The following is a 144,179-nucleotide window of genomic DNA, read 5'->3' on the forward strand; positions in this document are numbered from 1 at the left end:
TAGAATGCCAGATACAGGGTAAGCTCATTACACGTTAGATCCAGTTACTGCCACTAATATTATTGTCATCATCACCTGTATTATCATTATTACTACTATTACCATTATCAATATTATGTAAAAGGAAAATAGGGAGTTGCAAAACAGTTTGTATATTATGAGAAAATATTAGCAAAAGGAAGACTTATGTTAACTATATGTTTATATATATATATGTAAATATAAAGAACAAGGGAGAGAGAGGGAGGTATATAGATGGAAATTAATCAAAGTCACCATAGAATTGGTTACCGGGAACAAGTGGTGACATGAAATCATACGTCCTCTTTTTAGGCTATACATTCCTAAAAATGTTTGAATTTTTGGTGCCACTTCTATATCACTTTTGTAGTGAAAGGGAAAAAATGACAAAACAATATAGACTTTTTTTAAAAGGGCAGAAAGGAAAGACCTGAATATAGTCAGGGACATCATGAATTCTGAGCCTGAAAAGGAAAAGGGCAGACCTATGGTTTGCTCAGGCTGTGCCTAAATCCCGGATGGGAAAAAAATGTATTGGAAAATAATTGGAAGGACATGGGGTTTACCTATTCTTCCTGACTGTTAAGGTTTTACCCTTGTATGGAGCCAGAACGTGAGAGACCTGCTTGTGCTGACACAGCTCCCGTCTCCTGAAGAGTCACATCCCTTTAGTTCTGCCCCAGTAGGACACCTTTTGCTGACATTAAGACATATTTTAAGCCACACGCGGAGCAATACTATCGCTGTATTTATCACAAGATTGCTGATGAGCCTGACCCATTAGAGAAATGTCTTGAAACCTCAACATCAGTAAATCTTTGCTTCTCAGGAAGTGACTTACTTTTTCTATATGAATGAGATCAATAAAATAAGTGGGTGTGTTTCCTTCCCTTTATGTCCTGGCTTCTAGGAAGCTCAGAAAAAAATAACTGTAGCTCAACATAATTATGTAGGATTCTATGACCCACAAATATACATTTGATATCAAATCCTGGACCTCTGTTAACCTGTCCACCATCAGTGTTCCTCTGAATTAGATCTCAAAATGGAACCACTATTAACCTGCCTACCATCAATGGCCTCCTAGCCTAGGATTCAGTTTTTCCTATTTACTCATCTACCATCAATGTCTCATGTCTCTGCTCTGAAACAGGGGCCTCTTTTAACTATTTCACCATCAGTGCTCCCCTTTCTTTGATCTAGAGCCCAGGCTTCTAATAAGTCATTCACCACTAATGCCCTTCTGGTATTACCTTGAATATGGGTCTTTGTTAAATATTACAACTACCTTGTCTATCAAGTCTGAACTAGAACCCAAGCCTTTGTTTACTATTGTACCAACACAGCCCCTCTGGTCTGACCTTGAACACGGTCCTATTAAAACTATTCCACTACCAATGACCCTTAATCTAGACCTCAATCTTGGGCTCACATGTATCATTTGGTTGTTATGTCTCATGAATATCTTAATAATCTTTAACATTTCTTTTAATGATCTCCCAGCATTCTACACTTTGGAGGTACCATTTCTTTTCCTGATCCCTCATGGTTGGAATTTGTGTTATTCTCAATTTCTTAGTGTTAAAAACAAAATTGAATATTCCTGAAGTTAAATCTCTGAACATTCATGATCATTGCCTTAAGGGGAGGTTCTAAAAATAGAAATAGAATTGCTAGATCACAGTAGGGCAACAAATAATCCTAAAATTTTATGTTCATATGAAGAGACATTGTTACACCTTCCAATATAAAGATGCTTGCCGCCCCAGTCTCTGAACACTCTGTTCTTCCCATTGCGTCAATTCTAAATAAGAGTAGAAAATGATACAGTCCCTAGAGAGATGTTTGTTTATTCCTGTACAGTAAAGACAATGCAGCAGGCCTTGGCTTTCCAAACCCTGTACTTTCCAAACATATTCAGGATTGTCCCTTAATCGGCTCCTGGGGGACAACCTCTGAGTCCTTGGCATATCTTGCCTAATAAGAGCATCTTTGTATACCTGAGACCTTGGGCCACCTCACATAGTTTATGCTAATGCTCTAATTTATGGTGAATGTACATTTTTGTATGTCTGAGGATTTGGGCCATGCTGTATGAGTTTGACGTCTGGAGGGTTGGAGACTGAGTAACTAGGTAACATGGTGTTCCATGCCTATGTGACTGATTCCCAATAAAAATCCCGGATACCAAGTCTCCGGTGAGCTTCTCTGGTTGGCAATACTTAAAACTTGTTGTCATATATTGTTGCTGGGAAAATTAAGTACTGTCTGTGCAATTCCACTGAGAGAAGATAACTGGAAGCTTGCACCTGATTTCTCCTGGGCTCTTCTCTGCACACCTTTTTCCTTTGCTGATTTTAATCTGTGTGGTGTTTTCTGTTTGTTTGTTTGCTGTAATAAACCATAATCATAAGTATAACCACTTTCTGAGTTCTGTGAGTCTTTTTGAATCATCAAATCTGAGAGTGTTCCTGGAGACCCCATAGTTGATATCAGAAGTGAAATTGACTAGAATGACCCTAATCAACTGAAAAATGGCAAAGATATTGTTTGAGAAAAGGAAGGATGAGGGGATGGGAGTTTATGAACTTTTGATACCTAGATGGTTATCAAGTATAGCATCTATTATTAGAGGTAAAATTTACCAATGGAATTTAGAAATGACGTGTAATTTTTGAGAAGTTGGCTCACTGAATATATTAGGGTTCTCCAGAGAAACAAAATCAATTATATAATATAATATGAATATATATATCCTTTTAATTTTTTTAATTTATTTATTTTAATTAGTTTCAGGTATACAGTACATTGATTAGATATCTATATAGCTCATAAAATAATCCCCCCAATTGCTCCTTCCCTCCCCTGGCCCTCCACCTAGCCATCATATTAATGCTAACTGCATTCCCTCTGCCGTGCTCTCCATACCCATGACCATCTATCATCAACTACTAATTTGTACTTCTTTAACCCTTCATCTCATTCGTCCAGTCTCTCAACACCCCTACCCTCTGTCAATCACCAAATTGTCCACTATAATTGTCTCTTTCTGATTAATTTATTCTTTCTGTTCCTTACATCCCGCATATAAATGAAATCATATGATATTTACCTTTCAACATCTGACTTATTTCACTCAGCATAATAACCTCTTGTTCCATCCATGTCGTTGCAAATGGTAGGATTTCTTTTTTTTTAATGCCTACAGCACCTGGTATTCCTAGGTGGTCTCCCATCTAAGTACTAACCAGGCCCGACCCTGCTTAGTTTCTGAGATCAGACCAGATCGAGCCCATTTAGGGTGGCATGGCCGTAGACAGATTTCTTTTTTTTTAAAGACTGAGTAATATCCCATGTATATATGAACCATAATTTCTTTATCCAATCGTCTGTTGATGGGCATTTGAGTTGCTTACATACCTTGACTATTGTAAATTGTGCTGTCATTAATATTTGGGTGCACAGATCTTTATAAATTATTGTTTTGGTTTTCTTTGGATAAATACCCAGAAGTGCAATTTTGGATAAATACCCAGAAGTGCTGAGTCAAAGGTATATCCATTTTTAACTTTTTGAGACTGTTTTCCATAGTGGCTGTACCAATTTACAATCCCACCAACAGTGTACGTGGGTTCTCTTTTCTCCGCATCATCACCAACACTTGTTCTTTGATTTATTGATGATAGCCATTCTGACAGATGTCAGGTGATATCTCATTGTGGTTTTAATTTGAATTTCTCTGATGATTGGTGATCTTGAGCATCTTTTCATAAGTCTACTGGTCATCTGTATTTCCTCTTTGAAAAGTATCTGTTCAGGTCTTCTGCCCATTTTTAAATTGGATTGTTTGTTTTTTGTTGTTGAGTCGTATGAGCTCTTTAAATATTTTGGACGTTCACCTCTTATCAGATGTATCATTAGCTAATATCTTCTCCTGATCAGTTGGCTGTCTTTTTGTTTTGTTGATAGTTTCCTTTGCTGTACAAAAATATTTTAGTTTGATGTAGTCCCATTTGTTTATTTTTTCTTTTGTTGCCCTTGCCTGGGGAGATATACCCAAAAAGAAATTACTGTTAGTAATATCAGAGAATTTACTGCCTATGTTTTCTTCTAGGAGTATTATGGTTTCAGGTCTTACATTTAAGTCTTTAATCCATTTTAAGTCTATTCTTGTATACGGTGTGAAAAGGTGGTCCAGTTTCTTTTTTTATTCTTTTCTTTTTTGCATGCATCTGTTCAGTTTTCTCAATACCATTTATTGAAGAGACTCTCTTTACCCCATTGTATATTCTTACCTCCTTTGTTATATATTAAGTGAACATATAGGTGTGGACTTATTTCTGGGCTCTCTATTCTGTCCCATTGATCAATGTATCTGTTTTTATGCCAGTACCATGCTGTTTTGATTACTGTAGTCTTGTAGTATCAAGTAGCGCGATACCTCCAACTTTGTTCTTCTTCCTCAAGATGGCCATGGCTATTCAGGATCTTTTATGGTTCCATATAAATTTTAGGATTATTTGTTTTAGCACTCTGAAAAATGCCATTGGTATTTTGATAGGAATTGCATTGAATCCATAGATTGCTTGGGGTAGTATGGCCATTTTAATGATGTTGATTCTTCCTACCCATGAACACAATATATGCTTCCATTTACTTGTATCTTCTTTAATTTCTTTTTTCAATGACTTATCATTTTCTGAGAACAGGTCTTTTACCTCCTTGGTTAATTTGAATCCTAAGTATTTTATAGTTTTAGATGCAATTGTAAATGGGATCATTTTCTTAATTTCTCTTTCTGAAAGTTCATTATTGGTGAATAAAAATTTCACTGACTTCAGAATATTTATATTGTAACTCGCTACTTTACTGAATTCATTGATCAGTTCTAACAGTTATTTTGGTGGAATCTTTAGGGTTCTCTATATATAGTATGTCATCGGCAAATAACGAAAGTTTTACTTCTTCCTTTCCAATTCAGGTACCTTTTATTTCTCTTTCTTGTCTTATTGCTGTGGCTAAGACTTCCAATACAATGTTAAAGAGGAGTGGTGAAAGTGGGCATCCTTGTCTTGTTCCTAATCTTAAGGAAAGTGCTTTTAGCCTTTCCTCATTGAGTATCATGTTAGCTGTAGGTTTGTCATATATGGCCTTTGTTATGTTGAGGTATCTTCCCTCTATCTCCACTTTGCTGAGAGTTCTTATAAATGGATGCTGGATTTTCTGAATGATTCATATATTTATATGATCATATGGTTTTTATCTTTTGATTTGTTAATATTATACTAACCCTGCATACTAGGAATTAATCCAACTTGATCATGGTGCATGATATTTTCAATGTATTGCTGAATTTGGTTTACTAATATTTTGTTAAGGATTTTTGCATCAATGTTCATAAAAGATATTGTTTTCTTTTTTTGGTAATGTCTTTGTCTGGTTTTTGAATCAAGGTAATGGTGGCCTCATAAAAGGAGTTAAGGAGCCTTCCCTCTTCTTGCATTGTTTTGGATAGTTTGAGAAGAATAGGTGATAATTTTTTGAATGTTTGTAAAATTCACCTATGAAGCTACCTGGTCCAGGACTTTTATTTTGGGAGAGGTTTTTGATTACTGATTATATTTCATTGGGAGTAATCAGACGGTTCGGATTTTCTGTCTCTTCATGACTCAGTCTTGGGAGATTGTACGTTTCTAGGAATGTGTACATTTCTTCCAGATTGTCCAATTTGTTGGCATATAATTGCTCATAGTATTTTCTTATGATCCTTTGTATTTCTGTGGTGTCAGTTATTATTTCTCCTCTTTCATTTCTGATTTTATTTATTTGAGTCCTCTTTCTTTTTTCCTTGATGAGTCTGGCTAAAGGTCTCTCAATTTTGTTTATCCTTTCTAAGAACCAGCTCTTGGTTTCATTAATCTTTTGTATTGTTTTTCTAGACTCTATTTCATTTATTTCTGCTCTGATCTTTATTATTCTCTTCCTTCTAATCACTTCGGGATTTGGTTGGTGTTCTTTTTCTAGATTTTTTTAAGTATAAGTTTAGATTGTTTATTGGTGCTTTTTCTTATTTTTTCAGGTAGGCCTATATTGCTATGAATTTCCCTCTTAGGACTGCTTTCACTGTGTCTCATATATTTTGAGTCATTGTGTTTTCATTTTCATTTATTTCTAGGTTTCTTTTGATTCCTTCCTTGATCTCATTGTTAACTCATTCATTGTTTAGTAGCATGTTATTTATCCTCCATGTTTGTGTATTTTCCAGGTTTTTTTCTTGTAGTTGATTTCTAGTTTCATATCATTGTGATCAGAGAAGACGATTGGTATGATATCAATATTCTTAAGTTTATCGAGACTTGTTTTGTGTTTTAAGATGTGGCCTATCCTGGAAATGTTCCATATGTGCTTGAGAAGAATGTATATTTTGCTGCTTTGGCATAAAATGCTCTGAAAATATTTATTAAATCTATCAGGTCTAGTGTGTCTTTTAGGCCCATTGTTTCCTTTTTTATTCTTTGCCTGGAAGATCTGTCCATTGGAGTCAATGTAGTTTTAAAGTCTCCTACTAAGAGTATATTACTGTTGATCTCTCCCTTTATGTCAGTCAATAATTACTTTATGTATGTAGGTGCTCCTATGTTGGGTGTGTATGTGTTTACTAGGGTTATGTCCTCTTGATTTATCAATCCCTTTATCATTATATAATGCCTTTTTTGTCTCTTATTATAGACTTTATTTTAAAGTCTATTTTAGCTGATATAAGTATTGCTACCCCAGCTTTTTTTTTTCATTTCCGTTTGTGTGAAATATCTTTTTCCATTCCTTTGCTTTCAGTCTGCAAGTGTCTTTTGATCTGAAGTGGGTCTCTTTTAGACAGCATATGCATGGGTCTTGTTTTCTTATCCATTCAGTGACCCTATGTCTTTTGATTGGAGCATTTACTCAATTTACATTTAAAGTGATTACTGATAGGTATATTGTTACTGTCACTTTATTTTTAGCATATGTTATTTCTATTTTCTTTTTTACCCCTTCTCCTTTTATAGAAGTCCCTATGACATTTCTTGTAATACTGGCTTGTTGGTGATGAATTCCTTAAGCTTTTATTTGTCTGGGAAGTTCTTTATCTCACCTTCCATTTTAATCGAAACTTTGAATATTTCTTGCCATTCCCCTTTGGCCTGCAAAGTTTCCATTGAAAAGTCAGCACACATTCTTATGGGGCTACCCTTGTAAGTAATCAGCTTCCTTTCTCTTGATGCTTATAAGATTCTCTCTTTGTCTTTGACCTTTGGCATTTTAATTATTCTGTGTCTTGATGTAGGTCTGTTTGAATTCCTCTTGTTTGGAACTCTGTGCTTCCTGAATTTGTATGTCTAATTCCTTTGCCAGGTTAGGGAAGTTTCCTGTCATTATTTCTTCAAATAGAGTCTCAATCCCTTGCTCTCTCTCTTCCTCTTCAGGTATTCCTATGATTCAGATGTTGTCTCAGAGGTCTCTTAAACTATCCTCATTTTTTTTATTCTTTTTTCTTTTTGTTGTTCTGATTGGATGTATTCAGCTACCTTGTCTTCTAGTTCGCTGATTTGATCTTCTGTTTCATCCAATCTACTGTTGAAACATTCTAGTGTATTCTTCATTTCAGTTATTGTATTCCTCATTTCTTTTTTTATGGTTTCTGTGTCCTTTTTAATGCTTACTATCTCTCTGTTGAGGTTCTCATTGTGCTCATCCATTCTCCGCATAAGTTCATTGAGCATCCTTATAACCCTTATTCTGAACTCTGTCTCTGGTAGGTTGCTTGCCTCCATTTCATTTAGCTCATTTTCTGGAGTTTTCTCTTGTTTCATTTGTGACATGTTTCTTTGTTTTCTCATTTTATTAGCCTCTCTGTTCATTTCTATGTGTCATAAATATTTGTTTCATCTCTCAGCCTTGGCCAGATGGCCTAACGTGGAAGGTGTCCTGTGTGGCCCCAGTCGTGCACTCTCCCTGATCCCTTGTGCCAGGAGCTCTGGACATGACCTTCGTGCGAGTGATCTTCTGTTGTTGCCAAGCCTTTATTCTTGTTAGTAGATCAGCGGGTGGGATTAATGTTCAGGCTGACTAATTGTAGGAGTTGGCTGCACCCTCAGGATAAGAGTTTTTGTGTGGGAGCTGACCCAATGAGTGGGATTTTCCCTAGCAGGCTTGTGTATTTGTTGCAACCACCCTTTGTGTGTATCACTACTGAAACTAGTCAGGAGTTCCTCCATTGTGGTCTGGTGCCAGCCTCCAGATATGTTGGTTTTGTGGCCCCTTTGGAGGGGCTCCGCCGTAGGTCAAGGTCATCCACTGCTTTCAATTGCTCAGGGCTACCCAAAGGGAACTACAAAGTGATCCATAGATGGTTTTTGCCTATGCTGAATTGCCTATGTCCCAGGTAAGTGTCCTCAGGTCAGAAAGCCTGTGCGTGGGTCCTTCGAAGGGGTGTCTGGGGTTTCAGTCTCCTTCCGTCTCACCCAGATGGCTAGAAATTCCTCTGGGATTTATAGTCAGAATTATTGGAATCTCATCTTCCCTGTGCTGTGACCCTGGGCTGGGGAGCCCCCAAATGAGACCACGACCCCCCTCCTTCAGGAGAGCCCCTTCAGCCTCACTCTACCTCCCGATGATCCTCCACCACCTGCGGGTGTGAGTTCAGCCCGATTCACAATTTTGTCTCTCCTACTGGCCTTAGTGTGGCTCCTTTATATTATCAGACATACATGTTACAATTAGCTGGACTTCCAGGTGATTCTCCACATTGATTTCTTTATAGATTGGTTGTAATTTCAGTGCAGACTTGGGAGGAGATGAATCTTGCTTTTACCTAGCCCACCATCTTCCTCCAGGATCTGTACATGTAACTTTTGAGGAGTTGGACCACTGGATGTATTAGGGTTCTCCAGAGAAACAGAATCAATTATATATATATATATATTATATATAGTGATAATATAATATATTACAAATACATACATATATACAATCCAGTTCCCTGGGGTACTTTAACAAATATTAATTTAACAAAGTCATAGCAAGAAGTTAGTTCATTTTGTGTATCAATATCATCAGCTTCCCTTTATGGATCTTACAGATGCTAAGAAAATTAAAATGACTCACAAAAGAATGGGAAAATGCAAAAGTGAGAGTCAAGGGACTTGTTCGGGCAATATGGAAATCTTTAAATGCTTATCAAAAATGAGATTAATAAAGCAGACATTGATGGGACCAAAACCAAGGTGTTAATGAAGCTCTGTTGGAAGTTGAATAGACCATTGAGTCCCTCTTATAGTCCTCCAACACTGAAGTGCTCTAAACAAATCCATTCTCCTTAATTTGGAATTTAAAAACTAGAGGGCAAAGATAACAATGGGAAAACTGACCTTGATTTGCCAGGGGTGATGGTTTGCCAAGTTAATCAGGATGAGGATTGATGAAGGAACCACAAGGACCCAAAGCCATATGCACATGTGTAGGTAAAATGGCGAGGGAGAGAAAAAACTTTCTGGGATTCCTTGACATGGGAGCTTAATGCACAGTTATTCTAAAACCCACTGGTTAAGTCCTAACAGGGGCTATAGTTAGATTGGGAGGATGTAGAGATGCAATAGTTGATGAAATTAAAATGAAAATTTGGATGAAGATTTAAGTGCATGAATGACTTTATACAAAGTGGTTGCATCTCCCTTACCTGAATGTATTATTGGGATGATGTCTGACTGGGAAACACTTCTCCTACCAATTATTGTAAAACAGAAGGCATGTAAATTCACTGTTCAGCCAGGATTAATTGAACATGCTAAATGGGAATTTATAGAATTGCCAGAGCCCACATAGGTTGTTAATTTAAAACGTATAAAACAAAAAAGAGATACAGTGGAGTTTATGGCAAAAGTCCATGAGTGCCACCCAGTGGCGACCACTAACATTTTGGACTAGAAAATTTCCAGACACAGCAAATACAATAGATACCAGTTGAGACAATTTCTAACTTACTACTAAGCATTCATTGAAACTGTCCCTATAGATGAAGGCATAAAATAATCTTCAAATATGAAAGACTTATAACATCTTGAGTAATATCAGAGAAACACTCCAAGAAGGAAGGCCATGCCCAGAAGAGTTCCATAATAAAATGGAAATGGTTTATATAGCATCACACTAATGGAGGAATATAAAAAATTATATTCACATGCAGGTAGACTCTCACTTAAAGCTGAATTTAGAACCACCTGAGGAGCTACCAGATCCTGTTACCACATGGGTGGTGTCCTATGATCAGCTCTCTATTGACAAAAAGCAGTTTTATTTACTGATGGCAGTTCCAAGGTGCACAGATAGCCACCACACTACAACTGACTGATATAAAAACTCTTATTGAAGAAAGTGAGAACAAATCATTTAAGTTGGCTGAATTACATGCTGTTTTCCTTGCAGCTATGGGAGAATTGAAAAAGGATAAGAGCTTCCATGTTTAGTTTTTACTTACTAATGGGTAGTGGCCAATGGCCTGGCCATATGGTCAGGCAGATGGGCAATAGAAAACTGGACTATCAAAGGGATCCGCATATGAGGCACAGCCCTATGGAAATCACTAGGGGAATTTAAATAAAGTAGAACATGTCAATGCCATCAGAAGAACCTCTTTCCAGGATCCAAAGGAAATGGCAAGTGGATATCTTGGTATGCTTGCTTGAGGCAGCCACCTGGGTCCATGAAATGAGTGAACGTGGGAGAGATGCAGCAGTGCAGAGATGAGCAGATCAATGACATATTCCTCTAGTACCCAATGACACACAAAAAGTCAATAAGAACTGTACTGTCTGACAACAAGATGGACAGAGACTTCAGATAACAATGGGGCAGATTCCCCTGGGAATGGCCCTACACATGGCTAGCAAGTTGACTATGTCAGACTACATCTAGTAGTTCCAGAAGGCTATAAATGGGTCTTTCTTAGTTTTTCACTTGAGATATAATTAACATACTACATTATATAAGTTTAATGGTGTTGAATTGATACATTTAATATATTTTCATATGGTTACCACTGGAGCATTAGCTAGCACCTCTATTATACACCTAATTAGAATTTCTTTTATAAATGAGTTTTGACAGGAATAGACACTCTGTACTCAGAATACTATAAAAAGGACTGGAATAGAAGGTACTACAAAAATTGGGACCACTGAGTTACACTTTTTAAGATGAAAGATCATACTTTGCAGGTCATAGTGTCCAACAATGGGCAAAGAGATATCACATCAAATGGATATATCATGTTGCATATCATACTCAGAGTACTGGTTTGATAGAAAATTGGCACGGGCGATTGTCTAAAACAAAGGAGATAAGGGCACAGAGAACTGGCTTACATCCGTTCATGAATGTTTGCTCACATTTAACATAATAGGAGCCAAGGGAGAGTACCTACTAGTTAGATTCATCCATTTTTATAAGAGGTATTAAGCAGAGGATAGAGGAAGATGCTGGTACTACTATATAACCCTTTCTTCACATCACCTCAACTTTCATCATTCCTACCAGATACAGTGGTACTGGGACCAGGGCTACAACTGTAGGTGCCAGAAGCAGGAATGAACCCTAAATGAGAAACTGTAACTATACCTTTAAACCTTGATGCCAGAATTCCTAAGGACCTAATATGATGAATTATGCTTTCACTTGCTATACAAATGAATCAAAAATGGCCTCTGTTGTGTATTTATCCCCTAGGTTGTTTCTTCTTTGTGGGCTGAGACCCAGTATCTCTAAAGCCCACTGGTACCAAACTTATATTTTTATGCATCCAATTATTTTATAAAAAGCCAAAACAAGCAGATTTTTCACCATTTAGAGTCTATCTGCTTTGCATACTTCTCAAAACCTCACCTTCCATCTACTGGCAATAGATAAGGTAAACAACAGATTGTGAAAGACCTAAGGGATTGCTGCCCCTCAGAGCTCATTGACCCAGAGATTCCCACTTGGCTGATGAATGACATCACCTAGACACGTAAGTTCCCTCTGTGATCACTCTCGTCCCCCAGCAGTTGCCTTGCCTTCCTCCCCTTTTGAGTGAGACCTAAGACTATAGCCCTTCTGACAGGAGACAGAGATGGAGACAAAGATGGAGAAGAGGACCGATGCCTCTAGAGGCCCAGGTGGTACAATGACACAACGGTACTGGTAAGGAGAACCTACCCTCCATCTGTCAGTGACTCTCAAGTAATAAAAACAGGAGATACAAGAGGGGAGGGTCAAAAAAGATGGGTTAGTTCTCATTTGGAGAAAGAGACACATTCTCTATCTTGCCCTGAGGCCCAGTCTCTCTTAAGGACCTCTCCCAGGAACCAAACGAAAAGTGGGCTTGCAGGGCTGCATACAAGGTATCTGGAGGGGAGTGATCTCCACCTAACAGGAGCTGGAATTAAACAATTGGCTGCCACAGTAAGGGATGGAAAAAATGGAGTCCCTACTAAAGGATCCTGCATAATTAGCGAGGAAGGTGGAAAGGACACTCTAAAGGCGGCTTTGGACCTTGTTCCTCATATACCTGTATTTATGGCTTAGAGGGCCACCCACCCTACATGAAACCTCATGACTCCCTGGTCAGGCTGTCAGTGGAAAGCGCTAGCTCAGGTCAAAGATTTCCACCAAAGTGAGGATGTTGGAATGGACTTATCTCACAAAGAATGGCATGCGGCATGATGACTTGACAAGGTGACTTGAGTCCTGGGACTCCTGACAAATCTAAGTCCTCTTTACTGGTGATAATGAAGTGTGCTAAACCAATTCAAGAAGCCATAGCTGCCCTGGACTTAATAGAAATGCATGAAAGACAAACTCAGAACCAGGTGTTTAGGCCACTTGCCCTAAAAATTACTATCAGCACTGAGGCTGCCCCACTCCTAAACCAAACAAAATGCAGCCTGGCCTCTGTCTGCTTCAGTGTGAACCCCAAGAAAATAAGAGAGGTTATGTAATAATAGTCAGGATTCTCCAGAGAAACAGAACCGATAGGACGTATATACGTACAGAAGGAGATTTATTACAAGGAATCGGCTCACGTGGTTATGGACGCGGGCAAGTCCCAAGATCTACGGTCCTCAAGCTGGAGCCCCAGGAGAGCCCTTGGTGTAGTTCCAGTCCAAAGACTTGCTGGCTCCAGCCCCAGGAAGAGCCAGTGTTTCAGGGTGAGTCCACAAGCAGGAATAAAACAAAGTTCCAGCTCAGGGCAGTCAGGCAGGAAGAAATTCCCTCTTCCTCACGGAGAGATCAGCCTTTCGTTCTATTTAGGCCTTCGACTCATTGGACGAGGCTCACCCACATTGGGGAGGCCAACTTGCTTTACTCGGTCTACAGATTCAAATATTAATCTCATCCAGAAACGCCCTCACAGACACACCCATCATAACATTTGACCTAATTTCCTGGCACCCTGTGGACCAATCAAGTTGGCACATAAACTTAAATATCGCAGGTTAAATTAAACCCTAAGGGACACAAGGGCCCCAAATTAGATGTTCCTGATAAATCAATGGAGCAATTACGGTACTTACTAGGATTAGACTATAAACCTGTGACAGGCTTCCCCTTCAGAGGCAGCCTCACTTTCAGTATCTGCCTCTGATCTGTCAGCACCCGGGACAGCTCCCACACCCTCAGTCAGCAGGCAACCTCATGGATAAGCCTAAGGCTTTTACAGTATTGGTGGGCACCGACCAGTGGAAACCAGCCAACCTCCCCTTACTGATGTGGGTGGAGAATATGCCACAGTACCAGATTTGGCAAGGCAATGAAGGGTGATGGCCTGTTATGGCTGACATACTTAAAGAAGGGGTACCTACTGTCTCATCTTTCTATTCCCTGGTGTGGCCTGTGCTTATGGCCACTACTACTGAGTGGAGGCTAACTACAGACTGTGGAGAATCGAACAAGAGTGTTGCCTTTATTAGAACCCATCTACCAGATATCACCCTTAATGAAGAACATTCAAACTAACATGGGTAAATGGTTCGGAGTTACGGACTTGGCTAACATGCTCTGTTCACTGAAAATATCACAGGAGAGTCAATCACAATCCACCTTCACCATTGAAAGTCAACAGTACACCTTTTCCCAGATGCCTGAGGGGGACGTCACTAGTCCTGCCATTGCACATGGGCTTTGGAGACAGAACCTAGATGCGTGCCCCCCATCTCCCACCAGAAACTCGGCTTTGGCATTAGATCAATGACATCCTCCTCAGTGGACAGGGCCAAGACTCTGTCTCACAGGTGTCACAACCCTAAGTGAATACCTCACTCAGAGGGGATGGGCAACTGCCCCACCCTATCAGGTACTAGCCCCCTGTCAATTGTGTTAAACTAGGGGGCTACCTTTGGAACTGAGAAGGGTGGACTACTCCCAGTCTGGTAAAAGAAAAACTCCTACTGCTTCAACTTCCCACATCAGTAAGGAAGGCCAACATTTAGTAGAAAAGTTTGGATTCTGGTGCCAACACATTCCTCATCTCTACTATTTGCTAGACCCTATGTATGGGTCACTTGTAAATCTTCCATTTCATATGTGACCTGAACAGCAACAGGCACTAGATAAACTAGACTATTACTTTAGCTCTTCTGCTAGTGCCCCAAGGGCAGGACGTACAATTAGAAGTTTCCGTCACCCCAAATTTCACTTCCTGGGGTCTCTGGACCAAATGGACAGGCAAATCTACCCATGGGCTTTCGCTGTAAGTGGCACCCAGTCTCAGCCCAGATGTATTTGCCACTGGAGAGGCAACTCCCGGCAGCATACAGGGCACTTTTGGAAAATGAAGCCCTTTCTAGGGCAGAGAGAGTTACCCTGAAGACCGACATTCCTAATATGCCCTGCATAATGGAAAAGGCTCCCTATGAAATTGGATCAGCATCAGAGGCCTCCTTATTAAAACAGAAATGGTATCTACAGGGTTGAGCTAAAGCCAGCCCTACTGGAGCGTCACAAGCTCCCTGCCACTGAGGCTAATTTGCCCAAACCCTAGTAATGCCTCTGCCCCTTGCTCAATGGGAACTAGATGAAGGATGGTCAGCACCTTCAAAACAAGAAATGCAATGGTCTTCCTTTACCGATGAAGCAAGCATGGGGTACAAGGGACCAAACAATGGACAGTCACAGCCTGTCACTCCTATTCAAACACTCTAAAACCTATATGGGGGACATACCAAAATGGCCAGTGGATCGAGCTGAGTGCAATACTCCTAGCAAGAGAGTATGCTCTTGACAAACATTTTCCTAAGGTTTATAGTTCACCGACTCCTGCTCAGTAGCTAATGGGGTAACTACTTTGTCAGGACTTTTTGGTAAAATCAGGGCTGGAAAATACAGGCCGAGGAATCTGGGACACAAAGATGTGTGGAAATCACCACATTGGCGCACACTCTGCCCATCTGGGTGCACCGTACCTCGGGTCATACCAGACAAGACACGGCGGAGGCACAGTACAATGCCAATCCTGGTAAATTAACTAAACCCCCAAAGCGGGCAGAGTTCTGGAAGGAGGAGGAGGAGTCCCCAGACCTTTTGTAGGAGCCACGCTACCCTGCTATCAGTGGTCAGGGCATTTGGGCATCACGCGGTTATGAAATGGATTGTTAATAGAGGAGGCTACCCAGCGAAGAGACAATTTAGTTAGCCACAAACCTAGGCACTGGTTTCACTGCACAGAGAAAGACTCATGGAGGAGGAGGGCCACATCAGAAATGGCAAATCACTTTCATCAGGCCTCTCTTGCAGAGGCAGGAACCATTAAACATGCCTTAACAATGGCGGGTACCAACACAGGCCTTCTATGGGCTTACCTATGCAAGGAAGCAACCTCTGCTCATGTTACTAAGGGGTTAACACAATAGCCTTACAGCATTTGGGAGCTAGCAAGTTATAGTCAGATCAAAGCTTTCACTCAAAAGCCTGACTTCATCTTCATCTTGCTACTTCTCTGCTACCTGTTACCTCCACTCCAGCCATGCTGCCCTGAAATCATCAGACAAGCTCGCACCTCAGGGCCTTTGCACTTGCTGCTCACTGTCCCACTCCCCCCCCACCCCCCGCCCCGCCACACCACTTGAAATGCTTTTCTGCAGGTGTCTGCGTGGCTCATTCCCTCACCTCCCTCAGGTGTTTGCTCAAATGTCTCTTTCTAGTGAGACATTCTCCCACCATTTACAATGACACCCCCCACACATATGCTCTCCTCTCTATATATTTCTCCATAGCAATAACCACCTTATAATATACTAGAGATTTGTGTTGTTTATTGTATGTCTCTTTCTACTCCCTTCCACCCCCAGTAGAACATAAAGTCCATGAAAGCAGCAGGTTTTGTCTACTTTGCTTATAGCTGTATCCCATCCACCTAGAATAGTCTCTGGCATATAACGGGTACTCAAGAAATAATTTTGGACTACACCAGTTTTCCTCTCACAAACCAAGGCCATCTCTCCTCTGCATATTTGGTACTTATGGCATGTCCTTGGTTTCTTTTTTAAGCATATATTGCACTAGAAACATTATTTAGGGTATAAAAATTTCAAATAAAATAAATAACTTCTCCATACATTAGATCAAAGCAACCATGTTCTTCTAGAGCAAACAGAATAGAACTTGAGATACCAATTTGTAAAAACTAGGTGATTTTTTTGTAGTCAATCTATAAATGAAGTTGCCTCCTTTAATAAGTCACACCCCAGAGCCTTCAGGGTTTAACTCAAGAAGAATTCCCTGGCGTGGAGGGGCAGCTCAACAAGTGGTCCTGACACAGTCTCCTAAAGTGTACCTTCCCTCCTTGGGAGGTCTCTTGATTTAATAATCTCTGCCACAACCATAATGTTAAAAAAAAGAAATATTTTTGGAATAAATGGGGATGGGGAAATCCAGTTAACATTGAAATTGCCCCCACTTCCGTACCATCAAATCTCCTGGAGGTCAGCATGTTTCACAGGTATGCACATCTCACAAGCAAAAAGAACTGAAAGGGTGGCTAAACACAGGCCCACTGAGAACTGCAGCAGATGTCTTTGGCTGACAGAGCAGAGTACACTGTGCTGGGGGACACTAAGTTCTGCTCCAAAAAGCATATTTATTATACATGTGTTTATGTGAGCATAGAGAAAGATGTGGAAGATAGATACCAACTGCCCAGTAGATAGCTCCCCAGAGTCAGAAGCAGGGAGAGATATGGCAAGATTGCCATATGTCAAGAGTATAACAAGTTATACAATCAGATCAAGGCTCTCACTTCACTGCAAATGAAATACAACAATAGGCCTTACAAAATAGTATAGCCTGGGTTTTTCAGTTACCCTTATTCTTACAGCAGCAGGATCAGAGAAAAATATAATAGTGTTTTTTTTAATAAAAATGCTCCTGACAGAACTTGTAAGACAATGGCCCCTGAGTTTGAAAATACTACTCATATTATTGATTACATTAAATTCAAAGCCCTATGGCATAACTGCACTATATAAAAATTCACAACAAATCAAGAGCCCACCAATAGAGATGCTGTGACTTCTGGTGGTGTACACAACCCCAATAGATACAACCCAATCGCCAGTTTTCATAGACATGGGAGCTCTGACGTTGCCACTCACAGCAAAAGAATATTCATCAGGTACATTTGCCTTTCTCTTCTCTCTCATAGAAAATCTAGCCTAGCCAGTTTCCCCTCCATCTTGATGGGGACCTGCCATGGACCACCGAGTCTGGGAACATCCTCGGCCTGCTTCTGCTGCTCATCTAGTGTAAGCTGAGAAAATCACTCACCACTGTCTGGAGAGAGAGGTGTCCTCATATGCTGCCCATGTTCATCACTAAAAGGTCCATGGAACAATCCTGAATCTTTCCCCAACACCCATGAAGTAAAACTAATCACCCCCAGACCAGGTAACAGCACTTGGCCAGTTCCCAAGGGACAATCGGATGCCCTACTACTGCCCATAGATGACCTCCAGCTTCTCCCTACTCTGTTACTGTGCTCTTTCCTTACCTGAGAAGTTTCTACCCTCGCCAGCCAACTACATACCTGCCAATGTATCACCCTGCCTTGGCAATCTACGTGCTACTGCTGACAAGATCTGTCTGGAAACAACATGCCATATGCACACCACAGGGAGACACACAATGTGGATCAGGATGAGGACCACAGAAATTATGCTGTTGGATATTTGGGTCGGTCAGTCCTACTAACGTGACCAGACACCAACACTGAGGTTAGCACTCCTTGTCCTCCTATCTCTACTACTACCAGCAATGCCCATTCTGGCTAAACCAGACTCTAACAGGTAGTTTGTGACTCACAGGTGCCTTGTAACCCTATGGGCCAACTTTTGCTTCAAATATGTGGCCAATCAGGATCTGAACCCATAAGCATTTGAGTTGTCAGGTGCTGAATATGAGGGAGATAACACGCATATTTATTTGGCTGTAACATTATAAGCTCCTGTTAATACTACCTAGAGTGACACTAAGCTGCATGACTTGCCTTCTTTACAGGAACACAGAATACAGGCAACAGAGGGAGCCTGGTGGGCCTGTAAGGGAATCCCTTGTAAACTGCTTCCCCTACTACAAGCTTCCATTCACCTGACACTGGACATTGCGTTTTACTCCAAATTCCAGTAGAATTTTTCTCAGCAGCAGAACCCCCCAAGGACTTGCCCTCACCAACCACACTAGCCACAACTCTCTGACACCACGAACTTTCCAAATATTCTGGTGCTAACCACTTTAGGATCACTTTTTGGAGTTGAGGGGCAGTAGAACAGTATATGAACAGGACACCACACATTAATAAAAAGAAATACAGATAGCCACATCCTGGAAATTATCCATACAAATTAAGTAAATTGCCCAAGGACTGGAACACTTGGCCGAGTCTCATCATACTTTAGCAACCACAGTGTCAGATAACAGCGTAACCCTAGGTTATCTATTAGCTGCTTAAAATGATGTCTGGGCCCTTATTAACACATATTGCTGCATGTTGGTTGTCAATGAAAAACAAAAAATAAGGACTTAGGAGAAACTTTTTTTCCAAAAGCATTATTGCAAGGGAGAAAAACAGGACTATTGCAGTGGGGGAGGGAGATGGTTGCAATAAAGTAAATTCTGTGACCATAAGATCTGCATAAGTCTCAAAATCTAACAAAAAGGCTTTTGTAGGGTAAAGAGGAGGCATGCAGAGATAAGCAGAATCTTTTGAGGGTAAGTTGGACAAGCAAAGGGAAATGACCAATGAGGTCTGCTGTTGTTAGTCAATTCCCAGGAGAACCTGAGAAGAGGGGCACTTTCCACTTTTTTTGTGTTTGCGGAGGCTTTGGGGCAAGCAGAGTTCAGGACCTGTAGGAAGAGAGAAGCCTGACTGAAGTTTGACCAAGACAAAGCAGAGGGTAAGCAATGGGTAATTGTGAATGCTTAGTCTCCCCATTAAGACAGAAAAAGGCCCTTTAAACACTATTAGGGATGGAATAAAAGTCATTAGGAAGTTGAGTTTGGTTCAAATAGTTTGCAAGGGGGTACTTGCCTTTACATTCTTGTTGTTGCTGAAGGACTGTATCATTTGTTAAATGTGCTGTCAGGCTGATAGTTGTTGGAGGGCCTTAGGGATTAGGCATTCAACAAGAGATATACCTAGGAATAAAATAAAATACTAGTTATTTAAAGTTGAATAAGGGAGTAAAACCAAGATTTTAAGTTTAGAGAGAGCCAGTTGGGAAGATTCCTAGACATTGGGCCTAGAGTGTATTCAGATAATGGAATGAGGAGTACAGTGGCAACATGAAGAATTTCCTGGGATGTCTGTTTTTGTTGATTTCATAGACCTTATAGAGGTTTGGGGGAACAAGTACACAGCAGTGGCTTCTGACGATTGCACAAGTGCCCCCCTTGAGAAGACAATAATGAAGGACCACTCACAGGAGTTCCTGTAGTTCTCTGGCAATATTGGTGGCTTTGGTAAAATTGCCCACGGTCATAGTTATTTCCTGTTGCAGAGCATGGAAGATGCAGGAATTCTGTGGAACTTCTGAGTGTCCCACACTGTGGCCCAGCAGCCATAGGCATGCAGGTTGCCCATACATGGTTTGTTGCAGCAAATTATTTAGGTTTACTCCCAGTCGCTTAACCTCTTGCTCTAAGGCTTCTTGAGAACCTGCTGAGAAAGGAAGGCCATAAGCTCCTTATATGGCTTGGATTTTTCCTAAGCTTGTAGTTGTGACATATTTTTGGAGAATTTGTGGCTCATTTAGAGTCTGGAAAACTGAAATAAGAGATAATAGAGTAGTTAAGGTGAGAAAAAAAAGGCATAGATTGTTAAGCATAGATTGTTCTTTTTGAAAAGTATTGAGGTTGAAGGAGATTCCTTTTGAAGTCTGCGGAGAAAAGCTAATGGCCCCTTGAGTGATAGCACAAAGGATACCCTTAAATCTAAGATGACATAGGAATTTAGGGGAAACTGGAGGCTTCCAAAGAAAAGGGAGCACATAATCAGCAAACAAAAGTAGGGTTCTGAGAATGTGCTATGAGTTGAGTGAAGAAATGCTGTAGATTCTGGGATCTTTTCAGGAATGGAAGAATTGTTAGAGGATAGAATAGCTTGGGTAAAGGAAAAGAGGAGATAATAGAAATGAAGGCTCATTATGAAAAGCTGTGGTTACAATGGGGGAGGGTATGTAGTATGCAAGGAAAAAGAGAAGAAAAGACATCTGATAGAATGAGTTACCCATGAGATTAACAGATAGTTAAACTGAGATTGGAGAGCTAAGGGAGCCTTTCATGTCATCTCCAGGGCAGAGAGCCAAGGGAAAGCCCATGCACAATTTCTGGAGTGAAGAGCCAAGTGAATCTCCACATGCAATCTCCATGGATTGGGGAGCTAAGTAAATCCCCACATCAAACCCATAGATTTTGGGAGCTGAGGAAATTCCATGTATGACCCCCATTTTAGGGGAGCCAAAGAAAGAATAACTCCTTACTACCATACTACAACAGACAAATTTCCAGATCACTGGACTAAGAAGGTATAACTCACTACTGTGGATCCCTGTTTTTCCATACAGTAAAGGACACAAAGGGCCCAGCATAAATACATGAGTGGAGACAACAGGATCTGAGAGTAAACACAACTGTTTTAACTAGCAATCAAAATAGCCCACTAGTTCTGTACCCATGTAACCCTACCCCCATATGAATGGTAATGGACGGAGTGGGGAAGCATCGCCAGACTGGTATTGCTGCTGGCAATCTGAACTGGCCTTAATATCTTCCAAAAGCAGAAAAGTTTGCATTAAAATAAATGACAAATGGAGAGGATACATAGTTGCTAAGGGAAGGGAATTAATAAATGATTTATCTAATGAAGGAAATTCAATATTACACTGGTGCCTTGAGAGAGGCTCAAAGCAAAAGAATGATATTGTTTCTTAGCACAATTATACAAGGTGCTCAAAAAGGTGAAGTCGTATGTTTGCCAAGACCACTCCTGCTTTTGGAACCTAACAATGTTGAATAGAAGCCTGCAACCTGAGTGGCATCACTCTGGGATACATTTTGGTCATACCATATGATGATGAACTGGACCACTTGTTGATGACTGACTAGAAATCTACATACCAGTATCTTTTTACTCGTGTTTTTCAGGATACATCTACTACAAAGTATATCATTTGGGAAGGTATTTCTGGGAACTACTCCCTACTGGGTCATCAGACTGTGTGATGTACAGCTCCCAGCAGATTGATTTCTGTATCACTATATACTTTGATGATAGAATGCTTAGAAATGTCTCTGGTTATAATGGACTATAATGCCTCACATGCTACCATGTGTTATGCACAAGTACATGTTGCCTTTGTTTCTCGTGGATGGAAAGCTATTAAACAGAATAGGAAAAAAATGGGTTTCAGATGATATTAAAGCAGTAGGCAGCACATGGTAGGTCCAAATTCCCTGGAGGACAGACCCACCCTGTAATGGAGAAAGCTGTGAGAGGCATAATGGCATACTCAGACTAGATTACATCTAAATGTGCCTACCACTCATCTAATCCTAGTAGAGGGTCACAACATTTGGGGGTACAAACTAATTGCATTCAGGCCATTAGTACACAATGGCAACAATGTGCATGGTATATTAAACAACATTGGCCCACAAGACAGAAAAAGGCTTTAGGGGAGATAGGTGTTAGTCTAGGTATCATAAGACAAGTTGAATTCACTTTTAATGAGGAGCAACATTCAGAGGAAAAAGGCTGATTAACTAAAATAAGCAGACTAGGGGGATTCTCTGCCAGGAGGACAGCAAAGGATTGTAGTAAACCTTTTAGTGAAGTAGGTCAAGCAGACTAAAAAAAATAATGCTAGATGATGCTAGGATCCAGCATGCAGGAAGTGTATCTTAAGGCAACAAGACCTCTTGATTGTTTTAATATGGATGGAGGCCAAAATGACCATGGGGCAATCTGTTGCCTGCCATCCAACTGTTGAGGTTTAAGGGACACATTTACAGACCTCCGAACCTATGGAAGTCTCTGGGGGCCCTTGTAACATATATCAGTGTACTATGACTACCATTGCCCCCAAAATAGATCATAATGAGATATATCCTTTAGTATAGATATCGGAGATAGGAACCTGTTCCTGAATACCACCTGTGTCCTCTGCATAGGAGGGAGGTAGGCCCTGCTCTATAACAGCATACAAAATGGTATATATAACAGTTACAGAGAAAGCCAGTTCAGTCCCATTAATTGAAGTAGGATGGCTAGTTTTGTCCCCAACTGATGTGGAGCCCAGAAATGAACAAATTATGGCAAATTGTAATGATGCCTGTCCAAATTATCTTATATATGGGCAAGAGTTGATTCTGTTGAGAAGACTTAGCAAATACCTCTTGTAATTCTTACTAACTTGAAATGAATTGCACCCTGACCATACTGTGATATGGTATAACACTGGCACTATTGGTAATATTCAACTACCTTATGTAAATAACTCATGTGATAGTAGCGATATTGATGATCAAAAGTATTGAGAGATTGAGTTAAAGCCTCTTCATTATGTAAGACTGATGGAGAATGATTAGCTGTGGAAAACTGGATTTAGCTATCGGTTAATTTCTATGCTCAATAGTTCTGTACAAATTTACCATAACGTACAACTAATAGTAGATCAAGAAGATAGATAAGTAATCAAATTAGTACAAAAATGTAATGGCTTTATAGGATGGATCAGTTGTTTCTCTTTAAATCTACCCCTACCCCACACTGGCTCTCCCAAATGTTAGAAATATTCATACTGATATTATTGCTGTACTTGATACATGCTCTGTGAAATTCTACGCTAAATGTAGATACTCAGACAAATATGATCATTTTTACGTAATAGAACCTAGGCCAAAGGCCTAGCTATGGTTAACTCAGCAGGCTTGGGCTGTCTAAACCCTGTATATTCCAAATTTCTTCAGTACTGACACTAACCAGTTTCTAGGAGGTAAGCTCTGAGCCCTTGGAATATTTTGCCTGATAAGAGTGTCTTTATATATCTGAGATTTGGGGTCATGCCAGATAGTTTATGCTAACAATGTAATTGTGAAAGCTTGTTTTTGCATGCTTGGGGCTATGGACTATACTGTATCGCTTCGAGGTGGAGACTGAGTCGCTAAGGTCAGCCATACAGACACTCCATACTTATATGACTGACCTTCAATAAAAACCCTAGACTTCAAGGCTAAGATGAGCTTCCCTGGTTGCTTGTACTTTTTATGTGTTGTCATACATCATTGCTGGAAGAATTAAGTGCTATCTATGTGACTATACTCAGAAAGGATAACAGGAAACTGGCTCAGAGTTTCTCCTAGATTCTTCCCTATGCACCTTTTCATTTTGCTGATTTCAATCTGTCTCTTTTGCTGTCATAAACTATAACCATGAGTATAACAGCTTTTCTGAATTCTGTGAATCCTTATAATGAATCACCATCCTGAGAGTTGTCTTGGGAATGCCCAGCACAGTATTTCTCACTTGTTTTTCTATACAATAAAATGTCAAAGGAAAATAATTGAAAAACATGATCAGATAAATTTGAGAGAATAAAGAGATAAGTAAATAGCTCATGTGTGCTTACTTCTATATAAACTGCTCATTTCTCTGCAAGGCTTCCTGGCAACCACATTGAAAGAGAACAGTATCAGTTACATGATTTTCATTCCCCATACAGAGGAATCAAAACAACTCTTAAGGAAGTAAAGATTTCCAGGAACTTACACCTATGATTTTTTATTGTTGGCTTTCTCTAAAGGTCAGTGATTTTCAGCTCAGGATTCCCCACAATGAGGCCATATTTAGTAAAAATTGTCTAGTGGTGTCTTGTAGGATTGAGTGTGGGCTTTCCTGGTTTTCCATGGCTTCTTTGCTGTTGTCTCTATTTGTGAGTTCATGCACCAATTCAAAGCAAGTTCCTTCTATGCTCTTCCATTTGAAAGGTATTTTTTCCTCCCCACAAATATACTCTATACATGGGACAAAAATGTAAGCAATATAAATAGGTAAACATTAGGAAAGGGAAGGTCTCTGTAAAAGGAAAAAGAAAACCCTTCATAATATAGTCCTGACCCACAATCCAATATAACTATGATTATCTGCTCTAAAAAAATCTGTCCAGATTTTAATACACATATAAGTGTGTACCCAACTATGGGTAGCTTTGTGTAAAATGAATGTGTTGCTCATTATGTTCTATATTTTCCTTGAAAAAAAATCTCCATTATATGTTCTGTACTGCTATTAGCTTTGTTTATGATAGATTTTGTCATAATTTGAAAAAATGTTTATAGAGCAAAACTTACCAATCTTGTCTTTTATGCTATCTAGGTTTTATGTAATGTTTTAAAAGGACTTCTCCACTAATAATTTATAGACAAGATTTCCAGTCAATATGGCAGAATAGTTAAATGCTTTCTTTACGTCCTTTCATGACCACGTCAAAATTAAAACTAAATTGGAGCAGGGCATAGTGGGAAGCCGAAAGTTCAGCCAGAGATTCTTCCCAGGTTAGAGTACCTGAGAAGCCCTTGCCAGCCGATGGCATCTAGACTGTGATTATTTATAAAATTTTGGCCTTCGGTTGACAATTGGGAGTCCATCTTAAAGGTCTAGTGCAAAAGACTTCAACTGGATCATTTGGAGAGCTTGATACATGTTCTCTGAAGTTGGAAGTCACAGTGCATTAGTGTCTGCCTCAGTCTTCCCCAGGAAATCCAGAGTGAAAGAGGAGGAAATTGAAGTTCAGAGAAGCCAAGTATATTGCCCACCTATAAGATGCCAATTAAAAATTAAGAAGTCATGGAAGATCCTTGGAAACATGGCAGAGTGAGAGACGTTCCCAGATCTCTCCCCTTGAAACAACAATAAGCTGAACATCTAAAACTCATCAAAAAACACCCAAACTGCACACCAGCACATCTGAGCATGGGATCTGCACATAAGAGCTACCACAGGTCACAACCCCGGGAGTCTGGCGGTGGACTGGGAGAAATAAAGAATCTGCCTCTTGTAGCTGCGGGAGCTTCCTGCAGGAGGAGGGGGAGGGGAGAAGGAGCAGCAAGTTTCTGTGGTGAGTTCCCTGGACAGCCCTGCCTGGAAAAGTTGTGAGCTCCCCACGGCAGGCTGGCTGCAGGGTCCAATCATCAGAGCAGAAAGCAGAGAAATGGACGGCAGAGAGAAAACAGTTGATTTTTGCGGATAGCAGTTGCAAAACCAAGGCTGAGCTGCAGCCCCCAACACCCAACCCAGAGAGCCCCTCCCCCCATACCCTCCGAGAAGGAATACCTTGGAACCCAGGGGAATCTGAGTAAACACTACCAAAACTGTTGCTAACACTGACAGAGAATGAAACTGAGGGTAGCAAGTGTGATTAAATATCTATCAGAAAATAAAAAGGCATTTTTAAAGCTTTATATAAAGCAGGGATCCAAGAGGCTTAGGCACCACCTACTGGAAACCAAAAGAAAAGTGCCTTCTTTGCAACAGGCTAAAAAGAGATCATTATATAATAAATCTCTTTATGGAAAAAAAAAACAGAATACATTTCCATTAATGCCCAGGCAGAGAAATAGCCCATTAAACACCATGAAAAACCAAGGTGGCAAGGCATCTCAGAAAGAAAAAGAAAAATCTCCATAAAATAAGCTTACAGACATAGAAATATGCGACTTAAATGACAAGGAATTCAGGATGGTAATTCTGAAAAAACACAATGAGTTCCAAAAAAAAAGTCATAGCAACAATTTCAGGAACTGAAAAAGCAATGAGATTAGCAGAGCAAGGAGATCAAAACCCTCAAAAAGAAAAGAATAGACCTTCTGAAGATAAAACACACTGCAAGAGTTGAAAAATAAAATAGCAAGCTTGGGAAATAGAGTCGACCAAATTGAGGAAGGGATCACTGATATCAAAGACAGAAATCTAGAAATAAATCAGAAGGAAGAAGAAAGAAACCAAAGGATGAAAAATAATGAAAGAGAAATTCGAGAACTAGCTGATACCGTTAGGAGAAGAAACACAAGAATAATGGGCATTATCAAAGGGGAAGAAAAGGAGCAGGGACTAGAAAGCATTTTTCAGGCAAATAGTTGACGAGAATTTCCCAAATCTAAGGAATGAGCTGGAGCTTGGAATTCATAAACTCGCCAGAATATGAAATTATCTCAACCCAAAAAGGTTTTCACCAAGACACATTGTATTAAAATGACCAAAAATCAACGACAAAGACAGAATTTTCGGTGCAGCCAGGGAGAAGAAAACAGCAACGTATAAAGGAAAACCCATTAGATTATCCTTAGACTTCTCAGCGCAAACCTTACAAGCCAGAAATAAATGGAATCCAATATTTAAACTATTAAGTGAAAGGAACTACCAGCCTAGAATAATGTATTCAGCTAAGCTCTCTTTTAGAAATGAAGAAGAAATTAAGACAGTTCCACACATACAAAAATTGAGGGAATTCTCCACTATGAGGTCTGCATTACAGGAAATCCTAAAAGGGGTCAGCTCACCAAAAATGAAATAATTTAAAAAAAACATAATTAGTAGTAAAGTGACTATTAGGCAAACAGAAGCAGAGGAGTGCAACCCTTACTAAGAACAGGGCATTATAAGCTTAAATGATAAGAAGAGAATTGTTATAACGAGTTAGTAATGAATTTTCAGCATACATAGGGACAAATAGAGACAACAATGACTGAAAAAGGGAATATTCAAAGATCCAAATTTGCAAAGGGGAATGGAGATAAGGCATGTGCAAAAGAAAACGGATGACTGTATATATATAACTATCCTTTACATATTCGTAATGGTAACGACATGACAAAGATTCAGAACAATTGTATATAACATAAAATAAGAAGGACCAGAGGGAAAACCCACAAACACCCACAAACACCAACCAAAATAAAGAAAACAGAAACACAAGGACAAAGAAGCAATGGAAACACTGAGCTACCAGAAAGCAAAAGATAAGATGGCTATAAGAAGACCTCATATTTCAATTATCACTCTAAATGTAAATGGACTGGACTTACCAATAAAAAGACACAGAGTTGCAGAATGGATCAAAAAACAAAACCCAACTATATGCTGCCTCCAGGAGACACATCTCAGTTACAAAGACAAATACAGACTCAAAGTGAAAGGGTAGAAAATGATTTTTCAAGCAAATGGCATTCAGAGAAAAGCGGGAGTAGTGGTACTAATATCAGATGAAATAGACTTCAAAATAAAAATGGTAAAGAAAGGCACTTCAAAATGATGATGGGAATCATGCACCAAGAATATATAACATTTATTAGTATCTATGCTCCAAATCAGGGAGCCCCAAAATATGTAAAGAAATTACTAACAGAACTAAAGGGAGAAACAGACCTAAACACTATCATAGTAGGGGACCTAAATACCCCGCTGTTGATATGGACGGATCATCCAACAGAAAATCAATGAGGAAATTACATCCTTAAATGACACATTAGACCAGCTGAACATAATTGATATTTACAGAGCCTTCCATCCCAAAACAGCTGCGTATACGTTCTTCTCTAGTGCACATAGAATATTTCAAGGATTGACCACTTACTGGGACACAGAGATAGCCTCAAAAATATAAGAGGGTTGAAAACGTACTCTCTGATCATAATGCTCTGAAACTAGAGATCAACTGCAAAACGAAAGCAGGAAGAAAAACAAATACATGGAGCTTAAACAACAAGCTACTGAAGAATAACTGGGTCAGGGAAGAAATTAAAAGAGAGATCAAGAGATACACAGAAATGAATGATAATGATGGTACACATATCAAAATTTTTGGGACATGGCAAAAGAAGTCATAAGAGGAAAGTTCATATCATTACAGGATTACCTCCAAAACCAAGAACAAGCTCAAATACACAGCCTAACGCTTCATCTTAAAAAACTAGAAAAGGAAAAACAAATGAAGCCTAAAGTCAGCAGAAGGAAAGAAATCGTCAAAATTAGAGCAGAAATAAATGAAATTGAAAACAAACCAAAAAGAAAAAGAAAAAATAAATGCACCAACAGCTGGTTCCTTGAGGTTAAGAAAATTGACAAACCCCTGGCTAGACTCACTGAGAGAGAGAGAGAGAGAGAGAGAGAGAGAGAGAGAGAGAGAGAGAGGACACAAATAAACAAAATCCAGGATGAAACCGGGGAAATTACAACTGACATCACAGAAATACAAAGAATCATACAAGAATTCTATGAAAAAGTATATAATACAAACTTTAATAACCTAGAAGAAAAATACAACCTTCTTAGTCTGAATCAAGACGAACTGGAAGTCCAGGACCAGATGGCTTTACCAGTGAATTCTACCAAACATTCAAAGAAGATTTAATACTCCTCAAACTCTTCCAAAAATTCGAAGAGGAGACAATACATCCAAACTCATTTTATGAGGCCAATATTACTCTGATACCAAAACTCGATAAAGATAACACACACACAAAAGAAAACTACAGAGCAGTATCTCTCATGAACACAGATGCAAAAATTCTAAATAAGATACTAGCAAACCAAATACAGCAACATATTAAAAAGATTATACACCACAATCAAGTGGGCTTCATCCCAGAGGCACAGGGATTGTTCAACATACACAAATCAATTAACGTGATACACCACATAAACAAATTAAAAAAATAAGAATCATATGATCAGTAGATTCGGAAAAAGCCTTCAACAAGATACAGCATCCATTTATGATCAAAACTATGAACAAAATTGGTTTAGAAGGAAGGTACCTTAACATAATAAAGGCCTTCTATGACAAACCCTCAGCCAAAATTATACTTAATGGAAAAAAACTAAAAACCTTTCCCCTAAGATCAGGAACAAGGCAAGGCTGTCCACTATCGCCACTGTTATTCAATATAGCATTGGAGGTCCTAGAGAATGCAATAAGACAAGAGAAAGATATAAAAGGCATCCAAATAGGAAATGAAAAAATCAAATAGTCACTATTTGCGGATGACATGATCCTCCGTATAGAAAACCCTAAAGACTCCACAAGAACACTACTGGAAACAATAAGCAAATATGGTAACGTTTCTGGATACAAATCAATGTTCAAAAATCTATAGCATTCCTATAGTCTAGTAATGAAGTGTCAGAAAAAGGAGTGGAAAAAATAATTCCTTTTGCAATTCCAACAAAAACAATAAAATATCTAGGAATAAATTTAATGAAACATGTGAAGGACCTATATAATGAAAACTATAAGACTCTATTAAAAGAAATTGAGGAAGTTACAAAGAAATGGAAAGATATTCCATGTTCTTGGATTGAAAGAATCAACATAGTTAAAATGACCATATTACTTAAAGCATTATACATATTTAATGCAATCCCCATCAAAATCTCATTGCCTTTTTTTAAAGAAATAGAACGAAAAATCATCAGAACCCAAATTGCCAAAGCCGTCCTGAGAAAAAAGAATGAGGCTGGAGGCATCACTCTGTTCTACTTCAAATTATACTACAAAGCAACAGTAATCAAAGCAGCATGGTATTGGCAGAAAAACAGACACACAGACCAGTGGAACAGAATCAAGAGTCCAGAAGTAAACCCATATTTATATGGGTAAATAATTTTTGACAAAAAAGCCAAAAACATGCAGTAGAGAAAGGAAAACCTCTTCAATAAATGGTGCTGGAAAAACTGCAAAGCCACCTGTAAAAGAATGAAACTACACTCTTGCCTATTGCCATACACCAAAATTAACACTAAATGAGTTATGGACCTGAATATAAGACCTTAAACAATAAAACACATAGAAGAAAACATAGGAACTAAACTCAAGGACCTTGGACTTAAGGAGGATTTTACGAATTTGACCTCAAAAGCAAGGGAAGTAAAAGCTAAAATAAATGAATGGGACTACATCAAACTAAAAAGCTTCTGCTCAGAAAAAGAAACCATCAACAAGGTAAAGAGACAACCATCCAATTTTGAAAATATATTTGCAAGCAGCACCTCTGATAAAGGCCTACTATCCAAAATATACATAGAACTCATACTACACAATAACAGTAAAAGAGCAAATGATCCAATCAAAAAATGGGTAGAGGACCTGAACTGAGATTTCTCCTAGAGGACATACAAATGGCCAACAAATAATTGAAAAGATGCCCAACATCACTACCTATTAGGGACATGCAAATCAAAATGACGATGACATACCATCTCATGCCTGTTAGAATAGCTATAGTCAACAGAACAAGTAATAACAAATGTTGGAGAGAATGCAGAGAAAAAGGAACCCTCATACACTGCTGGTGGGACTGCAATTGGTACCACCACTATGGAAAACAGCATGGAGTTTCCTCAAAAAACTAAGAATTGATCTATGACATGATCCAGCAATCCCTCTACGGGGTATTTACCCCAAAGACTTGAAAACCCACATCCGAAAAGATATTTGCACACCAACATTCATAGCAGCATTATTCACAGTGGCCAGGACATGGAAGCAACTGAAGTATCCTACAATAGATGATTGGCTAAAGAAGCAGTGGTACATATATACAATGGAATATTACTCAGCCATAAGAAGAGATGAAATACTGCCATGTGCAATAACATGGATGGACCTCGAGATAATCATGCTAACCGAAATAAGCCAGATAGAAAAAGTTGAAAATCACATGATATCGCTTACATATGGGGTATAAACCTAAAAGCAGCAAATGAACAGGACAAACAGAGACTCTTGGGCATGGACTATAGACCAGTTGTTACCAGAGAGTAGGGAGTTGGGAAGGAACGGGGAGGTAGATGGTTAAAGGGGGTCAAATATAGGGGTGTGGGGGAGTGGTGAAGTGGGTAAAGTGGATCAAATATATGGTAGTTGAAGGAAACTGAACTTTGGGTGGTAAACACACAATAGAATATACAGATGTCAAATGATAATGTACACCTGAAAATTATATAATTGCGTTAACCAATGTTACCTCAATAAACTTAATAAAAATTTTTTTTTAATTTTAATAAAATGAAAAACAATTACAACTAAACTACATAAAAACTGTCATTGAAAATTGCCTGAAGTCTAGCTGAATAGAAGTCCTACAACTAAGGACATATGGAAGGGGTCACCTTAAATCTGGTAGGAGAGGCGGAGATGTAGCAAGGGCTGCTCCCACATCTGCATGTTGCAGTTAAATATCAGGAGGAATATCTAGGTTTTGGAGTTCTCCAGGAGGACTGAATGGTCCAACCCCACACTGGGCTCCCCAGGCCTGGGTTCCAGTGCCAGAAAGAAAAGGACCCACAAAATCTGAATGTGTAAATCAGTGGAGATAGAGGCTGAGTGAGGCAGAAGGCTATGGAGGTCCCATGCATGGACTTACTCACTGATAGACTCATTCACTGGGCCCCAGCACTGGGGCAGCAGCTCAGAGGGTGCCAGGGGCATAAGGGGAGGAACTGAATTGTCTGGCTTTGGGGCGAGGGCTAGTGTGGCAGCTGTCTCCCAGATAGAAGGCTAGTAAAGGCCACTGTTCTTTTGTGGGGCCCTTCCCCCTCCCAGTGTGCAGACATAGGCAGCCACCATATCTCAGTCTCCATCAACCCAGCTAACACTGGGTGCCCTGCCCTGGGGATTCCATGAGACCCCGCTCTACCCAACTTGTGGGCCCACCAATGCTGCTTCCAGTAGTAGCTTTTCCATACAAATGGCCTGTCTTGCCTCATGCTATGGACTCTCCTAAAATCTCTCAAAGGTTCATAAAACCTAAGCAAGCATCATCTGCCATCTGTGAGCCCTGTACTTCTTGCCGAGCAGCTCCAAGCCCTTCAGAAGCAGCAGCCAACCAGTTCATGGCTTGGCCTCTTAAGGCACTTCCAAGCCAAGCACAGGCAGCAGCCATCTGTAGACAGCTTAGTGGTTCATGCCAGGTGGCCCCAGGCAGAACACAGGCTGCAGCTGAACTTGGCCTGCACATCCAGTGGCCAGTTTCAGACTGAACTGAAGCAACACACAGGACCATATTCGAGGATGACACACCTAATGGGAAGACTGAGCAGGCACCAAAGCACTGCAAAAGTAAATCTTGATTTATAGAATCAGACCCTACACAACAGCTCCTCCACTGTAGTCACCAGCCAGTCCTCACAACCAATCACAGAAAGTCAGTCCCTCTCATTGACATGCAAATAGCAACCAAGGCTCAATTACAGTGGGAGGGCATACACAACCCATACAAAGGACACAACTGGAGTAACCGGCTCAGGTGACCAGGGAGAATGCACCACTGGGTTCCACAACACACATACTACATAAGGCCACTCTGCTAAGACCAAGAGACAGAGCAGCCCTACCTAATACATAGAAACAAACACGGGAAAGCAGTGAAATGGGGAGGCAAAAAACAGGTCCCAAATGAAAAAAACAAAACAAAGCTCCAGAAAAAGAACTCAACAAAATAGAAACAAGCAAACTACCAGGTGAGTTTAAAACACTGGTTATAAGGATGCTCAATGAACTTAGAAGAGTAGATGAACTCAGTGAGAACTTTAACAAAGAAATAAAAAACATAAAGGGGGGAGATAGAAAACATGAAAAAGAACCAGTCAGAAACAAAGAATACAATAAATTAAATGAAGAATGCATTAGGGAGAATTAACAGTAGATTAGATGAAGCAGAGGATCGAATCTGCAATTTAAAACACCCAACCAGAAGAGCAACAAGAGAAAAGAGTCCAAAAACATAAGGATATTCTAGAGGGCCTTTGAGAGAACATCGAGTGTATCAACATTCACATCATTGGGATACCAGAAGGAAAAGAGAGCAAAGAATTGAAAACTTATTTCAAGAAGTAACAACATACAACCCCAGGAAGCTCGGAGAGTCCAAATAAGATAAACCCAAAGAGGCCCACACCAAGACACATCATAATTAAATTGCCAAACATTAAAGATAAAGAGACAATCTTAAAAGAGAAAAGCAGTTAGTTACCTACAAGAGAGCTTCCATAAGACTGTCAGCTCATTTCTCAACAGAAACTTTGCAAGCCAGAAGGGATTGGCATGAGATATTCAAAGAGACAAAACAAGATTACTCTACCCAGTAAAGCTATCATTTAAGATCAAAGGAAAGATGAAGAGCTTCCCAGACAAGGAAAAGCCAAAGGAGATCATCATCACAAGCCACTATTGCAGGAAATGTTAGAGTGACAAGGAGGAGGAGGAGGGAGTGGGAGAGGGAGGGGGAGGGGGAGGGGAAGTGGAGGGGGGGAAGAGGAGGAGAAAATAGATTAAAAATATGAATAATAAAATGGCAATAACTGCATATCTATCAACAATTACTTAAAGGTAAATGGATTAGGTGCTCCAATCAAAAGATAGAGTAGTTGAATGAATGAATGAATGAATGAATGAATGAATAAGAAAACAAGATCCTTACATATACTGCCTATGAGAGACTCACTGCAGATAAAAGGACACACACAGACTGAAAGTAAAGAGATGAAAAAAGAAATTTATTGAAAATGGAAACAACAAAAAAACTGAAGTAGCAATACTTATACCAAATAAAATAGACTTTAAAACAAAAGCTATAACAAGTGACAAAGAACCCAGTAATCCCACTTCTCGGTATTTATCTGAAGAAACCCAAAACACTACTTCAAAAGGATATATGCATCCATATGTTCATTGCAGCATTATTTACAACAGTCAAGATATGGAGGTAACCTCAACCACCAATGGAGGAGGATAAAGAAGAGATGGTACATATATACAATGGAATACTACTCAGCCATTGAAAAGAATGAAATCTTGCCTCCTGCAACAACATGGACAGACCTATAGGGTATTGTGCTGAGTAAGTCAGACAGAGGAAGACAAATGCCATATAAATTTACTAACATGTGGAGTCTTAAGAACAAATAAACAAAATAAACAAATTCATAAATATGGAGAACATTTTGAAGGTTGTCAAATGAGAGGGATTTTGGGGTGGGTGGGTGAAAAAGGGGAAGGGATTGAGAAGTACAAATTGGCGGTTACAAAGTAGTCATGGGTATATAAAGTATAGCATGGAGAATATGCTCAATAATATTGTAATAACTATATGTATGGTATCAGATGGGTACTAGGTTTATTGAGGTGATCGCTCTGTAAATTATATTAAAGTGTCATAAATGTCTAATCATTGTTTTATACCTGAAACTAATATAATATTATATGTCAACTGTAATTGAAAAATAAAAATTATCATATTATTATAGACAAAAATTCTCTTGATTCCCCTATATTTCTCTTATTGTTTCTCTCTGTGTTTTATGGTTTCAACATTTTAGGTTTAAATTTTTGTCACTTGCAGAATTATTTTTATGTAAGATGTGAGGTAAGGGTCTGAATAGATCTTTTTCTCATGGCTACTTAGTTTTAAATAATCTGTTTCTTCCATGTAAGCGAAATGCCACTTATATTATTGAATTCTCATTTGTATTTGGGTCTCCTTCTGGACTCCATTCTCCAGTTACTATTCTGCTGATGGCAGGATTTAAAGTTTTTTCTCTTAAAAAGTTCCAGACATCCGTGTCTCTTGCTATTCTATGCAATTGCTAAACTACCAATAAATACTGAAGGGAGAAAAGACAAGAGGAAAGAAGAAAAAGGCATGTCATTTTTTTAAACACGTAGGGAAAAAGATTGGAAGGAATTGTGCTAACATTTTAAATCCTTTTATACAGTAGGATTATGGGTAATGTTTTCTGTGTGTTTAATTTTCAATAATTTTTAAATTTCTTAAGTTGGCATATTTTAGTTTTATAATAGATTTATGAGTTACAAAATTAACTATATATGTTCCCTTTTCTTTAGGATGCTAAAGAGATTAAAGGCAGATTTATAGAAACTATGGCAATTACATAGGTTATTGTTTGGTTGAGCTGTTAGGAGAAATCATGCCAGGAATCTGAAGGAAATAAAAAATGTATGAATAAATGCTAAGTATCTACAAAAAAAAGTACAAGCAAAATCTGTGTACATAGTAAACATTGTACACATTTTAGTGTGATAAAAATGGTGAGAATGATCACTTAAGCCTGAACAGGTATGTACTGTACAGGAATCAGTGACATTCAAGAACATGATTGTGGGCTTCTCCCAGGAGGATTCTTGTTTAGAGGGCTCTGAAGTGAAGCTGTAAACTTAAAACCACCTGATCTATGTGAGCAAGGGTGGTTACCCTCTTTAATTTAATTAACCTAATCTTTTCCTCTGTCCTTCAGAGCTGTCGATGCCAAGATCTTTATGTTTTTCCCATAACAAGGTGTTTTTTCTTTTATTTTATAATTTCCGGGTTTTTTAATGTTTACCTTTTTGTGACATCTGGAATTTTTCTTTGTGTATGGTATGAGTTAGTGATCCATTCTTAATGGGAAGCTCATGGACACTTTCATTATGAGGCCCCTGAAACTGCTTCTTCTCTTCATGAATTGTTAAACTGTCAAGGCGAAGATCTTTATGATTTACCCTTAACAGAATTTCTTGGATATTAATGGAAATATTTTAGTTTACTGAATTTCATTCGAGTATACGTTAACTCTTTGTGATCCAATCTGATGGTATTCTGTTTTTTTAATAGGTAACTTAAGTCCTTTTATATTTATAGAACTAACAGATCTAATTAGTCTTATATGTGTTCAATATACTTTATTAATTATGTTATTCAATTCTCCTCTGGCCTTTTTCGTTTATCCAATTGATCTGTTATAGATCAAAAGAAAGTATCTTAATTTTTAGCATGTTTTAAATATTTCTTTTATTTCTTGTAGTTTTTGTTTTGCTTTATTATAAACGTTGATGGTAGGCTATTTGAGGCATATGTACTTACTGCTACTTAGATCTCCATTTTGAATTCTACACTTTATAATTAAGAGTTGCCTATATTTTCTCACGTTTTTGCTTGCTGCCCTAAATTCAACATTTTGGGATGTTAAGATCCTCTTTTCACATCCTTTTGCCTGCAATTGACACATATGTATGCTTTTTATATTTGTATTTCTATTTCTAATCTTTCGAAACTGTCTCTTACATAATTTGCTTTATCTTGTGGTTCAAAATGAGCATGAGCATACTTTTTCTTTCAATAGACAAGTTTACCCTTATTTTGTTTGTACATATGACAGATCTATTTGGCCTCCCAGTTTATTTCCTATTGTGCACCCTGTTTTCATTGCTTTTATGTCTTTTCATCTTTTGTCACATCCTGGTTTCCTTTATATTATTTTGAGCATGTTTCTTACATAACAAAGGGACGCTTCTAAAAGGTTTTCAGGGAGTTAGCACAATTGTAAAAGACAATATGAAAAATATGGATAAATACGAACTATAGATCAGTTTTATTCATAAATATTAATATAAAACTACGAATTAAAATACCAGCAAAATATTGTCTGCTACACGTTGGTTAATAGTATGAACAGAGTGATGACAGAAACATGAAAGAGTGAGAGATATCCCCAGATCTCTCCCCTTGAAACAACAATAAGCTGAATATCTAAAACTCAACAAAAAAACACCAAAACTGCACACCAGCACATCTGAGCATGGGGTTTGCGCATAAGAGCTACCACAGAACCCCGGGAGGTGGGCAGTAGATTGTGAAAAACAAAGAAGCTGCCTCTCGCAGCTGCAGCTCTCTGCAGGAGGAGGGGGAGAGGAGAAGGTGCAGCCAGTTCCCTGAATAGCCCTTCCTGGGAGAGCCATGAGCTCCACGTGTCCAGAGGGAGTGCCCAAGCATCAAGGCAGAAAGCAGAGGAGTGTGTACAGCAGAGAAACAACAGTTGATTATTACCAGCCATGATGGCAAAATGCAAGGCTGAGCTGAAACCTCCACACCCCAACCCAGAGGGCCCTGCCCCCCATATCCTCCAAGACCCAACACAGCAGAGCCCCAAGGAAATCTGAGAAAATGCTGCTGAAACTGTCGCTAACACTGACAGGGACAGAGACTGAGGGTAGCAAGTGTGATTGAATATCCGTTAAAAAAAGAATTATTAAAAATTTACATAAAGCAAGGATCCAAGAGGTTTTGATGCGACCTACTAGAAACCAAAAGAAAAATGCCTTCTTTGCAATGAGCTAAAGAGAGACCTATATATAATAAATCCTTCTTTCTGAGGAAAAAGAAAAGCAGAATACACTTCCATTAAAGCCCAGGCAGAATAGTCCATTAAACACCAAGGTGACAAGGCATCTCAGAAAGAAAGATAAAAATCTCCAGAAAATAAGCTTACAGACATAGAACTAAGCAACTTAAATGACACAGAATTCAGGCTGGTACTTCTCAAAAACTCAATGAGATTCAAAAAAAAATCATATCAACAATTTCAGGAACTGAAAAAACAACTAGATGAGAAGAATGAGTTCTTTAGCAAGGAGATTGTACCCCTCAAAAAGAACCAAATAGACAAGTTTACCCATGCCATCCTGAACGTGCCTGATCTCGCCTGATCTCAGAAGCTAAGCAGAGTCAGGCCTGGTTAGTACTTGGATGGGAGACCAACTAGGAAGTCCAGGTGCTCTAGGTGTTAAAAAAAAAAGAACTTCTGGAGATGAAGAACACATTGCAAGAGATGAAAAATTAAATAGCAAGCTTGTGAAATAGAGTTGACCAAATGGAGGAAAGGATCAGTGATATCGAAGAAATAAATCAGAAAGAAAAAGAGAGAAACCTAAGGATGAAAAATAATGAAAGAGAAATACAAAAATGAGCTAATATCATCAGGAGAGGAAACGTAAGAATCATGGGCATTTGCGAAAAGGAGGAAAAGGAGCAGGGACTAGAAAGCATTTTCAGACAAATAGTTGACAAGAATTTCTCAAATCTAGGGAATGAGCTGGAGCTTGGAATTTAAGAATTCTAACAAAGGTCTCAATGGGCTAAATCAAAGGGCTGACAAGACTACATTCATTTCTGGAGACTCTCACAGAGATTCCATTTCCTTGCTTTTTCAAGATCCTAGAAGCCATCTGAATTCCTTGGCTCGTGGCCTTCTTCCTCCATCTTCAACACCAGCAAAGTTACATTTTTCTTACCCTTCTTACATTGTCACATCTCTCCCTGACCAGAAAGAGGATTTATTAAAATAAAGGTCCCTCTTTAGCCTGCTGCAAAGAAGGCGCTCTTCTTCTGGTTTCCAATAGGTGGCGTCTAAGCCTCTGGATCCCTAGCAGTTTTAGTAGCTTTTGCTCAGATTCCTCTGGGGCTCTGCGGTGATCCACCTAGGAGTGTATCAGGGGAGGGGCCCTCTGGGTTGGGGTCTGGGGGCTGTGGCTCAACTGGGGCAGTAAAAATCAGCTTTTGTTTCTCTACAGTCCCGCCCCGCTTCTCTGCTTTCTGCCCTGATGACTGGGCCCTCAGGTCGGCTGCTTACAAGCCCAGGCACTTCCAGGCAGGGTTGTTCAGGAAAGTTGCTGTGCCTTCACCCTTCCCTCTCCTCCTACAGGGAGCTCTGGGGGCTGCCAGAGGCAGCTTCTTTATTGCTTCCAGTCCACGGCCCTACACCCAGGGTTCTGACCTGTGGTAGCTCTTATGCACAGATCCCAGATGTGCTGGTGTGCATTTTTGATGTTTTTTGTTGAGTTTTAGATGTTCAGCTTATTGTTGTTTCAAGGGGAGAAATCTGGAGACGTCTCTCACTCCACCATGTTTCTGCCGAATCTCCATGTGTTATCAATTTTGGAAACTCTCAGCTATTATATTTTAAGTACTGCCACTGCTCCATTTTCTCTCTTATCTACTAGGATTCTGATTAAAACATATGCTAGAACTGCTTGCTGTCTATAACCATACCTCTTAACCTCTTTAGAATGTCCATGGCCTTGGCTTTGGTCTTGCATTCTCAGTTATCTCTTCAAGTCAGTCTTCTAGTTTTATCTTCAGCCAAGTCTCATCTGCTGTCAAGTCCACCTATTAAGTATTTATTTCCAATTATTATGTTTTACATTTCTAGAGGTTCCGTTAGTCTTTTAAAAATCTGTTTAGTCATTTTGGATTCTCTTACTCTTTACTTATATGTTCCATTACTCTGTAGTGGGTTGACTTGTTTCCCTTAAAATTCATATGTTGAAGTCCTAATCCACAGTACCTCAGAATGTGCTGTTATTTGGAGATAGGGACTTTACAGAGGTAATCGAGTTAAGATAAGGTCATTAGATTGGGCCATAATCCAATATGACTAGCGTCCTTATAAAAAGAAAAAAATTTGGACACAAAAATATGCAGAGAGTGAATAAAATGTGAAGGACATAAGGAGAAGATGGCCATCTGCAAGTCAAAGAGGCCTGGAACTGATCCTTCTCAAACACCTTTATTTTGAACTTCCAGCCTCAAGAACTGTGAGAAAATATTTTTTTCTTTTTGTTTAAGCCACTCAGTATATGATATTTTCTTATGGCAGCCCTAGCAAATTAATACACCTTCTTTCATTACTTTAAATATATACTTATTTCATAGTCTATGTCTGATCATTTTGATATCTGAAGTTTTATAGGCTTGATTCTGCTTTTTGTTTTTTATGGATCTTGCTAATAGTGTTTTGTTTTCTTATGTGTTTTGTGATTTTTTTCCACTGTTGGCACTTATATCTTGGAATTTTATCTGTGGGTTGAAAGGTACCTTACACCAGAGTGAAGTTATGTTTACTTATTTCAATCACCTGGGGTCACTACAATTTGGGACCATTTTAGGTAAATCCTTGAGGTATTTTTAGAATACACTGGAGATGTGATTTCAGGCTGCATTTTGGCAGGTATGTCTCTGCCTCAGGGCCTTTACACTTTCTGTCCCCTCTGCCTGGCATACTCTCCTTCAGACATGCCCTCACTTCCTTCAACTCTCGGCTCAAATGGCATCCTATCATTGAGGCCTTCCCTGCCCACACCATATCCCATAGGCCACTTCTTGTTTCCCTGTCTTCTTTACTTTTATCCAAAGCACTTAAGCATTTATGAATATAGGATATATTGATATATTTATTACATTAAACTTTTTATTTTTTATTATATTAAAATATTTATATAGTATATAATATTACATATAATAGTTTAATATAATTTATAACCTTTCATTATCCATCTCTCCATGATGGCAAGGATGATTTTGTCTGCTTCGTTTACTGCAGAATCCTCAGAATTGTGTCTGCCATGCAGCTCATGTTCAATAAAAATGTGTCGAACATAAAGAAACAATACTCATCTACATATTTAGGAATTTCCCCACTCTTGATGTGATTTACTGAAAGGCATTGACTCCATACATGACCAGACCCCAGAAGCCTGGCCACAGCAACCTAGCAAATACAGACCTACACTTTGTCTATCTTTCACTTTAAATGTATCTGCCAAAACAAGGTTACTCATGCTGCAGTTTTCAAGAAATTGTCCTGCCCAAGGTGGGCAAAAACTGCTGACATAAATCTGGAGGCAAAGGTATCACTCTCGGTGGAATAATAAGCTAAAAATAAAAATACCTCTGCCCAAGGGACTGTAAGGGAAATTATGTAGCTTAAATTTTTGAAATAAGTGGAAAGGTAAAAAAAAAGTCCTCTGAACATTTATAGCCACAGGCATGTCATCACACTTCTTCACAGCCTGAAATCTCATTTCCCGGGTATTATCAGTTATCAAGGTTATGGATATCAGGATTATGTTAGCTTCCTGAAAATGCCTTGGAAGCATTCCTTCCTTTGCTATATTCTGGAATACAAGTAATACATCCAAAATAGTACAAAGAAAATGAGAACCACATAATAAAAGATTAAAAGATACAAAAGCAATGAAAACAGGATGTACAAAAGGAAATACACTGGGAGACCTAAGACTAAATAGATCTGTCATACCTACAAACAAATTTGAACTAAACAGTACAAATTACCTACCAAAACCCAGAATACTCTCAGATTGGACCACACATAGCTAAAGCAGTTCTCAGATTAATATGTAACCCCAAATACATCTATAAACAAACCAGAAAGGGTGAGATTAACTAACTTACACATTCAACTAAAAAAGTTAGAAAAAAAAGAAAAAATGGAAAAGCAGATGGAAGGGCTTTAATAAAATGAAAGTGCAAATGAATTTATCATAAAATAGAAAAATCATATAAATGCAATAACTGGTCCTTGGGGAGAAATAAAATTTAAAAAAAAAACATTAACATTAGTTTACCTAACTGAGGAAAAAGAAATCACAAATTCACTCCATGAGAAATGATACTGGAGAAATAAAAATTAAATGAATAATGAGAGAATACTTTGCATTGCTCAAATTTCACAAATGTATTCGAAACCTGGAGGAAAGGGATTGTTTTTTTATGAAAATCATAGGGACTACATATATCCATATCTATACATTGATAGATATATCAATATAAATACATATACAATCTAAATAAAGAAAATATGATGGAAGAAAAAGAGAAAAAAGACAGATATCCTTCAAATAATGCATCATGCCCAGATAAAATCACAGGAGAATCCTACAAAACCTTAAAGAACCAAATAACACCAAAGCAGTGCTAATTGTTCCAGACATGTTTATTCTGTGATAGGGGCTGGATACTTTGAGGATGATCAAATCCATTCCATATTTACAGTGTTGAAAACACTCTAAGGGCTTTACCAGATCATTCTGGGGAGGGGAAATCAGACACTCTTAGGAACGTATGAGTCTATTCTACAGTTAAGGAAGTGCCACATTTTTTCATGTCCAACATATCCATAGGATTTCTGTTCAATGTGAGTTTTCCCATGCACAATAAAGTCTGACTTTTTGGAAAAGACCTTCCCATAATCAATATGTATATAAGATTTCTCTCCTATGTGGATTCTGATGTCCAGTGAGGTGTATGTGCTGGCAGAAGACCTTCCCACATTCACTGCATTTGGACGGTTTCTCCCTTGTGTGTGTTCTCTGATATGTGATCATCTGTGATTTCTGGAAAAAGGTCATTCCATACTCAGCATATTCAAAGAGTTTCTCTCTGGTATGGGTTTTCTGATGTACAACTAGTGGAGACTTCTCACAGAAAGCTTTTCCACATTCACTATATTCATATGGTTTCTTTCCAGTATGAGCTTTCTGATGTATAATGAGGTGTGACTTCAGGGAAAAGGCCCTTTCATAATCAGTACACTCATAATGTTTCTCCTTTGTATGAATTCTTGGATGAATAATGAGGGGTGACTTCTGAGAAAAGTTTTTGCCACATTTGCTACATTCATAGGGTTTCTCCCCTGTATGAATTCTCTGATGTATAATAAGAGGTGATTTCTGAGAGAAAGCTTTTCCACATTCTTTACATATATAAGGTTTCTCTCCAGTATGAAACCTTTGATGTCCAGTGAGGTGTGACTTCTGGGAAAAGCCCTTCCCACAGTGAGTACATACATAAGGTTTCTCTCCTGTATGAATTCTTTGATGTCCTATGAGGTGGGACTGCTGGCAAAACGTTTTTCCACATTCACTGCACTTATAGGGTTTTCTCTCCAGTATGCGTTCTCTGATGGATGATGAGCTGTGTTTTCTGAGGGATGGTCTTCCCACATTCAGTACACTTATAGGGGTTCTCCCCAGTATGAGTTGTCTGGTGTATAAAAAGATGAGACTTCTTACAGAAAGCTTTCCCACATTCATTGCCCTGAAAGGGCCTCTCTCTGGTATGAACCCGCTGATGTATAATGAGATGTGACTTCTGGGAGAAGGCTTTTTGGCATTAAAAACATTCATAGGGTTTCCCTCCAGTGTGGACTCTCTGATGAATAATAAAAGGTGACTTCTGGAAGAAGGCCTTCCCACACTCAGTATATTCATAGGGTTTCTCTCCAGTATGAATCTGCTGATGCACAATGAGATGTAATTTCTCACTGAAGGTTTTCCCACAATCTCCACATAAATATGGTTTCTCTCCAGTATGAATTCTTTGATGTATAATAAGCTGTGACTTCTTAATAAAGCTCTTCCCACACACACTACAAACATTGGGTTTCTCTCCAGCTGTAACTTTCTTATTCTGAATATGGGCTTGCTTATGATTGAGAACATTTTTACATTGATTGTGTCTACAGAATTTCATTCCAATGTGAATTTTCTCAGGCATAGAACAGGAAGCACTGTAGCTAGGTGCTCTCCCACATCCAAATCTCTCAACAAGATTCTTTTTTGCATAGCTCTTATTACAAGTGAGTGAATCTAAATTAGATTTCAAGCTCTTTTCACATGAATCAAAATTATGGAGTTTTTTTGCTTGAAGGATCAAGGTCTATGCACTCACTGAATATTTTTCCAAATGTATTGCATTTGGAGCCTCTATTCTTGGTCATTATTTCATGGCTGATGATTGTGACCTGCCTCAAAATTATTTCTTGGTTTCCTTGATATCTATCTTCCTGGCAATCAATATGCCAGACTTTTAAGACAGAGTGAAATGAATTATCCTTTCAGGCTCTTTTCGGTATCTTCCTTTGAAATGAAAGTTCTCCAGAAATGATCTGCTGAGAAGAGTCAAGGCTTTTCTCCCTGTCTAAAGAAGAAGAAAAAATAATACCAAACAGATACCAAAAGGAAAACAGCAATGGAAAGAAGTGCTAACAAGGTAGCTGATGTAAGATGGATATTATAAAGGAGGCCCGATGAATTTTAAAGATGAAAGGGGCCCATTGATGTCAAGGAAGAAGAAAATGTCCTCTCAGCCATCTACCCAGTTCTTACTCACCTGAGGAGATCCGCCTTGACAGCTCACTGTCTATGATCCACAGGTCTGTTTTATGTTCCAATTTGAAGATTATACCTGGCTTTATGCTTGAACACCCTGCTGAGGGAAAATTATAATGTCCTTGGAAGTTTGGAAATTAATGAGGAGAAGCAGTTTCAGGGGCCTCCAGCAAAAGTGGATCCTTAACTCACAAAAATAAATTCTAGATATAGCAAAAATATAAACATAAAAAAACTGAAATCATAGAACACACTGTTAATGGAAAATCATAAAGGTCATCATCTTGACAGCTCTCAAGGACAAGGAGAATTCAATTCATTTTTACACAGAGAATTTTTCCTTACCCACAGAGACCAGGTGACTATAGATTTCTAGCATCACATCCCTGTGCAGAGTCTTCTGAGCAGGGTCCAGCTGCCGCCACTCTTCCTGAGTGAAGTCCACAACCACATCCTCAAATGTCACTGATTCCTATAACAGCATATTCCTGTATGATCTGCTCATTCTGATCATTTTACCACAGAAATATCTGTAAGATGCCTACTTTGCATTTTATGTAGAATACTTCATGAGAAAAAAATGATATAAAATCCTGACATTAACAAGATTAGTATAATAGAATAGTCTAAAATTAGATGCAAACAAAAATGGGTAATTTAATATATAATAAAGGTGACATTTTAAATAAGTGAAGAAAAGACAAATTACTCAAAACTGGGTAACTATCAGAAAAAAAATATGAAGTTGGATTCCCTATTCACACTATATATAAAAAATTAATTTGAAATATAATAAATTAATAAACAAAGAAAAGAGAAGCCGCAAAATAAAGACAGGAGATTTTTTTTAAATAATTATAATTTTAGAGTGTAGAAGACTCTTCTAAATAAACATGCTACAAAACCCAGATATCACAAAGGAAAATACTGAAAAACTTGACTGTTTTCTGTATTGCATGGCAAAATATTATAAACAAACTCAAAACACAAGCAAATAGCCTAAAAGAAGATGTATACACAATACATACAATGGACAAAGAGGATTTCTTTAATATGTATAGGGAGTTCCTACAAAGCAAGAATAAAAAGACTAACAACTTAAGTTTTAAAAAAATAATCAAAGGACATGACCATCGATTCACAAAAAAAAGAAAATGAACATGGATTGTACACATGTAAAATGGTGCTTAACCTAATTCACATGAAGAGAAATGAAAATTAAAATAAGGCACCATGTTTTTCTCTCATATTATCAAAGATTAGAGTTTGATGAGTCACTGAGTTGGTGAAAAGGTCAAGAAACAAGCACTCAAATTGTGGGTATACAGTGATATCATATATTTTAATGGCAATTAATTTATAATACCCATCAAAATTTTAAGTGTATATATCCTCTGACTAGCAATTCCATTTCTAGAAATTATTCTACATAAATACTCATCTATGTAAGCAAAACATCACATGTGAAGATACTGTACTCCAGTACTGTTTATAATAGCAAATGAATGAAAATAACCTCATGGAGGATTAGATAGATCAATTATGCTTCAGTTCCCATAAGAAAATACTATATGCAACCATAAAAAGCAACAAGGAAGCTCTACATAGATTGATATGCAACAATCTCTAAGATATATAGTTAGGTGAAAAAAGTATTCCTCCATTCAACAAGCAGTTACTGAGCACCTGCTAAATACGAGGCACTATGCTAGGGACTGGGGATACAACAGGGAAGAAACCTGGCAAATATACCTTCCCTCAAGGATCTTATATTCTAACGAGGGGAGACAGACAACAAGATTGAGAGACAAATCATCATCTAGTAAAAAAAAAAGAGGTTGTAATGTATACTTCGAAATTCATATCACTTATACACAAAAATCCCCTAAAAAGAAATAAGCAAAAGACAAAGAAGGAAAATGGATTTACAAAGAAATACAAAATGGCAAATAAATATGTGAAAAGATGCTGATGATCATTCAATCATTAGAGAAAAGCAAGTGAAAATCAAATATAATGCTCAGCAATAAAAATAACAAGAATGAAAACACTGATGCTATCTGCTAGTGAAGAAAATTGGGAAATGTACCTCTTCGTAAATAATTTGTAGCCACATGGGGAGCTTATTACACAATATCAAAATACAATTTGAGAAATACTCTTTAAATTTTAAACATGCTAACTCTCTGACTTAGCACATGTCTAAGAATTTGGCCTACACAAATATTTGACAAATATACCAAGATGTATTTATGAGGTTGTTCCCTTATTTGTGACTTCATTGCTTTAGAGTCTTAGCTAGATTATGTACTATCTGTGCCTCAGTTTCTTCATCTGAAAAATGGGGATAATAGTGTACCTAGCACAAAGCATTCTTGGGTAAATCACGTGAGTTAATTCTACTATAACTACTTATAAGGATACTGGCACACAGTAAGAATTCAAAAACAATAGCAGTGATTATTATTATTACTATTATATATTTTTTAAAAAACTAGAAACAATATTTAAAAAGCCCATTCATTTGACAACGCAGATCAGTAGAGAGCAAAGTATGGCCCATTAGCTAAATCTGGCCTACTAGCTAAGAATGGTTTTGATACTTTTAAAGGTTAAAAAGAAGTCAAAAGAAGAATATTTTCTGATGTGAAAATTATATGAAATTCAACTTTCAATGTCCATAAATAAAATGCTGTTGTACTGCAACCATGTTCATTGGTTTACATATTGTCCATGGCTGCTTCAACTTATAATAGCAGATTTGAAGAGTTGCAATAGAGACCATATGGCCTACAAAGCTTAAAATATTTTTATCTGGCCCTTTACAGAAAAAAATTGCTGAATTCTAACTTGGACAAACTGAACAAATTACTTGAAAATCATAAATTACCAAACCAGACATTAAAAGAAATAGAAAATCTGAATGGTACTATATCTTTTAAATAAATCAGATTCATAATTTAAAACCCACACATACACACACACACACACTCACACACACACAAACTGTAAAAAAAAAAAAAACCTGCCGACAAAGAACACTCCATGCCCTGAAGACTCCACTAGGGAATTCTTCCAAATACTTAGGAAGAAAATAATACCAATCTTACCCAAACTTCTCCAGATAATACTTCCCAAATTGTTATACGAGGCCAACATAAATGAGATGCCAAAACATGACAAGAATGATACAAGAAAGAAAAATTTTAGGCCACTATGTCTTATGAACATAGTGGTAAAAAATACTAAACAAAATATTAATAAGGGATTGGCCAGATGATGATGATGATGATGAGAAGGAGAAGGAGGAGGGAGAGGAAGTGGAGGAGGAGGAGGAGGATAGGAATGGGTGGAGATAAATGATAGATAAAACAAGATTGGCCACCAGTTGATATTTGCGGCTAACTTTTAAGTACAAAGGGGTTCACTAAAATCTATTTTTGTGCCTGTGAAAAATGAAATTTCCATAATAAAATATATAAAAAGTATATTTATTGGATATATAGGTATAGGTTGTATAGGTAAAAAGGAAAGTCATAGAACAGAAAATATGGTGTGTTTATTTTTTTGTGTATGGTAATGAAAATAATAAGATCACGCACACATATTTATACATTCACACCTACATACATAGATGGGGTTACATGCATAAATAAAAATCTGGAAAGATCACCTCCAAACTACAGAATACTAGTTGTGCCAGGGAAGAAGGCAGTTAGATTACAGAGATATTTCACTTTTTACTTTGCTATATTGTTTATATTCTTGCCCCATGTATAGATTACTCTTGCAAGGAAAAATTAAAAAGCTAAAAATGGAAGAACAGAGAAGATGGCCTTGAGTTGGAACATGACCCCATAAACTCTGAGATGACAGCAAAAGAGTCATGGAAAACCAGGAAACCATCCATGCTCCAAACTTTGCCAGAAAATTTGTACTAAAAACAGCCTCTTTGGAACAACTCTTGATGATATCACTGAGCTGAAAAGCACTGGCCTTTAGGAAAACTCAACAATAAATTATCTTAGACTGAAGGCCCAGAAATCTTGACTTTCTGAGGAGCTAGACTGATGATCTGATTTCTCTTGATGGAGAATGCAAATAATCTAACTGATCATGATTTTTTCCCTTTTCACTGTGGATGCCAGGAAGCTCACATATAAAATTTTTAGCCAAATTTATATTAAGGCCAGATGGTCTGTGTATCTTCACAGCAACTTCACATGCTTCTTGATCTTCTATTCTCTCTAAATTTCTCTTACTTCTTATTTTCAACTAATTGCCCTTTCCCATTTTGTTATGGGAAAACCAAGTGGAAAACAAATAACTTACCTGAGTTTCAATCATTTTCTGTTTCTCTTTGCAAAGCAATTGGGAGTGTGGTGGAGTACAGGAGAGTCTTCAGAGACAAAGTTGAGCTAACCGCTCTTCAATGGCTGGATGTGACATGTGTTGCTTGTTAATTGTTAAAGTTATCATTGGTAACTTGTGTTTCTCTTCTGACCAGTAATTCCAATTCTAGAACTTTGTCCTAAGGTAATAATCACAGATACGTGTAGAGATTTAACTGCAGGAACCTTCATCATAGCTTTGTCTTTAATGCCATAATACCGAAAATAGCCTAAATTCCCAGTTGCTGAGAACTGATAAAATAAGTATGGAACCTCTAAAGGAATGGGAAGGCAGGCGACCATTAAAAGTAACACTATAGATAATTAAGAAGCTCAAGAAGACACAGCAACCAAGTGTAAGACATGGACTTTGTCTGGATCTAAACAAAAAAATTCTTTGAGATAATCATTAAAGTTTGAGCCCTGACCAGACATTTGATGATATTAAGGAATTTAACCATTGCTGATCTGAAGACATTATTATTTCACCTTGAATAACAGTATTAATCTTTAAGTCCTTATCATTTACAGATACATAATTAAGTATTTATGGGTAAAATGACATGTTTAGGATTTGTTTCAAGATAATAAGGACTATATATGTAAAAATTCATTGAGTTGTATACTTAAAATTTGTGCATTTTGAGTTATAGCTAATTTAAAAAAAAAGAAAAAACAATCTGAGAGGAAAAAATGAATGGGTGGTCTATTTAGGAGTTGGCAAATATTTTCTGTAAAAAGCCAGGTAGAAAATATTTTAGACTGGTGTAGCCTATGGTCTCTGCTGCAACTACTAAGCTTTGCCATTGCAGGCTGAAAGCAGCCACAGACAATACGCAAACCAAATATAGTCACCAAATATATTCCAATAAAATCTCATTTATGAGTACTGTAATTTGAATTCTATATCATTTTCACATATCACAAAATATTATTCTTTTGATTTTTCCAACTATTAAAAATATGAAAACCGTTCTTAGCTTATGGCTGTAGAAAAAGAGGCCAGATTTGGCCCATTGCCTTCAGTTTTCCATCTCTTGGTCTAGATGAAACAAGATTGGACATGAGTTAACGATTGATGAGACTGAGTGATGCAAATAATGGGGCTTCATTATACAGTTCCCTCTATTTTTGCGAATGTTTGAAAAGTCCTTAGAAATAAATTAAGTAGTGCTATGGAAATAAAGCTAACGGCATGGAAAGATAGGTGACAAATGAAGAAGAGACAGACCAAAATATCATGCTCCCAACTGTTTAATAACACACATCTGTCTCCCAAGATAATTACAGTGGCTTGTGGACCTCCAAAGCTCAACCCTACCTGGAAAATCTTATTCCTTGGTATTTAATTTATTTGATTGGATTATCTTGGGTATCATATGAGCAGCACTCACCTTGAGTTCATGGAAGATCCATGAAATATAGTTGACCCTTAAACCACATGGGTTTGAACTGAACAGGTCCACTTATATGCAGATGCTTTTCCAATAAGTGTGTACAGTACCGAAAATGTATTTTCTCTTCCTTATGATATTCTTAATAACATTTTCTTTTCTCTAGCTTACTTTATTGTAAAAATATAGAATATAATACATATAACAAAACATACAAAATATGTGTTAATTGACTATTTATGTTATTGGTAAATCTTCCAGTCAGCAATAGGCTATTAGTAGTTAAGTTTTGGGGGAGCCAAAAGTTATACTTGATTGTGGATGTTTGACTATGTGGGGTCTTGGTGCCCTTAACCTCTGCGTTGTTCAAGGGTCAAATGTATATAGAAGATCAGTGTTACAAAACCATAGTGAATAATCAGGTATTTACTCAATTATCATCCCAAGGCTCACAGGATAGGCCCTGCTATTATCTTCATTTCACAGTGAGGCAATTGAGGCCTAGAGAGGTTAAGTGACTTGTCCAGTATGACACAGCTAGTAATTGGAGAGTGAGGTGGTGGGAAAACAAAAAACAGAGAACTAACTCTTCCTTAGCTGTCATGGCACCAAGATTTTCAGAGATGCAACTCTCTGTCTATTTCTGGATGCCCTAATAAATTAATTCTCCTCCTAATTCACATTCACAGATGACATTGTCTGCTTTTTAACTCAAGAATAACAAAACATTACATTTACATTGTGCTTTACAGTTTAAAATTAACTTAAAATCTTAATATTCAATGCCACAATTTGGAACACACTGTTCGTTGGTGGGATTGAGCTCTGGGCAGCATGGCCAGAAACATGCTGCAGTGGCCTTGCAGTTTGACCAGAAAATCTGCATACAGCTCCTGCCCATAATATCCACGTGGAGGGGAAATGTAAATAGTAGCACTCACCAACATAAATGATCCCTGAGGGTTCCCTCAGAACCTAGAGAGCTCTTGTGGATTCCCAAATCTCTCTATGCACTACTCTCTATCATTTGTTGTATAGAAGGTATCCAACAAGCCCTAAATTTTCTCCTAGTAAAAAATGATCTAAAAGTGCATACATATTATATCTGTTTGAGGAAGAGGGAGAGATCACCATCCTCCTAAAATGCCATCTTGAAACCTGAGATTTGCCAAAGTTTGCTGAAAACGTTACATTGTCGGAAACATTGCGACATTGAATTGAAAGCAAAAGAGTAGAGATCAAAATAGAGGAAGGCCATCAGACTGCCAAAATTCTACAGGCATAAAACACGTTGATAAAACTACTCAATTGCAAATATGTGCTACCCCTTCAAGAGAAAGGAAAAATGACTCTGAGGGCAGAGCTGTAGGCACATGTTGGAGAGCCTCCAGCCATGAAGGATTATTCCAGTCCTTGAAACCTAATGGAATTTGGCCCCCTTAATTTCAATAATGCTTGGGACCAGTGATTCCTTCCTTTCTTACATTTTCTCCTTTTGAAATAGGAATGACTATACCTATTATCCTATGCCTATCCCACCACTGTACCTGGGAACAAATAATTTCTTTCTAGTGTTCATGTGCAAAAAAGAATTTTTTCCAGGATGGAATTAACCTGAGTTCCTCCCATATCTCATTTAGACAATAAGAGTTGATACTTTCAAGCTGATGATATCTCAATGAGATTGGACACTTGAGTTGATGCTACAATGGATTCTGAAATTTGGGGATAAAGTGTTTATATTTTGCATTAGGTTTGAACACGAATCTTTGAAGATGAGAAGGCAGACTGTGCTAAAAGGAATAATGACCTCCCCAAAAGTTAGCCACATCCAAGTTTTTAGAACCCATGAGTGTTGCCTTACACAACAAATAAGACTTTGCAGATGTGATTAAGTTAAAGATCATGAGATAGAGAGATTACCCTGAATTATCTAAATGAGCCCTAAATGTATCTGTCACAAGTGTTTTTAACAGAGGGAAACAAAGGGAGATTTCACAAAGACAGAAGTAAAGAAGGCAATGAAACCCTGGAGGCAGAGATTGATTGGAATGATGCAACCACAAGCCACGAATGTTGGTTGCCAATAGAAAATGGAAGAAGCAAGGAGTAGGTTCTCTCCATAAGCCTCTGGAAAGACAGCAGCTCAGATAACACTATGATTTTAGCCCAGGGAAACTAATTTCAGACCTCTGACCTCCAGAACTGTGAGATACTAGATCTCTAGTGTGTAATGCCACAAAGCTCTTATTAATTTGTTACAGAAGCCACAGGAAATTATGAGTGATTATAGGAGATCATGTAGATTGTTCAAGTTCCTTTTAGTTTTAAGGCACATTCATTCATTCATTCAACTAACAAATATTTGAGGCAATATAGACAAGTAATTAAAAGCACAGACTTTGAACTTAATTCAACTTGGGAGTGAATGCCAACTCTACTACCTGCTGATGTTGTGACTTACCTTAATCAGGTTAGTTAACTTTCTGAGCCTCAGTCACCACATCTGCACAATAGAGATGATAACAGCCCTTACCCCAAGGGGAGGTTGTGAAAATTGAATGAGGTAATGCACAAGAAGCATTTTGTGCTAGGCAAAAGGGCCATTGCCCCGTCCCTGCCCTCAGAGAGCTCCCTGTCATTCTGGAAGAAGCAACATAGAGAGATCAGGGCTGTGAATGAAAAGCCCAGCGGGAATTGGGGGTTGGGGGGAGTATGAGAGACTTCTAAGAGAAAGTAACTTCTGAGGAACACAGCAAGCCCTAATCACATGGATACCAATTTTAATACTAGTGTTGTAAATATTTGTAGTAAGGGGTAAAATATGTTTCCGGTTATTGCAACTTCTAGAAAAAAAAAATGTTAAAAAATCACATAACAAATGCTGATTTTAAAACCATGCTTTCAAAACTGCAAGTTACTGCAAAGGTCCCAGGAGGTCCTAGGAATGACTTCGTACCTGAGAAAGCTGGAAACTGAAAAAAAGAATTTGAGATGGAGACCCACCTCATATGTTCCATTAAAAAAAAAGCACAGCAGTGAATAGGGAGTAGTAGGCTGAAGAGAAAGGGAGCATGTGTGCTGATGGGTCTATGGAAATTGGAGCGGCCAGTTCTGCTAGAGGTAAACCTTGCTTCCAGCGAGAAAATCTGAGTCTCCACCCACTTTGAGACGACATTCCTTCCCTGGACTGATAGACCCCATTCCTGCCTCGCTTGCCCCGCCCACTCTCTGACCTCCAATTGGCCAGATCAGGTTCGCTAACTGTTCTCATTGGTCGAAGGTCCTTGGACCGTTGAATTGTGGGATTTCATCTCGTCAGACAGCAATCTTTCGACACCACTCCGCTTCTGAGGTAGGTTCTCTGTGCGGGTCCTTTTGGAGAAGTTAATGTGGGGCAGGTAGAAAAGTGCAGGTAGCTCAAGCAGTTGGGTCCTGGCTGTGCCTCCAGGCATCCTCAAGATCCTTAGGACTAAGAAAAGACTTAAAGCCTCTCGGTATGCTTCTTCACCAAGGAGAGCTAAAACTAAAATTAGTCTCATCGTGTGAGGCTAATTGCTCTTTCTGAGGCAAGCAAAACTCCCCTATTCCTGAGAACAACCCCTGAAATTAGCCAGACACTCCCTATATTTCCTCAACCATGAATAGCCTCTGCATGAAGGACTCCTTTAAGCCTCCAGTGGGATAAAGTAGCAATCTTACTGGCCGCAGCAACCTCTAAGTGTCCTCTTTTCTGAGAGACTCCTGTTGCCCTCAGATTGAGGAGCTCCACATTGCTGCATTAAAATTCCCCACATTTTCTGCCTCAGTGATGGCTAATCCTATGGTCTCAGAGATTCCAACTCTCTTCACTCCCATAATTTTCAAATAACCTGGTAATAGCCTCTAAATCTACTCATAGTGGTTCTCATTTCTTTTCACCGCGGGGGCAGGGCTGCGGTAGGAGCGAGGGTGGGAATAAACACCTAGTTGTGCCTAAATGACCAAACGTTATTATCTCTAGGAATTACCTCCACTCTCCTTTGCCTCAAAACGCTTCCTCAATAAAACTATCTTAAATTCATTGTTTTGACAATCATGGTCTTCACATCTTTCCTTCAAGATAAGCCAAACTCCAGGCTAACAATAGAAACAAAACCCCTCCAAGATTCACAGCTGCTTTGATCATGCCCACAGAAAACCTGTCTTCCTAATCAATACTTCTCCCAGAGACCTCTTCCCCTTGTTCTCGTCTGACTTCTCCTATGTCCTTCCTCAGGGACAGATAAGCCAAGATGGAGAAAAGCAGAACCTTAATTCCAGATGATGGTCTGAGTGAGTCATTCCCTCAGTGCTTTCTCTCCTCCCTACCCACAGGATCCTAGGCTTCAGGACTGGATAGACTTAGGCTGTGTCCCATCCAGACCATACCATTCTTGGCACCATGAACAGAGACAACTCCTTTGCAAAGAACCCCAGGAAGGATTCCCAGAAATTAGAAGGAACATGCGAGGTGAGGTCATCTGGAAAGAGGAGAGAAATGGCCTTGGGGGCAATATCGGGTGTCCTAGATTTCTGCAAATGTGAGGTCAGAGGTGGTGGGGACAAGGCGAAGGGTGTCGGCAAAGATGCAGAGCCTTAGGAGGTTCCCACCCTCACTCAGAACTTGCCTGGAATGCCTTATGTGTGACCTTGCACTGCATTTGCATCCTCTCAGTCCATTCTGGAAGGTGAGAGGAGAGCCTGCCGCCAGCAGTAAGCAGCACTGCATGCCAGGGGAGAGACAAAGGAATGTTACCCTCATTCTGTCAGTTCACCATTACATCCGCCCTGAGGAGTTATTACCTCCAGTTTACAGATCCAACATAGAAGTCTTGAGGCCAAGGAGGAGGCCAGACTCAGTGTCAAAGATTTTTTATCTGTGTCAGCACTGGGATTGATTTTTCTTTGTTTTTTAGGACTTCAAAGATATTCGCAAAGACTTGTCTAAAGAAGAGTGGGAAAAGCTGGGAAACTCACAGGAGAGCACCTGTGCATACCTGAAGAGAAACTACGACACCATGACTGGTCCAGGTAACAGCACATTCTGGGTCCAGGTAGGCCCCAGAAACACATGACCATCCCTCTTTTGCTCTGAATGCCATGTCTTCTGTTTAGGCTGCAGCACATGTTCTCCTCTTTCCTTTTGTGCAGGGAGAAATCTCAGGGAAGCTTGTGTACCATCTGCTCTTTTGTATCCTGCACAGGGCTTAGGGCTGGAAGTGGCCACGGAGATGCTCAGACTTAGATCCTGCACGATTCTTTCCTGCGGACCTTTGTTCCAATAAACCCTCACCCTGCAAATGAGTTTTATTGTCCCTGTTGCCCCCCAATATCCCACCCACCTCTCATATCTCCTAAGGAATGACTATTTTACTTCATCTAGGTCTCAATACCACTCTCCCAGCATTCATCAATCCTAAGAAATGGACTACAAAATCTTCTGAAAATGATTTTGATGAACATCAGAACCCTAGGAATCAGGGCGAGTGACAGAAAGGGCCTGGAAAGAGGCTCTTGAAGCCTGACTGCTTTGGGGTGCAGCTGCTCAGGAAGGTTCTCAGAACTTTCTTCCCACAAAAGCATCACATCTGTGTGAAGAGTTGGGTGCAGAAGGTTAAGTATAGTCAGAGGCCATTCATATAAAACCCTAAAACATGCAAAATGACAATATATGTCTTATGGATAATAAGTAAATGGCAAATGTATAAAAACCTGAATGAGAATCAAACTCATCAAATTCAGGAGTGGAGAAGGATGGGGAGCAGTGATCGCTAAGAGCCGCACAGTTGGCATCAGTGGTGACATGTTTACAATGTTTTGTTGTGTTTTGAATACAGAACTCAGAGCAACTTGAAGCTATTGTGGGATAATGTCAGAATTGACTAGATGTGGTGGTAAATGCACATGTGTTTCCAATATTATTCTCTGTAATTTTCAGTACGTTTTAAAAATTTTTTTATTGAAAAGAATTATCACTTTTGTTAAACAGTGAATCACAGGACAATTAAGATCAATGTACTTAAAGTGTAAATCCACTACAAATTTCCAGAGTCAATTTTATAATAATGCATAAGTATAAGATATCTTAGGAGACAAAGGGATTAAGGCATTAAGTAATGACATTCATCCATTTACCCAAACCAAAGCCTTCTAACTCCTAATTGTTCCTGATTCCAAGTCTTGACTTTAGGAGAGGGTTTGTAACAGCATTCCCATCCACACACTGAGCTTCCCATTTGTCAGTCACCTTGAGGAAACATGGGACAGATTATAGAAAACTTACTGTATGTGGACAATCTGTTCTCTCACTGTAAAAGGGATGAGATGTGTTCACTTGCTCTTCTGCTCTGACAGCACAGTTGTAAGAAGATAGGACCATAATGTTCCTGCTGTCTCCGATAGACCTCTGACTCCACAACTCAATGGGCCTGATTCCATAAGCTCACAAAATTATTGTCAGGAGGCTGTAAATCCAGTGCTTTTGACATTAGTGGAGTGTTTTTAGACTGGAAACCTTCCAGAACTTCTGACTAAATCATTCCTGGTGCATTACATACTTAACAGCTTCACTGAGGCAAAATTGGCACACTATAAAATTCACCTTTTTAAGAGTACAGTGATTTTTAGTTGCCACACACCTTTATGTGGATACAGTTCAAATTCCTAAGCAATCTATTTAACTCTTTGGGGAAAAAGTAAGAAGTATGTCGTGGAATAGGATGAGGCAGAGATGGGATTTAGTTCACATTTTATAAACCATCAAAAGGAAAGTGATGAATTTATGCTATAAATAAATGCCATAAATAAATCATTAAACAATTCCAAAGCTAGGCTCAAAATAACCCATTGACACTGAGTGGATTCATATTGTCTGCTGCAGAATTCCCTGATATTCTAGGATTCTCTCTGAAGTTTTGGAATATTTAGCAACAAAGGACAATTCTGCTTGATCACCCTCTTTTAGATGAATGTCCTCGGGAGGCTTCCAACGTGCAACAGAGAACTCACCCGAAGGTGAGTATCTCTCAAATCTGGAGGACCACAGAGCTATCCGCGGATGGGAATATGGTAAGAGAGGGAAAACATATAAACTGTCCTCATCCACTCGTCCTCACTGCCTCCTTTTTCTGGTTTCATGTGACACAAACTGATGTAGCATCAATCGCTTAATAATTTAGTTTTGTGATACCTGGTATTTCTGTCTTCGTAATGATGCTAAATATTTTTAAGCAATTCACATGGATTAATTTATGTAATCCTTAAGAAAACTTCTATGACTTTGTTACTATTATTAAACTCAAAGGATAACATATAAAACATTATTATTATTAATATTATTATTACAAAGATGTAAAGAATTTGCCTAACAAACACCGCAGTGTCAGAGACAGTAGTCCAATCCAAAAGCCCAAACCTTATCCAAGCTCATGAACATTTTATATGAGTTCAGTTTGTCTCCCTATGGCTGTACTCCACAGGTGCTGCTGATGCTTCCATTTAGATGCACACTCTCACAACCAGAAGTACCAATCCCCTCTGCTTTGTCACAGGGCCACTCGTACATGCCTTGGGAATTCCTTAGACTGGGCTCCTACCACCGTAGGCTCCTTGAGGCCTTACCTGCACCTCAGGCACGTCTGAAGCATCAGATCAGCCCAGGGACCTTTAGAGGTCCCTGAATGTCTATTGAATAAGTGATTCCACAACTGCAGACTAAACTAGTTGAGAGGGCAAAGGGATCTGGGCGTTTCATTGCCAGTGTAAAGACAGATGAGGAAAAAACTCAAAGGAGGATCATAAGATAAAGTATTCTTTTTTGTTATTACCACATTGAAAAAGTGTTTACAAGTTCAGAATGTACTTTCACTTAGCTTGTTCTCTGTTTATTGTTCACTGTTTCCTAAATGAGAGAGAGGAATAAAGTTATCTTATGATTGTCGGTCACGACATATCCTGACACAAGCCAAATTGATGCAGGAACCCGCTCCCTAATTCTACATTAAAAGATCTTTCCAGGGTAGGACAGTATGTCACAAAAGGCATTCCTTTCTTTACTGTCTTCAGTGATTTCTGTGAACCATCTTTTCCTCTCCTTTCCCCATATTCATGTTACCCACACTATTTCCCAGGAGTAATTGTTCCCCTCTGTTCACTTTTATAGGTTCTTTCCTAAGAGCTGTTTATTCACTTATTTGTGATCACTTATATTTCACAGAAGCCCCTCGTTGCTTTTACAGACCTCACAGATTCTTAGAATGCTGTTCTTCCCCAGATCTTCTGTATAAAACACAACCGTTTACATGGAGACTTCTGCTGTTTGCAAGAGTGTCAGTCTTGAAAGAGCGTGAAGACTAAGTGTTCTGGTCCTGCAAACACCCTTCAGTTAGGCCATTCCTTTCCTTCTAATCTCTCAGGATCCTCATAATTGAAGTGCTAGTCATGTAATGATCTCCTAGGGTTGGGAAAAATGCTAATTAAAGTACTGCATATGAAGACACTGTGTAAGCCCTAAAGCACTAGAGCAATGGCATTGATACTGTTTATATGTGACTTTTACATGAAAAGGAGATGCCCATGAAGCCAGCAGGAGAAGAAAATGATTTGAAGCCACTACTAGTGACACCTGGCTCAGAGCCAGCTCAGAATCAGCTGTGTCCCCTGGGAGAAGAGAGTGCTTCTGTGCCGCAGAACGAGAAGATGTCAGGTAATTGGAAACCATCTGGAAACAACTCCTATGGCTTCCCTGGTGTGGGAAATGGGTCCTGGACAAGCCCAGTCCTGCTGGTCAGAGGAGGTCGCCCAGCTACAGCTAAGTCAGAACATGACTTCCAGAGTCACGGATTGTCATCAAGATAAAAGCCGTGTGGCTCTGGGCAGGTCCTCCAGATTCTCTTAGCTTCAGATTCGTAGTCCATAATGTAGAAATAAAGAATCCTAATTAATAGATAGATTATAGGCATTACAAAACATCCTGATGGCATGAAAGGTGCTCAAGACAATCCATCTCTGATAACCTGGGAATATATCATATTCAGAGTTGTTTCCCCAGTTCTCAGCTAACTGCTCAATTCACAATACACCATTTAAAATATATGCTGAAAGAAAGGTCTGAATGAATGTGTTGGTAAGTTAAGAGTTTAGGAATCTAAACCTGGCAGTGGGAGGAACCAAAAACTAAATGTCAACCTGGCATTTGATATGGACCTGTGCAGATCTAACATCTCAGCCTCTCTGACCCAGAGGATGTGGAAAACACCATGTGGAAGGCCCATGAGCACTAGGGAGGGAAGAGGCATCGTCTTATCTGACAAAACGGGCCAACATTCCCTAACCCACCCAGCCCCCATTTACAAATGCTTCTCCACCACAGAATCCAGCACAGGGGAGACTAAAGTCTGGGACCATGGGCTGCAGGAAAAAGGGTGCCTTCTAGTATATGAAGATATCAGTGACACTGAGGAAGACAGCCAATTCTGTAAGTCACACTTCAGTCCAGCCCTATCCCCTGGAAAACCCTGCACTGTTCTTTTATAGCACTGGTATCAAACTTGTCACTTTCCCTAAATTATTCCTTTTCCAAAACCACTGGGTCCAGCATTAAGGTTAAGTGATTGGGCTTCCCATACTCTTTCTACTCCAAGCTCTGTTTATCCAGGGTTTCTCAGCACCCAGATGCCCTGGGCTCCCAAACCGCTGGTCAGCTCTTATAGACCACACTTTCCACTAGCCTAAAAACTCACAGAACCGGTGAGGGAGTCTCTGTGGCATGAGCATAAGATTAACCATGAGGGGAAGTACGAGGCACATCTACACCCTGAGGTAGGGTGGAATCAAAGTCCTCAGAGCCCTGCAGGTAAGCCTGAGGGCCTGGATATTGATGGATCAGGCAACGCGAACTCGCTGTCACTTATTTTCCTTCTCTTTCTTTGCCTCCACCTCAGAAATGTGACAAGTGCCCATGATAAGGAGCAGAACCTGGTGGCTTTCGTGGACATGGGACAGGCCATGAATTTTTGGCCATCAGGTGGACAGCAAGTGAAAGAAATTCACAACAGTGAAAAGTTAAGCACAATGGCTCCTACTATGTGTCAAGTATTCTTCTAGATGTTATAGTTTCGTTAATGAGTAACACATATCGAAGGTATACTTCTGTCTTGTGTCTACACACTTCCCTCAGGAAACAAGTGCTGTCAGATATCTCTGCACAAAAGAGCACAAACCTCCCCTCCCCAGATGTGACTTCTGAGGGCAGTTCTGGGGGTTTGGTTCAGACAATTTTCTCTGCATTACACACACAGGGCACTATTATGAGCATCTCCCACCTGTTTTCCCCAACTAACATCTCGCCCAGGGGATGTCCCCTCTCATTCTCTTTCCTATTCAGCAGGTACTCCATGCTGCAGACCTCCATTATTCATGCCCTGTATCAGTCGCCGACAGTTAATAAACACTTTCAAGTATTTTCAAGTTGTTTGCTCCTCTCGTTCTTATGCACACAACCCTGTGCACATGCGTGAGTGTTACATTAGCACATAATCCTAGAAGTGGAATTGCTGCATCATAGGGCTCATTCATTGAACAAACACCAATGGGTGTGCACTGTGTAATGAGTGCTACTTCTGGTGCTGAAAAGTTATCAGGGAACAAGACACACAAATGCCCCTGCCTATGTGAACTTAACGTTATCATAGGGGATTTTTCCAGTTTTTATTTGATGGGACTCTACTACAATCCATGGGCAGGATTCTGCAGGCAGTTGGACGCCTTGCCTTTGTTCTGCTAGATCGTCAGGGTCAAGGGCTTGGATGGTCAATTCAGGAGCTTATAGAAGGAGACAAAGATGCTTTGGATTCTGTCCTAAATCTCAGAGAACGCCTACAGTAGGGAGTATGCAGATAGGGAGAGGTAAAGTCCTGTTGGTAGTGGGGGCAGGGGAGGATGCAATGTACAGGGTGTGTGGAAGAAGGGCCGACATAGAGGCAAGGCAGACCCAGGGCCTAGTGTGCCCTGTCACAGCCACTGAAGGGTGAGGGCACCAGGAAGGAGGGAGTGAGGGGTCTGCATATGCAGGGGCATAGTCCGCCAGAACTGGTAGTACACCATGTGTGGTGCTGCAGGGAACGGTAAATTGCTGCTTGGTCCTTGGAAACGCTAACCTCCCTATGTGTCAGAGGAATCAAATTCTATTTTACCCCAATATAGTTATGTATTCCTCAAATTTAATATTCTGCTAATAGGCATTGCATACATTGCTCCTCATGCAAATACTGGAGAGACTACCCAAATGGGATCCTGAAGGATTTGATTTTCCTTTCTCCCTGGGAAATTGAGACCCCAACGACTGACTGCATCCCCAGCATGGGAGACAGATGCAGGGAAGGGCGGCTTGCAAATGCTCTAGGTTGGACAGGGAATGTTCTCCTTAGGTTCCATGGGTAGATGGAGCTTCCTTCCTACTCCTCCTCCATGTGACAGATCCAAATTTTGACATGCAGGGAGATGATGGTTTTGCTCTACACCAGAAATTAGCATGTACTTGGCACCAAATACACCCCCAGCCTTCTCCACACACAAATCTTGGAGTCTAATGCAGATGCATGTGCTCTTCTGATGAGGGTCAAAAATGACTGTTTTAATGTTGCCTCTCTGTTTTGTTTCTCTTGAAATAATTTTTAAACTGGTTCTAAAGCTATTCCCTGTTCCTAGTAGAGAACTAGGAAGACATAGAAATATGTGAAAAAGAACAGTATATGCATCACAAGGAAAGACATCTTTATTCACCAAGACCCACAGTAGAGAACACATTTTGCAAATGACTCTAAAATAAATGTTTCACAAAACAATACTGAGACTTTATACGTCTGACACACTCAGATGTTTTACATTCTGTTTTGTGATGTGCTATGTTATTACATTCTAATTCATTAAAAACATGAAATTCTGTTCATGGTCCATGTAGTATTCTTGATACCTGTCATGAGTCACAACCTGCAGCTTGGAAAGCCTTTCTTCATGGTCAGTGTGTATCACCAGGTGATTCCACATTCGCAGTCCTGCAGAGAAGGTTCAAGGAAGACTCATGATGTTTCTATGGGCCAAGGTCCCCTATGAGATAGTGATAGAGAGACTGGTTGTGGACAGAGTGTGGTCCATGTAGAACAGCCCAGTATACTTGCATCGCAGAGTGCTTTTGGTCCATCTGAGTGAAGCTATGGCTCTGGATACATAGCATGGGCACCTATGGTGGCACCCTATTGTTCCAGTTGTCTGTGTCTGGAGCAGGCTCTGAGTTGGGGACCATATATGCACTTGCTCTGACAATCTGTTGTTCCTGCCAGAATGGGCTCCAGCAGGGTGGCCTGAAAATAGTGCAGCAGCAGCCTTGCAGGTCAGCCACAACTCACCCCTACACTACCCAAGTGAGGGAGGAATACTACCCATGGTGCTCACTGGCAATTCTGATCCTGGAGAGTTCTCTCAGATCCCACAGAGCTCTTGAAGTTTCTGAAACATCTCTCTGCAGTCTCTCACTTGATTTATACAAGCTGTTCAATTGGCATTCAGTTATCACTCATGAGGAATTACTCTAAATGACAGTGTATATTCGGTTTCTTGCTGGAGTGGGCAAATTCGGCATTCTCTTATGCCTCAATCCTGGACACCCAGTACCCACAATGTTTTTTGAGATTTCTGCATCATCTGAAACAACGCCAGATTAAACTAAAATAGACAGAGGCAAGACAGAATGGAGAAATTCTGTCAGACTCCCAAAATTCTAGGGAATGGAAAAGGGTGATAAAACTAGTCAACTGAAAACATGAGCCAACCTTCAAGACAAAGAATGACTCTGAGAATAGAGCTGTTGGCCCATAGTGCCAGCTTCCAGTCCTTGAAACTTAATGAAATTTGTCCCACTCCATTTCAACAAAGCTTGGGACTAGCAACTCATTTCTTTCTTTTTCTCCTTTTGAAATAGAAATGTCTATACCTATTATTCTATGCCTGCCTCACCACTGTATTTTGGGAACAAATTACTTGTTTTCTAGTGTCCAAGCCTAAAGTGGAATATCGGTCAGGATGGATCAAACTCTGCATTCCACTCATACTTGTTTTAGATGTTAAGATTTGGTACTTTTGAGCTGATGATTTTTAGTTGAGATTTTACACTGGATTTGATACTATAATGGATTCAGGAATTTGGAAATTCAGGGATGAAATGCTTGTATTTGCATGTGGGTTGAACGTGCATTTGGGGACCAGAGGATAGATTGTGCTAGAGTAAATAATGCCTTCCCTAAAGATAGCTACATCCTCATTTGGAGCACCTGTGATTGTTACTTTACAACAACAACAAAAAGACTTTGCAAATGTGATTAAATTAAAGTTCTTGAGACAGGGAAATTACCCTGGATTATCTGGCTGGGCCCTAAATGTATCACACCTGTACTTAACAGAGAGAGGCAGAGGGAGGTCTGACAGAGACAGAAGAGAAGCAGGCAGTGGGACTGTGGAGGCAGATATTTGAATATTGCAACCACAAGCTAAGGAAAGCTGGCCGCCACCAGAACCTGGAACACACAAGGAGCAGATTCTCTTCTACAACCTCTGGAAGGAGGGCAGCCCTGCTGACACCTATATTTCAGCCCATCAAAACTAATTCCAGACTTCTGGCCATCATAATTGTGAGAGAATAAATTTATTTTGTTTTATGCCAGAAACATTTTAGCACCTTATTAGGGCAGCCAAGGAAATTATGGGTGATAGTCGGAGACCACGTACATTATATTAAAAGTCTCCTGTAGTTACAAGATTCATTCATTCACTCATCCATTCATTAATCTGACATACTTGAGGTAATAGAGAAGAGAAACTAAAAGCACAGATTTTGGACTCAATTCAACTCAGGGGTGAATTCCAGCTCTGATCCCTGTGGATTTTGACCTGGATCAGGTTGCTTACCTGCCTGAGCCACAGTCTCCACATGTGCACAATGGTGTTGATAACAGAACGTATCTCAAGGGGAGGTTGAAAATTTAAATAAGAGAATGCACAAAAAGTGTTTTGCGCTGGGCACAAGAATTAATGCACTCTCCCTACACTCAGGGAGCTGTCTGTCATTTGGAAGAAGCAATGTTACAGAGACCAAGGCTGTGCCTGAAAAGCCCAGGGAGTATTGGGGACCCATCAAAGATACTTCCAGTGAGGATAGGAGAAACTTCCTAGAGAACATGAATTCTCAGCACCCACGGGACAGTAAGCCATATGTACATGAATATTCTTTTTGAGACTAGAGTTGTGCTGCCTGGAAAATTACTTTTTGGCTATCGCCCATGGGAACATAATGCTCTAACAATAAGCTTTCTGCTTCTGTACCTCCTGCTTGCGCAACCAACCTGTGGGTTGACAGTTAGTAAAAAGAAGAAAAATAGACTTGTGTGTTCAAACAGGATGAAGAATGGGGTTTAGAGCTTAAAAACCCTGTACCTCTACATTTTGGGGCTGCTTAATTTGGGGTCCGCGGACCCCTGGCAGACTCAGCTGGCTGAATAAAGAGTGTGTTTCCTATAACTCACTGATTTCTGGTGGTCCGTGTGTCTATTGCGGGCTGGCAGCTGCAACAGTGTAAATATTAGTATTCAGGGGTAAAACGTGTTTTTAGTTATTGGGTCTTTTAGAAAAAGCACACATCAAAAAATTCATATTGAACATTGTTTTTTAAAACAAGGTATATACTTCAAGTCAAATGGCAAAGTAAGTAACCGCTGTGCTTGCCTCCTCCCATAACCCCATCAAAATTACAACTAAATTACAGAATAACCATTGTTGAGAAGACTAGTTGAACAGGATTCCCATAACTAAGGATATAAAGAAGCTACATCGGGACTTGTAGGAGGGGCAGAGAAATGGAACAGAGAGGTCCCATACCCATGGTGTGGCGATTAAGAATCAGAAGGGATGCCTTGGCTGAAGTACAAGGGATCCCATTCCCACACTGGGCTTCCCAGCCCAGAGCACCAGTGCTGGCAAGAGGAGTCCCTATAGCATCGGTGGGTGAAAACCAGAGGGGATTGCATTTAAGTGAGTCACAGGGTTGCTGGTGGCCTAGGTGCTCCTGTTCTAAAGCCCTCACATGGACTCACTCCCTCACAAACTCGCTCATTCTGGTCTCCAACAAAGGGGCAGCAGCTGAAAAAGTGATAAGGCCACACCAGAAAGAACTGAATGACTAGCTTCAGAAGGAGGGGTAGAGGGACAGAGGTCAGGGCAGCTCTTCCGGGGACAGAAGCACTGGCAGGAGCCATTGTTTCTTTATGGAAATCTCATCCCACACAGATGGCAGGTATAGGCAGGCACCAAATCTGAGCTCTCCTAACCTAACACTGTCCACCACGCCCCTGGTGATTCCCTGAGACCCGACCCGACTTGCCCGACCAGCTCAAACCTCTTCCATGGTCTTTTCCACACAAGTGGCCTGTCTCGCCTCACTCTGAAGACTTTCCCCAAATCTCTCAAATGTCCATAAGTCCCAAACAAACAGCAGCTGGCCTCACCGTGCCCTGAACCTCCTGCTAAGTGGTTCCAAGCCCTGCACCCAGTCACGACTGGCATTGTAACGCCCATCCGTCGGTCACAAATCACATATATAACAGCCTGTCTTGGTATGGATCGTAGCTTCAACTAAGTAGCCACAAACCCACTCGCAAGTGGTGGCTCATATCATAGTACCCACCAAAAGGTCCTGAGCCCAGCAGCATAGCAGACAGCCTCGTTTATATGCACCAACATGCACAAGCACTTCCCAGAACAGCACAAGGGGCAATCAACTACACATCACTTTGTAGCTCCTATGAGGTGGCTCCAAGCCAGGCACAAACAGCGGCTGACATTGATCTACATCGGAGGCCCTCTCTGGAAGCTCTAGAGCCAACAAACCCTTTAGCCTGCTTCAGACAACATCAGAGCACCACTCGTCCAACTCCCTATATGATACACTCAACAGGCAGACTTTTAGCTGGCACCAGAACCCAAAAAGTGGCTCCTGCTTCATGAAGTCAGTCCCTGAACAACAGTTTGTCCGCTGTAGTCATGAACAGCCCTCACAGCCAGTCAGCCAGAAGATCGATCCCACTCACAAGGATACAGGGAACACATCTCAACATAATAAAGCCATATATGACAAACCGACAGCTAATATCATACTCAATGGGGAAAAGCTGAAAGCTTTTTCTTTAAGATCAGAAACAAGACAAGGATGTTCACTTTCACCACTTCTGTGCAATGTAGTATTGGAAGCCCTAACCACAACAAAGAAAAGAAATCAAAGATATCCATATTGGAAAGGAAGAAGTAAAACTGTAATTATTTGCAGATGACATGATACTATAGAGAGAGAACCCTAAAGATTCCACCACGAACCCGTTAGAACTAATAAATGAATTCGGTAAACTAGCAGGATTCAAAATTAATATTCAGAAATCGGTGGCATTTTTATATACCAGTAACAAACTACCAGAAAGAAAAATTAAGAGAATCTCATTTACATTTGTATCGAAAAGAATAGAAAACCTGGGAATAAAATTAACCAAAGAGGTAAAAGACCTGTACACAGAAAACTATAACACTGAAGAACCTGAAGAAGATACAAATACATGGGAAGGTGTAGTAGTGCTCACAGATAGGAAGAATTCACATTGTTGAAATGTCCACACTACCCAAAGCAATCTACAGATTCAATGTCATCCCTATCAAAAAACCAATGGCATTTTTCACAGATTGAGAACGAATAATCCCAAAGTTTATGCCGAACCACAAAGGCCCATTAAACGAAGCAATCTTGAGGAAGAAGGAGAAAGTTGGAGGTATCATGCTACCTGATATCAACATATACTACAAGGCTATAGTAATGAAAGCAGCATGTTGCTACCATGAAAACAGACACATAGTTCAGTGGAACAGAATACAGAGCCCAGAAATAAACCCACATCTACGTGGTTAATCAGTCTATGACAAAGAAGGCAAGAATATTCAATAGATAAAGAGAGTCTCATCAATAAATATTGTTGGAAAAATGGGACTGATACATGCAAACAAATGAAACTGGACTACATTTTTACACCACATACAAGAATAAACTCATAATGGTTTAATACTTAAATGTAAGATCCGAAACCATAACACTCCTAGAAAAAACCAGAGACAGTAAATTCTCTGATATTGTTCTTAGTAATATTTTTCCTAATATATCTTCTCAGGAAAGGGAGGCAAAATAAAAATAAATGAATGGGACTACATCAAACTAAAGAGTTTTTGCACAGCCAAGGGAACCATCGGCAAAACGAAAAGACAACTTACTGAGTGGGAGAAGACATTTGTCTATGATATATCTGATAAGAGGTTAATATCCAAAACATATGAGAATTCATAAAACAACACCAAAAAAACTAAACAATTTAATTTTAAAATGTGCAGGAGACCTGAATAAGCATTTTCCCAAAGAGGGCATACAGATGGTCAATAGACATATGAAAGGATGTTCAATGTCACTAATAATCAGAGAAATGCAAACAAAACCACAATATGATATCATTTCACATCTGTCAGAATGGCTATCATCAATAAATAAAAAAACAACAAATGTAGGCCAGGATGTGGAGAAAATGAATCCTCGTGCACTGTTGGTAGGACTGAAAATTGCTGCAGATACTATGGAAAACAGTTTGGAGGTTTCTTGAACAATTAGAAATAGGACTACCTTATGACCCAGCAATAGCCCTTCTGAGTATTTACCTGAAATAAAAACAAAACACTAATTCAAAAAGATGTATGCACCCCTGTGTTCACTTCAGCGCTATTTAAATAGCCAAGATACGGAATCAACCTAAGTGCCCATCAATAGACAACTGGATAAACAAGAAGTGGTAGATATATACAACGGACTAGTACTCGGGTATAAAAAATATATAAAACTTACCATTTGCAGCAACACGGATGGACCCAAGAGTATTATCCTAAGTGAAATAAGTCAGAGAAAGAAAAATACCATATGTTTTCACTTATATGTGGGATCTAAAGAACAAAATAAATGAACAAACAAAATAAAAATAGACTCATAGATCCAACGAACATATTGGTGATGGGTGGGAGGTTGAGTGGGTGAGTGGAAAAGGTGAAGGAAATAATAAGTTGAAGTGGATAGTTACAAAATACTTATGGGGATGTGAAGTACAGCATGGGGAATATAGTCAGAAATATTTTAATAACTATCCATAATGCCAGGCGGGTGGGTACTAGACTAATAGGGGGCATCATTTCATAAATTATGTAAATGTCTAAGCACTATGCTGTACACCAGAAACTAATATAATAATGAATGTAAACTCTAATTGAAAAAAAATTTTTTTAGAAGTCTAAAGGAAATTCGTGATATTTCAAGAACACTGTCTTTTTATCTGAGATGGCATCGTCCAAAATCTGGATGCTACTGAGGCTGTGTGAAAATCCCTAGAAAACAAACATGCAATATCGAAAAGCTGATAAATGACTTACAGCTAATAGCAGTTAAAATCACTATTAAGTGAATAACTGATAGATTTTCTAAGCACACACCAACCAACTATTGCCCTTGCATAATGTTATGCATTTTGGCATTGGCTTGCATTTGGTATTTTGAAGATTTACTAGATGTACTAAACATGCAATAATTTTTAAAAAGCATTCTTTCCTTGAATAATAAATCACTGCTAACTTTCCAATTAGGTAGTGTGTTGAAGACAGAATGGATCCCTAAAATGGAAGACAGGAAACTGTGCTCTGGTATTTGAAGAAACAAGGTCAAAAGAAACAACCATATCTGCTCAACATTTCCCACTGTGCACCAATAGAAGTAAGCCATTTCAAACATTTTCAATGTTATATAACCTTAGTTTTCAAAACAGATTAAAATAAATATTTCTTACCATTTGTAGCATCACAATCATGCTCATAATGATGCGATCGCCACAGCCCATTTACCTGCAGTATGCTTTCTGGGATAAAAGTCAATTTATCCCAGACATCCTAAATACAGCCTAAGAATAAGGGATGGCAAAGAAATTAAAACACACACACACGCACGCACGCGTGCGCGCGCGCACACACACACACACACACACACACACAGAGTTTAAAATTTTTAATTTACAAGAGAGGTCCCAGGAGGTCCTAGGAGAGACCTCATAACTGCATAAGGAGGGGATGGATCGGAAGGATACATGATGGTGCCCCACATATAGTCCACTTATTCAAACTAGATGAGCGCACAGCAGACGGAAAGGAAGAAGTAAGCCGAGTGAAACGGAACATGGAGCATGCCTGCTGATGAGACCACGGAAATGGGAGTGGTCAATTCTGGCGGAGGGAAACCTTGCTTCATGCGGCCAAATCGTTGTCTCCACCCACTTTAAGAAGACGTTCCTGGCTCTGGAGCCTGGACGGTAGACCCTACCAGCCCCCCTCTGCTCTCCTCTGACTTCCGTTGGCCCCATCAAGCTCAGTAACTCTTCCGACTGGTCAAAGGTCCTCGGGTAACTGAACCGCGGGTTTTCTTCTCCGCATGGATCGACCGAAGTTCACAACCGCTTCATTTCTGAGGTAGGTTCTCTCTCACGGTTACCCTGGACAGGTAAAGGGGCGGTGGGGGTGGGAGCAGGTGGAAAAGCTGGGGGCCTCTGCAGATTGCTCAAGCGGTTGGGTCTTCGCTGTGCCTCCTGATAATCCTCGAGAACCGTAGGCTTCAGGGACGATGGAAAGCCTTCCGCGGTGATCCCTTTCGGGCAGAGTTAAAACTAAAACTATTGCCAGTTTGTAAGACTGCCTAACTGCTCTTCCTCAGGGAGACAAACCCCCCTCAGCCTGAGAAACCCTCAGTTCTACCAGACGCCCCGAGATTTCCTCAACCAGAAATAATAGCCTGCGCCTGATGGACTCCTTTATTGCCTCCTCTGGGATAAAGCACCAGTCTTTGTGGCCTCACAAACCCTGAAACATACTCTCCCTGAGAGACACCCTCTGCCCCCAGTTTGGGGAGCAGCACATTGCTGCGTTAAAACTCCCCACATTCTCAGTGGGAGTGGTGGCTGCACCTGTATTCTCAGAGATTCCAACTCTCTTTAATAATTATCAAATAACCAAGAACTAGCCTCTAAATCCACTCATAATAGCGATCCTCATTTCTTTTCAACAGAGAAAAACCCCACATCCCTCTTCCTGAAAACCCAAAACATAGGATCTCTGGGCCTTTCCTCCCACCCCGCTTCTTGAGTAAAAACACCCCCCACCCCATCAGGAGAACTACGCCTGCTTGTGACTGCATTCCCAGCAAGGGTTTTTATATGTTTCCTTCAGGATAAGGCAAACCCCAGGCTTAACTACTAACAACAGCAGCCAACCCCCCTCAAAGACTCAAGGCTTCTATGATCATGCCCACAGAAAAGCTGCCCTCCTAATCAGTTCTTCTCCCAGAGACCTCTGGCCCCTGTTCTCATCTGACCACCCCTCTGTTTCCCTCCTCCACTCACTCCCCACCCTGTTCTTCCTCAGGGAGGGATAAGCCAAGGATGGAGAAAAGCAGAACCTTCCTTTCAGGTGACAGTCTGAGTGAGACCTTCCCTCAGTGCTTTCTCTCCACCCTACCCGCAGGATCCTAGGTCTTAAGACTGGAAAGACTCAGGCTGTGTCCCATCCAGTTCAGACTGATCCCACCGCCATGAACAGAGGCAGCTCCTTTGCAAAAATCTCCGGGAAGGATTCCCCGAAATCGGAGGAGAAATGTAAGGTGAGGTCATCTGGAGGGGAAGAGTTGTGGCCCAAGGGACAGCGTAGGGTGACTATATTTCTGAAGAGGTAAAGTCAGAGGCACTGCGACAAGAAGCAAGGTGCCAGGGAGATGCAGAGCCTCAGGAGCTTCCCATATTCACTCAGAACTTACCTCTCATCCCTGGAGAAAACAATGTCTGTGACTGTGTACCTTATCTAATGACTCTCAGTTTATTCAGGAAGGAAAGAAGAGAGCCTGCCACCATCGGTAAGCATCAGTGCATGCCAGGGGATTGGCTAAGAAATGTTACCCTTGTTTGTTGTGGGATTCTCGAATGGAGAGATGGTCACTGAGGCTCTAAACAGGAGGCAGCGTTTATTGATGCTGGCACTGGCTCAGCAGATTCTTATCCAAAAGCTGAGCTCCTATTGTAATATAATGCGTAGTTTTATACAGTCTTGTAATTCCTACACAGCTACAGATATAAGGAAGATCATTGATTCATTGGCAAACAATGAGAAAACTGATGTTAGCTGGAGAGTCCTTGAGATTGGGGGACAGTCAGGAATGAACTTGTTGGAGCAGGAAATGGCCAGGCAGGGTCAGGCTGCCACATTCCCCACTTTGATACTGAGACCCAGGACTGGGTCAGAGAGCATCATCTCCTTCTAATTTTTGGTTTAGAGGCTGGTACCTCCATAGCAGGAGGACTTTTGCTGCAGTATTATTGGCCCAATACCAGGAATGAGCCTTGGGCCACCAGTTTAGGTCTCTGTGATTTAAAAATAGCATTCTTTTACGTGGAGTTTCTCCAACCCACTGAGTGTATCCTGGACACATCTGACCAAGACATTCTTCCCCTACCACTTCGGAGGAGAGGACCTACCTCTGAGGTTGACCCTCTTCGCGGCGAGCCACCGTGTGGTTCCACTGGAGGAGGTAAAAGGCATCTAGACTAGTTCCCTTCCAAGGCCAATATTCACTCATGAGTGCTCCTCCACAAACCCAGCATTTAGTAATGCCAAGTTCATGGGCTGTCTTCTCAGCAAGATAAACAAATTGGTTCTTCCCTAGGGTTGGAAAGTTTAGGTTTTGGCCCAAGGCAGCCTTTAGCTTATCATACATTTGTGGGCTTTGGGGTCTAGGAAACAGTGTAGGCTTAGGCGTGGTTGAATTACACAGCCATTGGACAATGTCTCCGACTGATGGGCCCTCTGCATGGTTATGGAACTTTCTCCTACTTGAGGTCCATCGCTAACATGCCCAAGTTTCCTCTAATTTTTCAGGCTCTTGGTAGGATTGGCCACTCTCAGATTTAACCTTTATGTACCCCATCCAGTATTGGAATCCCCAATGAGTGCAGATTGTGGCGTTTAGGGCACACCCTTCAGGTAGGCCAGTTACGGAAGTGAAGCTGGTGGTGGTGTCGGAACCTATCCTATACCTTTGCACGCAATGGATACAAGGGGAAGAAGAAGTGGGGAGACTGGCACCACACATGTGGCGGAGTAGAAGGAGAAGGAAAAGAGTCTTTAGGGGTCCCATCCTGATGAGACATTGTCCTCAGGCTTCTGCCGTGCGTAGATTGGTCAGCTTCCGGTATGACCAAAGCAAGGCTGATGTCTTACCCTTGGTCTGTCGGCACAGCCGGTATTTTCTTCCAGAGGGTTGCCTTGATGGGCTCAGAATAGTCCAGAACACATTCCCACTCTGCAGCTGTGGGTTTAAGTCTACTGTGATGTATCCAGAGAGCTATTTCAGCAACTTTAACTGCAGTGGGGTTAGACAAACTAACAGTAAAGGGGCCTCTCCACAGGGATTTTAGGAGCTGAATGTTCCATTCCTTTACCCAGAGCCTTCAGTGGTTAAACTGACAGGGAGCCTTTCCCTAACCCATTGGTTGAGAGTCTGGAAGGTGGTCCCTAGGGCCTGAAGCTGTAGTTTCAGAGTCAATTCGCCTATTTCCTTGAGGTCTCCTCATAGTCCTTTGATGAGTGGTGGTGGCAGTCCGTACAGGATCTCGAAAGGGGAGAACCCAGTCTTCTAGGTTGGGGCTGACCTGATTCTTAATAGTGCTGTGGGGAGGACTTTGTCCCAATGTAGATGTGTCTCCTGACATAGTTTTCCCAACTGAGTCTTAAGGGTATTATTTGTGTTCCATCTCTCCTGAACTCTGTGGTCGATAGGCAGTATGCAATTTCCATTTAATATTTAAATTCTTGGCTAGTAGCTGCACTATTTCTGCTACAAAGGCTGCCTATTATCTGAGCCAGTGGTAATTGGTAGGCCAAATCATGGAACAATTTCTCAGAGGAGCAGTCTGGCTACTTCTCAGGCCTTCTCAGTCTGGGTGGGGTAAGCCTCTACTCAACCAGAATAGGTGCATACAAAGACCAAGAGATACTTGAGGCCCCGTGATCAAGGCATTTCAGTGAAGTCTACTTCGAGTTTCCTCAAAGGAGGTGCCGCTGACACTTTGGACCCCCACTAGGGCACACAGCCCTTGCCTGGGATTGTTGTAGGCATAGACTTTGCACTATTTACACACTGCTCGGGAGATGCTAGAGAGCCGGGGGACATAGAAGTACCAACCCAGAGTAGTTTCTAGGGTAGTGCCATCAAGATGAGTCCTTTGGTGAAATTGCTTGACAAAGACCGGGGTTAGGGTTCCAAGTACTGCAATTCTCCCATCCTTGAACTTCCACCATCCACTGGGGAGGAGGCTCCCCTCTAGAGTTTAAACCAGGCTTTTTCTTGAGGACAGTACTTGAGGTCCCATTCGTTTAAAGGACTTGGAAACAGGGAAGCAGTTAGAGCCATATGGTTGGCCATCCCCTTGGCTGCTGCCAGTTTGGCAACGTGGCCTGCCCTGCAATTGTCCTGGGCCATTTGGTGTCCCCTTTTTGATGTCCTCTGCAGTGCATGACTGCTGCTTTATTGGGGGCCTACACAGTATCTAAGAGTTCTAGAATTTTCTTTCCATATTTTATGTCTTTTCCCCCAGAACTGATTGGACCCTTTGCTTTGTACAGGGCTCCATGTACATGGAGGGTGGTGAAGGCATACTTAGATTCAGGGAATATGTTAGCACACACTCCTCCTGCCAGCTGAGGGGCGTGGGTCAAGGCGATGAGCTCTGCCTTTTGTACTGAGGTTCCCCTGGCAAAAGTTTTGCCTCCATGGTGGAATGTAGGGTCACCACAGCATATCCTACAAGGTGTTCTCCTCCTCTCACAAAGCTGCTACCATCAGTGTAAAATTCCATATCAAGATCCTTGAGGAACTGGTATGTCCAGTTGGGTTGGCTGGAAAACACTTCATCCATGACTTTAATGCAATTGTGGTCTGGCTGGCCGGGTCCCACAGATAGCAAGGTGGCTGGGGTCAAGGTCCGTACTACCTCTAGGTGGATGCGTGGATTCTCACACAGCATTCCTTGGTATCTGACCATCCGGACATTACTTAGCCAATATTGTCCCTTATATTCCAGTAATGTTATTATTGAATGTGGTACTCAAACTGTCAGTTGTTGCCCCATAGTCAGTTTGTCGGCAACTGACCCAAGGAGGGCCATGGCTGCGAGTCCTCACAAGCAGGGTGGCCAGCTCTGGGCGACAGAGTCAAGCTGTTTGGAGAGATAAGCCATGGGATGGTGCCAAGAGCCTAGCAGTTGGGTTAAGACCCCTACTGCGACACCCATGCGCTCATGAAGGTACAGAAAGAAAGATTTGATTAAGTCTGAGAGTCCTAGTCCAGGGGCGTTAGTGAGTGCCCATTTGATTTCCTCAAAGGCCTTCTGTTGTGTAGATTCCCAGAGCAGGGGCTCCCATTCTCCTCACTTTGTGGCTTCATAAGAGGTTTGGCCAAGATGGAGAAATTAAGTGTCCAGATTCTGCAGAAGGCAGCTGCTCCGAGGAATTTGCAGATTTGTCGCCAGGAGGTAGGGACAGGAATCGAGCCGACCGTTTATTTCCTTGCTGGGCTGAGTTGGCATTTTCCCTGCAACAGGTAGAAGCCGAGGTATTTGACGCTTTCTTGGCATATTTGAGCCTTTCTTTTAGAAACCTCGTAACCTGCTTCCCAGAGGAGTTTGAAGAGTAGATGCGTTCCTTCCATGCATTCCTCATAGGTTTTTCCTGCTAAGAGGAGGTCATCCACATACTGGAGTAATGTACATCTGTTTAGGTTTGCCAGGAAAGCCTTTAAATCAGAGGCTAGAGCTGTCCAAAAGATGGTCGGGGAATTCTTGAACCCCTGAGGCAGCCGTGTCCATGTCAACTGGCCCTTGTCTCCTCTTTCAGGGCTTTCCCATTAGAAGGCAAAAATTTGTTGCTCTGAGGAGCCAAGTGAATGGAGAAGAAGGCATCCTTGAGGTCCAGACAGGTGAAATAGGCTGCCTCAGCAGGGATGAGGCCCAGGAGGGTATATGGGTTAGCGATGACAGGGTGCAGGGTGACAGTTGCCTGATTGACTGCTTGTAAATCTTGGACTGGCCAGTATTCATTGGTTTGTGGCTTCTGAACCGGCAGGAGAGGTGTATTCCAGGATGATTGGCAGGGACAAAGAATTCCATACTTCAGAAATCTCTCTAAATGTTTTTAGATCCCCACTTGTGCCTTATGGGGGATGATATGCTATTTTTGGCGGGTTGGCTCAGCTTCTGGTTTTAACTCAATTACCACTGGAGGAATGTGTTGGGCCAGCCCTGGAGAGTTGTCTTCAGCCCACACTCTGGGCACCTTGAAGGGCAGCTCAAGTCCCCATTGGGACTCTTCTATGAGACTATAGAGGCACCATTCTTCTCCTTGGGGAACCATGAGCGACATGATCTTTGCTTCTGTCCTCCTCAAAGTTAGGACTGCTTGGCCATATGCGTCAAAGGTAATCTGAGCCTTTCGTTTTCTTAAAAGGTCTTGTCTCATCAGTGCTACAGGGCAGTCTGGCAGATATAGAAATTCGTGGATGACTTCTCATCCTCCTAGGTTGCACCAGCAAGGCTGCTCCCATAATGGTAGCTTGTATTTGAGAAAAGGGGCCCACAGGCCGAGTTACAACTGAGTGTTCAGCACCAGAGTCACTCATAAAGTCAATAGGTCGGCCCTCGACTATCATTTGGACCATAAGCTCCTGGGAGCCTAGCAGAATGGAGCCCGGTATGGCCTAGTGCTGGCAACACAGGCTTCTTTTCCTTCAACTGAACTTGGGAGGGCACCAAGGCTTGAGCTAGGAAAACCTACAGCTTTCCTCTACGCAGACTCTCAACCAAGGGGTTCAGCTGCAAACTATCGCCCCCCAGGAACCCATATAAGGGAATTGATCTGAGTGGCCAGGTTGACTGGTTATGACTTGAGAGAACTTCGTAATGATTTCCTTATCGAAGCTCCCCCTGCTGGCCACCCAATGCCAAAAGAGGGCCAGTTGATCTCACAAAGGGTGAAGAGTTTCTGTGGGGTGAGTTTAACTCCATAATCTTTTGAATAACCCTTTTTGAAATTCTTAAGCATACAACCTAAAAGTGTCTGTTTACTCTGTTGTCCACCCATCCTTCCACCTGTGGTCAGTGACACACATGCACTCAGAGATTCCCCTCAGCCTCTCCGGCCACTCCCCTCTCAGGGATCTGTCAGGCGCCTCTTAGCAATTGGTCGGTCAGTGTAAACCCCTAACACAGATCACTGGAGTAGACTCCTCACAGAGATCCAGTGACACCACCCTAAGCTGTATGAGGTTCCTCATGGAACCACAGATAGGGGCTCAACTCTTGCTTCATTGTCAGGTCACATCTCAGTCACACGCAATCACACACCACAAACACTCCGCCCTCCTCCCTATATACCTGAGAGGTCACGGTTTCCTCTAACAAATGTAGAGTACTCGGGTGACCTTGAGAGTTGATCAGACTCCCCTTCCGTCCTCTAATGCACAGGCTATTCCTGGGACCCGGGTCCTTACCATTCAGTCGGGCGGTGCTCCAGGGCTGGTTACTGCACCTCTCTGGGTTCCGTTGTGTTCTCGGAGCTGCCACTCGGTTCTGGAAGAGTCGTCTTTCCCTACAGACAATAGGTCCACTGGCGCACCAGGTGAAATGCACTTCTCCCAGCATCCTGAGGGCCAGACCCCAAAGACAAGGGAGGCAAAAAACCGCCATCTCTGGATCCCGGACAAGCCCCACAAAATGTTGCAGGATTCTTGAACAGAGAGATGGGACACCAAGGCTATAAGCACGAAGCAATGTTTATTGATGTTGGCACTGGCTCAGTGGATTCTTATCCAAAAGCTGAGCCCCAATTGTAACATAATGGGCAGTATTATATGGTCTAGTCATTCCTACGTAGCTACAGATATAAGGAAGAACATTGATTAGTTGGTAAACTATAAGAAAACTGATGTTAGCTGGAGATCCTGAGAAGAGATGGGGAGGCAGTCAAGAACGAACTTGTTCGAGTTGGAAATGGCCAGGCATGGCCAGGATACCACAAGTTCTCCTAGATAGCCATGACATCAACCAGGAGGAGTTATTATCTGAAGTTTACAGATCCAACAAAGGTACTGTGGCGGAGGAAGAGTCTCAGCTGAAGGTCAGATATGGTTACCTGAGTTGCTGCCTGGATTCATTTTTCTTTGTTTTCTAGGCCTTCAAGGATATTTGCAAATACTTCTCTAAGGAAGAATGGGCAAAGCTGGGAAACTCACAGAAATACGCCTATGTGTACATGAAGAGAAACTACGACACCATGACTAGTCTAGGTAACAACAAGTTCTGGGTCCACACAGGCCTGGGAACACATAGCCATCCCTCTTTCCCTCTATAGGCCATGGCTTCTGATTAGGCTGCAGCAAGTGTCCCCTTATTTCCTTTTGCATGGGGATAAGTCCCAGGGAAGCTTCCCACCTTCTGCTCCTGTGCAGGCGTTAGGGGCGGGAGTGGCCACAGAGGTGCTCAGACTTGGATCCCACTAGTTTCTCTCCTTCCGGCCCTTGTTCAGATCTAACAGCCAGCTGACGAGCTTTACTGTCCCTGCTGCTTTCCAGCATCCCACCCACTTCTCATGCTGTCTCTTAAAGAACAAATATTTTGCTTCTTTTAGGTCTCAATGCCACCCTCCCAGCTTTCATGAATCCTAACAAACAGACCACAAAATCTCCTGAGAATGAAGATCAGAACCCCGGGAATCAGGGTGAGTGACAGGAAGGGCCTGGAAATTGTCCCCTGAAGCGCGACTGTTTCAGGGTCCAGCCGCTCAGGAAAGATTCTCAGGAGTTTCTCTCCTAAAGGGATCACGGCTGCATGCAGAAGGTTTAGTACAGTCAGAGGCCATTCGTATAAAATCCTAAATCACGCAAAACAGGAACATATATATTTTATGGATAAGTTATTGGCAGATGTATAAAAACCTGAATGAGAATACAACTCATCAGATTCAGGAGAGAAAAAGGAGGGAGGGCAGGCATCCGTGAGGGCTGCGCAGATGCCTTCAATTGTGACTTGGTTAGAATGTTTTGTTATATTCAAATAAGGATCTCAGAGGGATCTGAACAGTTGTCAGATTGTGTTCAGTCTGACTAGAGCCAGTGGTAGATGGGCACAGGTGTCTAATATTATTCTCCATAATTTTCTGCAGTTTGAGTCACTCTTTATTGAAAGGAGTTATTTTTCCTGCTGAACATCATTAATGAATCACAGGAGAATTAAGAAAACTTTGATTCAAGTGCAAATCTTCCCAAAACAACCAGAGCCAAATTTAGAATAGTGAATAGGTACCTTAGGGTAAACATCTTATGAGACAAAGCGATTAAGGCATTATGTGATGACATTCAGTTGTTTTCCTGTGCTTTACCAAACAGAATCGTACTCTCACTCGTAAATGAATCTCATTCTATGGGTTGACCTTGGGAGAGGGTTTCAGAGAGAAATCCCACACACGCACAAACACACTGAGTTTTTTCAATTGTCAGTGAGCAGATGCAACATGGGGTGAAAAAAGCAACAGATTTTAGAAATCTTTGTGCCTGCGAGCAGTGTGTTTACTCGCCAAAAAAGGGATGGGATGTGTTCAGTGGTCCTCTGCTCTGACAGCACAGTCGTAAGACCAGGTCAGAATGTTCCTGCTGTCTCCAACAGACCTGTGACTCCCCAATTCAACAGGCCAGATTCCACAAGCTCCCAAAATTACTGTCAGAGGTCTCAGAATCCAGAGCTTGCCTATAGACAAGGTTTTTGACATTGGGGAATGTGTTTAGACTGCAAACCTTCCAGAATCGCTGACTAAATCATTCCTTGTGTAACACACACTTAACAGCTTCGTTGAGGTGTTATTGACATGGTATAAAATTCACCCGTTTTAAGTCTATAGTGATTTTTAGTTGTCACACACCTTTATGTGGATACAGTTCAAATTCCTAAACAACCCATTTCATTCTTTGGGTAAAAAGTAGGAAGCGTGTAATGTAACAGGATGAGGCATTTGATGCGATTTAGCTCACATTTTGTAAATTATCAGAAGGAAAGTGATGAATTTACACTATCAGTAAATGCCATAAATAAGTCATTTTTAAATAATTCCATAGCCAGGCTCAAAATAAGCCCTTGACACTGAATGGATTCATACCATCTGCTGCAGAATTCCCTGATATTCCAGGATAATCTCTGGAGTTTGGGATTATTCAGCAAAAAGAACACTTCTGCTGTATCACTTTCTTTTAGATGGGTGTCCACAGGAAACTTCCGACCTGCAACACCTGAAGGTGAGTATCTCCCAAATCTGAAAGACCACAGGGCCTTTCTTCCTCCACTGATGTGAATTTGGTAAGAATGGGAGAACTTCGAAACTGGCCTGGTCCTCCATGCCTCTCTTTCCTTGTCTATCACAAAGCCAGATTGAGCATCAGTAGCTTAATAATTAGCATCTGTGATACCTGATACTACTTATGTGTTCATAGTTATGTCATATATTCCTTAAGCATTTCACATGCAATAATTTATTTAATCCGTAAGAAAACCTTGATGAAGTTGTTACTGTTATATACAAATAATGGTGAGAATATTTTTAAAAATAATATATAATAATAACCATGATGTTATGTTTACAGAGTCATTAATTTTCCTGAGACCATGGTGGCAGTGACGGTAGTCTAATCCAAAGCTCCAAAACATTTCCAAGCTTATGGATATTTCATGTTTATGAAGTTCAGGTTGACTCCGTAGGATTTTCCCCCAAAGCTGCTGCTTCTGCTTCCCTTTAGATTCTCATTATGACAACAGGAAGTACCGGTCTCCTCTCCTCTGTCACAGAAACACTCTCACGTTGCTCTAGAATGGCTTAGACCCTGGGTCTCTCGCTAATGGGAGCTCCTTCAGGCCTTACCTGCACCTCAGACATCTCTGAAGAATCAGGTCAGCCAGAATGTGTATTGAATAAGTGATTCCACAATTACAGATTAAACCAGTCGAGAGGGGAAAGGGATCTGGGAGTTAGGTTGCCACGGTGGGGACAGTTGAGGAGAGAACTCAAAAGAGTCATAAGAGAAAGTATTCCTCTTTGTTATTACCACATTGCAAGTGTTTACAAGCTCAGAGCGTTGGGTTCACCTGTTGTCCACTGTTCCCTGAATGAGGGAGCCAAATGAAAGGCAACTGAAGTATGCTGGCCATATCACACCCTGACACAAGCAGAACTGATGTGGGAACCCCCTCATTTTCACACAAATGATTTTTCCAGGGTAGGACAGTATGTCGCAAGGCGCACTCCTTTCTTTACTGTCTCCATAGATTTCTGTGCACCATCCTTTCCTCTCCTTTCCCCACATTCATGTCCCCCACACCATTTCCCAGCAGTGTTTCATCCTCTCTATGCACTTTTATAGGTTCTCTCCCAGAAGCTGTTTATTCGCTTATATGAGATTACTTACATTTCATAGAAAGCCCTCCTTGCTTTCACAGATGTCACAGATCTTAAAATGCTATTTCTTTTTTTTGATTCAACATAGTTTATTTCCTTTCTTTTAGCGTTTTATTTTATTTTATTTTATTATGAGTTTTAAGTATATAGCACATTGGCTAGACATTTATATAATTTATGAAACTATCCCCCTGATTGCTCTTACTGTCCTCTGACTCTACGCCTAGCCATTACCTTACAGCTGACTCTATTCCCTGTGCCGTGCTCCCCATCCCTGTGATCATCTATCAATTACTAATTTGTACTTCTTTAACCCTTTATCACTTTCTTCCAGCCCGACAACCCCCTCCCCTCTGGCTCTCACCAGGTTGTCCTCTATATTTCTGAGTCTCTTTTCAATTACTTTGACATTTTTCCCTTAGAGTCCGCATATAAGTGAAATCAAATGGTATTTATCTTTCTCTGTCTGACATATTTGACTCAGCATTATACCCTCTAGGTCTATCCATACCATTGCAAATGTTAGAATTTCATTTTTTATGGCTGAGTAATATTCCATTATATTTATGGACCATAACTTCTTTTTTTCCAACTATTTTTTATATGTTTATTTTTTTATGGTGACATTGGTACCTTCATTATTATTTGTTTATCAATTTTGTTTATCCTTTCAAAGAACCAGCTCTTGATTTCATAAATCTTTTGTACTGTTTTTCTAGACTCTATTTCATTTACTTCTTCTCTGATCTTTATTATTTCTTTCCTTCTATTCACTTTGGGCTTTGTTTGCTGTTCTTTTTCTAGTCCTTTTAAATGTAAGGCAAGATTGTTTATTTGGGCTTTTTCTTGTTTCTTGAGGTAGGCCTGTATTGTCCTGAATCTCCCTCTTAGGTCTGCTTCGCTGTGTTCCACAGATTTTGAGTCATATTTTCCTTTTCATTTGTCTCTAGGTATCTTTTGATTCCTTCCTTAATCTCATTGTTGACCAATTCACTGTTGAGTAGCATATTATTTATCCTTCGTGTGTGAGTGTACTATCCATTTTTTTTCTTATAGTTGATTTCTGGTTTCATACCATTGTGATCAGAGAAGATGGTTGACATGATTTCAATCTTCTTAAATTTATTGATACTATTTTGTGGTCTAACATGTGGTCTATCCTGAAAAATGTTCCATGCGCACTTAAGAAAATTGTATATCTTGCTGCTTTGGGGTGAAATTCTCTGAAAATACCCATTAAATCTATCTGGTCTAGTGTATCAGTTAAGCCTACTGATTCCTTATTGATTTTTTGCCTGGAAGATCTGCCCATTGGTATCAATGGGGTTTTTGAGTCTCCTACATTGAGTGTATTACTGTTGATCTCTCCTTTTATGTCAGTCAATAATTGCCTTATATATGTAGGTGCTCATATATTGGGTGCATATAAATTTACTAGCACTATGTCTTCTTGGTGTATTGATCCCTTTATCATTATGTAATGCCCTTCTTTGTCTCTTATTATAGGCTTTGTTTTAAAGTCTATTTTGTCTGATATAAGCATTGCTACCCCAGATTTTTTTTTCATTTGCATGAAATATCTTTTTCTATCTCTTTACTTTCAGTCTTTGTGTGTCATTTGATCTGAAGTGGGTCTGTTATAGACATCATATACATGGGCTTCATTTTCTTATCCATTCTTCTACCCTATGTCTTTTGATTGGAGCACTTAATCCATTCACATTTAAAGCGATTATTGATAGGTACATATTAATACCATTTTATTATTCATATTTGTTTGTTTATTCCCCTTTTTTAAAAAAAAGTCCCTTTGACATTTCTTGTAATACTTTTTGTGTGTGTGTGTGATGAATTTCTTCAGTTTTTTCCTATCTGGGAAACACTTTATTTCACCTTCAATTTTAACGGGTAGCCTTGCGGGGTGGAGTAGTCTTGGTTGTAGGTTCTTAATTTTCACCACATTGAATATTTTCTGTCAATTCCTTCTCCCCTGCAAAATTCCTCTTGAGGCGTCTGCTGACATTGTTATGGGAGTACCCTTTTAGTAACTAGCTGCCTTTATCTTGCTGCTTTTAGAATTCTCTGATTATTAGCAACCTTGAGCATCTTTTCATATGTCTGTTAGCCATGTGTATTTCCTCTTTGGAGAAGTATCTGTTCAGGTCTCCTACCCTGTTTTACTTGGATTGTTTTTTTGCTGTTGAGTTGTATAAGTTCTTTATATATTGTGGATATTAACTCCTTATTGGATGTATGATTAGCTACTATCTTCTCCAAATCAATCAGTTGTCTTTTTGTTTTGTTGATGGTTTTCTTTGCTGTACAAAAACTTTTTAATTTAATGTAGTCTCGTTTGTTTATTTTTTCTTTTGTTTCTCTTGCCCAAGGAGATGTATCCAAAAAGAAATTCATATTAGTAATATCAGAGAGTTTACTGCCTATGTTTTCTTCTAGAAGTTTTATGGTTTTATTCTTACACTTAAGTCTTTAACCATTTCAGTCTTTTCTTGTTTTTGGTGTTAGAAGGTGGTCTAGCTTTTTCTTTTTTTTTTGCATGTCCAATTTCTCCCCGACATCATTTATTGAAGAGACTGTCTTTACCCCATTGTATATTCTTGACTCCTTTGTCTTATATTAAGTGAATGTATAGGCATAAATTTATTTCTGAGCTCTCTATTCTATTCCATCGATCAATGTATCTGTTTTTATGCCAGTGCCATGCTGTTTTGATTACTGTAGCCTTGTAGTACAGTTTCATATCAGGTAGTATGATACCTCCAACTTTGTTCTTTCTTAAGATTGCCATGACTATTCGGGGTCTTTTGTGGTTCCATATAAATTTTAGGATTATTTGTTCTAGCTCCCTGAAAAATGCGTTTGGTATTTTGTTAGGGATTGCATTGAATTTATAGATTGCTTTGGGTAGTATGGCCATTTTAACAATGTTGATTCTTTCTACCCATGAACAGGGTATATGCTTCCATTTATTTGTATCTTCTTCAATTTCTTTTTCAATGACTTATAATTTTCTGAAAACAGGTCTTTTACCTCCTTGGTTAATTTGATTCCCAGATATTTTATAGTTTTTGACGCAATCATAAATGGGATTGTTCCCTTAATTTCTCTTTCTGAAAGTTCATTATTGGTGAATAACAATTCCACTGACTTCTGAATATTTATTTTGTAACCTGCTACTTTACTGATTTCATTGATCAGTTTTAACAGTTTTTTGATGGAATCTTTAGGGTTCTCTCTATACAGTATCACGTCATCAGCAAATGACGAGAGTTTTACTTCCTTTCCAATTCAAATGCCTTCTACTTCTCTTTCTTGTCTTATTGCTATGGCTAAGATTTCCAGTACAATGTTGGAGAGGAGTGGTGAAAGTGGGCATCTGTGTCTTGTTCCTGATCTTAAGGAAAATACTTTTAGCCTTTCCTCATTGAGTATGTTAACTGTAGATTTGTCATATATGCCCTTTATTATGTTGAGGTATATTCCCTCTATTTCCACTTTGATGAGAGTTTTTATCATAAATGGATGCTGGATTTTGTCAAATGCTTTTTCCTCATCTATGATCATATGGTTTTTATCCTTTGATTTGTTAATGTGGTGTATCACGTTAATCGATTTGTGGATATTGAACCAACATTGCATTCCAGGAATAAATCTAACTTGATCATTGGGTATGATATTTTTAATGTATTACTGAATTCAGATTACTAATTTTTTTTATAATTTTTTATTTTTTAGGCAAGGAAACCCTTGGTTGACTTCACAGATTGCAAGGACCTTGTCAGTTTACAATCACTTTTTTTATTCCTATAGCACCTGATCTTCGTAGGTGGTCTCCCATCAAAGTACTAACCAGGCCCAGCCCTGCTTATTTTCCAAGCCAAGACGGGTTCGGGCTTGTTCAGGGTGGGTTGGCCATAGTCCAGATTGCTAATATTTTGTGGAGGATTTTTGCACCAGCGTTCATAAGAGATATTGGCCTATAGTTTTCTTTTTTTGTAATGTCTTTGCCTGGTTTTGGAATCCAGGTAATAGTGGCCTCATAAAAGGAATTAGCGTGCCTTCCCTCTTCTTGAATTTTTTGGAATAGTTTGAGAATAGGTGATAATTCTTCTTTGAGTATTTGGTAAAATTCGCCTATAAAGTCATCTGGTCCAGGACTTTTGTTTTGGGGAGGTTTTTGATTACTGATTCTATTTCATTGGTGGTAATAAGCTGGTTCAGATTTTGTTTTCTTGATTCGGTCTTGGGAGATTGTATGTTTCTAGGAATTTGTCCACTTCTTCCCAATCATCCAACATGTTGGCATATGATTGCTTGTAGTATTTTTTTTTATAATACATTGTATTTCTGTGGAATCCGTGGTTATTTCTCCTCTTTCATTTCTGATTTTATTTATTTAAGTTCTCTCTCTGTTTTCCTTGAAGAGTCTGGCTAAGGGTTTGTTAATTTTGTTTATTCTTTCAAAGAACCAGCTCTTGGTTCTTGGTTTCATTAATCTTTTGCATTACTTTTCCAGACTCTATTTTGTTTATTTCCTCTCTGATCTTTATTATTTCTTTCCTTCTATTCACTTTGGGCTTTGTTTGCTGTTCTTTTTCTAGTTCTTTTAGTTGTAAGATTAGATTTTTCATTTGAGCTTTTTCTTGTTTTTTGAGGTAGGTCTGTATTGCTATGAATTTCATTCTTAGGCCTGCTTTTGCCATGTCCCATAAATGTTGAGTCATTGTGTTTTCATTTTCATTTAGTATCTTCTGGTATAGGTATCTTTTGATTTCTTTCTTGATTGCATTAATAATCCATTCATTGTTTAGTGGCATGTTATGCAGCCTCCATGTGTTTGTACATTTTCTCATTTTTTTCTTGTATTTGATATCTAGTTTCATACCACTGTGATCAGAGAAGATGGTTGATATGATTTCAGTCTTCTTAAATTTATCGAGACTTGATTTGTGTCCTAACATGTGGTCTATCTTTGAAAATGTTCCATGTACACTTGAGAAGAATGTATATTTTGCAGCTTTGGGGGATAATGCTCTGACAATATTTATTAAGTCCACCTGTTCAAGTGTATCTTTTAGGCCCATTGTTTCCTTGTTGATTCTTTGCCTGGAAGATCTATCCATTGGTGTCAATGGGGTGTTAAATTCTCCTATTATGATTGTGTTACTATCGATCTCTCCTTTTTTGTCACTCAATAATTGCTTTGTGTATGTAGGTGCACCTATGTTGGGTGCATATATGTTTACTAGGGTTATGTCCTCTTGATTTTTGATCCCTTTATTATTATGTAATTCCCGTTTTCATCTCTTATTATAGCCTTTGTTTTAAAGTCTGTTTTATCTGATATAAGTATTGCTACCCTGGCTTTTTTTTTTTCATTTCTGTTTGTGTGAAATATCCTTTTCCATCCCTTTACTTTCAGTCTGAGTGTTCTTTGATCTGAAGTGGGTCTCTCGTAAACAGCATATGCATGGATCTTGTTTTCTTATCCATTTGGTTACCCTATGTCTTTTGATTGGAGCATTTAATCCGTTTACATTTAAAGTGATTATTGATAGGCACATAATATTGCCATTTTATTAACTGCATTTATTTGTTTTTCCCACATTTTTTTATAGAAGGCCCTTTAACACTTCTTGTAATACTGGCTTGTTTGTGATGAGTTCCTTAAGCTTTTTCCTGTCTGGGAAGCTCTTTATCTCACCTGTCATTTTAATTGAAAGCCTTGCTAGGCAGATTATTTGAGGTTGTAAAATCTTGTTTTTCATAGCTTTGAATATTTCTTGCCAGTCCTTTCTGGCCTGCAAAGTTTCTGTTTAAAATCATCAGACATTCTTATGTGAGTACCCTTGTAAATAACTAACTGCCTTTCTCTTGCTATTTTTAAGATTCTCTCTTTGTCTTTGACCTTTAGCATTTTCATTATGGTGTGTCTTAGTGTGGGTCTGGATATTTGAATACCTCTTGTTTGGGACTCTTTGTGCTTCCTGGACTTGTATGTCTAATTCCTTTGCCAGGTTAAGGAAGTTTTCTGTCATTATTCCTTCTAATAAATTCTTAACCCTTTGCTCCTCCTCTCTCTTCTTATTCTGGTACTCCTACCTGCAGATATTGTTACACTTCACGTTGTCCTAGAGGTCTCTTAAACTATCCTCAGTTTTTTATTCTTATTTTTTCTTTTGCTGTTCCAATTGGGTATCTTCTGCTACCTTGTCTTCCAGTTTGCTAATTTGACCTTCTGCTTCATCCAGTCTACTGTTGAATCCTTCTAGTGTATTCTTCATTCAGCTATTATATTCTTCATTTGTCTGGTTCTTTTTTATGGTTTTTGTGTGATTTTTTATGCTTACTATTTCTGTTCAGGCTCTCATTGAGCTCATCCATTCTTCTCCTAAGTTTGTTGAACATCCCTATAACCATTATTTTGAAATCTGTCTCTGGTAGATTGCTTGTCTCCATTTCATTTAGCTTATTTTCTGGAGTTTTATCCCGTTCCTTCATTTGTGGCTTGTTTCTTTGTTTTCTCATCTTATTGGCCTCTCTGTGTTCATTTCTATGTGTTAGCAAGATTTGTTTCATTTGTCAGCCTTGGCCATATGGCCTTATGTGGAAGGCATCCTGTGTGGCCCAGTGGTGCACTCTCCTTGATTCCGTGTGCTTGGGGCTCTGGACGTGTTCTTTCTGTAGGTTGTTTGCGATCTTCTGCTGTCACCAAGCCTTTATTGGTATTAGTACCTCAGTGGATGGGATTAACACTTGGACTGACTAACTGTAGGAATTCTCTATGCCCACAAAATATGAGATGCTATGTGCAGGCTGACCCCACTGAGTAGGATTAGCCCTAGTAGGCTGTGTACTTGTTGAGACCACTTTTGTGTATACCGCTTATGGGGCTCATCAGAATTGCTCTGTTGTGGTCTAGTGCTAGTCTCCAAGTGTGTTAGTTCTGTGGCCCCTTGGGAGGGGCTCTCCAGTAGGCCAATGTCAGCCACTGCCTTTGATTGTTTCTGGCTACCTGATGAGAGCTTCAAAGAAATTCACAAATGGTTGCTGCCTATGCTGGATCTAAAGGTAAGTGAATGAGACAATGCTGTTGGCAGCAGTCCTGTTATACCCCATCCCTGGCCTAAGGTAGTTCAGCAGAAGAACCAGTGTGCCTCCAGGCATGAGGACGCCTGTCATTTGCCCTTAAGACTCCGCAACTGGAAGAGCCTCTGGGTGATTTGTGCATTAGGTGGTACAGGGACCCTGGGAGTCACCTTGATATATTGAGGAGATTTCCCTCTTGCCACTGCAGTGTCATTTTATATGCCAGCACTGTCTCCATGGCACCCTCTAAGTCTCAGATCACAGCAAGGTCAGCCACTGCCCACCTCGAGCCGATAAACGCCAAGGTCTGTTTAAGAATTACTGAACCTCATGGGCACTGGTTTGTGGCCCGACACCGAAAGTTTCTCTCACATGCACAGGCTTTGTGTGGGCCACACAGTGCTATTGTTTGCTGCTGAATTCATGTCCCAAGGAAAGAACAGAATGGGACTGAGTTGCCTGGGAACAGGCTTTCCACAAGTAACTTGTGGGTTTGTTGGGGTGACGCCTCAGTGAGGTATGGGGCCATCAGGCCTATACAGCACCAGATTTGCTGCCAAATCTGGGACATCAGGGTCCCACAAGTGTCACAGATCACTGTGAGACCTACTGCCATCTGGGATAGGCCCACAAACCTCTGCGGTCTGCTCAAGCGATATTGTATCTTGTGCTGGCAGCAGTGATCTCTCTGCTGTTTTCCCCGAAATTTGAGCACTGCAGTACTGAAGTCTGTTGCCTGAGCAGAATGTGTAACTCCGGCTAGGGGCAGGGCAGGGGCAGCTGCCTGTCAATGGGCCACAGGCACTTTGTGGATTGGATGGGGCAAGATCTCAGGGAGACAAGGGCCCTCAGGCCGATACAGCCTCAGTTTTGTTGCAACTTTTGTGTTCATGTGTTCCCACAGGAGTCACGGGTCATAGTAAGACTAGCTGCCATCTGGGGCGGTCCCACAGACCCCTATTATCCCCCTAAGCGATATTGCAGCTCTTGCAGGCAGCAGTGGTCTGCATGCAACTGATTTCCCAGAAATGCATGCACTGTGCTAGCAAAATTCTTTCGCCTGTGCAGAATGTGTAGCCGTGGAAAGGGGCAGGGCAGGGATGGTTGCCTGTCAATGTGCTACAGTGGGCAATTTGTGGGTTGGGTGGGGTGGAGTCTCGGGGAGACAAGGGCCATCAGGCCAATACAGCCTCAGTCTTGCTGCAGCTTCCATGTCCACCCACGCATTCCCACAAGTCACAGATCACGGCAAGACCAGCTACTGTCTGGGACTGGCCCACAGATCCCGTGATCCTCCCAAGCTCATCTTGGCAGTAGTGGTCTGCCCGAAACTGTCCCTGAAATGCACTCACAGTACTGGCTGAGGTCTGTTGTCTGCGCCAAATGTTCAGCCCTAGAAAAGGGCAAAGCAGGGGCAGCCACCCAGCCACAAGCTGCCCTGAGCAATCTGTGGGTTGGGTAGGATGGGCTGATTTTCCCAGGCCAGCACAGCTTCAGAATTGCCTGTGCAGGTAGACGGTTCAGTACAGTCACACCACTGCTCATATATAGACTGCCCGTAGGTGGGCCCTGACTAAGGCACAATGGCGGCTGTCTGTCCGGCCCGCGTTCCTGTGCTACTCAATGCAGTCTTTTCCCGTATGACTCCTGCTAGAGCCTCTGTCTCTCTGCTGGCGCCCAGGGTGTGTGTGTCTATAGGTGGGAGTCTGCATGAGCCCTTTAAAGGGATATCTGAGATTTCAGTGTCCTTCCATTTCACCTGGCCGGACAGAATCCCCTCTGATTTTTATAGTCAGAATTTTTGGAGACTTCTTTATCCTGGGCTGGGGAGCCCCTGTATGGTGTGAGGACCCCTCTCTTCTTTGAGGGGGCCCACTGCAGCCATGGCCTCACTCTCGGTGCTCCACCACCACCCACAGGTGCGGGTCCAGCCTGAATTCTGACTTAGCCCCTCCTACCAGCTTTGATGTAGCTCCTTCTTTATGTTATCAGATATATGTGTTATGATCAACTTGACTTCAGGTGATTCTCCATGTTTTTTTTAAAATTAAGTTTATTGGGATAACATTGGTTAATACAATTATATAATTGCAGTTGTACATTACAATTTGACGTCTGTGTATTCTATTGTATATTTACCACCCAGAGTCCAGTTTCCTTTGGCTATCATATATTTGATCCCATTTACCCACTTCACCCTCCCCCTGCCCCCCTATGTTTGACCCCCTGTAACTGTCTACCTACCCCCTCCTCCCCCACCTCCTACCCTCTGGTTCGTGTCCATGAGTCTCTATTTGTTTTTCCTGCTCATTTGTTGCTTTTAGGTTTATATCCCACATACAAGTGATATCATATGATTTTTCAGCTTTTTCTGTCTTTATTTCGCTTAGCACGATTATCTTGAGGTCCATCCAGGTTGTGGCAAATGGTAGGATTTCATCTCTTCTTATAGCTGAGTAGTATTCCATTGTATATATGTACCACGGCTTCTTTAGCCAATCATCTATCGTAGGACACTTCAGTTGCTTCCATGTCCTGGCCACTGTGAATAATGCTGCTATGAACATCAGTCTCCACGTTCTTTTATAATATGGTTGTAGTTTTAATTTGGTCCTAGAGGAGGTGAACCCTGCTTTTACCTAGTCGCAATCTTGACCCTCTCTCTCTCTCTAGAATGCTATTCTTTTCCAAATCTTCCATGTGCCACACTCTCGCTTACATGGAGACTTCTGCTGTGTATGAGAGTGTCGAACCAGAAACTGTGAAGACAAGCATTCTGGTCTTGCAAACACCCTTCACTTAGGCCGTACCATTTTCTTCTGACCTCCCAGGTTCTTCACAATTCATGTTCGAGTCATGTAGTGATCTCCCAGAGTTGTGGAAAATATTGATTAATGTACTGCACGTAAAGACACTTTGTAAGCCCTAAAGCAGTAGATCAATGGCATTGATAACGTTTCTATGTGACTTTTACATGAAAAGGAGATGCCTAAGAAGCTAGCAAGCGAAGAACATGATTTGAAACCACTACTAGAATCACCTGGCCCAGAGCTACCTCAGAAACGGTTGTGTTCGCCAGGAAAAGCAAATGCCTCTTGTCAGCAGATGGAGAAGTCAGCAGGTAAGGGGAAATCATTTGGGAAGAACTCTTCTGGCCCTCCTAGAGTGGGAGATGGATCCTGGACATGACTGGGTCCAGGCTGGACTGAGGATGTCGTTCAGCACCAGCTGAGCCATTAATACATGACTTCCAGAGTCACAGATTAAGTCGTCATTGATATAAAAGCCATGTATTCATGGGCAAGCCTTCTGAATTCTCTGAGCTCCAGATTCCTAGTCCATAAAATGGAAATAAAGAATCATAGTTCATAAATTGTTTGAAGGTGCTAAATGGAAAAGGTTAATGACATGAAAGGTGCTCAAAAAATTCTAACCACAATAACCTGGGAAAATACCATACTCAGAGTTGTATCCCCAGCCCTCAGCTGACACACAATATGACCTTAAAAATATATGCTGAAAGAATGTTTTAATGAATGTTCTGGTAAGTAAAGAAGTGTGGAATCTAATCCTGACAGTGGTAGGAGACAAAACTAAAACTCTTAGGTGGCATTTGGAGTGTACTTGTGCAAGGCATATTTCAGCCTCTCTAAGCAGATGTGGAAGGCCCCAGGGCACTTGGCATAAAGGAGGCAGCTCATCTGATAAACAGAGCCCAACACTCCACAACTCCCCATTGACCAACTCTTTGCCACCACAGGATCCAGGGCAGTGAAGACTAATGTCTGGGCCCACAGGCTGCGGGAAAGAAAGAACACAGTTGTGTATGAAGAGATCAGTGACCCCGAGGAAGATGAATAACTCTGTGACACTTCAGTCCAAGCCACATCCCTGCAAAACACACTGTTCTTAATGGTACCAGTATCCAAATTTCAGTTTCCCTAAACCATTCCTTTCTCAGAGACTCTGGGGTGCCACATGGATACTAAATGATGAGGCTTTCCAGACTCTTTCTACTCCATCTTCTGTATATCTAGGGATCTTCCCCACCAAGGGTACCCTGGGCTCCAAAACCTGGTCAGCTCCCGATGTATAGGCTACACGTTCTCCTAGCCTAGGAACTCATAGGACAGGTGAAGGAGTCTCTGACATGAGCAGAAGTTTTGCCTTGAGAAGCAGTGGGAAGTGCGTCCAGATCGTGAGGTTGAGCAGAATCAGGGCCCTGCAGGTCAGCATGAGGGCCTGAGTATTGATGGATCTGGCTATGGGAGCTCACTGCCATTTATTCTCCTCTCTCCTTGCCTTTACCTCAGGGATATGACAAGTACCCATGATAAAAAGCAGAACCTAGTGGCCTTTCATGGACATGGGCCAGGCCGTGAACTCTTGGCCATAAGGTGGACAGCAAGTGAAAGAAAGAGTTGACAACAGTGAAAAGTTAAGCACGATGGTTCTGACTAGGTGCCTAACATTCCACTAAAAGTTAGCATCTCGTTAGCACATATAATGAAGGCATAATATTTGTCTGTGTGTCCATGCACTTAACCTCAGGAAACAAGTGTTGTAAGGTATCTCTGCACAGAAGAGCTCTCCCCTCCCCTCTCCAGATGTGACTCCTGAGGGAAGTTCTGGGGGTTTGAGTCAAACTTTTTCCTCTACGTTTTGAAAAAACACACAGGCTACCACCATGAGCTTGTCCCACTTACTATTCCCCAGTAACAGTATGTCCTGGGGATTTCTCCCTTGTTCCATTCCATGTTCAGCAGGTGCTCCATGCTGCCAACCCCCATTATTCATATGCTGCATAGTTTGCTGACAGTTAATAAACAAGTTTTTCTCAATTGTTTGCTCCATCAGTCTTGTGCACATAACCTTGTGCACATGTGTGTTTTGTTGGCACACATTGCTAGAAGTGAAATTGCTGTATCAAAGGGCTCATTCATGCAAAAACACCTAGTAGGTGTACACTGTGTTCTAAGGCTGTTCCTAGTACTGGAGAGACATCATGGACAAGACATGCATATGTGGACCACATATTCAGTGGGAGATATTTCCAGTTTTTATTTGATGACTCGTGTATACCCCAACCCTTTGGCTGAATCTGGAGGTGTTAAGACACCTTGGACTTTGCCCTCTGTCAGATCTTCAGGGTCAATGGCTGGGATGGCCACTGGGAAGTGTGTAGAGGAGACAGAGATAAAACATTCAACTGGGGATCATAGAAAAATAAGAGGGAGAGCAGGCCATGTGGGGTACCTCGTGAACAGGATTGGAAGAATCTACTTAGCTGTGATGCAGAGTAGCAACAGATGTAAACGTCTACTTGACAAAGGTGTTGAACTGTCCATCCATGGTCTCATGACAGCGCTTGGGGCAAGGGTGGAGATGAGAGTTAAGAATGGAACAGTCCTCTGCCAGATGTACCTTTGCTGGCCACAGACATGGAACGGTCAGCTCTGGGGAAAGGCAGTAGGGAGTCTATTTAAAACAAAACATTGTGGGTGTTGGGGGACATCGAGGCTACCAACCAGGTCACCAAGGTGACGTGCGTGGAACATCAAACACCAGCCTCAGGTGGAGAAAAGATTGCATTGTTGGACTCATCCACTGCCCATCACCTGGCTTCCATCCAGCCTTGCAAGGTGTCCATACTCTTGATGAGGCTGCCATCTCCCCTACTTCTGCCGTCAGCCCACCTCTGGACCTTTCCCCTCGCACATACAGATTTGGTTCAGAGGTGGGGAGGAACTGTAAACCAGCAGCTCCTGGAGGAGAAGGGTGGGATTCAAGTCTCTCCTTCGGCTCTGACTGATCACTGTGACTCCAGGCTGGCCCCCGGGTTGCTGCGCCAGAGCTGGTTCTGCTTCCTCCCACCACACACTAAGATAGCTGCAGAATCACAGGATCATTGTTCACACAGCAGCCCTAGGGCCACTGGACCTAGGCCTGCTCTAAGGCCCTTGTGGATGGGAAATGCAGACCAAGAGGCCCTTGTTCTGGGAGACTGAGAAAAGCCTCAGAGTCCTGCTGCTCTGTAACCTCTAGACCTGAGGATTACTATGGGCCATGATAGATATATGGGTGAGGAGGAATGGCCAGGATGTAGACAGATGCAGCCAACTCCATTAACCCTCTCTGTTAGCATGTTTCCTGAGGCACAGCCTTCCTCACGGGGGTTAGTATCCCTGCACAGCGAGCTTCCGTGGGCTGCGTATTGAGGGAAACCCCAGTTTACCTGCTCCTATGAGAATAATAATATCTTGTCTCTTGACATCATGCCTCTGTGTGGGAGTGAGTTCCCAGGCCAGGAGTCTGCATTCCAGGCCAGGACCAAAATCTTCACAAATGGGGGAAGTCTGGTTTACTGGGAATTTTTCCTCTCAGCACACCTTTCCTAATAACCATAGAAAGTGTAGTTAATATTCATCTTGTGTTTGCAAAGTTCCCGGGCTGATGATAAATATCTCATATGGATTCTCTTCACAATTGAACATGGATATTGTTATTTTGATAATATGATGTTGCATAGAGATATATATAGAAACATTATAGATGAGAGATGAAGACACAAAATTCTTTTCAGAGTTCCTACAGCTGGCATATGCAGGAAGGGCTGGGTTTGTGACTCATGGTGTATTCAGACACATTGAGGACAGGTATTGGTGCGGAAACTGGAATAAGCTTTGCATTCTACCCCATATCTCAGGGTAGAGGATGAGGAGCCATTTCTCCAAGACTTAGAACCCCCAAAGGTGTTGAATTTCACAGCATGGATGTGTTCACCAACCTGGTAATCCATTTCCAGCCCCTCCCCCTCCTGTGGAGAATGGAGAGTGGAGCTTAAAGTTCCAAGCTTCTGATCATGGCTTGGTCCTTCTGTAAACAGCTCCCATCTAGGAGCCATCCACGAGCCTCCCAGAGTTCCCTCATTAGAACAAAAGATACTCATAGTGCTCTTACCACTTAGGAAATTGCAAGTTTTAGGAGCTCTGTGTCAGGAACTGAGGGGAAAACCTAGAACATGTATTTTCTGTTCTCTCAGACCAGGGTTCATTCTCTTGGTGGGGAGGGATGTGGGCTCACAGAACAGCACTCCCCTCCCCCCACCAAAAAAAGAGAATTATTAGACTCAAAATGTCAATAGTGCCAAAGCTGAAACCCCTGACTACAGAAATAGTACTTAAATGAAGAGATGTTAGGAATTAGACAAGAGACCTCAGTGAGGGTAGGCAATGGAAGGATGGTACAGTTTCTAAGTCAGTCAGTTTATCACAAGGCACTTATGAAGCCTTGATTGTGTACAGAGCTCTATGGGAAAGGCAGACAAGGTGAGAGACTGGGTTCCTATAGTCATCTTATTAAAATTATTGGGTGACACTGATTAAAAAAATCAAATAGGTTTCAAGTGTACAATTCAATACTACGTGATATGTATATTGCATTGTGTGTTCACCACCTAGTTAAATTTCCTTCTGTCACCAAATATTTAACCCTCTCTACCCCTACCTACCTCCCCCTTCCTCCTTTTCCTTCTGGTAACCACTAACCCACTGTCCGTGTCCATGAGTCTCTGCTCATTTGTCATGTTCGGTTGTTGCTTTCAGTTTTATATCCCATATATGAGTAAAATCATATGGTTATCAAATTTTCTGACATTTCACTTAGCATAATAACATCGAGATCCATCCATGTTGTCATAAATGGCAGTATTTCCTCTTTTCTCATGGCTGAATAATATTCCATTGTATATATGTACCACATCTTTATCCTGTAGTCATTTTAAGGGAGAAAGTTGACCGTGTGTGGACTCTCTTGTTCCCACTGCTCTGAGGGCAACCTCAGTTCTGTTAAGGGTTTCTGTGTGTAGGTCTGTTTCTTGGCTTTTTCTTCTGTCCCATGGTCAATCTGTCAATCCCTATGCCAGCACAACCCTATGTCAGGGACCATAGCTCCAGAATTGACTGGCTTTCCAGAAGGAACTCCTCCCACTTTGTCCTTCTTACATCCTTTTGTACATCCAGATACATTTTATAATCTGCAGGTCAAATTCAATGATTTTTTTAAAAATCCCTGTTGGTATTCTGACTGGAATTTCATTGAATTTGTATATCAATTTAGAGAGTAATGACATTTTTACATTGTCAAGTCCTTCTATCCAAGAACTCTGCTGTTATCATCTCTATTTCTTACAAGAACCTGTGAGGGTGGTGGGTACCTGAGGCTCAGCGAAGTGCCCAGCCACTGCTCTCCCCTTCACAGCTGAAGGAACTGTAAGAGAAGACAGATCTTCTGATCTTCCGTTAGAGACAGAGGACTTGAGGGGTACTGCTAGGAGTATATAACGTTTACACTGAAAGTCAGGCAAACAACCATACATGGTAACTACGGTCATCATAACTTTTCTACTTTTGATGGAACGCTAGACTTTAGAAATCAGGAAGGCATTGGATGGGGGACAAAGGAAGAAAGGAGACTGGGAGACAATGAGAAAACTACACCAGTTCTGTAATATTGCCTGAATTTAGTACAGTTCACTTCACCCTATTGGCTCTATTAAGATTTATTCTCCCTTAGGGAGATATATGTGCTTGTGAGAACACAGGTTTTGAACCAGTGAAATAGGCCAATCATGGTTTGGACAACACTTTATGTCTTTTACAGTTTTATCTGAATATTATATTCATAAAATGCGTGAATCAAGGTATCACTGTAGAGCGCCTGGTTCAGACTCTCTTTAAGGGAGAAGAATATGCTGACTATCCTCTTTTCTTTGGGGGATTAGACAGAGAGCAGATAGACTGAAACGGTCCCCTCTCTACAAATGTGTTTCTCTCCTTTATTATTACTATGAAGGACTGAAGGTACCTCAGTCCCTGATATGCTTTTTTCTCAGGATTCCCTACACCTATGTTAGGGGCCCTTCTCACGTAAAAGGTAGAAATTCAGTCATTCAAGATCATTAGAGTGCCATCTGCATCTGTAAGAGTATTGTAGGCCCAACTAGCCCTTTAGTTCTAGGGGAGGTTCTTGCTGTTTCTATTCATTTACCCTCTACTTGGAGTTTCTCTGGATATACTCTTACTTTCTTAGTTTTTCTCCTCTCCTGCTTATTTTGGCATTTGATTCCCTTCACCTTTGTAAATCTCATCTGAACTGCTTTCTCTTTTTTAGGAGTTCTTCACAATTTCTGGTCCCTGGATGGCACCCTTTTTTGTTTTCCAGTACAGATGGTCCCCAGCTTACAATGGTTTGGCTTACAATTGTTCAACTTTACAATGATGCAAAAATATGCATTCAGTGGAAATCATACTTCAATTTTGAATTTTGATTTTTTTCCCAAGCTGGCAATATGTATAATACAATGCTCTCCGATGATCCTGGGCAGTGGCAGTGAGCCGCAGCTCCCAGTTAGCCACTAAATCATGAAGGTAAACAACCAATACTCTACAGTGTACTGTGTTTTCAGCATTTTTTGAATATTTTTTTATGTTTTTGCCTAAATTACATAAGATAGTCAACACTTTATTATAAAATAGGTTTTGTGTTAGATGATTTTGCCCATCTGTAGGCTAATATAAGTGTTCTAAGCAGGTTTAAGGTAGGCTAGGCTAAGCTATGACAGTCAGTATTAAATTCATTTTTGACTTACATTATTTTCAACTTATGATGGGTTTATTGGGACACAACCCCATTATAAGTCAAGGAACATTTGTACTTTATGATTTTTTTTCTGTCATTTCAGTGGATCACTGGGGAGGTAGACAAGTTTGCTCAAGCAGCCATCTTTAGATAGTCTTTAAGGGTGTTTTTTAAAAGTTCCTAATAGAAAAAGTTGTTTCAGTTTTATTATATTGTGTTCAGAGATATCTCTTATATTTTTTGCATTGGATATGTGGATTTCTCAAGATTCTATTTGTAGCCTATTACATGGTCAAATGTTTTAATCTTCACGGGTATTATAAAGAGAGTTGGGCAGATTGTTCACTTTCTTTAATGAATAATTCTTGGAGTTTCATCGTAGAGGTAAAAGTGACCAATCTATAAAGTGCTAGAGGGAAATCTACAAATGAGCTTTTAAATTTACCTGATGATTATCCTAAGGCCCACTGCTGGTCTTTGTCCTTTTTCATTCTGAGTTTGGAGTTTTATAAAGAGGCTTTGTTAGAAAGAACAGCTCTTACCTCTGGTGATTTGAGCTGCAATCATCTCTCCTTGGATATCTCTATCAATCTAATCCCACCTACTTTCTATCTCCCAGAAGTGTCTCAGTATTTCTGGTGGCCCGCCAGCACCTTTTCTTGTTTTCCTGTACTTTTAAGAAGTTATCCTTGAAAAATTTTCCTTCCAAATCAAAGAGATGTAGGGTGGGATAGGAGGGGGACGTATGGGCTATATCTACCATCTTGTTCCAACCATCTGTTTTTAGATATATTATATATTTTTTGTTACTAAATAAATGTAATTTTTCTCCATTTTATTCTCTAAATGGTTAGTATTGGTATATAGAAAATTTGTCAATTACTGTATATAATATTTTGTAACCTGGCTATGTGCATGTTCCTTAGTTTTGAGGGGTTTTGGAGGGATAGATTTTTTCTTGTGGGGGGAGTTGGCTTATGACAACAGTTTATTTACTCAGGATTTTGTGGGTCAGCTATTTAGGTGGGGCCAGGCAGTTCTTTTGCTGGTCTTGTCTGGGATCTCTCATAACTGCAGTCAGCTGGCAGGTTAGTTGGGGCCTCAGCTAGGATGAGTCTGCTTCTTGTGGTCTAATCCTCCAACAGGCTAGCCTGGACTTCTTTACATGGCAGGCTTTAGGTCCTCTGAGATCTGTTGCTTCACCAGGCTCTGTTCTGCAGGTTTCCTTGTATCAGTCCTGGCACAGGACTCAATTTGTTTTATTCTCCAAAAAGAAAATTCATTTTAGAAGGCAGTAGTTACATAAGGACAATTCACAGGGGAGACTAATAGAGGTAAAGGAGGTATATATTTTACAGAGATGAGCAGTTCACTGCAAAAATCACCTAACTGCTTTTCTTCTCCAAAAACATCACCCTTAAGCTATTTCACCGCTGGTTCTTCTATTCCTTCCTTCTAACCCCAATCCTCAAATTTTCCATTTTTTATTGGGTCAATTTTACTCTGCACAGACCTGGATTCTCCACAATCAACACTTAACACTGTCTTCAAATGTTTGAATGTCTATTGTTTTAGCGCAGGTTCCCAAGGAAACAGCCTTAGGCCATATAAAACATCTCCAGACTACAGAGAAACCATGCATAGAACAGTGCATGAAAGAAAGGGAGGAAGGAGGGAGAAATTTGTCGGCTTGGCTCACGCCCAGTTTTTTCTTATTGGTCAAAATATACCCCACAGGTATTAACTCCTCCACACTTCTAGATTGCATCATCTGGCCCCTGGGGCAGCTGTATGGGTAGCCAGATACCAGGCTTTGAGGTGTAGTGTTTCATACATTCCAAAAGTGGTGGGAGGAGCCAGAAAGTCCAGGTGTGCAGCTCATTGGCCTGTCTTCAGAGCAGCTTTCAAGCAGAGAGTTAAATAACCCCAGGCAAGTCCTAAATTCACCTGGTAGTTGGAGTAGCCATCTGTGCTAGCTAATTGCCTTTATCTAGAGGAAAAATTAAACTCCTATCTCTATGACAAGCAGCTGCTTACAGCTTGGAGCCAAGCACCCGGGCTAAACTCCCAGGAGACAGTGAGGTGGGGTGTTTATCTTCCTTAACGTCGGATTTTAAAGAGATGGGTCTGAGGCTCTTAAGAAAGACATTCCTGGATTATAGGCTGGCAAGAGACCTATTTAGCTTAAAAATATGTACATACATATCAAAGGGGCAGAAGTATTCAAAAATCCTAGGTTTCTCAAGGAAATGCTTGAAGAAAAGTGAAAGAGGCTAAGTCCCTTTCTGTTTTGGCAACAGAGAAAATTCCATTTGATGTTTATTTACACTAACAATTTCCCCTTTGGTTACTCTGTTATAGTTACACTACCATTTTTTAATTACCTCCATTGTCATTTCTTCCTTTCTCTGAGTAGTTTGTGGCTGCCTAAATATCCAGTAAGTCCATAGTGAGATTCAAAGTAAAGCAATCATCAGAACTACAATGGAATAAATTTTAAAATAAAATATAACACCTTCATGGGGAAAAAACTTTAAATATGTAATACCAGTGGTGAATAAGTAAAGCAGATTCTTGCTTAGCAATGCTCAAAAATTCTCCTTCCTCATACATTAGCTCTACTGCTGTGTTGTCTTTAATGCTTGTGCTTTCTCTGTGTTAAACGTTCTGAGACCCTGTATGCCTGAGACTGCCTTTATTAACTCCCTATACAAAAGTCCCTTCCTTTCAACACTTTGGCGTTGTACCTCCTTGCCTCCAGTGTTTGAGAGATCTGATGTCAGTTTAATTATTCTTTCTTTGTAAGTAAACTACTATTTCTCTCTGGATGTTTTAAAAATCACCTTTGCTTATCTTTCATAATCTTCAATGTCTGGGCATGGTGTACTATGTGCATCTCATTTATTCTGTTCAGCACACTATGATCTCTTTAAATCTTAAGCCATCTAAATCTGAGAAATTCTCACTCATTATTTATTTAAGTATTCCCTCCTTTCTTATCACTGTATTCCCTTCTTAGGAGGATACTATTAGATGGGTTTTGACCTTTATACTTCTATCTTCTCTATTAATTAACTTTTCCTTCATTTATTCCATCTCTATCTATTCCTGATGACTTTTATTGCTTTTTCGATTGTACCCACTTTAATGTCCAACCTGTTTCACTAAATTATTTATTTGAGAAATTAATATCCAGTATCTCTAACAGTTCTTCTACATAACAGTTCCTGGAAAATGTGTATCCTGGATACTCCATGTGAGGTTGAGGGTTTGGAAGCTGATATATCTTAAGTTAGAGAACCTTTAGAGCTGCTCTCTGGGCTCAGTCAAACCTTCTTTCCCCTCTCCAGCCTCTGATTCCCCAAGGAAGCTTCCAGGACTTCAACCTTAGCCGCCAAGTGAGAGTACTAAAGCAGTACAGGGTTGGGGGTGTTATTCATTGTAATTGCCTAGCCCAGAAGGTGGAGGGAAGGCTTGGGAAGAAAAGCCTAGTTAATAGCCAGCCTGACTACACTTTTTCTATGAGCTTTCCAACCCTACTGTGACTCAATGTAAACATGCTACCTCAGACTAGCACTGGGTGAGCCCTACCACTTTGCTATTCTGTAGTGTTTACAGGACAGGTAATGAGCCTTCCAGAAAATATGAGAGAAAAGGACACAAGTAGATAGCTCCACCTCAGCTTATTCTCCATTTATGGCCTCTGACCTTTTCCCACTCTAAGCCATCTCATCCCTCAGTGGGGACCAAACCATCAAGTCTTATTGCTGGGAACCGTTCTGAAATCCAAACACCTCCTCAACTCTTCTGTGACACCTGCAGGGCTGGGTTTGGGGAAGGAAGCCAATAACTATTGTTGGTTCACCATCTTCATCTAAAACCAGATACGGCTTTACATTTTTATACTAGACATTTCAAGTCATTACTAACAATAATAACTAAAATATATATAGCACTTACCACATGACAGGTGCTATTCTAAGTGCTTTATCGATATTAACTCATTGAATCATTATAGCAATCCAAGAAGTTAGATACTCTAGTTATTCCTGGTTTACTCTTGAGTAAATTGAGGCACAGAAAGGTTACGTCAATTACAAAAGGTCACATAGCTAGTAAATTGAGAAGCCAGAATTTGGACCCATGTGGCCTCGCTTTAGAGTTTGTACTCTAAAAGGTTAGTGCTCTTAACCCTTCAACAATTCTACCATTAATTAGCATCTATGTCCATCTTTTAAACAACACAAGAACTCTTTTCTTTTCTGTCCCTCCTCTCACCTCCCATGTTTATATTACCTGGAATTTTCATTCAGGATTGTATTTTTTAAAAAATTTACAATCAAAATTTAGACTTTTCAATAAATTTTACTGTTTTCACCCAGCCACCGTTACTTATAGGAACCCCCTCCTTCCTCCTAAATCATTTTTTTTTCTTCTTGATGGATCATATACCCTAAAAATTCTTTCAGAAAGGGTATGTGTGTGATGAATTTTCTGAAATATTTTTGCTCTCTTCTGGGTTATCTTAGCCAGATACAGATAGGTTCAAAGTGATTTCTCAACAGCTCTTTGAGGAACTTCTCTACTGTGTTCTCTCTTCTCTTTTCTCTATGGGACCTTTCGGGATTTTCTCTTTATCCTTTAGGTTTTTCTAGGGTGTGCATGTGTGCGTGTGTGTGTGAATCATGCTCATAACTTAGTGGCTCTTTTCAATTTGAAGATTCATGTTTTCTTTCACATAATTTTCAGGTGTCACAAATTCTTTTGATTTATTTCAATCGATTAGAAAAATTAGCAAACCACGCTTAACTCAAGGGCCAAAAATAGGCAGTAAGCTGAATTTGTCCTGTGGGCCAGTTTGCCCATTCTTGTGGTAGAACTTCAACTCCGGGGATTATTGTCTTCTTGATTCAGTGCTTTATCCGTAGCACCTAGAACAGTGCCTGGCACCCAGTAGGCTCCCAATAGATGTTTCTTGAGTAAGCAAGTGAATTAAACAATGAGTTTGGTAGCAAATTACTGAAGGAGTGGAGACATGAGTGAACATATGAGAGCTGGCTCAGTCCAATACTCAGGTCCTCAATTTACCCCTCTGTGAACCTAAGCAGGCTCCCTCAAGAAGTCTTAGAAATCAGAAGGCTGAGGCCAAGAGTTGCAATTTAGCATCTTTATACTTCCCCTTTACCTTGAGGGTAATCCTGACAAACAGCTTACACCAGGAGGAGACAGAAAGAACTAGGGTGGGCAGGGCCTCCCCAAGGACCTGACCTCTGCCTCCTTCTGTGGAGTTAGGGTTAGGGCCATGATCCAAGTTCAGCATCCCTGGGAGGGAGGGCAGTGGACCACTCTGTAGCCTCTATGGCCCCCTACTTCTGATAGCCATGTTAATGAGAACCAGCCACCTCCACACGCCAGGCAGGAGGGACCTGGAGAGTGGCCTCATCTTCCTCCACATGCACAGGCACACAGGGGTCCGGCTAGAGCAAGGCATGGTCCGTATTCAGACACATGGCTCTGGCCTATAGCCCAGTTGGCAAACATAAAGCCTAGACTGGTTGCCATGAAGAGGACCCCCAGGACACTAAAACACAGAGCCTGAGGATGAGAGAGAAGGTGGGGCTGGTTGGGTCTCCACACCCAAGCTCCTCCTGAGAATGTTCTTCAAGCCCTCCCCACCTCCTGATAATGCCCATTCATTTCTAACCCTCCTTGGTGCTCCCTCTCCTTTCTTAAAGCCAGCCCCCTCCAATGGATCCTCATTCTGACTTCCTAGAACCCTCAGGGAATACTCTCTCTCCAGCCTCCTTGAAAGTTCTTTCGACCCTCTTCTAATGGTGCTCCTTCCATCTGTCTGGAGAACACTCCTTTTATTCCAGCCTCTTCTTCAATGTCCCCTCTGTCTTCCCAGGATCTGCTGGTGCTCTGTTTGCTTAGCCCCTTCCTAAGACAATCTCCTTCATTCTTTCAGACCATCTGCCCCGCTTCCCTGGATGTACCCTCTTTCCCCAGCCCTCCTGTGGAAAGTTCACCTGGATCTTGGGCCAGGAGGAGAGGAGCTCCACCTTGGAGGGTACAGTGCAGAGGTAGAAGACACTAGGAAGGATGAAATTGAGGCTGGGGGCTGAGGTAAACCCTGGAGGACAAGCAGGAGGAACAGGAGTCAATGTAAGTTTGGGCACAAATGCCATAATATATGGAGTCTGAGACTGGGGTTGGGATACTGACCGATAACTCCAAAAATATCCCGGATGGTTGGCATGCAGATGACAAGGACATTGATCAAGAAAAGCAGGATCAGGGCTATAGCCACATGCCATGGCCAGCTGAAGGCCTTGCTTGGGAAGAGCAACTGCTACAGGGCCCGGCGGATCTGTGGCCAGAGTACAGTGGGACATGAGTCAGGCCCAAGTGCTGCCTCCCACTCCACATGGTCATGTCTTTAACTCCACTCTGTCTGAGAATCACTTTTGCCTCCACTCTCTGTCTGAGATCCCTGACTTCCCCTCTTTCAGTCTCCACCCTGTCTGACCATCTATCTGTACTTCCACTTTCTGAATGAGCATCTTCCTTCCTTCTGATAATCCATACCTTTTCCTTCTGTCTGATCATCTATGCCTCTACCCATTGTCTGAAATATTTGCCTCTTGCTCTGACTATTTCTGCCTCCCCGTCTGACCACCCACTAATCCTTCCACCTTGACATCCCTGCCTCTTTTTCCATCTGATTACCTCTATCTCCCTCTTCTGTCTAGTCATCCCACCTCCCCGAGAGCCTTTTCCCTTCTACACCTCACTATTTCTGCCTCTACCCTTTTTCTGTCCATCCCTGTTTCTTCATTCTGATTATCCATCTATCTATATCTCTACCCTCTCTCTGACCATTCCTGCCTCCCTCTTCTGTCTAGCCAGACATCTGTGTCTCCTCCCTCCAACTACTACCCCTGTCCCCTGACTCTCTCTGTCCTCCATCTATGGCCCCCTTCTGTCTGAACATCTGTTTTTGCCTTCTTTGTTCATCTGACAACTCTGCCTCCCCTGTCTGTCTATCCCTGCCTCCTCCATCCATCCATCCACTCCTATCTCCACTATCCATCAAAACGTCCATGTCTATGCCCAGACCTCTGGATCCTCCATCTGTGTCCCTCCACTCCATGTAACCCCCATCACCCTCACGCACAGGGAACAGTATGACTGACACAGTGAGAGTCACCACGAGCAGCACTGCCAGGCGCACACAGAGAATGAGCCAGTCTTGCTAGCTGTACATGTGCAGCATCTCCACCTCCACACTGCCTGGGCCATGGGACATGGGAAACAAGATGCTGGATGTGCTAGATGTACCAGGACATGGGAAATAAGATGCTGGATGTGCTAGATGTACCAGGACCAGTGTCCCAGAAGCACACACACAGAGTAACAAAATCTACATGCATGATGCACACCTTCCCTTTGGAAACTGATGGGTCCAAAGGCATGGAGAGAAAATGCTCAGGTTCCTGCCCCAGTAGGCTGCCCAGTCCCACCCCCTAGCTCCCACCCAAGCCTTGGACCCCAGCCCCACTCACTGTAGAAGGTAAGGTATCCAAACGTGGCTGTGAGCTCATACATGCAGAACATGGCACCAATGGACACATTGGCCACAGTCTGTATTCTACGCTTGGAAGGCCTGAAGTATAGAGGTTATTAAACTATCATGCCCAGACCCCTGGCCTTGGTCCATGTACCTCAGAACCAGCCTCCACCTTCCCCTTCTCCCAGAGCTGATGTTCAGCTAGTACACACTGGGGTGTCCATCTCTGCCTCCCTTGTGTGACTAGCCTCTCCTATCTGTCATCCATATCTCACCTCATATGACCATCTCTGCTTCTCCCCTCCATTTGACTGTCACTGACCCTCCCTTCCATCTGACCATCCATGCCTGATTATCTATACATCCCCCATTATATCATCCCTACTACCCCTTTTGTTCATCCATACTCCCTCCATCTGATCATCTCCATCTCCCTATCCCTATCCATGCATGCCACCCCCTCCATTTGATCATCTCTGCTGCCCTACTTTGTCCATTCATACTTGTACTGCATATTAAAAGAGTAGAACACTTAAGCCCCAATCAGTAAACAGTCACTGCCCTGTGTCCCCCAAGGCTTCCTGGCCACTTCAGACCTCTCCCTTGGCAAAATCTACAATCAATGATCAAACTATAGTTCCAGGACTGCTGAAGGGATTGTCAGACATTATATTGCTCAACCTGCTGGCCCATCACGCATGCCCCCTTGCCTACTCACCAGCGGAGCTCCGTGTAGATGGGCAGCACCTCAGGGTGGCAGACAAAGGCAAAAGCCATAATGGGCACTGTGTAGAACATCTGAGGGAATGGCCCAAGTACATAAGATTAGGACATACAAGGTTCCATCCCCTCCTCACCATGCCCCTGGTCCCACCATTGCCTTCCACATCAGACACTTGGAAGTCCCCAATGTCCAATACATGGCTCAATTCTGAGAAGAGTACACCATGTGACAGGACCAGAGGGCCTGAGTGTGGTACAAACCCTATCGGTCTGCACACCCACCTGTGAGTCAACTGTGAACATCTCAGCCTCACAGCTTCTGTTGAGCCCCTGGATGGGAAGGCCTGCGGGAGCCGGGGGGCTCTTGCTCTCCACTGCTGTCTCATTGCAGTCCACAGCACAGCCAAGCTGGAACTTCTCATAGACGACCTGGGGTAGGAAGGGCGGGAAGTGAGGTTACAGAGAAGGCTATGTCCCAACCTCCCAGACTCTCTCTCTACTTTTTGAGTCCTTCTCTCTCAGACTCACAGAAATGAGGAAAACAGCATGCAGGTAAGAGAGAGACCCCTGGTATATCCCAGGTAGCCTGCAATGGGCAATAACACAGAGCCTCAAAAATCAAGGAACCCCTCAATACAGCAAATATTAAAACCCTAGTCTGTCCTTCAAGACCCCTCACCCCAATTATGCCACATCTTTGCATAAGCTTTTAATTCTACCTGGACCAACCTCCCTCCAAAGCAAACTCCTATTCTTCTGTTAAAACCCACATCAAACAAGGTCTTCCCTGGTATTCTACAGCCAATGAAAATGGCGATTCTCTCAATCTGGCTCTCCTTCTCTAACCCCACTATCCAATGACTAACACAGGAAGCCTCTTACCCAAGTGTCTCATGAGGACCAGTGGCAGGATGATTAACACACTGACAATAATGATGAGGAGGTTTCCCTTCAAGAACCAGCCCCTAGGGAGAGAGGTAACCATAGTGACTAGCTGTCTGACAAAGAAAACTGTCAGGCAGATGCTCATAGAAAACAACTGGACAGACAGATTTCTGCCCACAGTCAGGAGAGATGAGCCAACACCTCAGCTGTGAGAAGTGATTCAGATGGTTATAGTAATGACACAAGATTTACAGAAATAGCAAGACTGATTATCAGACTATCAGTTGGACACTGTCAGAGGGATACAGCTGACAATATATGCACAGTTAAACAAAACTGTGCTATCAGACTTTCAAGTGGACATACAACTAGATGGATAAACAACACCCCAAATCAGTCAGACTCACATAGTCCAACGGAAGGTGCCAGACGAAGAGTGTGTCGTGACCCTGGTATGTCTGACAGGTAGAATAACAATCTGATGATCTGATAGGCAGGCAACAATGCAGAGTCAGATAAAAAGTCAGAAACATATATGTGTGGTTGTTTGAACAGCTCAAGGTTTGTTAAACACCTGAAGTAACTGGGCCAATCTGACCACATGGCCAAAGACAGAAATAGAGACAGAATCAGTGAACCGGCCACACTGTTGGAACTGAGCTCAAATAAAGAGTGGGATCTATACAGATATTGCAGGGAGGTGCCCAAGCAAGACCCTTAATACAAAATCAACTGAACAGTTGTTCATTTGTCCAAAAGAATTTTATTGACTGCTTACTATGTTCCAGGCACTCACATGCTCTCTTTCTATCTCATACACAGTTACACATAAATAAACCAACAAAGCATCATTTGCCATACATCCGGGGGACCTGATTATAACAATTAGACACACCTAGTTGCATAGACTGCCAGCTACCTGGGTGGTTTCAGAATCAAACCAAAGAATTAATATAATACAGAGTCAGCCATCATATACAAACAACTGAACAGATTCAGCTAGCAGATGGATTCAGAATCAAACATGCAGTCATCTGGATGCATACTCAGAACAATAGTCAACATACATGGTTGGAACAATACAGAAGATATATACAGTCAGAGCTGAGGATCACACACACACATACACACACACACAGTCAGAGAGAATTTGCCAAAACAGTGCTCACCAAATTAAACAAATGTCTACTGGCATGAACCATTGGAGCAAATCACATCTACATAGTTGGTACCACAGTACACAGCACACAAACATACACACACACCATTGAAGTCAGTGACCATACAGACGAGAGATAGATTCATCCAGTCTGTTGGACCCAGAATTAAACAGAATCCACTGGACAGGTAAACAAATATCAAACACACATGATTGGAATCACAGCATATGAGGCACAGCTATAGTCAACTATCACACAGATGGCCAAGAGAACCTGCCAGTATAACAGTCACAGAAGCAAACCCACAGAGTTTAGGTCTACTAGATAGTACAGTTACATGGTAAGCATCAGAGTACACTGGACATAAAAAGTCCAGACGGAATCAGCCAGAACAGTCATGAAATCAACACATGGTCTACTGGACTCTATAGTCAGAGCCACAGTCACACATACTGTTGGCATCATAATAAACAGGAATTAAAGCCTGACCAAATTGGCCTGCCCAACAGTCTCAAACTAGAACACCTGGGACACAGAGTTGAAGATAGTAGCTGGACCTACGGGCCAGAGCCAAAGGGTGTTGCCCACTCACCCCTCAGGGTCCATGTCCAGGAAGGTGCCAATAACCAGGGGGAGTTCAGATTTGATGATGAACAGGTAACTGGACATGGCTGGTATGGGTAGAAGGAGGTGTAAGCAAAAGGATTTTTTTCATCCCCCTACCCATTTTCCCTAGCCCAGCCTGGGGAAGCCCACCTAACCACATCTCCTTCCTCCAAGCTGACTCCCCACCTCCCAGAGTCCTCACCCCCAACATTGTGCAGACAGATGACTGCAGCCACCACTACCTTCCCCACAGGCCCCAGTGCCCTCTGTCCCAGCTGCTCATAGGCTCGGATGCCTGTGGGTAGAGGAGACAAGAAGGAAAAGGTTGTGGGTCTAGGTAGCCAGTACAGGGGTGAGGAGTGGGGTCCAGAGGATCTGGGAGCTGGAGAGTTGGGGCTTGGAGTAATTGGGTTTGATTGATAAGGGCTAGAGGTGAGGGTTAAGCAGTGAGGTTCGAGATTGGGATGAAATCTGGGAGTTGGGATCTCTGGCCAGGAACTGGTGGGCAGGGGTAAGGTTGAGGGCTGGAGGTGGGTAGTGGGGCTCTTGGGACCAAATCACATATACAGGGTCTGAGAACATGGTGGGAGTGAAGTGCAATATCTGGGGCAGTAAGAACTTAGAAGCTGGGATCTGAGGAGCGGGGTCTATGCAGCTGGCTTCCATGGTTAGGAGGAGCTAGAAACTGACGGATGGGGATTAGAGGTGGAGTGTAGTAGTCTGGGGGGGGTCTGAACAATGGGGTTTGATGGCCAGACCCCATGGGTGAGAGCTGGGGATTGGGGGCTAGGGATGTGGAAGCCCAGGTAAAGTCTGAGGGCTAGGGTGCAGTCTGGGGTCTGGAATCCTAGGTCCTGGGTCTGGATTCAGAATGGTATGTCCAGAGTCTGGGGTTTGGGTTAAAGTCTGGGGTCACAGGTCAGGGGGTGGGTCCAGGGTCTAGGGTGCAAGGTCTGGGTTGAGCTCTGGATCTCACCTACAACACCAGCACAGGTCATCAGGAAATGGATGGAGTATGAAGACAGAAGAGCAATGCATATCAGCAGTGCCCTGTGGCAAGTAGAACAACTCAGACTTGGCACACAGGCCTTCCACCTGCTCTACAACACCCCTGCCCACCCCCAAGCCACCGAGGACTCACAAGAAGAAGAGGATCCCTGTGTGGGCCATGGCATAGGCCAGCCCCAGGATGCCGCTGCCCAGGATGGCATTGCTGAGGTTGAACATTGACATTCCAAATGATGTCTTCCCCTCAAACTGCAGTTAATGGGCAAGACTCAGGCACACATGGGGAGGAGTACCAGGTAAGAAGACCAGTGCTGGGGCTCAGGAAAGACTAGGGAAGAAGTGGCTGGGGCACGAGTAAGCCCAGGAAGGGCCCGAGGAGAAACCAAGAAGCTAGGAAGAAAAATAAGTTGAAGACAGGAAAAATCTGGGAAAGGGAGAGCTGGGAATGGGAAAACTAGGATAAATTTTGGAGGGGAGCATTTGGAAGTGGAGAAGAACAGGAGAGGGTGGAGTGGCTACCAGAGGAAAAACATCTGGAGAGAGGAGTAGCTGGGGATGGGGAGCACCTGGGGCAATAAATAGCTAGGCCATGGAACAGCTGGGGAGGGGGAGTCGCCAGGAAGAGGGAGGAGATGAGCTGGACAAGGTGCAGTTGGAACAGTTCCTGTGGGGTCAACTCACATCCATGAACTGGGCCGGCTTCCTCCCAGGAGCTGGATTATAGCTAGGCAGGAAGCTCTCACGTTCCTGCCTATAGCTGGAGAGGACAGATAAATTGGGGTTGATGAGAGAGAGGGTAATCTTGACTCCCTGACCTCAACCCCTTGGGCGCTGACTTACCCCACAGCTCCCGCAGTGGGGGCTCCATTCATCTTTGGATCCTGTAGTTCCATCCTGTGGAAAGAGAAATGGGGTAGGGGTCAGAGATAGAGCGGGGCGGGGTAGCTATAAAATGGGAGAACTACGTGAAGGGGTTAGTGATTCAGATAAAAAGAAACAGATGAGGCAAGGGTAACAGGAACAGAGGGATGGGAAAGACAGGAAGATAAATGGAGAGAATCTGAGACAAGAGAGGCTGAGAAAGAGGGAAAAAAGGGCATCAAAGGGGGAGGGAAGCCAAGTTACTTAGACATAGAGAAAAGAATGCGCCAAGAGATAAATAGGGTGGGGGAGAGAGAGAAATATATAAAGAGAGAAGCCAACCCTACGGCAGACCAAATGGCCATTTGGAGCTGGGTAACCTCTCCTCTCAGACCCCATACTCGCTCTGTCATCTTGCTGTCTGTTCCTTTCCTTCCCCAGTCCCCAGCATACACACCCCTTTCCTCCACCCTTACCTTGTGGCCAGGTCTCAGTCCTTACAGGGACACATGTCGCCCTACTGCCCCCCATGCCCCCTACCCTTCCTCCTCCCAGCCTGGGCCCCAAGCCAGAGCCTAGAGCTGATGCAACCTGTCGACAGGGCTGGGAGAGGGGTACAGCCTCAGAGACCGCAGCCCCTGACACTGCGAACTCTGAATATCCCCACTAGAGGCCAGAGATAGTTCCCCAATTGAGTCCCTTCCAGGGACAGAAGTGACCCAGGGACATCCCCCCTTTAATCTCCCTTCAAAGGACCAGAGGTATTTTCTAGGACCCCTGACAAGTCTTAAACACTCCTCTTCTGAGAGAAGTAACTTTGGAGCCACTTGCAGACTTGAGTTCCTTCGGGTGTCTCAGGAACCTGGCCTGAGCCCTAATTTCCTCTCCTGAGGATGAGTTGTCTCTGAGACCTTCATCAAAAGTCCCCTCCAGAGCCTGATGTGTTTCTGCGGTGTGTGTGGGGGGTGGGGGGTGTATCTGCGATCCCCTAGCCAGCCTACAGCCCCTGTCTTCTAGACGGAGTGTCTCTGAAGAAACCCTCAGCTCTGAGCTTACTTCCTGGGAACCCAATAGCTCAGAAACCCCCATTCCAGGTGCCCATCATTGCTGAAACTGCCTCCAGGAGACCCCCTCCCAAAGCCCTGAGTCCCCTTCCTGGGAAAGAGAGAGTTCTCATGGAGCCGCATCCTCGGCTGCAAGCATTCTGAGGACTCCTACCCACTCCTGAATTTACTTTCCGGGATCAAGGTACCAAGGGACTCCCCCTCCCATTCTATTCCCCAATAATGCTAAAAAGGTCTTCAGGAAACCCCTGAGTCCCCTTCCCAGGACCGCCACTCATGTCTCGAGGTCTCTGAAGCCCCCTCCCCGCCCTGGACGGGGGCTCCTCCTCACCTCCCTGCTCTTCTCAGCTCCAGAATTGACAGGGCTCCTGGACCCCCAAGGCTGGCGCGGCTCCCACTCACTGGACCCCGCCCTTGCCCCCGCCCCACTCAGTGGCCAATCAGCGCCACGGCGCTTGCTCGGTAGCTAATCAGCACAGCCTGCAGGCCAGTGGCCCGCGGATTTTTTTTCTGAGAAGTTTTCATTTTAATTCAGTTTCCCTCCTTCTGGCTCTGGGTGGGGGAAGTAGTTGGGGGAGGCGGGCGCCCCCCCTCATCTGGACCCATGTGGAGGTGTGTGTGCGTCTTTGTTGAGAGGGCAAGGGAGGGGGAAGATAGAAAGATTGAGGGAGTAGATCCACACCTAGCAAGAGGGACAGGCAGGCAGAAGGAACTGCCTCAGGGGTCAGTTACACAGTGAGATGGGAGGAGCTACAGATATTAAGAGAAACAGTGACAAATAAAGACAGGCAGGCATGAGGACAGACAACAGAGAGGACAGATAGTGCGGTGAAGTAGTAGACAGGCAGAGAGGCACTCAAGGAGAGAAAGAGACTACAGACAGATTCAAAAACAGAGGGTATGCCCATGCAAGCAGAGGGTATGCCCATGCAAGCACCTGGAGGAAGGCAACAGGCAATAAGGCCCAGTAATAAACAGGAAACACAACTGGCAGGTAGACAGGTGGACATAGCCAGACACATTCCCAGACAGGTTGGGGACACACCAGCCCAGAGAAACAAGGGAGCACAGGGAGTGACTGAGGCAGAGGGACACCTGGAGAGACAGATGACAACAAGGCAGAGAAAGTCAGATTAGGCAGAGGGACAGACAAGGTAGATGGACAGATCTGGTAATAGCAGTGGGACAGGTGCAGGGATAGAAACAGCCAGGCCACTATAAGCTGATCTCAGACAACCTGGCCAAGAGAGGACCATAGATTTTGGAGGTCCCCAGAGAGAAGAGAGGGCATTTGTGGTTGGATGGAGAGTGTGGACGCTGCTGTCTGCAAACTAGGCACACTCTTAAGTCCCGGACCCAGCCCAGACATTGGGTGAGGCCTGTCCACACCTTAACTGAGAAGCCCCACTATCTGTCTGCCTGTGTCTGTCTTATATAAGGGTATGTCTGTTCACTCACATCCAGGCATGTGACAGGCATATCTGTCCCAGGCAGGAGTGGTTCTTCTGCAAGGAGGAAGTCAGGCTGGGTGGACTTGCAGTCCAGGCCCAACTCAGCTGGGCTGCTTGAGGCTTAGGTGGATAAGCGGTCTCTGTCCAGCCCCTCCACCAATCTACCCACCCCCCACAGGGAGCACAGAATTCCTGGAAAGGCCAAGGGCTGGCTGGGGCTTCAAAGCTAGCCTAGATGCCCCCGGCCTACTTGCAGTTGGAGAAAGGCAAGGGATGGGTGTTTGCTTTCCACAGGAAAGAGACTCCTGCATACTCAGGGATCACAGCCTCATCCAGGGGCTCAGAGATGGAGCTAGACTCACCATCACTCACAGAGGTACAAACAAATTTGTGTGCAGACTCACAGCCACACACAGAAAATATAAGCTGACAGATATGAACACACACAGACTATACACAGATAGCCCAGGCCATAGTAGTCACACACTCACAGCTGCACAGTGTCTTAGTCTTACAGGCATCATTACCCACAACCTCAGACCCCACCCAGAGAACACAGAGTGACACAGGGATAAGGTCACACCAAGCCACTGTAGATTTACTGACATCACAACCCACAGACTCACAACCACACCCAAGAGAACCACCAAGCAAATCACACACAGACTCACAGCCACAAAGTACACAGACAAATCTGATTTCATGCAGCCAACAATATACACAGGCCCAGTGTCTCCCACACACGCTTCTAGATTCAGAGGGCCCTAGAGGCCAAAGTCCAAATTCATGCTTTATAATGATAATTCTCCACATTTCAACTCATATATGAACTTGTGACCATATGTGACCACATCCAGCTCTGGTCACAGAAAGAGGTACTCACAGCAAACACGATTATACAGACAGTTAAGCCGCAGTCACAGACACTCACACAATTGCCTTTAAGCAGATGACTGCAGACAGCCATGTATACACACAGCTATTCACGAATCAAGTCAAAGAAGAAACACATGGAGAATGCATAGACAGGTGCACAATTAGGAAAAGCAGAATGCAGAGAGTACTCTTTCTATTGTTATGAAGAGGATATGTAGAAAATACACCTGAAGCTGAATGAAGAGGAAACAAGGGAACCAGATAGTACACATACGATAGCACCAAAAGAAACACCTATAGGGCACACACATTTACAGCTACTCACCAAGGAGAGACAAAAGCGCAGTGGCAAAAAAGAAAGACACATACATAGGAGACACATTCACAGAAGAGATAAACATATCCACAAGCATTACAAAAGAGACGCATAAACACCTAAGGAACACACACAGACATACACACACACATGGCCCCATATGGATGAATTGCCCAAGCAGACAGTACAGACACACACTGATGCCAAAAAGGAAACACACAAATTAAATAGGCACAAATACAAGATACAACCAGGCAGTTTACATAGGAAGACACATGTGGAGCACATATATGTGTGTTTGTAGCTGAGAACATGTACAGGCAGATGAGATGCATTTGGGGCATTCACACACACAAACACACACAGATTCACACTACCCTGTCTATCGGTTTACTCTGATGTCTCTCTCCTCCTCCCCGCAGAGCCATTATACATCTGTGCTACAGGCAGGTCAGGAAAAGAGACATCTGTCAGCAGAGGCCTTGGCCCAGGTGGCTAAGGAGGGGGAGAGCCAGGCAGGTGTCTAGATTTCAAGAAAAATCTGAAGTGTCTTGTCCAAAGAACTAGTGTACCTTGGACAAAACACAGATAACCCCCATTCACCACCACCCAGCAATAGCTTCCTGCTCTGATCACTCCCTTCCCCTCCCAAGGCCTTCCTGGCCCTCCAACATTGCCCAGCACAGGGCCAAAAGACACACAGCAGGTGCTCAATAAATGCCACTTATCAAGTGTCTATTATCATTGTTTTGTATATTTCTGCCAAGTGAACTCTTCTGGGGGAGGGACAAACCTTCATCTGGCTCTGCATCCCATCGTCAGCTAAGTTGCAGGAGGAGTCAGGCAGAGTGGACTGCAATAGCAGGCGCTCAACATATGCTGGTAGGAGGGAAAACAAAGGGAAAGTGAAATCTGGCTGCAGAGGGGAGTCTGCTTTGAAAGGAACAGATGTCTTTAAGCTTGACCTAGACCTTGAGGCTGCGCCAGGGATAAGAAAGTTTTATTAGTTCATCATGGTAGGGCCCTTTCTCAGGGTCATTTAAGACTTTTGTTGGTTCAAGAAAGCAGACCCTTGGGTGACATTTGAGATTCTTATTGAGGCTCTTAAAAGTCGGTGTGGGTTCTTGTCAGTCCTTCCAAGCAGACCCCTGCTTTTCATTAAAACGGGTCACTTCTCAAAAGCCTTCAGGGGAGGAAGCCACAGAGCGAAACAGTTAACAGCATGAGCTTTCCCAGCTCTGCCACTCTAGTTGTGTGGCCTGGAGCAAGTTCTGAAACCTGACAGTCTCAGCTTCCCCCAGGGCGTAATAATACCTAACTCATAGGGCCATTGGGAAGATTGAATGAATACAAGTAAAAAGCACTTAGAACAATGTTTGACATATACTAATTGCTCAACAATGTATTTGTGAAAGGGATTAATGAATTCTTTTTGGCTATGAAAGCAGCCTCTCACTGACTGCATTTGGGATTCTAATCTCACTTTCATGCAGACTCCCCACTGAGTAACTCTTCTGTCCCTCAAAGCAGCCCCAGGGCAACAAGGTTTTTTGAATTAAGCCTCCAGTCCTCCATGCCTGGATCACCCCCGTCTATTCCTCTAGCGGTAAGATGCCCTCCAGTACAGAGCTGACCTGGCAGCTTCCCCCTCCTTAACCTCTTCAGAAGGCTGAGAGGAGGACACCTATCTACGCAGTGGGGTGCTGGGTGAGAGCTACAGGCCGACACCCTACTTCAGGAAGAGCCTGGAGAGTTGAGAGCCTGGCTCCTATCCCCCAATCCCCTGGCCCTGCTGGAGGAAGCAAGTTTCTTTGCAAAAAATTAAACATCCTCTTTGTGAGAGGCAAGAAAACAGGATGTGTGAAGCATCCCACTGGGTAAACATGGGCCTCTAATGCCTAGCACCCCCTCCTCTCAGTGGAAAAGTGGCTGATGGCTGAAAAACTTGCTCATTTCTGCAGGCAGTGTGTTCCCACCACCCCCACAAGGCCTTTGGTTCCTCCCTGGCTCTTGGGGACTCCAAGTGTCTCTTTGTGTCTCTACGTCTACCATCTGTGTCCCCCTCCCAAGGCCCCAAATAAATACAGGAAAGAATGAACAGAGCAACAAAAGGGTGGATTCAATGAACATCTAACACCCACTGTGTGCTGGACCCTATTCTAGGTGCCTGGGAAGTAGCAGTAAACAAGATAGAACAGAAATCCCTGTCTAATGAAGTTCACATTTCTAAGGAATGATGAATAAATTGTTTAGTTCTTTGAATACTTGCCAAGCTTGTTCCTACTTCAGGGTCTTTGCACTTGGTGTTCCTTCTACCTGGAATGCTCTTCCTCCAAATATTCCCTTCAGGTCTCTGCTAAGATGTCACTTCCTCTGAGATGCCTTCCCTGACCACACTGTCTGAAATAGCAATTCAATCCCTCTGTTACTTTCCATCCCTTTCACCTTACCTTGTTATTCTTCATAGCTTTTATCACCACCTGGTATAACATTATATATTTACATATTTAATAGCATATTTATTTTAATACAGCTACTTTATTAAGTAAATGTATATAGATACCAGCATATTTATACATATCAGCACATGCATTTATACATGTATAAAATAACACATATTTTATGTATACACTATACAAAATGCATAAATATATACTATTATATATTTCTTTACACATAATAGCACATTTATATTTATTATATTTAATCAATAATATTAATTTATATACTAGTAAATATTATATATCACTATATTTCTATATAATCACATACATAGTAAATAGTATATATGTTTATATACCTAATATAATAATATATAGCTGGTCCTCGAATAACGTCCTTTTGTTATACCATTGATGAGAAAAAAATAAATTGATCCCCAGCCACTTTGTGGAATTTGCATGTTTCCCCATGTCTTCATGAGTTTTCTCTGGGTTCTCCGCTGTCCTCCCACATTCCAAAGATGTGCACGTTAGGCAAATTGACGTATCTAAATTTTCCCAGTCTAAGTGAGTGTGAGTATGTATGTGAGAGTACCCTGCAACAGAAGAACATCTTGTCCAGGGTTGGGTTTCATCTTATACCCTGAGCTGTCAGGATAGGTTCCAGCCACCTACCACCCTGAACTGGAATAAGTGGGTTAGAAAATAATTACCTTACTTGTTTTTATTAATCTTTCTCAAATGTTTAATATTTCAATGTTTAATATTAGAAGTGTTTGGGGGTCTTTATTTAGAAGTTTAGTGATGTTTTTGTGACCAGAAATATGCCGTAGGAACTTAACTCTTGTTTATATCAATTAGCCTATAGTAAAATTGGTTTCATTCATTATAAGTCATTTTACTTAAAATTGAAGTTTCCAAGAACATATCTATGATGTTAAGTGAGGACTTACTGTATATCCTCCCTTGTCTCTGTTTTCTTATCTGTAAACTGGGGATAAGTACAGTAACTACCTCATCTGGTTGTTGTAAGGATTAAAACGAGTTCAAGGAAAGAATTCAACCATGTGCTAGAGCCTAGTTATACAGGTTTGCAGACTGCTTATTCAATTTTCAGGAATTTTGTGAACTGGTTTTTAAACACAGCTGTTATTAAAAATAAAATGATATAAACTTACAATTAAATAAATTAGATTTTTAAAAGATGATAAATATTCAAAACTCATCACTTATCATTTTACTACATTTCACTATTCTCTATGTTCTTGAGGTCATTTACCCCTATTTTCACTGTATGGTAGAAATATTACGTAATGGTTCAGTACTGCATCTCTTCTGAACTGTTCCATGACTATAATTGGTAACTAGAAATCTAGCAAGATGACAGTATATAAACCATGGAAATAGGTAAATGTTTGAAATTAGGGTTTCCTCACCCTCTCTCTCAAAGAGCCAGTTATTAAGCATTTACCAGCGCACCACTGAGAGCACTTAGAATAGTGCCTGGCACGTGGTAAACGCTATAATAAATGTTTCCATTATTATATTTGCTTGTGTACTGGGTGGGGATGTATAGGGTTTTGTGTGGAGGGGAGATCGGAGTTAAAAATGTTTGAAGAACACAATTACAAAAGGCTCAATTGCACCTATTTATTCCTCCGTTAAGTTTGTAGTATTTATTATCCCCATTTTACATATGAAGAAACTGCAGTTCTGAAACGGTACAGGTCAGGCAGCGATACCACTTAACGGGAGTGAAATTCGAAATTGCAGCCTCTTCACCGTGCTAGCGCACTTAATGCACACTCCTTCCTCTCACGTTCCTGACCCCAGCAGTAACTTCACTTCGCAGCACGTGTGAAATAATGGGTGCTGTCGTACTCGTTGCATTTGGGGGAATGTAGTCCACAGGCTCAAAGAGCGCCGCTTTCCTCCAAGGAAGGGGCGGGGAGTAATCCATCTCAGCCTCGGAACAAAAGAACCGTTTTTGTTCCTAGCGGCGTTTCAGTTACGCATGCGCGAGTTAAGCGGCTTTGGTTATGCCCGTTGCATGCTGGGAACCGCAGTTCTCCGGACAAGCTACGTCGACACGCGCTGACTGGAGTCACGTTGTAAGTTCGGGTTGGGTCCGGACCTCGCCTGAGCCTACGCATTCCACGATGACAGGCTTGCCACGCTGCGGTGGCCCTTAGGTGTGCGCGACAGACATTCGGATCAACTGAGAACACAAACCTAAGCCCTAAGATTTCTCACCGGTTTGCGCTCTCGCCTAGGCTCGGGCTGCTGGCGGACTGGCCTCCTTAGTCTCGCTTCTCCCCTCTCCGAAAGCTGAGGTAGGCCCTGGGGTCGCGGAGAACGTGGGTCCAGGGCGAGACGGTTGACACACGACTGCCCTGTCCCACCGGCGAGGGAAGAAGGGAAGTTTGCCCTCAGCGCTGTAGCTGCTCAGTCTGAGCGGCTGACACCGGGTAGGCTACAGACCCAAGGTTTGTGTGTAGAAGGGGACCACTATTAAGAGGTGGCCTAGGGAGAGCAAGGGTCCGGACATCAGCGTAGCCACCTTGAGTGTGGTATGGAGGACCCAGTGGGGATGTAGTCTTTAATGTCGAGGAGGGAACGGGTGTGTGGCCAGATGTCTGCTAATGGGAAAGGGGAACCGCGGTTAGTGTACTGAAGGTCTGGTGGGGGTGTTATCGGGGAATCAGTAGGGGCTGATAGAAGTGTTTTAGTCAACAAGTTCATGAGGGCCAGCGAGGGTGTGTGCATTGATTAATGAGGGGGTGGTAGAGTGGGCAACTAGAAGATAATGGGAGCCAACTGAGGGTGTGATCCCTGAAGGATTGATAGAAGTATGATTTCAACAGGTTAATTAAGAGCAGTGGCACATAGTAATCCAAGGAGAATGGTGAGGCTGTGGAGAGAATACGAGACTGGTGGGGGTCACGATCAAGGAACTAATGGAGGCAGTGATTAAAGAAGAGAATGAGAGGCTGAAGGGGTATTTTAGTCAAAGGCTTTTAGTGGGTGATCATGGCATGATCATCAGAAACTAATTGTAACTGAGCAAAGAGAGGATAATAGTAAGGTGTTGTTGGGGTGTGATCATCAAGTGACTATTTGGGCCATGGTGGGCAGTGAGGGGAAGATGGGGAACTGATCATCCAGGATTAACTGAGTGTAGTAATGAAGGAGTTACAGGGGCTAATGGTGTGATCTATGAGGGATCAATTGGAGGACTGAGTTAATAGGGACTGATAAATCACAGTAATTGAAAGCTTAATGGGGAGCTAATAGGCCATGATCCTCCAGGTGTTAATGGGATTGATAAGGATGTAATAATAAAGGAATTACTAGGGTCCTAATCATTTCAGGGATTAATGGGGAATGGGGCAGGGAGAGAGAAATTAAGGGGGTGGGGAGTACAATGGGGTAGTATTTGGTTAATGGGGATGAAAGCCGAGGGATTAATGGGTGCTAATAGGACTATAAAAATCTAAGGGCCATGAGGACAGCTGGGAGACAGTGAGATGTTAATGGGGATGAGATGGGCAGAGAAGGGTTGATAGAGTCACAGAGTTTAATACGTGGAGTATGGGTGACAGCAGCGGGAGGTTGACAGTGTCAGTAATGGGTCATCTATGAGATAACTGTTGGGTTTGGGGGATCTGTGGGTGTGAGTGATGGGGGTTCTTTGGGCTGAGTGGTGGGAGTTCCATAGGGTGAGTGTTAAAGACTGAGAGCTCAGTGCTGGAGTCCTTCAGGCTCTATGAGGTCAGTGGGTCAGTGACTGGGCTCCAGTCTTCCAATCTGAGTGAACTGTCATGTGGGTCAGATGAGCCCAGCTTGGTTTGTGTGATTTTTTGCTGCCCCTCAGAGGTAGGTGGTGGCCCACTCACCCAGTTACTGATATAGAGCGGCATCAGCTTACTGTTGGCAGATCCCTGGGCAAACAGTGTGTGAGATGGGACGAACGTCAAAGGACAAGCGGGATGTCTACTACCGCCTGGCCAAGGAGAATGGCTGGCGTGCCCGCAGTGCCTTCAAACTGCTACAACTCGACGAGGAATTTCAACTCTTCCAAGGTCCCCACCTGGTGGGCGAGTCACTGGGGGATGGGGTGGGCACAGGGAACAAACAAGTGGGCTAGGTCTGCAGAGCTCCCTGTGGTAGGTGGGCTAACTTGGAGGATCTGTGGGGCAGAGGCCAGTCAGGAAGGTGTGTAGATAGTCAAGAGGAGTTGAGCCCCTGGGCAGCAGATAGATGTGGGTGTTCTATAAGGGAAAGGGATAAATTTTGCAGAGTCTCAGGGTTGGAGAGGTAGGTGCAACTGACCACTACACCTTCCTGTGTGTGCTCAGGCGTGACACGGGCAGTTGACCTGTGTGCAGCCCCGGGCAGCTGGAGCCAGGTGCTGAGCCAGAAGATTGGGTGAGTGTGGAGTCCCAGATGGAGGTCCTCAGAGGGCAAGCTAGGTGGGGGAGGGCCAAGAGTGAAAACTGGGCTGACATGGGCTGTGTTGTCCACAGGGGCCAGGGGTCTGGCCACGTGGTGGCTGTGGACCTTCAGGCTATGGCTCCAATACCAGGTGTTTTACAGATCCAGGGAGACATCACCCAGGTGAGAGCATGGCTGGGAGTGTTGAGGTATTTCCTGGGTGAAGATCCCTCCACCTTGGGGTTGGGGGAAGGCTGCAGAAAGTACAAGAAAGAGAAAGGCAGAGAAACAAACTTAGAAGGAAAGATAGAGATGGAGTAACTGAGACAAACTGAGAGAGTTGAGAAACAGCTAGCAGGTTGTCATTGCAGAGAAAATGATAATGATGGGACTGGGCCCCCAGAGGTGAAGCTCAGTCTTAGGCAAAGCCTGAGCATTTGACTGACCTAGGGCCTATGGGCCAGGGCCATGGGCAAATGGGGTTAGAGGGCCACAGCATGGGGGACTGTGGGGCCACTCATTCACCCTCTCTTCCATAGCTGTCCACTGCCAAGGAGATCATCCAGCACTTTGAGGGCTGCCCTGCAGACCTAGTCGTGTGCGATGGGGCTCCCGATGGTAAACACAGGGGTTGGGAGGCCAGGTTGTGGGAGGGCCATGTTTGTCCTTCTTCTACCTCGTTGGCTTTTTTACCACTTCAACTCCTCCCTGCCTTTATTCTCCACTGTCAGCTGTTTCCCACATCTAGCAACTTTTCCCTACCCTCATGTCTGTTCTCTGCCTATCTTCTCCCTCACATTCCACCACTTCGGTTTTGTCTGTTGTCCACCCTTCCCTCTTCTAATCTCTCATCTCCGCAGCTGTCCAGTTTCATCTTATTGCCCATCCACCTTTGTCAATCAGTTATCCATTCAACACACATTTGCTGAGAACCTATTGTGTATCAGGCACTGTTCTACATGTTGGGAAGTCCACTGGTCTCTGACTTCATAGAGCTGGTGTTCTAACAGAAGCAGATGGAAAACAAACAAATGATTGAGCTTTGTAGCATGTCAAAAGGTGATAGGTACCATGGGGAAATCAATGAAAAGGGAAGAGAGGCGGGGAATACCTGTCAGAATGTTAAAGTGGATGGGAAGGCCTCACCGACATTAGCACAGAAACCTAAAGGTGAGAGAGTGGCCAGGAGTGTGCTAGAGGAAGAACAATCCAGGCAAAGGGACCAGCCTGTGCAAAGGCTCTGAGGTGAGAGGGTGCTTGGCACGTGTGACCACCACCTTGGAGATCAGTATGGTTGGATCAGAGTGAGTGATAGGGAGAGTGGTAAGAGGTGAGGACAGTGAGGTGACAGGGGACAGATCCTTGTGTAGATCCTTGTGGGCCACAGTGATGACTTCAGCTTTTTCACTAAGATTAGAGCTCAGAGAAGACCATGAAAGGGTTATGAGTGGTGGAGAGCCATACCTGACTCTGGATTGTAACAGGATACCTCTGGCTGCTAAGAGCAGTGTGAGGGGTAATAGTGGAAGCAGGGATCTTGGGAGGAGGAAGCCACTGTAGGAATCCAGGTGAGTGATGACAGTGGTGGCAGTGGTAGAGACGAGAAGAGGATCGATTCAGGAGAACTTTTGAAAGTAGAGCTGACAGGATTTACTAATGGCTTAAATGTGGGAGTGAGGAGAGAATGGGGGCAAGTGTTTGGCTTGAACAACTGGAAGGATCAGGTAATATGGGGAAGGTGGTCGGAGGAGCGTGTTTGGGCAGGAAGATCAGGAGTTTGATTTTGGATGGCTTGAATCTTAGATGTCTAGTCTGATCTGAATCTGGAGTTAAGAATCTGGACAGTTGTTCAGCCTCTTAAGAGTCTGGAGCTAAGAGATAGAAATGATGACAAAGAAACTTGCAAATAAAGTTCTGAAGACTAAAATGAGTTCCTAAAGGTTAGGAGCTTAGAATGTGTATCCAGTTGACATATTAATTTACATGCAGAACCATAGCTGTAAGAGAGCCTGGGAAATGTTTTTAGCATTCTAACCTCTCTGGGACAAGAAGATAGCTAGAACTGGATGGCCCACCTAACGCCATTCCTCTTGCTGCAGTAACTGGCCTCCATGATGTTGATGAGTATATGCAGGCCCAGCTCCTTCTAGCCGTGAGTAACCCTGGCTGCCCCTGCCTCAGTCTGGCCCCTCCTGGCTGTCTCCACCTCAGCCTTAACCATCTGTCCTGCCCACAGGCTCTAAACATTGCTACACACGTCTTGAAGCCAGGGGGCTGCTTTGTAGCCAAGGTAAGCCTTAGGGAACCCAGCAGGGGGCAGAGAGGGACCCCTGAGGGCTGCCGTCATGCCTCTGTCTGCCTCCCCACCCTGCAGATCTTCCGAGGCCGGGATGTGACACTGATCTACAGCCAGCTGCGTGTCTTCTTCTCCAGTGTGCTCTGTGCCAAGCCCAGGAGCAGCCGGAACTCCAGCATCGGTAAGTAGGTTGGAGGGGCTGCTCAGGCCAATACAAATCTCGGGGACCCATCCTGCCCATGGCAGAGGTGGCAGTCACCCTTACTCTACGTTCCTCCCACAGAGGCCTTTGCTGTCTGTCAGGGTTATGACCCACCTCAGGGCTTCCTGCCGGACCTGACCAAACCCCTGCTAGACCATTCTTACGGTGAGAACCAGAGCCCCAGGCTCTCTCCCTGGGGAGACTCTGCGCCCTTATGGAATTTGTGTCTCAAGAAGGCCCTCAGCCCCACAGCCTGGTCGAGACTGCTCCTTATGGGAATTCTGTCCCTGGAGGATGCTCAGCCAGCGTTCTGGTGGGAATTTCACTCCCATATGGACATTTTGTCCCAGGAGGATCTTCAGCCCAGTCCTCTAGTCGTAACTCTTAGACCTGGTGATATTCTGTCCCAGGAAGGACTTGAGTCCTGCTACAGCGGAAATTCTACCCACCTAAGGAGATGAAGCCAGAAACTCAGTCACACTCCGGGTGGAAAAACCACCCATGTGGGAATTTTGTCCCATGGCCCTTAGTGGGAAAAGGCACAGAGCCTGCTCTTATGGCGAGCACGCTTGAGTGAGACAAGGTCCCAGCAGTATGTGATAGAATCACAGGTGCACATAAAAGTACAGTGCAGGAAAGTAGGGGGGCTGATGTTTTAGAAGGGGTGATCATAGAGGGCCTCCCTGAGAAGGTGATGTGAACGAAATGAAGGATTTCTGGTGGAGGAGGTAGCTGGTGGATATGAGGAGAGGCCTCGGTGCCCATGATGCAGCCCACAGCCATGACTGGTCCCAGGCATCCCAGCCCTGTCTTGTCTTATTTCTCCCTGCTTGTCAGATCCAGATTTCAACCAATTAGACGGTCCTACCCGCATCATTGTGCCCTTTGTGACCTGTGGGGACTTGAGCTCCTATGATTCGGACCGCAGTTACCCACTGGATGTGAGTGCCCAGCCAACAGTAGGCAGATGGGAGGGTACTGTCCCAGGTTCCCAGGTCCTAACTGTCTTCCTGCCATGTGTCCTTGCAGCTAGAGGATGGCTCAGAGTACAAATACACTCCACCCACGCAGCCCCCCATCTCACCACCATACCAGGAGGCCTGCACATTGAAGAAGAAGGGGAGGCTGGCCAAGGAGATCCGCTCCCAGGACTGCCCCATCAACACAGTGGATACATTATCCCAGCCCCTGGCTGCCCCACAGCGCCACACCATGCTGGCTTCTGAGGTCTGGAACCATGGCCCAAGACCTGCAATGCCTTTTTTCTGAACCCCCAATGCCCCCATTCCCAGTGTCCCTCTTTCTGCCCACAAATCATGTGGTTTCTGAGGCCAAAATTCTCTTCCCCGCCTCCCCATCCATAGCTATAAAAATCAATGGGTAAAGCCCAGTATAATGAATAGAAAAGTTTAGCCAAATATCTGAGTCCCTTTTCTTTTTCTTGGGTAGGTGGAAGACAGTGAAATGAATTGTTCACCTTAACACATCAGGTAACTTTGCCTTTTTATCTGAGAGTTCGAATATAGGGCACCTTTGAGAAAAAAGACCAATAAAATCTCACCTTTGATGTTTTTATATCGACCGATAAGATTTCAGTCAGCAAACCTTTTACTAAGCACCTGATGTTGTTTGTCAGGAACTGCTTTAAACACTTTACATGGTACATAGTTTGAGGCATTCAGTAAACATTTATTAAGCACGTATTGTGTTCTGGGAATTGTTCTAGGTTTGGAGGTAGAGTGAGGAACAAAACAGGCAAATATCCTGCACCTCGTAGAGCTTCTAGATTGGGGAAGCAGTAACAAACAATAACACAGTCTATGAATGAATGCAAGAGTTTCCACACAAACGCACACATATATAGCTTGCATCTCAAAATGTATTTATACAGTTTGCATTGTAATATATATGTATGTGTATGTACACATATATTTTATATATAGTGTGTAAAAGTAATATTGGGTGTGAAAAAAAATTTCAATAAAGCAAGGTGAAGAGAATCAGGAATTCTCGGGGTGGCAGTGTGTAGTTTTTAAAGAGTTATCATGGAAGGCCTTACAGAGGTTACTTTTGAGCAGGGAACTGAAGGAGATGAGAGAGGGAATCCATGCATTTATCTAGGGGAGAGCATTCCAGGGAGAGGAAATAGCAAATACAAAGGCCCTGAGATGGAACTGTACCTGGTGTGAGAGACCAGTTTGCCTGTGGCAGACTGGGCTAAACCTATCAGTGCTGGAAGACTTCTCATCCTCAGAACCTCATGTTAGAAGACACACCTTTCTGGCAATGGCTTAGCAGGTCGTTCAGACCAGGTCTTCCATTTAAAAAAGAAGAAGAAGTGAAAAAAGACACCTTTAAAATAATGAAATGGTGAATCACAGTGGGAAAAAATATCTACAATCCCTATAGAAAGTATCCTTGATAACTAAAAGCTCCTATAAATCAGCAAGGTAAAGAAAGTAGAATGGCCAATAAGCACATGGAAAGTTGCTCATCAGGAATATGAAAGTTAAAACTAAATGCAACAATTGGAATGTTCGTACACGCTGATGGTGGCATGAAAGGGTGTGGCCACTGTGGGAAATCGTTAGTCATTATCTACTAAAGTTGCATGTGTGGCAATTCCATCCCTAATAAATGAGTACTAGAATGTTCCTAGCCATACCCCTAGACTAGACACAGCCTGAATATCCATCAACTGTAGAATGGGTCATTAAATAGTGATATAGTCACACAGGAGAACTACAGGTGATGAGAATGAGCATCCTACAATTATACAAAGTAACACATTATACTCATTAAATGGAACATAAATGTTTTATGCACCTTTTTCTGTATGTCACTGTTGACAATAAAAGTAGTGGGGAAACTTCACAAAAGAGTTAGTAACTGAGTGAACAATGATTATAGTAGAAGAAAGTGGGGAAGTATATTTTTGTGTAAAACTTCTGCTTTGACTTTTAAGTAGCTGGCAGTCTGATAACAACTCAGAAGCCGTTTGCTGTCAGGAGAACCAGAACTCATTTTTCAAATATTGTATCATCAATGGGTCCTGAACACACAAGCTCCGAGTGGGAACCTGCAGTCACCACGAAGAAAGCCAGGAAATAAACATGGAAATTTCATCTGCACTGCAAAGGGGGTTCTTGCCTCTTCTCTAAATCTTTCCAGGGTGTCCTGATTATGTCTAGAATTTACTCCGAAGGCAGGGGTTCTTAACCTGGACAAAAGTCAAGAGTATCCATGAACTTGCTGGAGGAAAATATTGCATCTTTAGTTTCACTAATATAACTGAAATTTGGCTTTACTCCCAAATATGAATGCTGGTAGTAAATCACAATCATTAAAGCAGTGCTTGTGACTTTCTGCCGATACAAATCAGTTCATTTTTATGGAATGGTTGTTGCAGACATCTTGAAATATTGTTCATATTCGGCACTACTTGCAATCATAGGAGTTTTATCACTTGATGTACTAATAAAAAATTCCATATATTGCTGCATCTCAATGTTGTTTCATTTTAATATAGATGATCATATTTTCCAGTTTTATTGAGATATAATTGATGTATAAGTTTAGTGTATAATATGATGATTTGATATGTATATATATTGTGAAATGATCACATAAGTTTAGTTAACATCCATCATCTCACATACTTATAAATTTTTTTTTCTTCTGAAAGGAATTTTTAAGATTACTCTCAGCAACTTTCAAATATACAATGCAGTATTATTAACTATAGTCACCATGTTATATACTCCCCCTGACTTATTTATAACTGGAAGTTTACACCTTTTAACCATTCACCCGTTTCCCCTACCCGCACCTCTGGCAACCACCAATCTGGTCTCTGTTTCTCTTAGTTCAATTTTTTTCAGATTCCACATGTAGGTGAGATCATATGGTATTTTCTTTGACTTACCTCACTTAACAAATGCCCTCGAGTTTCAACCATGTCACAAATGGCAGGGTTTGCTTTTTTATGGCTGTACATTCTAATACTCATTACTTAGGACTGGAATTGGCATACACACAGCTTTAATACTCTTGTATGTATACAGCATGTTTTCTTTATTCATCTGTCAACAGACACTTAGGTTGTTTCCATATCTTGTCTATTGTGAATAATGCTGCTATTAACATGGGGGTGCAGATATCTCTTTGAGATAATGATTTCATCTCCAGATAAATACCCAGAAGTGGGATTGCTGAATCATATTGTAGTTCTATTTAACTGTTTTTAATTAAATTCATTGGGGTGACATTGGTTAATAAAATTATATAGGTTTTAAGTGTGCAGTTCGACAGTACATCATATGTGTATTGCATTGTGTGTTCACCACTCAAATCTCCTGTCACCATATATTTGACCCCCTTTACAAGAACCTCTGTACTGTTTAATTGCTTTCTGTAGTAATACTCTGTATTTGAGTGCACATGCTTTTTAAATATTCTGTGAAGGGGTCCACAGATTTAACCAGATGACAAAGGGTTCTATAGGACAATTTTTTATGTTAAAAACCTTTCTCTTTAGTGGTTACTAGTGGGGTGGAGGAGAAGAGGGGAGGTAGAGAGGGTAAAGGGGGTCATATATAGGGGAGTAGGGGGAGGGTGAAGTGGGTGAAGGGAATCAAATATATGATAGCTGAAGGAAACTGGACTTCAGGTGGTGAACACGCAATAGAATATACAGATGTCAAATGATAATATGCACCTGAAAATTATATAATTGTATTAACCAATGTTACCCCAATAAACTTAATAAATAAATAGATAAATAGATATATAAATAAATAAATACCTTCTCTTAAAGAAATGTTAGAAAGTATGCCTTGACTGCTGTCTTGAACTTCTACTGTTTAGCAAACAGGAGCAGACAAACTCCCCAGCTACCCGGACAGAACTGGCTTCTGCAGCTGATTGCTATATCTTTAGAAACTCATGTTCTCTGTCCATATCCCAATCCAGTGACCTGAGGATTCTCAACATCCTAGTCTGTGACCCTATGTGTTTCTACACCTGGCTGTGTGACCCTAAGAAAGCCCATACCAAGTCTCTGTAACCCCAGGAGGGTAGGAGAACATTACAGCATGTTAACACAGGAGTCTTCTTACCCAAGTCAATGTGACCATAGGGATATATGACAGAAGTATCCACACAAAAGTCTGTGTGATCACAGGAGTATCCATGCCCATTACCATGTGAATTCAGCAGTATCCACACTACAGTCTGTGAGGCCCCAGGAGTGTCCACATCTAAATCTACAGGAACATAAACACACAGCCTTTGGGATTTCATGAGTGTACTCAGCTCAGGCTATGTGTCCTTAATTGTATCCATTCCCGTCTGTGTGACATCAGAAGTATATACACACAAGTTTCTGTGACAAGAGCAATGTCTAATCCCCAGTATGTGTGACCCAATGGTGTCTACACCCCCAAGTGTATGGCCCAGGAGGGACCAGCCTGGCCCAGGCTCTCTCTGACCTCAGGAGTGCCCCTCTCCACCTGCCTGGCCCTGAGTGTGGATGCCCTGGTCTTGTGACTCCAGGAGTGTCCACACTCCTCGGTGTGACTTTAGAACTTTCCACACCAAAGTCAGTTTGCCCACAGAGGTACATATATATACCGTAGACCATGTGTCCCCAGTGGAGTACTTACTTTAGTCTAAATGACTCCTGGAGTGTTTCCACCTGAGCCTGTACTGACAACAATGCTTTTCCTCCAGTGTGCATGACCTCGGGCTTTCCATAACCCAGTCTGTGTCACCCAAGCGTTTATGTCTCAGTCAATTTGACCACAAGTTTTCCAATTCCTTAAACTGTTTGACAACAATGGGTGTCCATTCCCCAGTCTGTGTGACCCCAGGGGTTACACACCTCAGTCATTGTCACCCCAGGGGTGTCTACAACACAGTCTGTGTCACCACAGGAGTTGTGGTGTCTGTGTGACACCTGGAATATTCAAAACAAAGTCTGGTGATTCCGTAAGTGTCCACATCCCAAAGTTTGCGAGCAGAGTTATGAAAACTACCGTCTATTTGACCCCAGGGGTGCCCACTGCCAAATATGTCAGTCCACAGCAGTGCCCACACCCCAGTCTGGGTGACCTCACCACAGGAGTGTTCACCCCCTCTGCGTGACCCCAGTAGTCTCCAAACCTCAATGCATGTCTTCAGGGGAGCACACCAACAGTCTGCATTACTGTAAGATTGTTCACACCTCAGTCTGTCACCCTGGACTTTATACCTCCCTATCAGCGTCCCCTAGGAGTGAGCATTCCTCAGGCCACGAAATGCCAGGAGGGCCCACAACCAACCTGTGTCTCTCCAGAAGCATCCACATAATAGTCTGTCTGCACATCCCCAGGATGATCAACTTTCTGTGTGATCACAAGAGTGGCCACTACCTAGACTGTGTGTTCCCAGAGTGGCACACCCTTGGCTGTGTGACTTCTATGGTTTTTACACCCCAAGCTGTACCACCAAAGAAGCTCCATGCCCCAGGCTCTGTGACCATCAGGGTGTTAATCCCCAGTTTGCAACTCCAAAAATTTCCACCTGGTGGGGGGCCAAGGAGTAGCCACCCTCAGTCTGTGTCCCCAGGCTCGCTAACCACAGGAGTGTCCATTTTCCAGTCTGTATAACTCTAGGAGTAGCCAAACTCCAGTCTGCATGGTGCCAGGGGTGTCTATATCCCAAACTATGTGAGTAAAGGGATGTCTACACTCCAGAATGTGTTACCACAGATGTGTCCTCCCCCTGTGTCTCTATTTACCCAGATGGATCCAGCAGATCTTACCTCAGCTGTGTCTACATCCTAAATTTGGCTACAGAAATGTCCCGAGAGTGTCTGCCCCATGGTTGGTATGAGTCCAGAAGTAGCAAGAGCTTAGTGTGTGTGACCACAGGAGTTTCCCCACCACAGTCTCAGTGGTGTCATGAATATGTGCATCTCAAACCGTATGATCACAGCAATGTCCACACTTCGGCTTGAGTAACCCTGTGGGTATCTACAGCTCAGCTTGTGATATTCCAGAAGTGGTTTTACCCCAGTACATCCACCTCAAGAGTTTCCACTCTCCAATATCCATGGCCCCAGGAATGTCTAAACCTAAGTTTTTATGACAGAAGCACTGTTCAATTCCGAATGTATATGACCCCAATGGTGTCCAAACCCCACAGTTTCTGGTACTGTGTGTCTACACACCAGTCTCTGTGGCCTCAGAAGAGTGTACCCTGTCAGTGTGACCACAGCAGTATGAAATTCCTGTGTTCATACCATGCCTATAACTACTATCATGTCCACACTGCAGTCTAGGTGATGCAGGGAAGGACACCTCCCATCAGTATGACCAAAAGAGTCTCCACACCCTAGTGTCTGTGATGATAAGGTTGTTGATCCTCCATTTAGTGTGACTAGAGGAGTCCCCACACCAAATTCTGTGACCATAGGAGTGTCCACCCATTTCTGCATGTCCTGAGAGGTGTCTCTGCTTCAGTTGGTATGACCCCAGCAGAGTCCATACCATAAGCTATGTGACTACAAGAGTGTCCACAGCCAAGCCTATGATAATCCAGGAGAATCCACACCGCAGTCATTTGACTACGGTAGCATCTACTCCCCAGTTTATGTGTCTTCAGTCATGTATTTGTCTCAGTCTGTGTGACCCCAGGTGTGTCCACACCCCAAAATTTGTGATTCCAAATGTGTCCAAAGTTGAGCCTATGTGAAACCAGGAGGTACCAGATCATGGTCTGTGTGATCCCAGGAGTGTCCATGCACCAATCTACAGGAGCTTGAGAGAACATAACTCAGTCTGTGAAACTTCAAGAATAGCTACATCCCATTGTGTATAACTCAGCCATGTCCACATACCAGTCTGTGTGACCCCTACAGCCTTCACAGTCTGGTGTGTGACTCCAGGAGTATCCAAACCTAGCTCTGTGACTCCAGTAGGGTAAAACCCCAATCAATGTTACCCCAGGATGACTTACATCTAAATCTAGTGACTACACCCTTGTCCATTTGATCCCAGGAGTGTCCACACCTCAAACAGTGTGAAGATCCACCCCACACCCTGAGAGGATCCATATACCAGTCAGTGTGACCCCAAGAGTGGGGATTATGTCTGGAGGAAGAGTGATCCAGACAAAGAGAACAGTTTGTGCAAAGACCTTAAGGTGGGAGTGTGCCTGGCACATTTGAGGAACAGCAAAGAAACCAGTGTGGTGGGAGAAAAGTGAGTGAGGGGGCAAGTGGCAGTAGGTGAGGTAGGAAAGGTGACAGGGTCCTAGTCCTATAGGGTCTCGTGGGCCACAGGGAGAACTTTGGCTTTTTTTCTGAGACAGATGGAACCATGACAGGAATCTGAGCAGAGGAGGGCTATGAGCTGACTTGGGTTGTAACAGGACCCTCTGGCTGCAATGAGGACAGATTGCTTAAAGATCATCTCCTCAGAAAGCTGTCCCTATCTAAAAAAGTACCCCATCCCTCTCTACCTCTGCATCCTGCTTTGTTTTTCTTCATAGCACTCAGTGCTTCCTAATAATATATAATAGTCCCCCTTCATCTGCAGTTTTGCTTTCAGCAGTTTCAATTACCCATGGTCAACTGCAATCTGAAAATATTAAATAAAAAATTTCAGAAATAAACAATTAATAAGTTTTAAATTTTGTGCCATTCTGAGTATGATGATGAAAAACATATCACATCATCTTGCTCTGTCCCAACCAGGCCGTGACTCATTACATCCATGTCGTATACCCTTCTTACCCGTTACTCACTTAGTAGCCTTCTAGGTTATTTGATTCACTGTCACAGTATTGCAGTGTTTATGTTCAAGTAACCCTTATTTTACTTAATACTAACCCTAAAGCACAAGAGTAATGATGCTGACAATTCGGATATGCCAAAGAGAAGCCATAAAGTGCCTCCTTTAAGTGAAAAGGTAAAAGTTCTCTACTTAATAGGGAATGAAAAAAAAACATATGCTGTGTTCGCTAAGATCTACAGTAAGAAGGAATCTTCTATCTATGAAATTATGAGGAAGGAAAAAGAAATTTGTGCTAGTTTGCAAAGATAGAGAGAGACCACATTCATGTAACTTTTATTAGAGCGTGTTGTTATAATTGTTCCATTTTATTATTAGTTATTATTGTTAATCTCTTACTGTGCCTAATTTATAAATTAAACTGTATCATAGGTTTATAAGTTTAATGAAAAAACATAGTATATATGGGTTCAGTACTATCTGTGGTTTCAGGAATCCACTGGGGGTCTTAAAAAATATCCCCCTAAGAAGGGACTACTATATTATATATCTACTTATTGAGTCATCCAAGGCCCCATGGAGGTGGGGTTAGGGGGACAACACAAGGCACATAAAGGTGGATCTTTAAGGGACTATTTACAGAGGTGCAAAGAGGATTCAGTAAACCAATAATATTGTCAAGCTACCCAGAGACTGACATCAGAAGGGGTGCTGTCACCATTCCTAGGCCTGAAGGGGCAGGAAAGGGATCAGTGTTTCGAAAACCCAGGGGAAACTAGAGCCCAGCCTTGGCTAGAAGCCTGGCGCCAAAGGAACGAAGGTGTGATCAGTGAACACCCAGCTCTCTCTGTCCACCTGCTTTCTAGTCTCCTGCTAGGGCCTCTCAATGGCCAACCTGGCTGGAAGCCGCTTAGTGCAGAACCTGGCTAATGAACCACAGGTCAACCTCCTGAGACACAACAAGACAAGGAAAGAGGGAGAATACATTGGGGCGGGGGTGTTGTGAGAATAGAATATCCAGCAGATTAATTTAGTGTTTTCCATTGTCTATTGAATAATATTGAGGGTGGGAGGTACCTAAAGACAGCGGTTTGTATCTGTTGTGTTCCCTTTTGTGTTTTTAGTACCTAGAATGGTGTCTGGCACATAGTAGATTCTTTATAAATATTTGTTGAGAAATAAATGAAGCAAAATAATAGATATAAAAGCACAATGCAAAAGCAAAAGGATAAGCCACAGACCTGGGGAAAATATTTTCAAAATGCATTATGGGACAAAGGACCAGTATCCAGAATATATAGAACTACTACAATTCAATAATAAGAAAACCAACAACCCAATTAAATATGGGCAAAAAATTTGAAGAGACATTGCACCAAAGAGGAAATACAGATGGCAAATAAACACGTGAAAAGATGCTTGACATCATTAGTCATTAGGGGAACGAAAATTAAAACCACAATGGGATATCATTTTACATGTATTAGAATGAAAAAACTTTAAAAACTGACCACGTAAGTGCTGACGAGAATGAAACTCTCCTACAGTCCTGGTGGGAATGTTAAATGGTTATAGTCACTGTGGAAAACAGTTTGGCAGTTTTCTCATAAAGTGAAATATACATTTACCACAAAACTCAGAAATCCTATTATCTTAGAGAAATGAAAACACGTTTACATAAAATGGCAGCTTTATTCATAATTGCTCCAAGCTGGAAATGACCAAAATGTCCTTCAACTGGCAAATAAATAAACTGACATATCCTTACTTATTACCCAGTAATAAAAAAACAAACTACTGATGCATACAACATAGATGACTCTCAAATGCATAACGCTAAATGAAGAAGCCTGAATAACAAGGGTACAAACTGTATGATCCCATGTATATGGAATTCTGGGAAAGGCCAAACTATAGGATTAGCACACAGTCAGTGGTTTTCAGGGGTTAGGGGTGGAAGGAGGAGCTGACTTCAATGTGGCCACACGAAGAACTCATTCGAAGTGAGAGAACTGCTCTGTGTCCTACTTGTGATGTCAGTTAATTAACTATTTTTGTTTGTCAGGCCTCAGAGAACAGTATGCTACAAAGGGAAAATTTTACTGTATGGAAAATATACCTCAATAAATATGACCATTTTTTAAGTGTAATACTTTGCAAGCAATAAAGGATTCTATGTCTAGAAGGGTTGTGATTGTGTCTGTTTTTACTTCTCCTCTCCATGTGGTGTCTGCACAGACATGTCTCAGGAATGCACCTGAGGCAAAGGAGGCTCCATGGGCATCCTGAAGCTATTCAAGGCAACACTTTGGTGACTGTTAGGACCTGAATTGTGCCCTCCCAAAATTCATAAGAGGAAGAGACACCAGCGTGCTCTTTCTGTATATATGTGCACAGAGGAAGGCCTTTACAGTGAGAAGGCAGCTGTCTGCAGGCCAAAAAGAGTCCTCACTAGAAACCAACCTTGATAGCACCTTGATCTTGGACTTCCAGCTTCCAGAACTGTGAGAGAATAAATGTCTGTTGTTTAAGCCACCCAGTCTGTGGCATTCTGTTATGGCAGCCTGAGCAGACTAATACATTGCCTCTCAGTTTCAGATCTGACTTTAGGAAATTCAGCATGCCCATGTGCGAGGGCAGCAGGCATTTAAGCAAAAGAAAGAAAGTTTGGCACATCCTCCTTGTCTAGTTGAAGAGGGCTCTGGATCCCAGAGAGGGGATATGAAACACTGGAAGACCCAGCGGTGAAATCTGTAGCACTCTCATGGATCAGATTCTGGGACCGTGTTCGTAAAACATACTGCAAAGTAAGAATTGTTTGGGGAGCTTTCAGAATGGCCCTGAGTCTGCCTCTAAGGCCCCACCCAAACCTGGTTCATGCTAGGTTGTTCTCCCACAGAACACATATGAAGTTTGGGAGTCATCAATGCCTTGGTTCAGGAGAGTAGCTATGATGGTGTAAAATCAGGCCTGGTGGCAGCCCAAGGGAAAGGGTAAATGTCTGAGTCTCTCTAGATGACAGTGGCTGAGAAAAGCTGGGATGAATCATGTGTCACAGCCCGCATCTCACAGGAAAGTTCTGCCAGATGTGAGAGCTGGGAACAATTACCAGTCAGGCAAGGTTGGTGAATGAAAGCCTCAAAGGGTAATTGGGGGTGCATGCCTGCAAGGGTACGTGTGCGGACACGTGTGCATTTCAGCGTGCATGAAATTTATGTGCACGATATGCTTATGCCTGTGTGTGTTTATGATGTGTTCATACATGCATGCACATGTGGTACATGTGTGTGCATTCAGGCTTTGCTGGTTTGGATGCAGTGTGCCTTCTTGTGAAGATGCTAGAGTGCAGATAAGCCCAGCTGGTACACAGGGGCCTATACCCCGACAAATAGTTTATAAAAAGCAATTGTACGTATGCATGATTGTATATGAGTGCATAGGTGCAAGGAAAGATCATTGGCCCAGGCTTGTGTGTCTAGTGTCTGTGCACTTATACCCTGGGTTCCCATACATGGGCAAGTATGAGTGAACAGGTGCACACATGGAGCTAGGCCTGGCTATCGATACACATGTACCTCTGGGAGCCTTGCCTGGGCATGTGTGTGGCATGACTATAGGTATTTCCATGGGCCTGGGCCTGGATGTCTGTGCTCATGTCCCCTGAGGGGGGGCTCATAAATGCACACATGTGTGTACATGAATGCACAAATGCCCAGGAGCCTAGACTGTGGTGTCATGGCATATGTACCTCTTGGCAGCCATGAATGTATATGTGCATGAGTGCAGGTTTGTCCACGGGCTCAGGCCTAGGCATCTGTGTACATGTACTCTTGGGTGCCCATGAATGTGTGTGTACACACAGGTGCATATTGGTCCATAGACCTGGGTCTGGGTGCTTGTGCAAATGGACCCTGTATGCATGTGCACGTGTGTGTAAATGGGTGCACATGGTGTGCATATGGACCTGGGTCTCAGTACCTGTGCATGTGTAACTCTGGGGGCCCATGAATATGTGCACACATGGTTTCATGTGTGGCCGTGGGCCTGGGTCAGGGCATATGTATACATGTATCCTCTGGGGCCTGTGCGTGGGTCTGCTCATGTGCTCAGATGTGTCTATCTATGGGCTTGGATTTTGGTGTCTGTGCACGTGTCTCCTTGGGGGCCCACATATGGCATCTGCGTGTGCATGTGTGGGCGTGTGCAGGGATGGGTGTGCAGCTTCACTTCCACCTACACCTGGCTGAGACTGTAAGGAAAACCAAGGAATGCACTTCTAGGAATCCAGATTTCAGCAGAGCCAGGGAAGTGAAAGTCAGGACCATTTTGCTTTTCTCAAACCTCGTTACTTGGAACAAAGGTGGAGCTTCGTTTATTCCCATGCTCCTGACTTGAGCACTGTGCCAGGCTCTAGAGCAACCCGGAGACAATATGGCCAAACTCCAGACTCCTGGAAAGTTGAATAATGTTTATAAGCCACCATGATATGAAGTAGAAGTGCCAGGAAGCCACTCAGAGCAGGAAGAAGAGACTCAGGGAAAGCTTCCTGGAGAGGGGTGTAGGAAGGTACAGGAAAGGGGGCCCATGGCAATAGGGTGGGGGCTGGGCATGCAAAGATAGGAGTAGGGAGACAGAAGTCAAGGCAAGGGAAACTCAGAAGGCAAAGGCCTGGAAATGAGACAGCAATTTGTTCGGTCAGGAAGCTGTATGTGGCTCTCTCATCACTTGTAAGAGATCAAGTGCCCAGGATTCGAAGGGGTCCAGATATGACCAAGGGTTGGTGGGTTGGGGAGTTGTCTCTCTGCCCCTAGGTCAGGCAGCCTACTCTTAGGAAGCTGTTTAGGGTTCTATGGGCCACAGGGGCCTAGGGTAATCTGCTTGCCCTTTCTGGGCCTCAGTATTCTTTGTTATTAAATAGCTTGGCTGTCTGCAGCCTAGACCCAGGGAAGCTGCAGAGTAGCTCACAAGTAGGGGAGCAAGTGGCTGCTCCCCAAGACTGGGCCACCCTCCTGCTCCTCTGCCACCTCTGAGTCCTCACACCCTGCCCCACAGGCAAGGCTTGGAAATGGACTGGGGGGAGCCATGCCCACTGGCCCATCAGCAGCAGAGAGGCTAAACCTGGCAGGGGCACAACTCTGGCCTAAAAGGGGCACCTCCACTGCTAGCTTCAAACCCCCACCAACCCACCCAGGCATAGTAGGGGAGGCAAAGGGACCAAACCTTCCTCCTGGTTGTGGTTGAACAAAGGGTGACTGTTGCTCCTGAATTCCAAGTCTGAACCAGATATAGAATAGGTTTGGGAAGGGTAGAGGGGTCTGCCCTTCCAATCTTAGCACCCCAGCCCTGCCCAGCTTGACCCCCACAAAAGCCCCTCAGGTGCAGTGTTAAGACCTTCCTGTGCCCTCACCTCAACCTCAGCTGATGACTTTTAGGGGGTCTTAGGGTGACTCCTGGGGGGTAACCTCTACTGACTGTGGAATGTCAGGCAGCAGTAGGCCACTGTGCACAGTTGCATAGCCTGTGCCCTGACAAATGACACCTGGCCAGGGAGGAGATTAGAGATAGCAATGCAGCTTAAGCCCTTCTTACATCCCTGGGCCCCGGCTTTTGGCTGAGTCCATCATGAGGAAGGAGCATCTTTTTCTGAAGTTCACAAAGGCACTTTGTGAGTGAGCTAGTGGCACCCCCTCAGTATCCAGGTCTTTAAAGGCAAAGAAGTCAGGAGATGAGTCAGAAAGTGGCCATAGCCTGAGGGCTGGGCTCGTCTCAGCCCAGAGTGTCTCTGAGCCAGAAAAGTCTCAGCCATTGTCTAGTCTAGCTCTATGCATTGTCAGGAAAGATTGTGAAAGGCTTTTCAACCGACAGAACTATCCCCAGGTCTCCTTTCAATGGAATGCTGGTGTCTAGCCAATCTTTCTGGCTTATCTGATTCTATAGCAGACCACATCTTTGTCTCTGGGCCATTTTGAAACTGTCCAGACAAGAGTTCAAATGGGCAGGGCTGATGATTCCCATTCATAAACATGCAAATGAATTTGGTCCTGTCAAGATACAACTTATTTATGCACTAAGATTATTACAAATATTCTAATGCATCTATTGGCAAATTCATGTCAGTATCTTGATAGTCTATATATGTCTGTTCTGCAGATTCTCCTTTGAGAATCAGTAATGTCTTGTCTGTTCTCTCATTAATAAAAGACCTAAGTAAGATTTTTGATGTATATTCATTTTACATTTGTATGACTAGTGATGTTAACATTCTGGAAATTATCCTTCAACTGCATCTACCAGCTCATAGTACAGCTGATGTCACTGAGGGGTGAGGAGTAACTCACTTCAAGTGACTCTCAGGGGCTGGGACAGGGAGAAAAAGCTGAATCCAGGCCATTCTGGGCTCTGCCCAGCCCCCAGAGGGAAGGAGCTGTGCTTTGCACAAGGTGTGGAATGGGGGGGGGGGCTGTGACACACCCCGACTGTGGGGATGTGGAATGATCCTCTGGAATGAGGGTCCCCAGTTGTTTCCTATCCTTTGTGCTATGCCCTGATTCAGGTCCAAAAAACAGCCAGCTCTCTACACTCAGGCCAGTGGCAGTTTGGGTGGGTTTATTCAGGTCATGCAGGCGCCGAAATGTCCCACTGCCATCCTGGGCGCTGTGCTTATGACAACTGTGGGAAGGGCTTTCTTTTCTGGAGGGCTGTTTAAATTGCCCTCCTCAGTTTCTTTATTGATAAAATTCAGGTAATTATGGTTCCTGCCTTACAATGGTGTAGAGAAGATTAAATGAGAGAGTGGACATGAAGCTCTTAAATAGCCCAGTATTGAGAAAATGCTCAATATCTATCAGCTGTCAGTCAGTAGGTCTGTTTGCTTTGCAGAATTTCCAGTGGCAGACATTTTGGAAAGGATGCTTGGGACCCCTTCCAGATGCAGGCCTAGCAGGACCCAACTACTCCATCCTTGGCTAAGACACTCAGTAAATGCTCCCTGGATGATGGATCAGTGAGTCAGATCCATGGCCAATGAGGTCATGTCTAGCCTGCTTTCTCTGGCACCCCCATGCTCCCACCCAGGGGATTCTGGGACCCAGAGGACAAAGGGAGATGAGCATAAAGAAAGGTGAATTCTTTATAAGTGACTGTGGAGTGCCCTGGGGAAAGTCATCTCTTTGGGCCTTGGTTTCTCCATCTGCACAATGGGCACTTTGGAGCTGGGAATTGCTGAGGACCACAGATGGTCTCCAAGAACATAATGGCTAGTAGCTGAAGCTCCCTCAGGCCAGGCCCTGCTTCTGGAAACAAAGAACAGCAGACAAGAAGATGAAAGGTACTCCACTCCATGCCTCAGGAAGTCACCTAGCAGGTTAAAAGAGAGTTAGCCGAGATCCCAGGTGCCCAAGCTTCTTGGCTAATGAGGAGATTTTGGTCCAGGTAACTTCTGAGGCCTGCCTGGGAACTTGTAGGGGCCAGGGAAGGACGTAGCAGCCTGAGGGATCCCTTCGAGCCCTTGGACCTGACTCCTGGATGTGGCATTGCACTGATCTCAGAGGATCAATTTTAAAAATTAGTAGATAACCCCACCAGGGCATGGGAAGGCAGGAAAGTGGATGTATTCTTCAGGGATCTGGGGGTTGTAAATGACAGAAACATGAATCAAACCAGCTGAAGGAAAAATGGACTTAGGTAACTGAAGAGACCTAGGCAGAGTGAGTGCAGGTTGTGCACCCCACATCTAAGGACCCTACCTCTCACTGAGAGTGGGCTTTGCTTTTTCTTTCACAGCTTTGCCCTCAGCAGGCTCTCATTTGATGGCTGCCCCTCATGCGGTGGCCGCCACACATCTACCTGAACAGCTAAAAGCCCCAAGGTACAGTGATACCTCTTTCCCTGTAGGTCATGTGGTCAAGCTTGGGTCACATACCCACTCCTGACCATGTGGTCAGGATGACAGATTTCTCTGATGAGCAGTGCTAGTCATGGATCCAATCCTGGAGTTTGGGGCAGGGTCAGGGGGTATTAGCCCCATAAGAACCACATGCACTGGGGTGGGATGAGGCGTGTCATCAAAAAAATGGAGGGTGGTATTTAGTAGAAGAGGGAAGAGCTGCTGAGTTGACAAAAAGAATGCCTGCCTTCTACTGAATCCTTAAATGAAATTACTGACACCCATGGTCCCTCTCTGCCTGTCATTTGGAGGTCCTCAGGTTGATACAGTAAGGTTACCTCATCTCTCTCAGCCGCCAGAAATTCTGCCTGCTGTGACAGATTAAAAGGTAGTTTATAGTAAAATTTCAACATCTCCCAGAAGTGGTTAAACATGTTTGCAGAAGGCAAAGCCTCACTGGACATGGTGGAATTAATCTGATGTTGAAATTTAAGGCAGTGTGACAAAAAGACAGAAGAGATCTCTGGGGAGACTTCCCAATACACAGTGGACCTAGCAGCACGAAGGCAGTCCAGGAGGAAAGATAAATCTCCTTCCCTTCATAGGTCTCCATTCATGGCAGATGGCCCTCCCAGGCAAGTCAGACCTCCAGACTCTTCTGTTCCCTTCCTCTGAGGGATCTGCCTATCCATTTGTCAACCTGTCACTGAAACACTGCTTCAAAGCTGTTGTATAGGTGTGTATTAATCAAGCATCAATTTCTAACACTGAGAAACGGGCTTTCGAAAAAGGGAGGTCTATTCTTCTGGATGATTACAGATAAGTTCTGTGTGGGACAGTCAGGAAGGAGACTCCAAGAAGCAGATAAGACATGTTAGAATATTAGAATAGTCATTACCCACTCTTCCTCTTTCTATCTACTCACTCATCACCCAACAACTCACCTAGCCTGTATTCATTCATCCACCCATCAGTCACCCACCTACTCACCTAACCATTCATCTGCTCATCCATCCACTCATCTACCCACCTACACACATACCCATCCACCCACACACCCATCCATCCATTCACTCACATAATTGTTGACTGCTGTGTATCCAGTCTGTGCCATGAATTGGGAGCACAGAGATGAGTCATGTCCACACCCTCCCTTTAAAGTTCTCCTAGTCTAGCTGGAAAGACATCTACAGGCATACTTCATGGCATGATTCTCTGATCAATGCTGTGGAGATCCCAAGGAAAACCCCAAGGAGAATTTAATTATAATAGACATTTGGTTGAGTATTGATACATCTGTTGGTATTTACCAAGAGAAAAGATGAGAAGGGCATTCCTGAAAGTGGGAACAGCATGGGTGAATTCTGGAAGGTGTAAGAGAGATGAGTGTGGTTGAAGCCTACAGTTGATGGAGGGCTGAGGCAGAAGTTGACACTGAAAAACTGAGCAGGGACTTTTAATTCCTGTCCCTGGGCACCAAGAGAGTGTGGCCAGAGACCTGGGGGTGGCCAGTCCACTCTTGCTCCAGGCTCTGAGGAGACATGTGTGCCAATCCCAGGCTGCAATTCAAAGAGACAAAAAAGACCTCAAATCTCAGGATGGATCCCTTTATGGGAACTGTTCCTGAGATGGATGGACAGATGGGTGGATGCATAGATGGATGGTTGGTGTACAGATGCAACCATGAACTCTGGTCCACGCTACCTGCTGTGACAGGGACCTAATGTGGTCAAAGTCATCAGGCACATGCATCCCATATACCTGGCTCTCCAGGGCTAGGGGGATCACAGGATGCATAGCCACATTTCCAAGGAAAAAGGATGGAAGGGAGTGCTGATAGCATTGGCTGGGGCAGCTGTGCTGCTGAGCATCTCTAACCAGAGAGTGGAGGATGCTCTGAGCTGGGACTCTAAGAATTTCCTTTAAGGAAGTAGCTTCTGAATTGTCCTGAAGGCAGCTGAATTTTTATCTAAGAAAACCACCTTAGGCCTCTTGTCAGAAGCACTGGGCATCATTGGCTCGGTGGAATGGTACGGTCACAGGGAGATAAAGCCAGGAGGACAGTGGAGGATATCCACTAGGGATGACATCCCAGGCAGGGAATGGGGCTCAGTGGCTGAACAACCCTGTGCTGCAGCCTTCCAGGTGTCATGCCCAGTCAGGAAAAGCCCACAGCTTTAACGGCTCCACCTGAGGTCAGTGTAATAGATCTCAGAGTGCCAAAGTTACCTGGGGCAGGGGACAATGTGCCAGAAGGCCCTGGAATGCCAGGAGCTGTGGAGAGATCCTAGCTGGCTCTGGAAGGAAGGGGGCACAGCAGCATTCAGGGTGAGGAAGGACTTCAGTGCTCCCCTCAAATCTACAGAGTTCTCTTGGTAGCCCAATCCTGAGCACTCTCCAGGCAGGCAGAGGCCAGCAGCACCCATCCTTTCCTCACCCGTGCTATTTGGCTGCTTGATGAAGTCCTGTAGTCAACATTTAGTGGACATTGCCTGGAAGCCCAGCCCAATCTAGTATAGGCACTGGGGGTCCAGACAGGATGGAGATGCAGGCCCTGCCTAGTGAGGAGACAGGTACTTCTGTGTAATAAGGCTTATGAAGAGAGGGTCTCCCTAGGGTGTGGGAGTCCTAGAGGCAGAAGGGGTAAAATGTTTCCCTGATCTTACAGGTGATATCAAGCTGGATCTTGAAAGGAAATTATCAGAGCTCAAGGATGAGAAACACAGGAAGGGCATTTCAGGCAGAGGGCATGGCATGGGCAAAGGCAGGGAGGTATACAAAGGGAAATGGACATAGGAATGAGGCATGTTCGTGGTGATAGGGTCTCTGAGGGACCGGACTCTGAGACACAGAGCAGCTGGCCCAGGCAAGATGAAGCCTCTTTGGGCTGAGTTCTCACCACATGAGTCTCCTTGAGGGCAACCCAGGTATCAGGGTTCCTTTATCCTTCACCTCAATGTGGAATCTTACTGCTTCATTCTGGTCACAAGAAAGAGTATACACTGTGGGGAACCATGGGGTGTCTTAGTAAGAGGGTGTTAGAGAGGACTTCTAGGATTTGTGCTGATATTAGGTGATTTAGGGGAGGGCTTAAGGAAGCAGGTAGGGCTTTGCTCTGCATTAGAAGTAGGGTGATTCTATGACTGGGTATCTTAATAAATCTTATCTAGAAAGAGGGAAGACAAGAGTGAAGCTAACTGGTAAAGAAGCAGCATATTATCTAGGTTAGGAAATTACTTGGTCATTTGTATGGCTTGGACAATGCTCATGTTTTGTCTATGTTCAGACATGATTATGGAGTGGTCTAGTTTTTGTCTCAATCTCTCCCAGTTGCAGTGGCCTTGTCCGAAGCTGACAGTATATGAAATTTTTAACGTTCAGCAGGAGGACACAAAGATCTGGCTGTGAGTGCAAGTCCAACTCCTGGATGTGGGGGCTACTTTTCTCTTTCTCAATGTATTCCTAAGGAGAGGGCTTCGATAAGATTTTTTAGGAAACCTGGGATCCCAGAAAAAAAACCAGATACTTAATCTCTAAATCAACTGTAGCCCAGACCAATACGCTTTGAATCACATATCCCTGTCCATAGATGGCCCCTCACGTGGCTTACCACATGTGACCTCAGCTGCTGCCTCTATGACATGTGTGGCTCCTATGGCAGCATCAGGTTTTGGCAGGGAGGGAGGACGTAACCACCTGCAGAGGCTCCAACAATGTTGGTGAAACTTAATCACTTTTAAAAAAAGCAGTCTTTGTGAAATTAAATCCTTAAATCTTAAAACCAACATGGACTATTAAAAGACTGTTCGATTTCTCTTATGAATAGCAGCTCTTTTCTTTGTGCTTTTTTAAATGTCCTTTTACATCCCCAATGGAAGGGAATTTGGCATCTAACAAAAATGCATGTGTTTCTCTTTTGCCCCAGCAATCTCACTTCCAGCAATTTGCCCTAAAGATACACCTCCAATAATGTGAAAATACCTATGCACAAGATTAGTCATCAC

The 144,179-nt window shown here is 42.4% G+C and overlaps 4 protein-coding genes and 2 pseudogenes across 25 annotated transcripts; 3 read left to right on the forward strand and 3 right to left on the reverse strand.

The window, feature by feature from the left end:
- Positions 1-3,220: 3,220 nt before the first annotated feature.
- On the reverse strand, positions 3,221-3,339 carry LOC118608240 (annotated as a pseudogene).
- Positions 3,340-53,471: 50,132 nt separating this feature from the next.
- Positions 53,472-60,612, forward strand: LOC107504443 (putative protein SSX6). Of its 4 annotated transcripts, none has more exons than XM_016133638.2 (7): positions 53,472-53,518; positions 54,520-54,655; positions 55,101-55,215; positions 57,149-57,252; positions 58,750-58,888; positions 59,555-59,659; positions 60,126-60,612. In XM_016133638.2, coding segments are annotated over exons 2-7 (534 nt in total). In that variant the 5' UTR covers positions 53,472-53,518; positions 54,520-54,586; the 3' UTR covers positions 60,128-60,612. The 4 variants fall into 4 exon arrangements, with proteins under 4 accessions (XP_015989124.1, XP_015989127.1, XP_015989125.1 ...); XM_016133641.2 differs by having other exon boundaries at positions 57,149-57,198; XM_016133639.2 differs by lacking the exon at positions 53,472-53,518 and adding an exon at positions 53,948-54,038.
- Positions 60,613-69,675: 9,063 nt separating this feature from the next.
- Positions 69,676-91,992, forward strand: LOC118607816 (putative protein SSX6). The gene is made up of 7 exons (XM_036227054.1): positions 69,676-69,813; positions 70,861-70,996; positions 77,611-77,725; positions 78,067-78,156; positions 79,683-79,723; positions 90,967-91,105; positions 91,745-91,992. Exons 1-7 carry the CDS (start codon positions 69,776-69,778, stop codon positions 91,843-91,845), a joined length of 660 nt encoding a protein of 219 aa, XP_036082947.1. The 5' UTR covers positions 69,676-69,775; the 3' UTR covers positions 91,846-91,992.
- Positions 84,697-84,815, reverse strand: LOC118608005 (annotated as a pseudogene).
- A 10,383-nt stretch (positions 91,993-102,375) lies between the features above and the next one.
- Positions 102,376-111,908, reverse strand: SLC38A5 (solute carrier family 38 member 5). Its single transcript, XM_036227202.1, is given in 16 exon segments — positions 102,376-103,218; positions 103,653-103,756; positions 103,849-103,993; positions 104,801-104,916; positions 105,189-105,289; positions 105,912-105,991; positions 106,199-106,358; positions 106,457-106,502; positions 106,799-106,881; positions 108,554-108,632; positions 108,770-108,862; positions 109,544-109,617; positions 109,709-109,824; positions 110,257-110,332; positions 110,416-110,469; positions 111,832-111,908. Coding segments are annotated over 15 exon segments (1,482 nt in total). The 5' UTR covers position 110,469; positions 111,832-111,908; the 3' UTR covers positions 102,376-103,062.
- A 6,728-nt stretch (positions 111,909-118,636) lies between these two features.
- On the forward strand, positions 118,637-127,018 carry FTSJ1 (FtsJ RNA 2'-O-methyltransferase 1). 19 transcript variants are annotated; one of them, XM_036226999.1, is made up of 13 exons: positions 118,702-118,917; positions 120,508-120,666; positions 120,943-121,012; positions 121,111-121,201; positions 121,558-121,636; positions 123,118-123,170; positions 123,255-123,308; positions 123,393-123,495; positions 123,598-123,681; positions 124,354-124,457; positions 124,546-124,743; positions 124,966-125,006; positions 126,482-127,018. In XM_036226999.1, exons 2-12 carry the CDS (start codon positions 120,546-120,548, stop codon positions 124,996-124,998), a joined length of 990 nt encoding a protein of 329 aa, XP_036082892.1. In that variant the 5' UTR covers positions 118,702-118,917; positions 120,508-120,545; the 3' UTR covers positions 124,999-125,006; positions 126,482-127,018. The 19 variants fall into 19 exon arrangements, with proteins under 19 accessions (XP_016008857.1, XP_016008858.1, XP_036082886.1 ...); XM_036227000.1 differs by having other exon boundaries at positions 124,360-124,457; XM_036226995.1 differs by having other exon boundaries at positions 123,118-123,308.
- The last annotated feature ends 17,161 nt before the right edge of the window (positions 127,019-144,179 follow it).

The sequence above is a fragment of the Rousettus aegyptiacus genome, unplaced genomic scaffold (assembly GCF_014176215.1).
Source record: "Rousettus aegyptiacus isolate mRouAeg1 unplaced genomic scaffold, mRouAeg1.p scaffold_m13_p_9, whole genome shotgun sequence".
In the NCBI taxonomy this organism is placed as follows: Eukaryota; Metazoa; Chordata; class Mammalia; order Chiroptera; family Pteropodidae; genus Rousettus; species Rousettus aegyptiacus.

Excerpts from the sequence above, each read along its gene's own strand:
- LOC107504443 (XM_016133638.2), top strand. The coding sequence starts at position 54,587 with ATGAACAGAGACAACTCCTTTGCAAAGAACCCCAGGAAGGATTCCCAG. Across the intron at positions 54,656-55,100 it reads AATTAGAAGGAACATGCGAG|GACTTCAAAGATATTCGCAA; the intron begins GTGAGGTCATCT and ends TTTGTTTTTTAG. Across the intron at positions 57,253-58,749 it reads TATCCGCGGATGGGAATATG|GAGATGCCCATGAAGCCAGC; the intron begins GTAAGAGAGGGA and ends TTACATGAAAAG.
- LOC118607816 (XM_036227054.1), top strand. The coding sequence starts at position 69,776 with ATGGATCGACCGAAGTTCACAACCGCTTCATTTCTGAG. Across the intron at positions 70,997-77,610 it reads AATCGGAGGAGAAATGTAAG|GCCTTCAAGGATATTTGCAA; the intron begins GTGAGGTCATCT and ends TTTGTTTTCTAG. Across the intron at positions 78,157-79,682 it reads TCAGAACCCCGGGAATCAGG|ATGGGTGTCCACAGGAAACT; the intron begins GTGAGTGACAGG and ends ACTTTCTTTTAG.
- FTSJ1 (XM_016153371.2), top strand. The coding sequence starts at position 120,546 with ATGGGACGAACGTCAAAGGACAAGCGGGATGTCTACTACCGCCTGGCC. Across the intron at positions 121,013-121,110 it reads GTGCTGAGCCAGAAGATTGG|GGGCCAGGGGTCTGGCCACG; the intron begins GTGAGTGTGGAG and ends TGTTGTCCACAG. Across the intron at positions 124,458-124,545 it reads ACCGCAGTTACCCACTGGAT|CTAGAGGATGGCTCAGAGTA; the intron begins GTGAGTGCCCAG and ends GTGTCCTTGCAG.